The 121,896-nt window shown below is 49.7% G+C and overlaps 2 protein-coding genes and 1 non-coding gene across 3 annotated transcripts; 2 read left to right on the forward strand and 1 right to left on the reverse strand.

Moving 5' to 3' along the window:
• Window positions 1-27,160: 27,160 nt before the first annotated feature.
• On the reverse strand, window positions 27,161-27,233 carry TRNAE-UUC (transfer RNA glutamic acid (anticodon UUC)). Its single transcript has one exon. It is a non-coding gene; the product is annotated as a tRNA-Glu (tRNA).
• A 34,139-nt stretch (window positions 27,234-61,372) lies between these two features.
• CASTOR2 (cytosolic arginine sensor for mTORC1 subunit 2) lies at window positions 61,373-121,372 on the forward strand. Its single transcript, XM_059895928.1, has 9 exons — window positions 61,373-61,597; window positions 97,884-97,954; window positions 108,099-108,292; window positions 108,982-109,114; window positions 109,661-109,784; window positions 110,514-110,624; window positions 111,104-111,186; window positions 115,422-115,516; window positions 115,597-121,372. The coding sequence occupies exons 1-9, from the start codon at window positions 61,485-61,487 to the stop codon at window positions 115,660-115,662; spliced, it is 990 nt and encodes a 329-aa protein (XP_059751911.1). The 5' UTR covers window positions 61,373-61,484; the 3' UTR covers window positions 115,663-121,372.
• LOC132349393 (small ribosomal subunit protein eS26-like) lies at window positions 80,404-80,877 on the forward strand. The gene has a single exon (XM_059897758.1). It carries the CDS (start codon window positions 80,404-80,406, stop codon window positions 80,875-80,877), a length of 474 nt encoding a protein of 157 aa, XP_059753741.1.
• Window positions 121,373-121,896: the final 524 nt, after the last annotated feature.

A 121,896-nucleotide genomic window follows, 5' to 3' on the forward strand; every position in this document is an offset into this window, starting at 1 on the left:
GACCCCCCTGCTGCAAAGGTTCTGCATGCAATTGAGGTTCAGTTAATGAGACACAAATGCATGAGATTTGCAAGGGAGGCAAGAGGACGTTTCAACAACCTGACACACCAGCTCCAACAGATAGGGGTGTGTGCCATGTCTGGGCCCCAAGCATCACTGTCTGCCCCAGCTTCCTGACCCTGAAGACAGCAGCTGCCTGACCTCTGAGAGATCACAGCTGCAGTGGCAGCCCCTCAGTCTCATTCCTCCAGCCCTTCCAACAATTTTGTAAGCACTTAATAACTGTATTAAATGCCTTTCTGCTTGTAATACCGAGAGTGTGGAGATACCAGTCAACCATAGTGAGAAAAATGGCTGTGAAGACCCTCAGCCTGAATGAAATACTTGGGATAATGTTCAGACCAGAAATAAACGTGACTTTGGATTTGATGCCATTTTTCTGAACAAATAGACTCCTCCAGAGCGCCTTGGAAAATATCAGGGGGGGGAAAAAGGTGCACAGAAAATAATTTTTAATTGTCTTTTCTGGAGGGACCTAAAAGGCTTCAAAAGGTTAAAACTTTTCCTAAAGAGGAAAGGAGAAAAAACTCTAATGCTTGTCCAAAACACATTTATTGAGTGCTTACTGGTCATGCCATAAATATTTATTAAGTATCTACTATGTGCTAAATGTTGTACCAGGAAAATTACAAAAAATATGTTAGTGATAAAAGAACCCTAATACTCATTTTAGAGTTTTTCCTTCAGGTATTTTTTGTTATACGGCGTAAATATGTACCTAATATTTTTCCAAAATGGTAATCAGCTCTTCAATACTATAAATTACGTAGTCCTTTTCTCATTATTTGTGATGTCTGCTTTCGCATAGAGTATATTCTACTAATTGGCTCTAATCTGAGTTTAACTATTGGGTCTAATATGTTCAACAGCTTCCAATGCTCTTCTTTTCTTATGTGGGAGGAAAATTAAAATGAAGTCAGTATTGATAAGAGAGCTCTCCAAAACGAAGCCAGGAGGCCACTGAGGAAGTGTGACATACGCATGTCTCAGCCTGGATGGATTCTGACCTTCTGACCAATTATTGTCCTAAGAAAGCATCCAGAAGATCTTCCAGAAACTCAAGATACTTATCAGACCCTTATCCTAAAATTACTCATGATAGTCTATCTTCTTATCAGACCCCTGCCCTAAAATAAGCCTTGATTCCTTAAGGACAAATATTTTCTGACTTATGTGAAAGTCAATCACAATTCTAACTGGGCAACTTTAACAACCTGGTGGTTTTATGTCTTTATAAGCCCCGGACTCTTTCTCTTCTCTGGAACACTCTGTTTTACGCAAATCTGGATCTCCTGAATTGCAATTCTTAAGACCCCATATAAAGCTCTTTGCTCTTTGCAGCCTCAAGATTGCTTATTGCTCGGCACTTAAAATATTATTTTATATTCTAGCCTTTTTGTTCATCATATTAGTCAGCTTTTGCTAGATGGCGCTACAATAACAAACAGGCCCCACATCTCGGTGGCTTACAATTGCAAAGGTCAGCTGTGATGGTTCTTGTGGCATTGCTCCATGAGTCTTCTCGGTCCAGGACCCAGACTGAAGAAGCAGCCCCCATCATGCTCGGCTCGCAGCAGAGGGAAAGGAGCAAGAGGATATTAGGGACTCACAACAACTTGTAAAGCTTCTGCTCACATGCCATTGGCCAAAGCAAGTCACATGACCAGGCCCAATGCTAATGGATATGGGATGTATATTCCTCCCACAGGAAGGCAGGCAAGCCCCATGGCAATGGACAGGATGTATGGTTCTCTCACAGAAAGAGGGAATGCTTTGCTGGGAACAAAATTATAATCTACCACATTCCTCCAGGTGAATTGTAACATCCTTTTGACAAAAATCCACTAAAAATGCCTTTGGGACTTTTTAAATTTACCTGATATTGGGGATGAAATGGACAGCTTGGTGAATCTAGATAATAATGCTGTATTGTATACTTGAAAGTTGCTGAGAGAGTAGATCTCAAAAGTTCTCATCACAAGAAAAAAATGTATGTGTTTTGATAGATGTTAACTAGACTCATTGTGGTGATTATTTTGCAATATATGCAAATATCAAACCATTACGTTTATACCTGAAACTAATATAATGTATGTCAATTATATCTCCATTTAAAAATTGCATTTAGATTTTTTTTAATTCACATGATATTAAGTATTTACACTAACTTGGAAATAATATACTTCTTACAGTCTTTAATCTCCCAACCAGAAACATGGCATTTCCCCCATTCATTCAAGACCTGTGGTCTTTTCATAAATATCCTGCCTCTCATTCTGTGTGTGTGTGTGTGTGTGTGTGTGTGTGAGAGAGAGAGAGAGAGAGACTACCAGAAATACTGTCATTTTTCCCATGTAGATTAAAGAGCTAAATATTAAAATATCATATAATAGAACTTAAAAAAAATAAAACTGGCTAATTATCACTTCTTTGATGGCATTATTACTTTCCAAGCTTTGAAGCAATAGAAGAAATCACAGATGAAGAGAACATCGGTGTAAAACACATAAAAGGCCTGAAAGTAGTACAATTAAAATTAAAAGGGAAGTACTGGAGTACATAATTGCTTGAAATACAACCAACAAAGTGTTCATTTCCAAGTCTTGGGTGTATGTTTGTCGGTGGGCAGTGCAATGGGGAAAGGAATCTTCCTCAAAAGAGGAAACTCAATTCGCAGAGAAGGGAATGCCTATTTTTAAATGGTTCAACCTCATGGCAATCAAAGAAATGCAAATTAAACTACCATAAAAAATCACGTATACATTGCAAATGAGCTCAGAATCCTTTTCATTGTAATAGCCAATGTTAGTGAGGAGGCAGTAAAAAAAAAAAAAAGAATCTCACATAGGTTCCTGGAACAATGTACAGGAGAACTGCTTGAAACCCCTTTGCAAAACATTTTGACAATGCACAGGGAGAACCTAAAAAAACGTTCATACCCTTTGACCCAGCAATCCCACTACTAGGAACTTGACCTCAGGAAATTATTCGAAAGAAGAGAAAAGGCTATTTTAAAATATTCACTGCAGTATTATTTGTAAAATCTGAAAAAGCAATATAGTATTGTGGACAGAGTAAAGGGTTTGGTTTCCAAAAAAATGGACTCAAATTCTGTTTGACCTCCTTCCTTCCTTTGTCACCTACGGTCTCATAAGCTGTTGGAAGGATTGAATGAGATGTATGTGCCTGTTTTGTAACTGAATATAAAAGACAGTTTCAGGGACTTCCCTGGTGGTCCAGTGGTAAAGAATCCGCCTTAAAATGCAGGGGACATGGGTTCGATCGACCAGGGGAACTAGGATACCTACCACATGCCACGGGGCAGCTAAGCCCACGTGCCACAACTGCTGAGCTTGCGTGCCTCAACTGGAGCCTGCCTGCCGCAAACTACAGAGCCCACGCGCTCTGGAGTCTGCACCCCACAACTAGAGAGAAGCCCGCGCGCCACAACGAAAGATCCCACATGCCTCAACGAAGATCCCATGTGCCGCAACTAAGACCCGACGCAGCCAAAAAATAAATATAAATAAATAAATAAATCTTTTTTAAAAAATTGTGATATGCCAATGGCCAATCTTTTTTTTAAAAGACAGTTTTATTATTTCTAATCATCAAAATGAAGACTTGGAAACAGCCTACACTGACAACGATAGGGAAAATGCTAAGTAAATTAGGATACCTCCAGCCCATGGAGAATGGTGCAGCCATTAGGGACTGTAATTATTAAGATAATGGAGCAAACTGAAAAAACACTCCTGATTTTTTTCACGCAGAAAACAAAATGACGTTACAATGATGTAAAACTTGTGCACATGAACGAGAACAGGGAAGAAAGATGGGTGGGGGCAGAGAGGGGTGGTGAGGACGGCTTCCGAATTAGGGTGGTAGATTACAGGCATTCTTTTTTTTAGTTCTCTTATTATCACTATGATTTGTTTGTGCAATGAATACAAGCCGGGCATGGGGAGAATTGCCACTGAATTATATCACATGGCTCCTCCCTTCTTCAGAGACAACCCAGTGCTTTATTACCTTTCCCGTGGATGTGATGGATTGTGGGAATAGCTTTCCTCCCATTATTCCAACCTTGGTCCCCTGGGTGAACATCTGCTAGATCATAGCGTATTCCATTTCACCAAATCAGAAAACTTTCCTGAGCAACTACTTTATACCAAGTTCTGAAGCTACGAAAGAGGCTAACGGGCCATGTACATTGGTGGGGGTCAAATCTAGGCCCCCCAGGAGCAGAGAAGGGTCCATAGGGTAAAGAGGGGAGCTGGAGCCTTCACAGAAGGCAAGCAAATGGCTGGTGTGAGGTCATGTGGGTGAACACTTTGCCATGGGTGTCAGAGCCCAGCATGGGTGGGCACTCAATAAATATTTGTTCACTTGAACTGAACTGTATGGAACGGGGGGCCTCATTCCCATCTCCACCCTCTCCTATTCCAGCCCAAGGTCAAGGATAAGTCACAGTCCTCCTAGAGAGCCCTTCACCTTTCTCCCAGTGGCCCCCTTCACCACAACCTCAGCCCAGACCAGGCTTCCGGTCCCAGTTCCTTGCTCCTGGAAAATGTGCTAGAAAAAGTCCCTACTGGTCCCCTAAAGTCCTCCAGGTCTTTGATATTCAATAGATGAAAATTCTAGACCTGGGGAATACTGACAAAGAACACTCGCTGATTTGTAGTCATTTGTTGAAAAAAAGGGGGAAAAGAATTCCTGCAGAGAAATGAGAAATGATCACATTTGGGTTTAGATTTAATGAACCACTTTACTACACATGTAGAGATGACTCTAAAATTCCAGGGAACAAAACTACACATGTAGAGATGACTCTGAAATTCCAGGGAAGAAACAGCAATTGTGTCTGCCTGGTCTCCTTTGTCATCTGTCCTCTGCAGAAGCTGAAGATGTATCATCCCCCACCTGTTTGTGTGAAGGGCCCATTGTGATCAATAATCGCTTATTCCTCTTAATGTTTTCAAGTAGTACCTCTTGAGAAGCCACCTAACAATTCATTTGGCCAATCAGTGGACATTTTTCCAGCCTGCTCTGGGGAGCAGTGCTATCCCACTATCACACTGTATGGAAACATTTGCCTGGAGGTGGTCACCTTTCTTTAAAAAACAAAATTCCTCTTGCACAGCTAGACTGGCAATAGGTTTCTTCTCCCTGACCTTGTTACTCATTTTTATGCTGAAATAAAATTTTATAGCAATTCCAAACACACTTCAAGCCATGTCAAATCACCAGGCAAAGTCCGGGAACAACCCACTGGGAAAATGGACCATTGGGGTCCCTCTCAAACTTGGTGGCCACAAGCCCTATTCCTCAATTGCCAGTGCTTTTAACACCAGAGCCGAGTTCCTGGCTTTCCTCCTCAAAAACGCACCCTGTGTGCTCACATCCAGGGGTGGGCCTCTGGGAGTCATTGATATGTGAGTCTATATTTTACTTATAATGCTTTATTCATTGAGGTATGCATTCTCCAAAGCATTAGAACTTCTGGGGCATGTTGATGGTGTTGCAAAGCCGAGAGAGAACATGTGAAATCAGGAAGACTGTTCAGAAGACTCGCTGTATAGAGAGTTGTAAACACAGTGTCCTTACTCTCATCTTGGGCACGAGGGACACCTGGGGACAAAATGGTACCTGGAACTGAAGTCTATCCACCCATTTCTACATTAAGGGAGAGGCATTGGTTGGAAGAGTAAAATAAGATTCCATAGAACTGGACCCTTCTTTGCTCTCTCCTGGGGTTTAAAATGATTCCACAGGGTGGAAGGTCTTTTCCCGATAAGAACAAAGCTGGGGGTCAGAGAGAGACCCAGGAGAGGGGATCAGAGAGAAGCTGGCTCCTCAGGGCTTGTTTCAGCTGGCTACTGCTGCATAACAAACCACCCCCAAACTTAGTGGCTTAAAACAATTTCTTTTTCCTAATGAACCTGCAGTTTGGGCAGGGCTTGGCCAGGGTACCTCATCTCTGCTTCATTCGGTGTAGAGAAAGGACTAAGACCAGTACTGCCCAGATCCTGGTTCCAGTCTCTTCCTGATGCCCAGTTAGTCACTTTTCTGGCCTTCTTGGGTTCTGGGAGATACTTCCATAATTTTAGAACAAATTCCAGTTTTCCAGTGTAAGAGGGCTATGCATTGCCCAGCTCCAGGGGAGACCACTCACATAGTGTTTCAATGCAAATGCTGTTCATATGTAATGCAAAATGAATAGCGCCCCTGGAGTTGTGCAATGGAGATGTGCATAAGAGCATCCCTAGAGATGGCTGGACCTAACATTTGGCCTGATCATCCCTCTTGACAAATAGTGGAAGCCGGCATTGTCAGGGAAACAGAGACTGGGTCTCCAGTCCCCCCAGTGACCTCGGGCATCACTGAGATCCCCTCTCTAGGACTCAGTCTCCATCTATCAAAAGAGGAGCTGCAAGGGATGGCCCTTCCAGCCCTGACGCTCATGATCCTGTTGCCTGTTTTGAGAGTGTGTCCTGGTAAAAACACCGTGCGCCTTTATCTCAGGAAAGATTCCATTTAGATTCCTTGTTAGAAAACCTGTTGGCCTTCTTGTGGACAATTTGTGCTGAAAGTCGCCTCTGCAGCAGGATGCTGAGGTTTCCTCTCTGCCCTGTTTTTTCCAACTCCTCTGGGCTCATTTGGCCTGGGACCAACAGAATGGAATAGGGACGTTTAATATCAGCCTCCCCAGGCTCATTTTTCAATCCCCACTTAGAGTTAGCCTTAGGGTTAGGGCCAGGGTTAGGGTTAAGGTTACTTTTAGGATTGAGGTTAGGGTTAAGTTTAGGGTTAAGGATAGGCCTAGGCTAGGGGTAGGCTAGAATTAGGTTAGAGCTAAGGCCAGGACTCAGGCTAGGTTTAGGGTTACGATTAGGGTTAGTCTTAGGGTTCGGGTTAGGGTTAGGGTAGGACTAGTGTTAGGTTTAGGGTTATGTATAGGCTTACTCTTAGGGTTACACTCAGGCTCTGTGACCTTGCCTTTATTTCTACCTATCTCACTACTTTCCCAGTCTCCTTTGCCTGTCTCTTCTTCCCAGTCTTGAAAAACTGGTGTTCCTGGAGCCTCCATCCACCCTGATCACTTTTTTAAAAGCCTCTAGCCTGTATCATGCCTTTGCACAAATTAGAAATAGTGCCTATCATTCAAGTTCCTTCACTTCCTTCCATCTTCCAGAAAAGCATCTTAGTATACTGACATTTCTCTTTACAAGTTACTTACTTACAGCTAAATACACAGATCTTAAATTTACAACCCAATCATCTTCGACAAATGCACATTCCCAGGTAACCTGCACCTCTATCAAGACCCAGAACATTCCATCACCCTAGAAAGTTGTCTGTATTGCTTACCCCAGAAGCAACCATTCATCTGATTCCTATCACTATCTGTTTAACCTGTTCTAGAACTTCATATAAATGAAATTATACATTGTATACTCTTTGGTGTAAGTCTTCTTTCAAACAACAACTGTTTTTCAGATTTACTCATGTTGTATTATACTGACTTTTTTAGGACAAGACTTCTATTCTGAGTTTTTAGCATGAAGCAATTTATCACTATCTGGCTAAGGCTTGTCACGGTAAATGAAAAGATCTATCCTGCCTACAGGGTTTGCTCTGACCTCAGCTCTCAGGCAAAGTGCTCTGCTGAACAATCTCAAGTCTTAGATGATGCCTGCCCTTAAATTTACTTTGATTGAATACAAGGGGGACTCATCATTTATTCCAACCATGGTTTGTAAGAAGAGACCAGATGTCAGCTCCTTCTGCATCAGCCTGTTCAAGAGAAATTGGAATAGGATGTGACAGGGAAGGGTGGGGAGAAAGCTCTTCTGCAGGAAGGGTGGGGTGCAGTATCTTTCTGGAAGCAGAGAATCTGATCAGAGATGGCTTGGCATGGTGGAGAGATTAGCCGATATGAAGCTGGGAAAAACAAGTTTCAGACCCAGCTTGATCACTTGGCTTCACAATTTTAGGCTAATCACTTAACCTCACCTCATTCATAAAATGTGGAGAACACACTTGTCAGAATAATAATAACTGGTGCTTGGCTATTGCCACAGAGAGCAGATGAGACTCTGGAAAACTGTAGGTACCTGGTAAAAGTGAAATGAATGTAATCAGAAGTGCGTTGTAAACTGTAAAGTGCTTGTTGAAGCATCTGCCCATGGTCTGCAGGGACCCGGATGGGTTGCACTGTCACTTCTCAGGAATCCTGCAAGGTGGGCCCGCAGAATGATTCACCCACAGACCTTCCCTTGTCTGCACTGTCAGCCCGAGAGTGTTTCCCAAACCCGGCCCCGCTGCAGACCCGCCCACTAGAATCTCCAGGCCAGGGCTCCACAGCCAAGTGTTTTTCAGTTTCTCAAGTGATTCTCGTGACCCATCTTGGGACAGTACCGTGGAGCCACTGCTCCTTTGGGGAGGATGGATTTTATGTAGTCAGTAGGAGACAGAAGCCCCTCGGTCTGCACATGGATTAGGGCATCTCATGACCTTCCACAGGCGGGCTGACTCCTAGAGGCCAGATGGTGGCTACCACCCCACAGTGAGGTGTCATTGGAGAGGGTCCCACCATTGCCAACGAGAACTGCTGAGACAGAGACATAAGTGCTCACCAAATATGCCACGTGTGCCCCCGTGTTTCCCAGCCTCACTTCCAAATAGTTTGGGAGCGTGTAAACGTCTTTGACCAATGGCCTGTGAGTAAAAATGACACGTATCACTTCCAAGTCAAGGCAGCTAAAGCCAGCGTGCCTCATCCACCTCTCCCTTCTCCTTCCATAGAAACCTCAGGGATGACAGGACCTCAAAGACATCTCTTTTCAACCTGGGTCCCTGAGTGCCTGTATGGAGCGCAGGCTCCTGTCGGCTCTCGCTAGAGATGTAACAGGAGTCAGGAATGAACCTTTGTGGTCCAAGCCACTGAGATTCAAGTTTCTTTTGTGGCAGCAGTCAGCAATAATTATCCTGACCAATGCAACTACACGTCAAGTGGCAAGCCCCCCCCCCATTATCCATGGGGGAACGTTCCAAGACCCCCAGTGGACCCTGCAACTGCAGATAATACCAAACCCTATGTATAATATGTTTTTCCTACACGCACATACCTATGATAAAGTTCAATTTATGAATCAGGCACAGTGAGAGAACATCCAAATTGCCAGCATCACTATTCTTGCTCTTTGGGACCACCATTAAGTACAATAAGGGTCACTTGAACACAAGCACTGTGATACTGCAACAGTAGATCTGATAACTCAGATGGCTACTAAATGACTAATGGGCAGGATATGCTGGACAAAGGGATGATTCACGTCCCAGGCGGGGCAGAGCAGATGGCATAAGATTTCATCACGCTACTCAGAATCGCATGCAATTAAAAACTTATGAATTGTTTATTTCTGGAATTGTCCATTTAATACTTTCATGCTGCAGTTGACTGTCAGTAACTGAAGCCGCAGACAGCGAAATCATGGACAAGAAAACCACGGACAAGGAGGGGAAGACTGTATTTCCAAATATCTCTCAGAAACTGAAATGCTCTGCCTCAAAAAAGCTAAAAATAGAACTACCATACAATCCAGCAATTCCACTCCTGGGTATTTATCCAAAGAAAATGAAAACACCAATTCAAAAAGATACATGCACCCTAACGTTCATAGCAGCATTACTTACAGTAGCCAAGATATGGAGCAACCTAAATGTCCACCAACAAATGAATGGGTAAAGATGTGGTACATATATACAATGGAATACTACTCAGCCATAAAAAAGAATAAAATTCTGCCACTTGCAACAACGTGGATGGACCTAGAGGGTATTATGCTTAGTGAAATAAGTCAGACAGAGAAAGACAAATAGTGTATATTATCACTTATATGTGGAATCTAAAAACAAAACAAACTACTGTATATAACAAAATAGAAACAGACTCACAGGTACAGAGAACATACTAGTGGTTACCAATGGGGAGAGGGAAGAGGGGAGGGGAGGGGCAAGATAGGGGTAGGGGACTAAGCAATACAAACTACTATGTATAAAATAAATAAGCTACAAGGATATATTATACAGCACAAGGAATATAGCCAATATTTTATAATAACTTTAAATGGAGTATAATCTATAAAAATATTGAATCACTATGTTGTACACCTGAAATTAATATCATATTGTAAATCAACTACACTTCCACTTTTAAAATACAGCCAAAAAAAAAAGAAAGAAAGAAACTGAAATGCTCTGCATGTTAGCAGAAGAAACTGAGGGCTTTTAGCAGCCTCGATAACCACCAAAAAGAATTCCCTAGTAAATAACCAAGTCTATCTCCTAAAAGCTTTGGAACAGTTCCCAAAAAAAAGGCCATCAGAATGCTCAATATCAGCAATGTTTAAGACAACTCCCTGCCTAGGACCCACCGCCCCACACATATGTGAACCACAGCCCAAAACCAAGAGACTGGCCGCCCATTCAGTCCCAGCGACTGCACCTAATAAACATTTTATGGACCTGTTCAATTGCAGAGCGATGCAAGCAATTAACTTCCATCATGGTTTTACTGTGGAAAGATGTTACAAGCTTGGGCCATGAAAGTGGAGCCATGCGTCAGTTCAGGAAACACGGCTGCCAAAGCCCAGAGGGGTCCATCATCAGAGCAGGTGCAGAGATCAGAGGGGCTGCTCGTGGCTAATGGGCAGCTCCTGATCTTGCCCACAGTTGACTGGCACTGAGCCTGAGGCTTCATGCTCCCAGCAAAGCTCCTGGAAAATGCTGGACCGAACCAGCTCCCCACAGAGTATGGGGTGATGCTGAATACACCACAGAGGGCTGCGTGGGTCATAAAAATCTGGTATGTCAGTCTTGCTGGCCTATTCCTGTGCCTACCACAGACTCACTTCCTATGACTACTGATGCAATGTCACAGCAGACATCTGTGGGGTAACATCTATTAAAGAATGGCAGAGAGAAAGAGAGAGGAACAGGACTTGGGCCACTGAGAGGCCAAGAAGAGGGGTAAGAAGAGGGCAGGCTGGCTGATGTCCCCTCCCCAGTCCAGAGGAATGTGCATAGAGCAGTGTTTCCCTAGCAACAGTCTCTGATTGGTCCCCATCTGTCCACCAGCTGAGTTGGGTCCTGACCAGTCTGTTCTCAGTCCCCTTGCTGGGCAGAAACATGCAGAAGAGGATGGGAGATCCAGCTCAGGCTCTCTCTGGCCCCTTGAGTCCCCAGGACCAGATTAGATCTTTAAAGGCTCTAAACACTGAAGATGGTAATGCCCTATCCACTCCACAATTCACGACAATATGGTACTTTTCGGAATGACGCGAACTTACATTACTACTAGAATTAAAATAGGTTTTTTCTTGATTTTCTGATTGCAAAATTCTGGATAAGCTTGTCAAAAGTGAAGTCTTCTCTGCCTCTTCATGTGTGTGCTTTTATGAGTGGATGTGTGTGCATCTGGGTGTGAGTGTGAGTGAATGTATACGTGTGTGTGTATGTGTATGTGTGTGTGTGACTGTGTGCTTCTGCTTTGCTGGGCTCCTAAATCTGTTCCCTCATCCCTCCTTCAGGCTTCCTCTCCGTCAAAGTGTCCTCTCTAAGGAGGGCCCCAGACAGGCTCTGCCTCCTCAGGGAAACCAGGTAAAGCCATTTGGTTTGAGGATGTGGCCAGAGGGCCAGGAAAACCTGCAGGGCAGGAGCATGCCAGGGGGAGAGAGTGGAAGGGTAGGGCATGGAGGCAGGATGCTCGCAGGAGCTGGACATGAGGAAGGAGGTCCTGAGGTCTGTCAAGTGATGGCACTTTCCTGGATGCCTGCCCACCCCCATCAGCCCCCACCAGACAGGTAGGCTGAGACTAAGGGCCCGGAGCCACCACCACTGTTACTCCACCACCCCCATCACTATGACGAGCTCCTACTATGTGCCTGGTGGTTTGCATACATTGTCCTTTTAATCCACACAATTCCTATGTACTCTTGTCCCCGATTTTACAGATGAGGACTGAAAGCTCAGAGAGGTTAAGTGACTTTCCAGGAGTCACACAGCTAGTAAGTGGGGGAGTCAGGATTCCAACCTAGTCCACCTCACTCTGCAGGTGCTCCTTCCACTAAGTCATGCTCCCTCCAGGGAGTAACAAATCAGGGGTCAGGGTGGCAGGACTGAGCAGAGGCCGGTGCCAAGGAAGTCACGTGGGTGGACAATGAAGATTCAGGGAAGCAGGAAAGTTCAGGATAAAGACCCTACAGGCTCTTCCCAGGTCAGACCAAGGAGCATCTTGGAAGGAATGCTGGGACTCAAGCCGGAGACCCCTGTCCCTGGGCTCTGCTTTGAGGTAGGGTGGGCAACTGGACCACCATCTCTAGTTTGAAAAACTAAATTCCAGCAAGACAGGATCCTCTTTTAACTGTGTGCTGGGAAGCAAACAGCTGACATTGATGATCATCCATTTTCTCCATCGGCAAAATGGCAGCAATGGTCAACCCACCCCCGAGACGGAGATCTGCAGCAAGAGAGTGATGTATTTCCAAAGTCCTTGGAGCTCCTTGGGTGCTCTGAAAATACAGCTGCTGAAATGGCCAGAGCAGTGAAAGCCTTGCATGTGTCCCAGGTTTCCATCCAAATCCACACTTGGGGAAAAAAACCATGGAACTATCCTTGGAGAACATGGCCAGAGTGCGGGATTGATGTTATGTCAGCTGTGGGTGGATTGTCTCTCCTGCAGCTCATCCTAGGCAAACCTTACATTCTCTTTTATTAACAGTTTGCAGTCATTCTGCTTAATTACCTGTTGTGCTGACATTTGGCACTGCCTTGATTTACTTTGCTTTCAAACCCTTCACTTCTCTCCCTGCCCTCACCACCCCTGTCCCAGGAGGGAAGGACATTTGTTGATGGGCTCCTCTACCATGGTCAGAGTTAGCTCGTTCAATTCTCAGAGTAACGCTATGATGTAGGTAGAGAATATCTCTATCTAACAAAGGAAGTTGCGGCCCACAGAGGTTAAGGTAACTTACCTAGGTCCCAAAATGAAGGCAAGCTGAGAACCCAAATCTGTGTGCCTGGGTATGTGATTTTTCCACCCCACAGAACAAAATTTGCTTAGGTGAGCTGCAGGGTGGACAATCCACCCACAGAGATTTTTCCTCTCTACTTTTCCTCTCAAAAGTAGAGGAGAATCTGGTCATGAGGAGCAACTGGGAAAGGGCCATTTGCTCACCCCTCCCGAGTCGGGCCTCACAGTGTGGCTTCATTTGGGGTGTGAAGTTCTCATGGTCTCTGACCCATTCAGACTCAAATATATGCATGGTGATCTCAGCTATCAGAGGTTTTTGGAGAAGCAGTACAGGGTGGGACAAGAGCACTGATGATCTGGATTCCTCCATCAATCATCTGTGAGCAAGCCCCCTCCCCGCTCCTGATTTCAGTTTTCCCAGGTATAAAATGAAGGTGCTGCGCTAGGTCAATGGTTCTCAAACTCTAGCAGGCATCAGAATCCCCTGGAGAACTTGTGAAAACACAGATCTACCCCCAGAGAGCTGGGCTTCAGGGGAAGGGATGACAGGACATTCCTGATGAGTTCCCAGGTGGCGCTGCTGTCACTGGTCCTGGTACAGGCTTTGAGAACCACTGTCCTAGACCGTCCCTAAGTGCCCTTTCATGTGGGCTCCTCCTCCATATGGGACCACCGCCCCCCTTCTTTCCAAACATGAGGGATTGGTCATGATGAGGGTGGGTAGGCTAGAGCTTGGAAACTAAGATGACTACCTATTGACAGCCCTCCCTGGTGCTCTCTGCCTGACTGTGTGTGGCTCTGCCATTTCCTAGCTCTGTGATGTGGCCAAGTTCTTCTCTGCAAATGCCAGTTTCCTCTTCTGCAATATGGGTCTCACGTGAAGATTAAAGGAGCTACACATGGAAAGCACTTAGCGCCTGGTACATGCTATGCCTTAGTAAGTGTTAGCAATTATTAGAGTTTCGGGTGCCTAAACACTAATCCACCCACCTGGGAGGCCAACCAAAAGAGAGTGTCCCCACATTCCCTGCATGTTATGGAGTAGAGAGCTTCACATGAGTCTCAAACTGGGGTATGTGAACCCCAAGGGCCTGGTACCAACAGGGTAAAGAGAGTACCTCTTCCAGGATCATACTCAGTGATAAGCCATTTCAAAGTGATTCTCAAACTTTAATTCACAGGGACATTTGGTAAACCAAAAGGATGGGCCACAAGAGCCCATGTAGGAGACAACTCCTCCCAAGGGGAAAGAAACCAGTGTGACCCAGGAACTAAGCCTGCTACATTTCCGATTCAGTAGGTTGGGTGTAGGGCCCAAAGTTCTGCATTTCTAACAAGCTCCCAAGTATGACCAAGTTCCTGGTCCATAGGCTATACTTTCAATAGTACAGTTCAAATAGTATTTTCTTACAAAGCAAGTGTAAATATATTATAAAATGAAATACAACATGTTTGTGGATTTTTAGCATTGTTCTAAAACTAAATTCAACTGAGTACATTTTAAAGATATTAATGGCTTTATTCAACTTCATGAATCAGTCAACATGCAATCTAGCAGATAGAAAAGAGCTCCAAAGAGCTGCACCAGAAAAGAGATTTTGTAGGCAGAAGGGCGTAGGAACAAGGAAATTGTGCTAGGCAAAAAAAAAAAAAAAAAAAAAGCAGGTTGGTTATTGCAAGGTTTACTTTCCTTACAGGGGATGGAGGGATTGATCGGGCAGATTACCTATAACCAATGCTGATCAGGAGATTCCTGGTTGGCTAGTTTAAGATTCCATTTCCAGGAGAGCTGAAACTGTAATTAAGTTAAGTCTTGGTTTGGTGACATGGGGATCAGCATAAGTGATTCCATTTTGGGCCTGTTGTCTTGTTTTTAACAGTATAAAACACCAAACACCCAGTAAATATCACTGTGATAGCCCATTTCAGATTATACCACCACCATCACCCCCAGTCCTCTCAGGATACAAATTCTCTGCCCTAAGGTCTACTTTGGGGAAAAAACCTAATGAGCCTCGTCTGAAGCCACAGTGCTCTACAAACTCACATGGGTAGACTGAAAGGATGGGCCAAAACAGCCCTCCCAGGGGACAACTCGTCCTAAGAGGAAAGAAACCTGGGTGCTTGTTTGTCCCAGCAGCAACGCTTTAAATGACAGAGAGTGTGTGGATCCCAAGGACACTGCAGTATCTGCTGGTTAAATCTGTCCCTCACCAGCCCCCAGACTCATACCAGTGTCCAAGAGAGAGGAAAGGCTGCAGGTTAAAAGTAAACTAGTTCTTTCAAAGAATTCAGCATCACATAAGGGCCCAGGTCATACTGCAGTGGGACCCTCTCAAAAAGAGGAATCCAAGTGAAGGGAGCCTTTCTCCCCAACCCCATCATTGGCCTTGGATGGCCTGGAGTCCTGGAGTGGCCACCAGCAGAGCAGGGCTAGAGCAAATGTGGAGCACTTTTGGTGGCCCCAGGAAAAGACCAAACATCCACTCATTAAAACCCTTCAAAGAGAATGCACCTAGAATGTACTGGGCACATAGAGATAGATGAATCAGCGACCTCATGGGGGTCCTCAGGCAAGGATATACTTGATAAAGAAGACCACAGGGTCCTAGAACAAGAGCGTCTACCCCAGGGGGGTCTGGAGGGCATCCCATCCTGAGGATGCAGCACCAAGAGTAAATGCTACAGAACTAAGGAGAACTCTGCAGCCCCATAAGAGGAGAGAAGAGCAGCAGGGGGAAGAGACGTGTGGTGAGAAAGAGGGGCTTTAAGAGGCTGACACCCCACAAAGCCAGCAAGTACTCAGTGAGACTATGGCTTGGGGAGGAACTGGAGAAAGATGGAGCCAAGTTAGGAGAAGGGATCCAAAGTCCAGTCATGATAGACGTTCACAGCACGAGACAGAGTTTGTACTGCGTCCTGAGGACAATGGGGAGCCATGGAAGGTTTTAAGAAGTGACATGGTCAGCCTCGTGGTTTAGACGGATCACTCTAGAGGCTAGGGAAAGACTCAGGGAGGGAGTCGTCATGGCAAAGTCAAGGAGTCCAGGTGGGAAATGAGGGCCTGAACTGAAGCAGTAACATTAGAAGTTTGAAGAGAGATCATTTGATCCACTGGTTCTCAAAGTGCGCTCCCCAGAGCAGCAGCAGCACTTAGGAACTTGCTGGAAATGCACATTCTCAGGCCCCACCCCAGACCTACTGGAGTGGAGTGCTGCCATCAGGGTTTTAATAAGCCCTCCAAAGGATGCTAGTGCATGCTAAAGTTTGAGAACCACTGGCTTAGAAGGAAAAACAAATCAATTAAACTTGGAGATCAGTGACCCATGAGAAAGATGCAAGGGTCAAGGCTGACTCCCAGGTGTCTGGTTTAAGGAACTCAGTGAAAAGTGGTACCATCCTCTGAGAGATGAAACACAGGTAAAAATGCAGGTTTATCGGGGAGGGAAGGAGATCAATACAGGATATGTCAAGTTTGAAAAACCAATAAATTATCACATTGAGACGCCTAGTAAGTAGATGCTATGTAGCTCCAGAGACAAAGCTGGGGTCATCAATCTGGGGATGCATCATTTACAATGCTTGTGCTACAAATATAAAAAAAAATTAAAACAGCAAAGCATGGTTTTAACAATAAAGACATTTAGAGTGACTTCACCTCCAGATGTCTGGAGGTAGGTAATCCCAGGGCTAGGGCAGCAGCTGGGCAATATCACCAAGGATTCAGGCTCTTTCTCTCTTTTAACTCCACTGCGTAGTAAAGAATCTAACCTTGTCAAAAAAGAGGTCTTGACACTGTCCTCAGTTTCTGGAAGGTAGTCTCTAAACTCTTAGAATGTCTTGCCTAATAAGAGAGTATTCATTTATCTGGGAGCCTCAGGCCATCCAGATAGTTCCAGTAGGATTTAGGGTGGGGAGTTTGGGTCACAGAGTATCAGTTGACCTCCAGAGGGACTGGAGACTGGAGACTGTGATCAAAAGCAATCAATTATGCCTACGTGATGGAGCCTCGACAAAAACTCTTGGACACCAAGACTTGGGTGAGCTTCCCAGGTTGGCAATACTCCATGTGTATTGTCACACATCAATTCTGGGAGAATAATGCTGTCCTGACTCCACAAGGAGAGGACCACTGGATGCTCCACGTGTGAAACACTTTTGGACTCTGCCCCATTCATCTCTTTCATTGGCTGATGTTAATCTGTATCTATTCTTTTTTTTTTTTTTTTTTTTGATGTGGACCATTTTTAAAGTTACTGAATTTGTTACAATATTGCTTCTGGTTTAGGTTTTGGTTGTTTTTGGCCACGAGGCATGTGGGATCTCAGGTCCCCAACCAGGGATTAAACCCGCACCCCCTGCATTGGAAGGCAAAGTCTTAACCACTGGACCTCCAGGGAAGTCCCTGCATTGTTATTTTAATCTGTATCATTTCACTGTAATAAACCATAACTGTGAGTACAACAGCTTTCAGTGAGTTCTGCTGAATTATCAAAGCTGAGGGTGATTTTGCGGACCCCCCTCAAATGTGCAATTAGTGTCAAAAGTGAGGGCACTCATGTGTGAACTCTTCCCTCTAACTTTACAGCTGGCCAGACTTGCATATCCACCATCCTCATTACATTGGCTTTTAATCCCAGGCTAGTTACCTCATGGTCACAGATGGCTGCTACTGCAGATGATATCACATCCTTATACAACCAGATCAGATGGGTGGGGCAGGAAAAGAAGGTCTCACAAACATCTCTCTTTTACCAGGGAGGAAAATCTCTCCTCGAAGCCCCAGTAGATCTCCCCTTACTTAACACTACACTGAACTGGATCACATGGCACCCTGAGCTGCATGGGAGGCTGGAGCAGCAAATGTCTGCAATTTTTATCTTTTATTATAGAATAGAGGCAAGGAGGAAAGCAGAGGGAAGGTGATGGATGTTGGTAAGCAACCAACAGCATCTGCCATCAGGAGTCACTAGTGTTTGGTGCCACTTGTAGCCAGGGGAAGGAGGAGGTCACAAAGGGAGAGAGTACACAGCAGGAAGAGGAGAGAGCTGAGGACTAAGACTTAACAACAAATGTGTGAGAATCAACAGAAAAGGAATTTCACCAGAGATGAAAAGAAGCATCAGAAAAGTAGGAGGAAGTTATTAATGAGTGGTGAGCATATGCTGAGAGAGGGGAATTTCTAGAAGGATAGAATGGCCCTCAGGATGAAATGCTGCTGAGAGGTCTTGGACTGGAAAGGCTCAGGAGGTTCAGCTAAAAGGAGGCCTTTCATGACACCCATGGGGATGCTCTCAGGGCAGAGAGGGAGCAAATGCCAGACCTCGATGGGCTGAGGAGTGCCTGGGTGGCACGCCGCAGCGGGGGCCTTGCACAGAGACACCCCTCCCAAGTCCATGGTTAGGGAAGAAAGAAAAAGAGGCAGTAAGGGAGTCTCTCCTCTCTTGAGGGAGACCTGGGAGTAAGGGGAGTAATTTTATTTTTTAATGCAGGAAGCATTTGAGACTGTTTAAATGATGAGAGGAAGGGTGAGTAGAGTAGGAGAAGTTGCCAAAACAGGAGGGAAACCACATATACATCTAAAACCCACTCCAAGAAAACCTTGAAATATTCAGGAATCCACTTGATTATTTATCAGAAAAAAAGTATTATTTACTTTTCATAAATGTTGCCTTTGCCTAGGCATAGAGCAGTTCCTGGGGGCCAAGAAATATTGTTTGTGTGCCTTGTAAGGGCTTTCTGGCTTCTCACAGAGCAAGCCGTTCCAAGATGCTAGACGAATGTACGAGTACTCAGATGGTATCAGCACAGAGGGCATGTTCTATCAGGAGGCTGAGCAAACGGCCGCTAGGAATGCGATGTTAGAGACTGGAGGAGCCGCTTTCCTCTTTCCTCTAGCCAGAAAACTCTCGGGGCACCTGGAGCCCCACTCTCAGCTCTTTTTTTATTGTTATGTTTAAACAGCTTCATTGGGGTATAATTAACATACCATAAACTGCACATATTTAAGGTATATCATTTGGCTAGTTTTGACACAGGCAGGCACCCGTGAAACCATCATCACAATCAAGATCATGCATTTAGCCACCAGCCCCAAAGGCTTCCTCAAGTCCTTTGCAATCCTTCCTTCCTGTCCCTCCCTGCCCTCCATCCCTGTCCCCTGACAACCACGGCTGTTTTCTGATGCTGCATGAGTTTGTAATTTCTAGAGTTTTACATTAAAGGACATTCACTGTATTACTCTCCTTCATGTGGCTTCTTTCACTCAGCAGCATCATTTTAGGATTCATCCACGTTGCTGCCTGTATCACGAGTTCATTTCTTTTTACTCCTCCGTAGTATTCCTCTGTACGATTATACTACAATGTGTTTATCAATTCACCAGCTGCTGAACATTTGAGTTGTTTCTAGTTGTGGGCTATAACAAATAAAGCTGCTGTAAACATCTGCATACAGGTCTTCATATGGACACATATTTCTCTTTCTCTTGGGTAAATGCCTAGGAGTGAGATGGTTGGCTTCAATGGAAGGAATGTGTTTATATTTTAGGACACTGCTAACCTGACTGCCAGAATAGTTATACCAATTCACATTCCCACCTGCAGTTCCGGTTTCTCCATATCTCGACAACATGTATTTTATCCGTTAGCTCTTAACCACTCTGCAGCTAGATGCTTGTCTATCTCCAAGAGAAATCTAGAAATACCTTAGTAGTTTTTCACAAGCACTGAGGGTGAAGCCCCAGGGTTGAAAGGTTCTGGAAAGCTGTTTAGAATTTGGAGGATGGGGATGGGGGTGCCTATGTCACAGGATTCTTAAACCAGCACAACCCACCCCTCATATCAGACACACACAATCAAGCACAGCTGAGCCTCGGATACGTAAGACAGTTCACCCAAGACCCTCCCCGATCACTCCTTTCCTGCTCCAGCTCAGCCCATGTCCTCCCAGCTTTGACACTTCATCCACAACCCCAACGTGCCCCTGTCTCGGACCCTTTGGACTTGACCTCTGCAGGCTCCCACCCACCCCCAGGACTCCCCCTCTCTCCCCTCTGGTTTTGTTCTCACTGGGGTCCTTGCTGACCTGTGCTACCTCAAGAGGACCAGCTCTACCTCAGCCTGTCAGCACCCCAAGTGGACACGGTCCCTGGCCAGTGCCAGCAGGTCCAGAGCTGCCTGCCCTGTGTCCCTGGACCTACCTGGAAGAGAGAGACAGAGAAAGGCAAAGGCGGGTAACAGAAGCCCACCTTCATGCAGCTCTGAGGTGGGCCCAGAAAAAGCTCCTTTCAGGCAGAGCTAATCCCTTGCCTCTTGAATAATGAAATGATTTGGGAAGCACATGCCAACCAGGGAGGTAGCAGCAGATTTGACCAACCTTCCCAATAGCTTGGAGATGTGGTCAAGTGCAGCAGGGGTCCTCCGAGACCCGCAGCCTGGGTTCAAACCCAGAGTCCCTTACCTAGTACTTAGTGAAGCTACTTAACCTCTATGTGCCTTAGTTTTCTTATCTATTAAAGGGGATAATAATAGAACTTACCTCCCAAACTTGCCTCAGTGATCAAATGACACATATCTATAATATATTTTACTTCAATTAAGTGAGATTAAGTTAATTTAATTAACTGATATATATTTTAATAACAGTGCCAGTTACATAGCAGCAAGAGCTCAGTAAAAGTGAACCATTATTACTGAGGCAGAGACCTTGCTGAGCATTCACGTGTTTCACTTCATTTAATCCTCATAATAACCCTATGAGAGGATCACCATTATTATCCCCATTTCACAGAGAGGATGCTGAGGCATAGAGAAGTTCAATGCTTTGCCCAAAGTCACACAGCTAGCAGATAGAGGTGCAGGGTCTCAACCAGGTAACCTGACTTCAGACTACACTGCTAACCCCTTCATCATTCTACCTGTCACCAAGCACCAGTCAAGATGAGAGGTCCCTGAGCTGGTCCCACACCTCACATGCAGAAGGCCAACACCTCTCCTCCAGTGATCCCCTGGACCGACACAACTCATAAATTCACCAAGCATGGGAGCATCTCAGAAACCATCCACTTTAAAGGCTTTGAGGAAGGGAGTTGGTGACATTTTAGCTGGGTCTTGAAGGATTAGTCAGCATTTTCTGATCAGACAGGAGAGAAAACATTCGAAGCCGAGTGAATCCCATATGCAAAGGTTCAGAGATGTGGAATCCATGAGAAAGAGTTGGCTGTGAGATGCAGGAATCCCTTAAGCTTAAGCAGCAGGGACATAATTTAAGTCTAGAGGTAAGTGATTTCAGACTAAGAGGAGCCAATGGGTGATGTCATCAATGCCCTAGGATCTTTCTCTCTGCCCTCTCAGCTTGGGACCTTTTGTCTTTCAACTCTTGACCTCACAGTTCCGAGATGGCTGCCACAGCTCCAAACATCATGTCCTCACACAACTGTGTTAGAAATGCAAAGCAGGAGGCAGCCAGAGCCTAAAAGAGATCTCCTTACATGACTTTCTCCTTTTATTAGGAAAGAAAATCCTTTTCTAGACGCCCCAGCCAACTTTCTTGACATTGGCCAGCACTGTATTAAAATCCAACCTTAGACCAATCACTGGCAAAGAGAAATGAGATTGCCATGGCTGATTCAGATCATTACAAATCATCTCTTGGGCCTGGAGGGGGCTCCCAAGTTCCCTGAGTACATTGTGCTCCCTTGATTCTGGGGTAACCTTAGTAATAGGATGGTCAATTGAGCAGGGCAGAAGTGATGAACATTCAAGCTGCAGCCCTGAGCTGCCATGTAAACAGTCTGAGTGCCCTGAGGCCAACAGGCTGTAAGGAATCTCAGACTAACCCTGTGATGTGCCTACATGAAGCGGCATCCCCAGATGGCCCCCAGCTACCCCATCCCCCCTCCTTCCTGCCCCTCCCACCCCTCAACCCTTCCTGCCCCCCACCTGCCTAAAACAGCATGAGAGACTCTTCCTGCCCAGCACAGCCCAGCCAGGCACTTCCAGAATTTCTGACCCATACAAGTCATGACAGGCATGAGGTTTAGGGTGATCCGTTTTATTCCAGTCCATTTTGGGGTGGTTTGTTCAAGCAGCAATAGATAATGGAACACTCCTCAAGGTCACACAGTGGCCGAGCTGAGATTTGAACCTGACCCCACAGTGCCTCTCAGATTCACAAGCGGGAGAGGAGAAATCTCTCTTTGAAATGTCAGAAAGGATTTTTAAATCATCACGGATCGCGGGGTCATGTGCCTCAGAGAGGAAAAAAAGCCCTGTTAGGGAAAGAGAGGAGGAAAAAAAAAAGTCAGTGGGAAGACAAAGGAGGGTGGACACAGGATGTGCAGTGCACTGTGGGGGGATGGGTTACTCGGGATGAAATGCTGGGAAGGGCCATGTGGCTTTGGAATAAAAAGTAGGTTAATAAAGCTGGTAAATGCGAGGTGAGTCTGAATGCATTACCCCATGAAGGATGGCTGCTCTAATGAGGAGAGAGGCGGGCAGAAACCCCATTGTCAGGCCCCACGCTGCCGCTGCGTCGTCTTTGGAGGAAACCATGGCAGGGTCAAGGTCTTTGACCCGTGTGTTAATAATCCGTGCCTTCTGCTGGGAAGGCGCCGCATGCTGCCAGGTCAATGGGAGGTGGGTGGCAGGCCTAATTGGGAGAAGGTGGACATGGCCAGGCTCACAGGCTGTGCCATGACAGAAGGCACATTGATCACTCTCCGACGACAAAGGGGAGTCCCATGGGGTCAAAACCTGCTGAGGGCTGAGGAGTTCCTGAGCTCCCCATGAAGCCAGCCCCGTGGAGGGCAAAGGAGGGATGAAGGAGGCCAGGGGGCCCTCAGAGCACTGAAGCCACCCCTCAACTCACCCCTGGCCTCAGCTTTCTCCTTTTTTCTTTGAGTCTCAGACTCAGCCTTTCTGGTAGGGTCCGGGGGCCGGCCAGCTGGAATAATGTTGTCTGCGAGCCCGAGCAGGCTTTGTTAGCTCTGACTGAGCGAGTGACCGTGGAATTCGGCCACACTCAAGCCTTGGACTCGGTGTGGGGTGGGAGGGGGTCTCTTTCTGTTTGGTTTAGTGTCTGTATCAGTTTCCTGTTGCTGCTGTAACAAACTACCACAAACTTCATGACTTAATATAACACACATTAGAATTGAAAACAGATAAGCAAATGCTTATACCCAAATGTCACAGCCGCACTATTCACAATAGCCAAAAGGTAGAGACCACCCAGATGGGTATCAACCGATGAATGGACTGACGAAATGTGGTCTACCCATACGATGAAATATTATTCAGCCCTAAAAATGAATGAAGTTATGATACATGCTACAACATGGATGAACCTCAAAGCATTATGCTAAGTGAAAGAAGCCAGACATAAAAGGTCACAGGTTGTATGATTCCTTTTATATGAAGTGTCCTGAATAGGTAAATCCATAGAGACACAAAGCAGAATACTGGTTGCCAGGGGCTAGGGGGAGAGGGGAGTGAGGGTTTAGTTTGGAGATGATGAAAATATTTTGGAACTAGATAGAGCTGGTGTTTGCACAACATCATGAATGTACTAAATGTCCTTGAATTGTTCACTTTAGCATGGCTAAATTTATGTTCCATGAACTTTGCCTCAATAAAAATAAATATACAAATAAGTAAACATTATTTTTTTAATCTTAGAGTTCTGGAAGCCAGAAGTCCAAAATGTCTCATTGGGCCAAAGTCAAGGTGTTGGCAGGGCTGGTTCCTTCCGGAGGCTCTGGGTGGAGGGGGTGGGGGGGATCTATTTCTTTGTCTCTTTCAGCTTCTAGATGCCACCTGCATTCCTTGGCTGGCGGCCCCTCCTCCATCTTCACGTCCTGCAATCTGGCAATCTCCCTCTCTCTCCACTTCTCATCACCTTCTCTTAACTTTGACCCTCTTACCTGCCTCTTCTTAGGACCCTCGTGATTATATCAGACCCACTTGGATAATCCCAGGTAATCGCTCCATCCCTAGATCCTTAACTTAATCACACATGCAAACCTCTTCTGCCATGTAAGGTGACATTCACAAACCCCAGGGATTAGGAAGCAATCATCTTTAGGGGGCCATTATTCTGCCGACCATGGTATCAGAGTCTTGTTTCCTTGCCTCTTAGATTCCCCAGGGGCAGGGATCCTGCTGGTCTTTGGGCAACAGCCTGTGCCAGCTTCGTCCCAGGCAGCACCCTGGACCCTCCTCCCAAGACACTAAGGAGAGGCCTGCAGGGCTAGGTAGGAACTGCTTGGTCTCCCCTCCTGGGGTTTAGCCCAGTGACCAGCACAGAGACTTCAGACCCTGGGCTGGGGGCGTTGAAGGCTGGCAGTGGGTGCCAGCTGCTGGCAGGAGTGTGGTGATAAACCAACTTTCAGGGGGAAAAGCTCTGATCTGTACTGTGTGCCAAGGTGTAAATACCCCCACCGTGGCCAATGTCATGCTACTAGTGCAACGTGACTGCAGGTGGCTTTGGGATGAGACAAGTATCATCATGAGCTGTCGGAGTGGCTGCCGGCCACCACTGCCCACAGGGACACCAATGCTGGCCAAGGTCCAGCTGCAGAGACACAACTGAAATGTGTCGTCAAAGCCACGGACCCGGGCTTCCCTGGTGGCGCAGTGGTTGGGAATCTGCCTGCCAATGCAGGGGACACGGGTTCGAGCCCTGGTCTGGGAAGATCCCACGTGCCACGGAGCAACTGGGCCCGTGAGCCACAATTACTGAGCCTGCGCGTCTGGAGCCTGTGCTCCGAAACACGAGAGGCCGCGATGGTGAGAGGCCCGCACACCGCGATGAAGAGTGGTCCCCACTTGCCGCAACTAGAGAAAGCCCTCGCACAGAAACGAAGACCCAACACAGTCATAAAATACATAAATAAATAAATAAATAAAAGAACGTGAATTTAAAAAAAAAAAAAAAGCCTCCAGCTCACCAAACGGTTTAGGCAAAGCATTTAAAAAAAAAAAAAAAAAAAAAAAAAAGCCACGGACCCCAAGTGAGTGACGGGTGTTTGGACACAAAGCCAGACAGCTTCAGAGAACAGAGCAAGCCATGCCCGGGGAGTGTCTTATCCAAGGGGGCTGATGAGCATTTACGTCGTGGGTCTGGCCTATTTAAAAGGGCAGACTTACTGTGCTGACTATTATTTAGACCCCAAAACTACTCCTCTGAACCTGCGGTCTCTCTATAGCTCCTTTCTGAGGGTGGGAATGGAGTTGAATTAGGGGCATCTTTGAGATGCTATATTAGTTTGCTCGGGCTGCCATAACAAAGGACCATGGACCGGGTGGCTTAAACAACCAAAATTCATTGTCTCATGGTTCTGGAGGCTAGAAGTCTGAGATCCAGGTGTGGGCAGGGTTGGTTTCTCTTGAGGTCTCTCTCCTTGGCTTACAGATAGCCGCCTTCTTGCTGTGTGCTCACATGGTCTTTCATCTGTGTGCACACGTCTGTGTCCTAATCTGCTCTTCTTATAGGAACACCAGTCAAATTGCATTAGGGTTCACCCTAACAACTTCATTTTAACTTATTTACCTCTTTAAATGTCCTACCTCCAAATTCAATCACATACTAAGGTATTGGGGGTTAGGACTTCAACGTATGAATTTGGGGAGGACCGTAACAGATGCTTACAATGGGCTTGATGTTGTGACTACACAAAAGTCAGTCTGAGGCTGCCCCACCAGCCCCATCTTCCCACATCCTTGTTATTTCTGCAGCTCCTTTTAATTGGGCTTCGCCCCTTCCCCTTCCCTCCCCTCTGAGAATCAAAGCAAAGGGTGGCCCTAGGAGGGGCCCATATCTGGTGTAACTGAGTCTGGTGTGTGGCTCTGAAGCTAGATTAGAACCAGATGCTTGTTCAAGTTTGGGATATGGTCTGGAATCGAGAGACCACAAACAAAGAGGTCTGCCCATGGGTGGGGCCAGGGTGGGGGAACCACGGTGAGAATTTGCAGATGTGTTGTCAGCGTGTTAGGATGTAGCAGTCAACAGCAGGAAGCCATTGTCTTTGGTTTTGCCATTTCCTGTTACTGGACACCAATGCAGGGGTCTGGGTTCCTCTTTGAGCAGGATGAGCCTTGGAGCCAGCTCTGAGCCTCAGTTGCCAAACACGAAAATGGGCCAGTGCAGGCCCACTATGCCTTATCCAAAACCTCAGGGTCAAATGTGTTTCAGAAGTCAAAATATTTTTTATTTTAGAAAGATGATACAGGACACATACCATCCGTTGCACAGTGCTCCCGGCAGGGTCTAGGATTGCATCCCATTATCTAATACTGATAGCCCTGCAGCAAAGTGGATGAATAGCCGCATGACGTAGGATGCATAAGGACTACAAATGGCCTCACATCGGCCCCACTCGGATTTTACAGCCAAATGAGTAAGGAGAAAACATCGTATTTAAAGAGCTTTATGGATTTCAGAATTGAAAAGTGATTTTAAACCTGTAATGTACATTTTAGAGGACTGCTTAGAGATTCAGTGAAAAATGGCAGTGGGGAGAGGGGAGTTCACATAATACTTGCTAGAAGAAGACAAAGGAAGCCTCTCTGTGCAGCCACTATGGAAAACAGTATGGAGGTTCCTCAAAAAATTAAAGCTACCATATGATCCAGTAATTCCACTTCTGGGTATAAAACCAAAGGAAATGAAAACAGGATACCAAAGAAATATCTGCACTCCCATGTTCATTACAGGATTATTTACAGATTATTACAGGATTATTTATAGATTATTTAATCTATAAACATTACAGATTATTTACAATAATTAAATAATAATTATTTACATTATTGCCAAGATGTGGAAACAACCTAAGTATCCATCAACGGATAAATAGATAAAGAAGAAGTGGTGTATATATACAATGGAATATTATTCATGAAAAAGAAGGAAATCCTGCCATTTGTGACAACATGGATGGACCTTGAGGGCACTATGCTAAGTGAAATAAGCCAGATAGAGACAAATACTGCAAGGTATCACTTATAGCTAAAAAAAAAAAAAAAAAAAATTTTTGGCCACACCACACGGCTTCCAGGATCCTAGGTCCCTGACCAGGGATTGAACCTGGGCCCACAGCAGTGAAAGTACCGAGTCCTGACCACTGGACCACCAGGGAACTCCCTTAAAAAAAATACTGAAAAAAAAGTCACACTCATAGAGACAGAGTAGAAAAGTGGTTGGGGGCTGGGGGCAGAGGGCAAATAAGGAGAGACTGGTAAAAGGGTACAAACCGTCACCTATAAGATGAATAAGGTCTGAGGATCTAATGTATGACATGGTGATTATACCTGATAACACTGTATTGTATAATTAAAATTTGCTAAGAGAGTAGAACTTAAATGTTCTCATAAAAAAAAAAGATAAATATGAGGTGATAGGTGTGTTAATTAACTGGATGTTGGGAATCCTTTCACAATATATATGTGTATCAAATCACCACGATGTACACTTTTAAGATGTATATCTTAAAATTTTATTTGTCAATTTTACCTTAATCAAGCTGGGGGGAAGCCTCTCTTGCTTCTATCTCGTTCTAGCGCAAAGGTGGGTTCTGGGGACCATCTGCTGCCTCCCTGGTCCCCAGCCCATCCCAAGGAGTCTCCCCATGATCCACCAGCACCTGCCGTGGAGGCTGCAGACTCAGGAGGTCTGGTCAGTGAGGTGAGGTCACAGAGCGCTGCCCACCAAGGCCACTGCCCTCCTGTGTGCTGGCCCCTGGCCATATCAGCCAAAGAGTCACCTCCTCTGCCTCTGTCTCCCACAGACCCTTTCTTTCCCCATCTGAGTGGTTGATGGGGAAACTCTCAACCATCTGGTCAGAGTCTGGGTGTGGACTTGGCCTCTGAGGAGCTGCCTGAGCCCCAGGGAGCCCCAGAGAACCTGTGAGTCAAATATTGAGATACAATCAGACCAAAGCCCAAAGGCCAGAGAAGTCAGGCAAAATCTGCTGTGGTCCGCCCCGTACCTCCCAAGCCAACGTCGGGACAGGCTGGGGACAATGCTGATTGTATTCTAGCACAAGGACACTAGGAAAAATCAGCAAACACCATTATATCCAGGCTGTGTGATATTTTGCCTCTAAAAATAAAAAAAGTCAACAATAGATAATTCACTGGACTTTATTAAAAGTTAGAGAGGCTGGGAATTTGGGGGTTTCTGTTTAGTCTGATTTAGACACAAAAAGGTTGTGTGGTCTTGGGCAAGTCCTTTTACTTCTCTTACCTCTGTCTGCTCACCTCTAAAACAGGGGGCAACGATGCTTGCCCTCCCCGCAAGGTACACAAGGATTAAATGAAACACTGAATGCGAGGGATACACTCGGCACCCGCCCCTCTGTGCAACTGTTGACCCCCAGGCAGGGCGGTGACACAGTTCCCAAGGCCCCGTGTGGCCTGGGTGGGGGCACCTTCCTGCCGCCCCTGCCTCACCACTTCCCTCCTACCTCTCCTTGTTCCAGCCTCACCAGCCTCCTTTTGAGGCTCTGAAAAACACCAAGCTCTTTCCTGCCTCAAAGCCTTTACAGAACCTCTCCATGGCTCCTTCATATCGTCCAGGTCTCTGCCCTCGTGTTCCACCATCAGGCAAGCCTTCCCTGACCCCATCTCAATTAGCACTCCCACCACAGTCACCCCCTGGCCACAATCCACAAGCCTGATCTAGCCTCAAGATGATGTCCCGTGTAATTAACCAGGTAGGATTTCTGTGCACAACTCCATGAGGACATCATCAGAGCCAAGGCCAAAGACAGTGGTGAGGGGGGCTGTAATACATACACACAAGGGGGTCGACAAACTTTTCCTGCCAAAGGTAGATTAATAAATATTTCGGGCTTTATGGCCATATGGTCTCTGTCACAACTACTCACCTCTGCTACTGAAGCGCAAAGGCAGCCACAGGCAACACATAAGCAAATGAGCGTGGCTATGTCCCAGCAATATTTTATTTACAAAAACAGACAGAGGGCTGGGCTTGGCCCAGGGGCCACTGTTTGCCAATCCTGATCTAGGAATCTAGTCGAGGAATTAGATCATCCTCAAGTACAGGATTCCCAAAATCTAGGCACATGGAGAAACAATGGAAAAAGAGAGAGACAAGAGGAGAAGGGATAGAGGGAGTCAGGAAAGTACTACAAAGAACTAAATGTGCTTTAAATATACATTCACGCCGGTGCCTTGGATCTGCTCACAAGCATTTCCACTTGGTCTGCTGGATGATTTCTTTTACGGTAACCTAAATCTTATTTTACAATTACATCCTAAAATGTAATAGGAAGATACAATTCAGTTTCCAGAAACTTACTTTACGGTCGACTTTGTTAAGAGCCACCATAGAATTGAATTTCCAGCCACCTTCAAAATCAATCAGTGTTTGAATTCCTCCTATCCGACTCCTCTAAGTGATCTGTCTGCCTGAGCTTGAACATTTAGCAACAGGAAACTTATATCCTCGCAGTCGGGTGCTTCCGCAGTGGCAAAGTTCTCCTTTTCACCGAAGCGTCCCCCTGCATCTCTTATAGATTGACGCTAGCTTGATGCTCCATTGCCTGTGGTTTTTGGCACGATAAAGGAGTCTCTTCAAGGCCTGAAAGACCTTCTCCCATTGCCTAAAAGGTTATTCCTCCCTCTCTTGGAAACACCTCAACAGCATCAAGCAAACCCTGCTACCTGGCTTGAACTGACCTTTGGTGGCTAGCTGTTGATTAACCATTTCATGTCCAAACAGTGGGCTCCACCAACATCGGTTAAAGGCATGTGGATGACAGAAGCAGACACTAAGACGTTCTGGAGCCCTTCCATAAAGGGGATCAGTGACGAACATTTCCAAATTCCTGTCCAGAAGTTACATGAGTTGCCCAGTAAAGCAGTAAGCTTAGTGTTCCCAGAAGCATTCAAGCAGAGGATGCTTCTCCTGCCTACCAGAAAAATGCTGAACAAACTGAAAATTGACGACTCTTCATGATCCATCAGAGTATTGAGGTCACAGGGCAAACCGCTGCCTCCAAAGCTGGAGAGGCAGGCAGAGAATCACAACTTACCAGAACAGAAGCCCAGGGGCAGAAACCTTCATGTGAACCAGGGGCAGGAAAACCTAAACAGCAGTTGACGGATTGCTGGAGGCTCAGCATGGACAAATATGAGAGCTAAAAACTCCCAGGGGGCCCAGTCATAAGACAGCACCCCCAGTTTTGCAAGTGTTATTACTCCCAGGAGCCCGATCAGGTTCTCACAGCGAAGAGCACCGGCTTCATGCTGTCAGCGCTGGAGGGAGAAAGTGGGCCTGCTGATACACCCAGAGCACTCTGTGTTCTTCTTAACAAGCACGGCCATCAGGAGAAACGATTTTATCAGCTAGGGTTTTGCCAGAGTTTAAATGGCCTGGGAGAAAGAAATACCCAACCCAGCCCTCTCTAGCCTTCCACGTGGGGAAAAGAAATACCTTACTCCAGCCCCCCGCTAGCCTTCTTGTCCCACCTAAGTGGGGGAGGGGTGGAACTGAGAAGCACATGTGACGGTCACAGCCCAGGGTCACAGACTCACTAAAACTGAGACCTCACCATAGACTACTCAATGCCTCCTCTCCCCGCAAATATCACCACCACATCAATCAGACTCCTATATAATAACAGAGGAATACAACTCATATCTCAGACCTTATTTAAGAATCTATCTCTAGGGAATCTCAGAGACAGTGGGGGAGACAAGAATAAGGACATCAGAGGAAATTTTAGCCTCTGATACCTACAGTAACAGCAAGCAGTAAACAGGGCCTACCTCCTAGCCAGACGAGCATAAAAGCTCACACTAACGGCCTATTTACCCCAGTCCCTTTACCCAGTACCTCCAAATTATAAGGCATATGAAAAAACAGAACATTTGGTTTGAATAAACAGAGCAAGCATCAGAACCTGACTCAGATATGGCAGAAATGTTGGGATTTAAACTCAAGGACAATCACTCATATAAAGAAGTATATTTAGGGACTTCCCTGGTGGTGCAGTGGTTGGGAGTCTGCCTGCCAGTGCAGGGGATGTGGGTTTGGGCCCTAGTCTGGGAGGATCCCACATGCCGAGAAGCAAATAGGCCCGTGCGCCACAGCTGCTAAGCCTGAGCTCTAGAGCCCGCAGGCCACAGCTGCTGAAGCCCACACACCTGGAGCCCGTGCTCCACAACGGGAGAGGCGCAGCAGTGAGAGGCCCGCGCACCACAATGAAGAGTAGCCCCTGCTCACTGCAGCGAGGACCCAACACAGCCAAAACTAAAATATAAATAAATAAATAAATTTATAAAATAAAAAGTATATTTAATAGACAAAGAGAAGAGACAAAATGAAATTTCACAAAGTGCTCAATTAAAACCAGAGAAGTCTGAAAAAGAGTGGAAAACAAAATAAAACAAAACAAAAAAAGAGTAAGGGCAACACATAGAAAACAATAACAAATATGGTAGATCATTTTAAACATCACTTTAAACATCAATGGTCTAATACACCAACTGAAAACAGAGACTGAGTGGATTTTTTTTAAAAACCCAACTATATGTCTATAAGAAATACACTTTAAAGACACAGATAGATTAAAAATAAAGGGAAGACTGGGGCTTCCCTGGTGGCGCAGTGGTTGAGAATCTGCCTGCCAATGCAGGGGACTCGGGTTCGAGCCCTGGTCTGGGAAGATCCCACATGCCGCGGAGCAACTAGGCCCGTGAGCCGCAATTACTGAGCCTGCGCGTCTGGAGCCTGTGCTCCGCAACAAGAGAGGCCGCGATAGTGAGAGGCCCGCGCACCGCGATGAAGAGTGGCCCCCGCTTGCCGCAACTAGAGAAAGCCCTCGCACAGAAACGAAGACCCAACACAGCCATAAATTAATTAATTAATTAATTATTTTTAAAAATCCAGTAAAAAAAATAAAGGGAAGACTACCCAATGTAATCTACATATTCAATACAATCTCTATCAAAATCCCAACAGTGTTTTTTACAGAAACAGAAAATTCTATCCTAAAATTCATATGGAATCTCAAAGGACTCCAAATAGAGAAGATGATCTTGAAAAAAAGAACAAAGTTGGAGGTCTCATACTTTCTGATTTCAAACTTACTATAAATCTACAGTAGTAAAAACAGTGTGCTACTGGCATAAAGACAGACATATAGACAAATGGAACAGAATAGAGAGCCCAGAAATAAACCCTCACATATGTGGTCAAATGGTTTTGACAAGGGTACCAAGACCATTCAATGGGGAAAGAACAGTCTTTTCAACAAATGGTTCTAGGAAAGTGGATATCCACATGCAAAAGAATGAAGTTGGACCCTTACCTCACAACTGTATAAACATTAACTCAAAATGGATCAGAGACCTAAATGTAAGACCAAAAACTCTAAAACTCTTAGGAGAAAACGTACAAGAAAAGCTTCATAACATTGGCTTTGGCAATGATTTCTTGGATATGACACCAAAAGCAAAAATAGGCATGTTGGACTATATCAAAATTAAAAACTTCTGTGCATCAAAGGACATGATTAACAGAGTAAAAAGGCAACTGACAAATGGGAGAAAATAAGTTACAAATCATATATCTGATAAGGAATTGATATTCAGAATACATAAATAATTCCTACAACACAACAACAACAACAAAAGCCCGATTTAAAAGGGGCAAAGGACTTAAATAGACATTTCTCCAAATAAGATATACAAATGGCCAACAAGTGCATGAAAAGTTGCTTAACATCACTAATCATTAAGCAAATGTAAATCAAAACTACGAGATACCACCTCATACCCTTAGGATGATTATTGTCAAAACAAAACCAGAAAATAACTAGTGTTGACAAGGATGTGAGAAATCAAAACCCTGTGCATTATTGTCAGGAATGCAAAATGGTGCAGCCACTATGGAAAATAGTATGGCAGTTCCTCAAAAAATTAAAAGTAGAATTATCATATGATCCAGCAATTCCACCTCTGGGTATATACTCAAAACAGTTGAAACCAGGGTCTTAAAGAGATATTTTCACAAGCATGTTCATAGAAGCAATTCATAATAGACAAGAAATGGAAACAATGAAACTTTCCATTGACAGATGATGGATCAACAAATGCAGGATATGCATACAATGGAATATCATTCAGCCTTAAGAAGGAAGGAAATTCTGACAAATGCTACAACACAGATGAGCCTTGAGGACATTATAGCGAGTGAAATAAGCCAGTCACAAAAGGACAAATACCATATGATTCCACTTACGTGAGGAACCTCGAGTAGTCAAATTCATAGAGACAGAAAGTCGAGTGGTAGTTGCCAGGGATGGTGAGCAGGGAAGTTGTTGTTTAATGGGTATAGAGTTTCTGTTTTGCAAGATGAAAAGAGTTCTGGAGACTGATTATACAACAATGTGAATATATATAACATTAGTGAATTGTACACATAAAATTGATTAAGATGGTAAATTTAATGCTATGTGTATTTTACCACAATTAAAAAAATTTTTAATAACAAGTTTTTAAAAGTAAAGGGATGGAGAAAGTTATAGCACGCTAACACTAGTCAAAAGAAATCTGAGTGCCTCTATTAATTTCAGACCAAACAGACTTCAGAAGATGGAAAATTATCAGGGATAAAGAGGAGCATTACATAATGACAAAAAGGTCAGTTCTCCAAGAAAACATAACAATCCTTAATGTGTTTGCACCTAACAACAGAGCATCGAAATACATGAGGCAAAAGCTAATAGAACTTCAAGGAAAAATAAATGAATACACTATTATAGTTGGAGACTTCAAAACCCCTCTGTCAGTAATTGACAGATCTAGCAAGGAGAAAATCAGAAAAGACACAGTTGAACTGAAGAGCACCATCAATCAACTGGATCTAATTGACATCTATAGAATATTTAATCCAACAAAAGGAGAATATACATTCAGCTCTAACTCATATGGACCATTCACCAAAATAGACCATATTCTGAGCCATAAAACACACTTTAACAAATTTAAAAGAATAAAATCATACAAATTATGCTGTGAGACTACAATGGAATTAAACTAAAAAAAAGTAATTGATAAATAGCTAGAAACTTCCAAGTTGTGTGTTTAACACTTGGGGATTAAACAACACACTTCTAAATAACATGTGGGTCAAAGAGGAAGGCTCAAAAGAAATTTTAAAATATTTTGAACCAAATGAAAATGAAAATACAACAATCAAAATTTGTGGAATGCAGCAAAAGCAGTGCTTAAAGGCAATATAGCATTGAATGCATATTTTAAAAAATATCTAAAATCAATAACCTAAGCTTCCACCTTAGGAAACTAGAAAAAGAAGAACAAATGAAGCCCAGATTTCTGGGAGACAACATTTGTCAACCCTTGGTGAGGTCTGCATTGCCTGGGGAGGAAGATGAAGAGCTCTGTATTTTCTGACCAGAGTTGAAGTGACAAATTTTAAATTGGGTTACTCAATAAAGTTTTATCTTGATGAGAATTCTCTTGGAAATCGAGTGCTCTCCACAGAGTTTCATCTAAGAATGGTGAGCTATCATCAAAGTCAGCTGAAATCTGTGGAAATCTAGGAGGAACTTGGCCAAGCATCCATGCAGGGGCTGAAGAAGCCAGGCAGAAGAGACAGCACGAGCAGAAGCGTCTTTCTTTGCCTGCTGAAGCAGGTTCAGGTGAGTTAGGACAAGCCCTCAAAGATGGTATCTGGGGCTTCCCTGGTGGCGCAGTGGTTGAGAACCTGCCTGACAATGCAGGGGACACGGGTTCGAGCCCTGCTCTGGGAAGATCCCACATGCCGCGGAGCAACTAGGCCCGTGAGCCACAACTACTGAGCCTGCGCGTCTGGAGCTTGTGCTCCGCAACAAGAGAGGCCGCGACAGTGAGAGGCCCGCACACCGCAATGAAGAGTGGTCCCTGCTTGCCGCAACTAGAGAAAGCCCTCGCACAGAAGTGAAGACCCAACACAGCCAAAAATCAATAAATAAATATTTTTTTAAAACAAAAAGATGGTATCTGGCCAAACCCCCTGCAGAACTGATATGGAAGATGCGGAAGACTGCATTATCCAAAGACAGCCACAGCAATCTCTCCCATACCACATGCTCTTCCTCAATGTGGCCTTGCCACTCCCCGCATCAAGAGGTGGGGTCCAGGTCCCCTCCCTTTGAATCTCGGAGGGCTTGTGACTGCTTCTACCAATAGAGTATGGCAGAAGTGACTGTGGACCCCCCCACAAGGTTTAGTCAGAAGGAGCCATGCAGCCTCCACCTGGCTTTCTTGGGACGCTCACCTTGGAGGAAGCTGGCTCTTACGTGAGAAATCAGCCCCCCAGAGGCTGCCACACTGGAGAGGCCACTTGGAGCAGCCAACAGCCATCAACTGGCAGCCACATGAGTGCGCCATCTTGGATGGCCAGCCTAGTCATGCCTTCAGATGACTGCATTCCCAGCCAGCAGTGACCTTAACCAAGTGGGAAACCCCAATCAAGAGCTGCCCAGTCAAGCCCTTTCACAATTCCTGACCTACCAAATAGAGAGCAAAATAAAATAGTTATTTTAAGGTGCTCCATGTAGGGGTAATTTGTTATGCAGCAGTAATAACCAGAAGGAGAGAAGGGGAAGGTACAGTGGACAGGCAGGCATGCAAAGGGAGGGAGTGTTGCCCATGGCAGCTTGGAGGACATTGAAGAAGGAGAAGGTGAAGATGAAAGCGAAAGAAGACGAAGATGATGGGGAGCGAGAAGAGAGAAAGACAAAACACTGATGGAGTCCAACCTTCCTTTTCCAACTAGCCTTTCTAATTTTCTCAGGACCCTGGCAGCAAGGGAATAGTCTGCTCTTTTCTCTGATGTTTCATCCCCTGGCACTCCTGAAGTCTCTCTTGACCTCTTTACACCTTGATACACAGTTTATTTGGGGCAGGGAGGAGAGGAGTTGTTTTCTGTTCCAACTCCCTTTTTATCCCTTCCTTTCTCAACAAAACCCTTACAGAATGCATACACCACTGTGCTCCATGAGAAAAAGGACAACGTGCACTCCTGTGGCCCTGGAGGCTGCCAGGCACCTGTGGGGAGGCAGGCAGAGCCCCAGTGTTCTTCTTTCTTTCCCTGCAACTGTATCCATGTGAATATGGACATCAAGCAAATACCAGCATTTAGATCTCTACTCTTTCTGTGTAAAACCAGAAAAGCAGGATTAAAGAAAATCATCGGAAGGTGGTTTGAGATGTTTGGGAGGGTTAAGCGGGCATGTTGACAATATAGCTTCTTCTTGGGTGATGCTTAACGGATGTTCTCACCACTGAAACTGTCGCTTTAAAAATAAAATCCTCTCCTAATGATGACTGGAGCCCTGCCACTTGATGGAGAATCAGCAGAACATAAAGGATCTTATTTGGAAATGACATTCTGTATTGTAATTTTTGTTCTGTTTTATTTTTAAATATTCTTTTTATGACACGTCTACATGTGCTTTAAAATATTCCAACCAAGAAAAAGAGGGGATGGGGAGAAGGGACGAAGCAAGGTTGGCAATATGGTGACCATTACTTAAGCTGGGCAATGGGTCTATGGGGGTTCATTGTACTACTTACTCTACTTTTGCAAATGCTTAACCTTTTTCCATTATAAAAAGTTTGGGGGCTTCCCTGGTGGCGCAGTGGTTAAGAACCCACCTGCCAATGCAGGGGACACGGGTTCAAGCCCTGGTCTGGGAAGATCCCACATGCTGTGGACAGCTAAGCCCATGCACCACAACTACTGAGCCTGAGCTCTAGAGACCGCAAGCCACGTCTACTGAGCCCGCGTGCTGCAACTACTGAAGCCCGCACGCCTAGAGCCCGTGCTCCACAATAAGAGAAGCCACCGCAATGAGAAGCCTGCACCGCAACCAAGAGTAGCCCCCGCTCACCACAACTAGAGAAAGCCCAGCAATGAAGACCCAATGCAGCCAAAAATAAATAAATTTTTTAAAAATTATTTAAAAAAAAAAGTTTGTTGTTTTTCTTTTAGTTTCACTGGCAAGGAAAAAAAGATGTTCTGTTTTAAATGTTAAAATGTGCACATCGCCTTGTTACAGTAAAACCAGTGTGTACACAACGATTTCCATGTCTCTCTCTCAGAACATATCATACGTCAGACCTTCCCTTTTTGAGTCACTTAATAAATATATTGTCAAACGTAGTGTCTCTAAATTCTAGCACAATTTTGCACTGTGCACATTGCAGGGCCATAAGGATTGATCTAATTCAACCTCTCAGCGGGTGTAATTCACCAGCAGTTACGTCATCAGTACAACCCTGGGGACACCGCATTGCTCAATATTTAGTCCTTGATTTTTGTACTTAATTTTTATCTCAACTTGGTTGTTTTTCAAAAGGGGCAATTATATGCACTGAGATGCTAAGATCTGTAGCCACTAGATGGATCTTAGGTGCTCTAATGCCTAGGGATAATCGGGGCATTTGTTGGCAGGTCTTCCCCTATAAACTGTGTCCGAGGAGATAAAGAGGCTCTCAAGAGCAAGGAGTCAGTGTTGGTGGAAAGAATTTGGGTAGAAAGTACTTATTTTCCTTTACTTAGGTGCCAGTTGTCAAGCGCAAAGCAAAGCCAAATAGAATTAACTCCTGTGACCTGGTTGAGGTGAAGGCCCTGTTTGGTCTGCTAAATGCCATTGTGCGCACATGAAACATTTTAAGAGATGCTACCAAGGGCATAAGCTTTGCAAGCTATACAGTTAACTAGCTGAAGTTCAATGCCACAATGTTTTTGAAGGTGTGCTTATGAGCTTAGTTGTATCTCCTCAAAATTCATATGTTGAAGTCCTAACCCCCAGTACCTCAGAATGTGATTGTATTTGGAGACAGGATCTTTTTTTTTAAATATCTATTTATTTAGCCTGCGCCGGGTGTTAGTTGCGGCACACGGGATCTTTGTTGCGGCATGTGGGATCTTTAGTTGCGGCATACCAACTTCTTAGTTGCGGCATGCAGACTTCTTAGTCACGACATGCATGTAGGATCTAGTTCCCCAACCAGGGATCGAACCCGGGCCCCCTGCATTGGGAGCGCAGAGTCTTACCCATTGGACCACCAGGGAAGTCCCTGGAGACAAGATCTTTAAAGGATGATTAGGTTAAAATGAGCCCTTAGTGTGGTCCCTAGCCCAATATGATTGGTGTCCTTATAAGAAGAAGAGATTAAGACTCGGATACACGTGGAAAAGAGACCACATGAGGACACAAGGAGAAGATAGCCATCTGCAAGCCAAAGAGAGAGGCCTCCGGAGAAACCAACCCTGCCTACACCTTGATCTTGGACTTCCAGCCTCCAGAACTATGAGGAAATATATTTTTGTTGTTAAGTTCCCCAGTCTGTGGCTTTGTTACGGCTGCCTGAACAGACTAACACAAAGGCAAAGCCTTTTGATGTATAAAATGCAATAAACGTGGATTATATCAAATGTTTTTACATGTCCAAAAATATTTTCTCTAGTAATCTGTTGATTAAATTATGTTGATTAACTTCTTGAACCACATTTGCATTCCTGTAATAAACCCTGCTTGCTAACAGTGAATTATTTTTGATGTATCGTTAAATTCTATTTGTTACTATTTAGAAATTTTGCATCTCTATGTATACATACAATTGGTATATATTTTTCTTTACTGATAATATCAAGTTTTGTTATTTAAGTCACTATGAATTCACATAATAAATCAGGGAGCTGTTCATCATTTTCTTTGCCTTGGAATAACTGAAGTAACTGAAATTATGTGCTATTTAAAGCTTAAATAAAGCTTATTCACGAAGCAAAAAACAATAATAATAATAAACAGGACTAGTCCATCAAGAGACAAAACAATATAACAAAACCTACTTAAATGGAATTTCTCTTCATGGATCAGGAATTTTTGAAATAGTGAACATTTTTGAAAATAAAGGAAAGGGAATCATTTCGTCCAATAAAGGAAATAAAGATTTAAAAAAAAGAAAAAAGACAGCAAGTACACTCTTGCTTTAGCGCTTGAGGGCGCTCTGGGGTTGTCTACGTCCCTTGTCACTGTCTGAATTGCCTTATTTATTTATTTAACTTTTCCTGTCACCATGACAGCAAGGCCCTTGCCTGTATTGTCCACTGTTGAAATCCCAGCACCTCAACGGGCAGCGAGTTGGCTCTCAATAAATATTTGTCTGATGAATGAACCAGGCCAGTGTTCCTTTTGAAGGCTGTGCTGTCCCATTCAGTAGCCCCTGTTCACATGCAGCTATTTACATTTAAATTAATTTAAATTTAATTTTTAAAAAATGTTTTTTCACTGGCCACATTTCAAGGGGGCCTGCCAGCATATTGGGCAGCTTAGACACAGAACATTTCCACGACTGCAGAAAGTTCTACTGGGGAGCACTGCTCTCGGGGGTCCAAATGTGGGCCTCACGCAGCAGCACCTCCCAGAGTCAGGTGGAAGCCAGAGAGATGGAGAAGGTTGTTAACACCAGGAACGATCGTGGCCGCCTTTCACGGAGCACTTGCTCTATGCCAGAGACTTTGCTAGATGCACTAGAAACGTTTTCACTGTCCTTTCCGACAAAACTGCAGGGCAGGTGACGTCACCCCTATTAATGATAAGGAAACTGAGTCTCCCAGTAAGTGACCTTAGAGAAGGGATAGTCCCCGGTTCAGGGGTTGGCAGGAGCTGGAGAGGGGCATCAGGGGCCCAGCCAAGGTGTAGACCTCAGGGACAAACAACGGGCCGAGAGGGGGTTCTAGAGCATGGGATGGGAAACTAAGGCAGGAGCTGCACCTGTCACTGGGGGGACTTGACAAGGGAAGGGGGGGCCTCACACAGGGGGCCCACAAGTGCCTAGGGCTCACCCACCCACTGGGTACCAGGCCTGAGGCCATGAGACCAGTGCCAGCCCCAGCTGCTGGAGATGCTGAGGCTGCTATCCTTGCTCTGCCCTGGCCAGGACGGGGCCCAGCGCCCCCAGCCCCCGTGGGGAGGCCTCGGTGGCCCTGGATAAAGATAACAGAATGGCCAGAGTGACAGGGCACCCTTGAGACCCCAGGGCAGCAATGCCCGGGCCATTCCTGGCCTGCTGCCATGCTTCACAGTTGGTTCGTACAGTGCCTGGGGCAGGCAGCCTCCTGGAAGCAGAGCAGGGAGCGTGCCTGGATTCCATGTCTCTGCAGCGGAGGGCCTCCATCTGAGGGTGGAGTCACCCTGCTCTGGACAGGAAGTGCCTAACCTCAAGGGTATGCTCTGGACTGTCACTCAAAGCAGCCAAGGGGCTGGAGGGGCAAAGAATGAAACAAGATCATCAGCCTTCCGCAGTATCAGCAATCCATTGCAGGGGCTCCAAGACAGATGGAGCTCTGGCTCCTGGCACCTCCCCTTTCCAGAGGGGCGAGTGGTGGGGTCAGGCACCACGCTGCTCTCTGAGCAGCCCCCTTGGACTGCTCACCTCTACCCCCCGGACTCTGGGAAGCCAGGCAGAAAGGCAGAGGTCCTTTATGTGCCAGACAAGACTGCTGTCAAGGGACTGTAAATCTGCTTGAGGTGTTACATGTCTGTTTTTAGAACAAGAATGTCACATCAGCAGGAACCAGTAGGCCAGAGATGGAGGGGGGACAAAGCAAAAGAGATTACCGTCTGTCTCAGAGCTTTGGGTCTGCTGCCCACGTATCTAGGGCACATTTGCACAGCACAGAGAGCTACTCGCCCTCCTCAGCCTTATCAGGCCGCTCTACACCCAGCAATGTTGGGCCCTTTCCGTGTGTTAAGTCACAGTGTGCTCACAGCAAGGCGACAGGCGAGTAGCATTGTCCCTGCTTTGCAGGTGATGGAACAGGAACTCCAGCTTCTGGGTTCGGATAAGAGGGTGTCCCAGGCTCCCCATTCCAGGGCCAGGACCCAGCATCTGCAACTCTTTGCTAAGGCTTTCTCCAGCTTCTGGGTCTGCTCTGCCCAAGCAGGACAGGCGCAAAAAATGGGGAAAGAAATGCCCCCGCGGCTGCCCGTCACCAGTGACCGATGGGAGTTGGTTCACATACACCTGGATGACCTCACCCCACAGGTGGGACAGCTCCGAGTCCCTGCATTTACACTGTCACCTGGAGGTCCCCACTGGATTCGGCTCAGCTGCCTCTGTGGAGACTTGCTTGAAAGCGTCCTGTGTTGGCTGCCTTCCTTTCCCTATCTTGACACAACCCTACCTGGGTTTCTGGGACGACTTGCCCTTGAATCCTTGTCTCAGGGCCTGCTTCTGAGGGAACTCAAACTAAGCAGATAAGGAGGAGACAGCTGAGAACCAGTGGGGCCACTTGCGGCCACCTCATTGTAAAGCCTGGGTGGAGGTGGTCCGGTGGGGGGAGCCAGGCTGGACGCGACGTCCAGGCTGGTCACTGGGATGTGTGGCCCAGCAGCAGAATCTCCAGGGAGAAAAGATGTTCAAATTGATGCTGGATCAGGACTCTATTCCGAGTAGCTTGTCTAGATTAGAGAAGGACCTGAAGACGTATAATCAGGGTCCAGCCCTGGGAAAGGGGTCTGGCCAGGAGCTGGACCAGGGCTCAAGGTATAACCACAGTGTCCATCCCAGCTGAGGCAGAAGCCCAGAAGGATCATTCAACACACCCAGTGGATCAGAGGAGAGGCTAGTACTGGGTGGAGACAGGATTCCTGGGACCCACAGGACATCTGACCCACTCAAGACCCCATCCCCAGGAGCCAGTCTAAAATGGCTCAGGCAAAGAGCAGGTGAATTCTGTGCAGGAGGGTCTCACCTGGACAAGGATAAGCCAGACAAGGATTTACACCCAAACCTCCGTGCCCTCCTCCTGGCAGCTGGGCTCTGGACTCCCCTCGTCACCACCAGCCTACTCCCATGCAGTCCATCACAGCCAGTTTGTGTCCTAAATATCTCATCATTCGTCCTCTCTCTCCATCCCCACTGCCATCTGCTGGTCCCAGTTACCACCCGTCTCTAACCCAGGCTGCAGTAGCCTCCAGGCTGGTCTCCCTGCTCCTGCCCTGCCCTTCACCTGTCCTCTGCTCCGCAAGACAGCCAGAAAGGTCTGCCAGTGGATCAAGTCTTTTCTTGGCTTAAACGCTTTGGTGCCTTCCAATTTCCAACCCTCTCCTGCTCTTCGTGCCAATGCACCTTCTCATCTTGGGACCTTTACAAATCCTGCTCCCTCTGCCTGGAGGACTCTCCCCTACCTCACTTTTCTCTGTTCCTACATGACATTCTTCCATCCCCTTCAAATCTCAACTCAAACACCACTTTCTGAGCGCTACCTTCCACGCACCCCATCCAGATGACCGTTCTGTTACTGGAGGTGTCCTGACCACTGTGAGAGCACCAAGAGTCAAAGGGACAAAATATACAAAAGGAGCAGTTAAGAGACCTAGAGGAGAGATGGAGGGACTTCAAAATATGTCTAACAAAAGTTCCAAAAAAAAAGAGAAAAGAGGAAACGATGGAGAAGCAGTATGTAATGGGACAATCAATGAGGATTTCAAGAGTTAAAGAACAACATGAAACCTCAAATCAAAAATATATCCCAGGGCTTCCCTGGTGGAGCAGTGGTTGAGAATCTGCCTGCCAATGCAGGGGACACGGGTTCGAGCCCTGGTCTGGGAAGATCCCACATGCCGCGGAGCAACTAGGCCCGTGAGCCACAACTACTGAGCCTGCGTGTCTGGAGCTTGTGCTCCGCAACAAGAGAGGCCGCGACAGTGAGAGGCCCGCGCACCACGATGAAGAGTGGCCCCCGCTCGCCACAACTAGAGAAAGCCCTTGCACCGAAACGAAGACCCAAAACAGCCAAATATAAATAAATAAATAAATAAATTTATTTAAAAAAAAAAAAATCCCAAGAATAGATAGCATAAATTAAGTCCATATATGGCTCTATCATAAATAAACCACATAAGATCAAGGATAAAAAGGAAATCTTTTAAATTATTGAACATTAAGCATAACCATGAAAAAAGGAAAGAAATATAATTTCAACCTTCCAAACCAGCAAAGTTTTATACCTCAAAATATGTGTGTATATACATGTTATGTATACATATAGAGCCCACAGAAGACAAAAAGGAAAAGATAAAGTAAGTAAAAAACATACATACAATGAGGTGGTATAATAAATCCAAATATATTATTAATCAAACTATATGTCATTTGGACAACACAAATAAGAAGTTTACATATGGGCTTCCCTGGTGGCGCAGTGGTTGAGAATCTGCCTGCCAATGCAGGGAACACGGGTTCGAGCCCTGGTCTGGGAGGATCCCACATGCCGCGGAGCAACTAAGCCCGTGAGCCACAGCTACTGAGCCTGCGCGTCTGGAGCCTGTGCTCCGCAACAAGAGAGGCCGCGATAGTGAGAGGCCCGCGCACGGCGATGAAGAGTGGCCCCCGCTTGCCGCAACTGGAGAAAGCCCTCGCACAGAAACGAAGACCCAACACAGCCATAAATAAATAAATAAATAACAAATACTTTAAAAAATATATATATATATATATAAAAATATATTTAAAAAAAAAAAAAGAAGTTTACATATGAGAGATGATAGATAGATACTGTACCACCCAACAAATTGAGAACCCAATAAATTGAGAATACTCATAATTTTCACAGAAAAATTTATAAAAAGTAATCATTTATTAAGTCATAAAGAGAGCTTTGACAAATTTTTTAAAAAGATGTTTATCATCCAGACCACACTCTCTGACCATAATTTAATTTAAATGGAACTCAAGAATAAAGAGATTTTTTTAAAACCTTGGAAATCTAAAACTTCATCCTAAATACCTCCTGGGTAAAAGAGGAAACGGTACTTAAAATTACAAATGTTTTGTAACTAAGTGACAATTAGAGTAGCACTTATATAATGCAACTAATATAGTTTTTAGAGATAAATGTGTATCCTTATATTCATGAATTTAAAAATCAACAAAGATTAAAATGAATGAGTTATGTGATCAAATAAAGGAGCTAGGAAAAGGACACCAGAGCAAACATAAAGAAAGTACAAAGATGGAAATAACAAAAATAGGTCAGACATAATGAGCTAGAAAACAAAGAAGAAATAGAAAGGAATTTTTTAAAAAACTTATAGCAGAAATTGCCCTTGCTCCCCACTTTCCATTCTTGTTTTCCTACGATGTAATAGACTCTTTAGGAGGCACGTGGCAACCCAGTAACCTTTGCAGCCCGATACAAAACATGGAAGTGGGCAAAAGTACTGGGTCATATCTGTAAACTGAAGTAGTTTGTTCTCCCTTCCGCTTTTTCTCTTCCAGCTGGCTGGGATGCAGGCATGAAGGCAGATCATGATGAAGAGGGCAGAGCAAAAAGATAGAAAGAGCCTGGGCCCTCAATGAACTCCATAAAAGCTGGGACTTTATGTGAGATAGTGTGTTAGTTTGCTTGGGCTGCCATACTAAAATATCACAGTCTGGGTGGCTTGAACAACAGAAATTTATTGTCTCACAGTTCTGGAGGCTAAAAGTCCAAGATGAAGGTGTTGGCAGGGTTGGTTTTTTCTGAGGGCTCTCTCCTTGGCTTATAGATGGCCCACTTCTCTCTCTATCTTCACGTGGTCTTTTCTCTGGGCACACTTATGTCTGGTGTCTCTCTAGGTGTACAAGTTTCCTCTTCTTATAAGGACACCAGTCAAATTGAATTAGGGCCCATCCGTCCTAATGGTGCCTCATTTTAACTTAATTACCTCTTTAAAGGTGCTATCTCCAAATACAGTCACATTCAAAGGGCTTCAACATGTGAATTTGCAGGGAGCAAGGGGGTGGGGTACACAATTCAGCACATAACAGGTAATAATGCATGACTTGTTTAAGTCATTAATCATTTCAGGTTTCTGTTGTAGCAGTCAAATTTATATCCTGTCCAAATACAAAACCAAAAGCTGGTTCTTTGGGGGGGAGGGAAATGATCAAAGAAAGACACTACTAGTTAGCCTATGCAAGAAGAAGGAAGAGGAGGATGAGGCAGGAGGAGGAGGAGGAGGAAGAGGGTATAAATAAGCAAAGCAAGTAATGAAAAGAAAGATACTCATTCGAACAGTAACTACACTAGTAAATACGTCTAATCCATCCAGAAGTGACCTATCCCAAGCTCAAAAAAGCTTAGAGGCAAATTTGTTGAAAATTCTGAGGACCAGAAAATATATGCTTTTTATAAAAACATTTCAAAGGACAGAAAGAATGAAAGTTACCTATTTCATTTTATGAAGCCAGGATAACCTTGATGGCAAAACCAGACAAGGATAATTTTTTAAAAGGCAATTACAGATCCATTATACACTTATGAACATGTATTTCAAAATCTTAAATAAAATATCAGCAAATTAAATTTAGCAGCTAATTTAATTTAATTTCAGTGAAATATATATATAAAATAGTTGCTGGCCAGGTGGGATTTCTCTCATGAATAATAAGTAAATCTATTAATGTAATATGCCACACTATAGAATTAAAAGAAAAAAAGAGCATATGATCATCTCAATATCTGCAGGAAAACCATTTGATAAAATTCTGTACTAATTCATACTATTTAAAAGATTTTTAAAACGCAATCTAGAAATAGAATATAATGTCATAGATGTGATAAAAAGAAATTGTTCAAAAATCACTGCATATATTATATTTAAGGGTAAAATTTCAGAGGCAATTCAATTAGACTCAAAGCAATAAAGGATGTCCTTTGTCATTGCTTCCTTTTAGCACTACACTAAAGTACCCAGCCAATGAAATAAGGCGAGTAAAAGAAATAAAAAAGCATTAAGTGAAAAGGAAAAGTATATCTAGAGAAAGCATAACTGTCTACACAGTGAATCCAAAAGAATCTATTCACAAACTTGCAATCAGCAAGATTGCTATACATGATATTGACATATAAACATCAATAACATTCCTATGTACCACAAATAAGTAGAATATATTACTTTTAATTCTGTTTATCATATCAAAAAAATTAAAAAATTAAAACTATGATGTGCTTAAAATAAATGGAGCAGAAAGGTGTGCAAGAACCTAATGGTCTATATTACAAAACATTATTGAAAGACTCAAAAGAGTATCTGGTAAGTAAAGAAATATATACCACAGACATGGACAGAAAGATTCAATATCATAAAGGTACCAATTCTACCTAAATTTATGTATTAGATATTATAGAATTTCAAAAACATCCAAAACTCTAAAACTCTCTTTGGGAACTTGGCAAGATGATTCTAAAATTTATAGAGAAGAGCAAAGGGCCAAGAATAGCCCCAGACAGATTTATTAGATAGAAAGATTTATTACATAATTAAGATGGTGTTGTAAGGATAGACAACTATACCAATAAAATAGAATAGAGAGCCCAAAAGCCTATATAAATCAGTGGGGAAAGGGTGGACTCTTCAATAAATGGTGTAGGGTTATGTATAAAAAATAAAACTAGATCTCTACATCATACAAAAAGATCAATTCCAAGTGAACTAAAGACATACATGTGAAAAGCAAAACTTTTTAAAGTTTACAGGAAAATATCTTTTGACCTTGAGGTAGAGAAAGATTTCTTAGAAAGGGCATAAAAAGCATGAACCAAAAATAAAAAGACTAATAAATTTACAAATTTCTATCTACAAAAGGTACTATTAAAATTTTTAAAAGACAATCTGCAGACTGAGAAGATATCTGCTACCCAACAGGGATTACAATCAGGAAGAGGTTGCGGGGGGGGCAGGGAAATGGGTACAAATCAAGAAGAAAAAGATGTACAACACAGTAGGGGAAAAAAAAAAAAGACAAAGAATATGAAGAGGCAATTCACAGAAGAAAAAACCCAAATGACCAACAAACATATAAATCAACCTCACTAGTAATCAGGGAAATTGCGAAATAAAACAACGAGATACCATTTTACATTCATCAGCTAAGCAGAAGTTAAAGTCTGATAATACAATTTTTGATGGAGATATAGAAGAAAGAAATTCTCATACGTTGCTGGTAGAGTCAGTTGTATAAGCCCTTGGAGAGCAAAGTGAAGATGCTCACAGTTTTTGTCTCTATTCAATTTACTCTTTTCAGTAAACATCCAAGAGAGAAATCTCAGCACCTGTACTCCAGAATACATTTACAGGAATGTTTATTGCAACATTGCTTAAAACAGAAGGAAAAAAACAGACACAAAGGGACTTCCCTGGTGGCACAGTGGTTTAGAATCCACCTGCCAATGCAGGGGACACGGGTTCGATCCCTGTATCGGGAAGATGCCACGTGCGGCGGAGCAACTAAGCCCGTGCGCCACAACTACTGAGCCTGCACTCTAGAGCCTGCGAGACACAACTACTGAGCCAGTGTGCTAGAACTACTGAAGCCCCCGAGCCTAGAGCCTGTGCTCCACAACAAGAGAAGCCACCGCGATGAGAAGCCCGCGCACCGCAACAAAGAGTAGCCCCCACTCCCCGCAACTAGAGAAAGACCGCACGTGGCAACAAAGACCTAACGCAGCCAAAAATAAATAAATAAATGTATTTATTAAAAAAAAAAAAAAGAAATGTCCACCAGAAGAAGAACGAATAGACAAATTAAGGTATAATGTATAATAGAAATGTGATGTAGCAGTTAAAATGAATGAACAAGAGCTACATGTATCATTATTACATACATAGTGTCAACTTGTATAAATCATTAATGGTAAGCAAAAAAAAATAAAGCAAGATGAGGAAGGATACGTGCAGTATGATACTACTTATATAAAATGCTTTTTGGTTCAATACTTTTAGTACAGTTTATTTGCATACAGTAAATTTTACTCTTCTTAGTGTACAGTTCTGTGAGTTGTGGTGTGTGGTCACTATCACACTCAAAATATAGAACAGTTCTATCACCGCCCAAAATTCCTTGGTGCCCCTTGGTAGGCACCAAATCCCTTACCCTACTCCCAACCCTTGTAATCATATAGTATGTAGCCTTTTGAGTTTGGTTTCATCCACTTAGCATAACGTGTGTGAGGTTCATCCATGTTATTGAGTGTATCAACAGTTTTTTATTGCTGAATCATATTCCATTGTATGGATGTATCAATTTATTCATCCATTCCCCAATTACAGTGCATTTGGGTTGTTTCCAGGAAGGAAAATTATGAATAAATCTGCTGTAAACATACGTGGGCTGGTTTTTGTGTGAACACAAGTTTTTATTTCTGCTCGGTAAACAACTAGAAGTGGGATCGCTGGGTCATATGGTGAGTGTATGTTTACTTTTATAAGAAACTGCCAAACCATTTTCCAAGTTTTCTGTACAATTTTGTATGAGCTCTAGTTGCTCTGCATCTTCACCAGCACTTGGTATTGTCATTTGTTTCTTTGTTTCTTTATTTGTTTATTAAATCATTGTAAGAGGTCTCTACTAGTAACTCATTTTGGTTTTAATTTGCATTTCTCTAATAGCTCAAGATGCTCAATATCCTTTCATGTGTTCATCTGCCATCCACATATCTTCTTGTCTGCATGGTTTGTTCAATTTTTTGGACCATTTTTAATTGGGTTATTTGTTTTCTTATTGAGTTTTCAGGATTCTTTATATTCTGGATACAAGTTCTTTATCACATGTGTTTTGTAAATATTTTCTCCCAGTCTGTAGCTTGTCTTTTCATTTTCATAAGAATGTCTTTTGAAAATCAGATGTTTTTAATTTTGATGAAATCTAATTTAGCATATTTTTCTTTTACACCTCATGGATATAGAAGCTATAACTAAGAAACTTTTGTCTAACCTGAAGTCACAAAGATTTTCTCCTATGTTTCCTCCTGGGGAGTATTTTAATTTTAGGTTTTACTTTTAGGTCTATGATCCATTTTGAGTTAATTTTTGTACAAGTTGTGATAGGTAATCAAGATTCTTTTTTTTTTTTTTTTTTTTTTGCTTGTTTGCTTTTTTTTTTTCCATATGGGTGTCCAGTTGTTCCAGCACCATTTGTTGAAATGATTATCCTTTCACCATTGAATTGCCTTTGCACCTTTGTCAAAAATCAATTGGCCATATATGTGTGGGTCTGTTTCCAGTTTATAATGTTTCAAAACGTGAAAAACAGGATAAATTTTTTTCAAAATATTTCAGCCATTCTAGTGGATGTGTAGTTGTCACTGGTGAGGTTCCCCTGGACACAAAGATAGAGTTTAGCATGCAGAATATTTATTAAGAAGTGCTCTTGAGATCAACACCTGTGGTCAGGAAGGAAGCAGGTGCAAGAAGAGGGAGAAAGTGAGCCTCCACTGACCCCAGAGGGAGCACTAAAGAGGGAATGGCCTGAGTTGGCCAAAATGGCTGGTGGGGTCACATATCCATGGAAGGTGGTCTGAGAGAGGCACTTTTGCATTCAATCACAGTAGGGGTATGCTTGGGGTTGTCTGTTTGTTTTTTGTTTTGTTTTGTTCATTTGGCCACGCCGCATGGCTTGTGGGATCTTAGTTCCCCGACCAGGGGTCAAACCCAGGCCCTTGGCAGTGAGAGGGCAGAGTCCTAACCACTGGACTGCCAGGGAATTCCCACTTGGGGTTTTAATTTGCATCTCCTGGCTGCTAATGAGGTTGAGTGCCTTTTCATGTGCTTATTAGCCATTTAAACGTATATCTTTTTTGAGGGGAATCTGTGAGAGGACGATGAAGTGGCTTATGGCCTTAGTGAGACACAAGGGGACCCCTCTGGAGCATCAGCCTCTGCACACAACACAGAGAAGCAGCCCTCAGGCTAGTGGAAAGGCAGACAGACGTGGATCCAAATCTCAGTCTTCCACTTCCTAGCTGTATTCCCTGGGAGAGTGATCCAATTTCACTGAGCGTCAGTTTCCCCCTCATAAAATAACTGAGATTGTGACTAGGGGCGGATAAGAAGGAAGTGAAGATGTCCTGGCTTTAATCTAAACTCTGGTCCTCCAGGATTTAAGGATGTCCAGTCAATTCCGGAGGACCAGTGAAGTTGCCCCCACGGGTCAGTTTGTGAGAGGTACCCAAGAGCTTCCCAGGAAGAGGCTCAGCCTGAGGGAAGGGAAATGTAATTCCCAAGTGGATGGAGCCAGATCAGTCTTTTAGGCTGGCCCTGGGCTCAGTCCCATGGCTCCAGGTCGGAGTCCCAGGGAAGGAGAATACAAAAGAAAACTGGAGGAATTCTGTATGCATTGTCCATTGCAGTGAAGCAAACCATGCCGCACTTGGCGGCTTCAAACAACAACAAACATTTATTCTACTCACGAATCCATGGTTTGGGCAAGGCTCAGCGGGGACAGCCCATCTCTGCTACAGTCGGCATTAGCTAGGGTGGCTGCCTAAGGCTGGACCGTTCACTTTTTAAGACGGCGCACTCACATGGCTGGAAGGTGGGCGCAAGCCATAGGCAGGGAACCTCAGTTCCTCTCCGAGTGGGCCTCTCCATGCGCTGTTTGGGCTTCGTCATAGCATGGTGGCTGGGTCCCCTGAGCAAGCATCCCAAGCAAACCAGTGGAAGCTAAAACACTCTTTACAACCCATTGTGTCACTTCTGCCACAGTCACAAATCCATCCGTATCCGAGGAGAAGGAGCGTCAGAGTCACATCGTAGGAAGACCATGTGGGATGGGAGACATCGTTCCTTCCATTTTTGGGAGAATACAATCTGTGGCAAGCCCTTTCCCTAAGATATCTGCACAATACTGAGAGCTGACATGGCACATTCTGTAGCTGTGTGACCATGGAGAGCAAGCCTGGAGGGACAAGTGGGGAGAGGAAACTCCCTTCTAGGCTCAGAGGCCTGGGCTGTGGCGGAACCAACCTTCATCCTAGAGAGGTCCTCGGCCTTTCGAGGAGCCGGGGCCACAGCAAGGGGGAAGGAGACAGCAGAAAGCTTGAGAGCAGCCATCCCAGCTTGAAAGTCAATCATAGGAGGAGGAAAATGGCAATAAGAAGTGATGGAAGAATGTTAGTGAGCACTAGTGAGACCCCCCTAGGGCTCCTGGAAACTTTGAAACGCAAAGAGGTCCCATTAGAGCAGAAAGGAAATAAGCCAGAGGAATACATTTTATTACCATTTTTATCCCCAGACTGGAGAAAGGTACTAGAAGAGACAATGTATATCAAGCACTCATCATATAGTTAGCACAAGGTAGGACCTCAGCCAATGCTCTTCTGAACTGTCTGATCAGTTCCCCACCCATAATGAGCCTTGATTATTCTATAGGGGAGGAGGGATAAGCTTAAGGTCCTCTTGGAGGGCCTACCACCCAGTGGGTCCTGTGGTTGATTGCCAGCAGATAACACCTATGCAGCTGATCCTAAGGTCCCCAAACCCCCTGTCAGGAGTGGGATCTGGCACTGCAGCATCAAGTGTCCAGGCCCATCCGAAGAGCTAGGGTGCTCCCTTCAGGGCCAGGACCATGGGGACCAAAACAGAGTCAGGGGCAAGAGCTAAGCTGGACCAGGCAAAGGATTTCCCCAGAGAGGATGAACACTGATCTAGTTTCCCATGGCTGCTGTCACAAATGACCACCAATTTGGTGGCTTAAAACAACAGAAATTTATTCTCGCACAGGTCTGGAAGGCAGAAATCCAAAATCTGTATTCCCGAGCAGAAATCAAGGTGTCATCAAGGCTGTGCTCCCTCTAGAAGCTCCAGGGGAGAATCCTGGTGGCTGGATTCTGATGGTGGCCAGCATTCCTTGGCTTGCAGGCACATCACTCCAATCTCTGCCTCTGTGTTCATGTCACCTTCTCCTGTCTGTGTCGAATATCCCTCTGTCTCTCTCTTGTAAAGATGCTGTGATTACATTGGACCCACCTGGATAATCCAGGGTAAACTCCCCATCTCAAAAGCCTTAACTTAATCACATCTGCAAAGACCCCTTTTCCATATAAGGTACCATTTACAGGTTCCAGGGATTAGCACTAGGATATCTTTAAGGGCCATTATCAGCCACCACAAGTACAGACACAGGATGAGTTTGGATGATGATCAGGAGGGAGGCTAAGGTCAGAGCAGGAGGAGCAGGGTGAGAGCTATGTGTACAGAGTGAGGGGAGGAGGGGATGTTGACGGGAATCCATCTGGGCTCTGAGTCCCAGGGAAGGAGACAAGAGCCGGTCAGAAAGCCAGCCTGAGATGAGGCCAACAGTGCAAGTCCTGGCTGGTCCCGCCAGGCCAGAGCAGGAAACAGAGGACAAATGCCAGAATCCTACTGTAAGGGGAGCATGAGGTTGAGCTGGGGAAGGCCACTGGGGCAGGCGGGGAAAGAAGGGTAAACCATTCATCTATAATGACCTCTGGGCAAATTAGAAAATACATCCCTTTCCCAGAATGCTTTACTTGCATCCTTGGAAAAGTATCATAACATACTGATATTGTAAGAGCAATCAACTTTACTGCTTTGTGGGGAGAGTATTGTAATCAACACAAATCTAACGAGGCCCCTTAGACGTACCCAGGGCTTGCACCATCATGTATGTGAGAACTAGGGTGGGTGAGGTCGAGGGGCTCCCAGGTCCAAACGAGAGGCTGGAGGAGGCTTGGGCAAGGTCCAGCATGGGCTCTGACGCTGCCCATGGCTGAGTTTTGACAGCCATCCATCCCTCATCTATTTGTCTGAGTGGGCGAGATCCACTGAAATGGTCAGGATGGGACGGGCAGATAAGCAGGAGGTGAAGGCCTTGAAGGCTGTTTTATTTGGTGCTGACGGTGTGATTCCAGGGTGGAGCCATGGATGTGAACGTTGCCCAGGACCAGCAGCAAGAACGACTTCCTCTGAGGTCTCAGGGCTCGATTTCACTCCCCAATGACAATTGCCATTTATTGAGCATCTACCCAGTGCCAGACGACTGCCCTCTTAGCCATATCCTCCCTAATCATTACCACAACCCTGCCGTGCCAGTGTTATCATCCATCCCCATTCTACAGATGATGAAACCGAGGCTTCAAGAGAGTAAGTGACTGGCTTGGGGACACACAGGAAGAAAACTGCAAGACTGGGATTTACCCTGGGCTGCCTGGGGCTCCATACCACCTCCCAACAGGAGATGGGCAGCTCCAGGCTGAGAAGGCCATGATGACACACCAGGTGCACTGGGCCTCCTGAGCCTGGGTCCAGCCTTCTGTCTCCTCGGGCCTGACCAGCTCACTCTCTCTGGGAGTTGAACAGTAAATTAAAGGGCTTCATTATCTCATTTGAGGGTGGAATAAAATACTTTGGAAAGGCTGGTACATTAAGTGCAATCAAGTTCTGAAAGGTTCTCTGTCACTGGAAGGAACGTCCTCTGATAAATTGCTCTTTTCACCGAGATGTGGCTAATATCTCATGAGCAATCCCAGCAGTCTCCACTGCAGATGTTTCTGCATCTTCACAAAGGATATTAAAGAGACCAGATTCCTTCCCAAGAGAGCAAATCACCTTTGCAATGTGCAAAAAGATGTCCTGGGTACAGCTCTCTCTCCTGTGACCTGCCGAGAAGGAACTCTGGGGCTACTTTGGATCTAGGGTCACTCGGGACCCTCAGGCCACCCCTACTTGCCAGTCACCACATGTGTATCCTGAGTCACTCCACAAGCCTTGAATGAACACCACCCCGGGGAAGGCCACACATCATCCCAGCCCTACCCTCCGTGAACTTACAATCCAAATTAGGCTGTGTGTTAGTTCCACAGGACTCAGCTATCATTTTCCCAACAACCTAATGATCAATGGCTCACCACTTTCCTGGGAAGCAGCCATCCAGACACTTGCATTTTAGTGATCACGAAATTGATGCACAATTTACCCCAAATCATACCTTCAGAATCTCAGACCTTGATGCTCTCCAGAATCAGTTCCCAGGACATTAAAGAGCTGCAGTGAGGCCTGCCTTAGGCACAGGTGAAATAACATCAGAAACGTTTCACACCCATCAGGCTCTTCCCATCGGTCAGGCCTGTACTCAGCACCTACACATACCACCCCAAGTCCTTAAAACAACCCAATTTACAGATGAGGAAACTGAGGTACTGGGGTGTGAATGGTAGGGGTGTGGAGGCCCCTCAGCCTCTATCGTCCAGCATGTCAACCTTTTGGTTCTTAGAGGCTATGCAGTCTGGTCCTCAGTCACAGATTATAACAAAAGGTGGGGGGGGGGGGCGGAGAAGGAGGGAAGCAGGGAGTAAGGAAGAATGAAAGAAGGAAGAAAAGGAAAGGGAAGGGAAAGGAAAGGAGAAAGGAAGAAAGAAAGAAAGAAAGAAAGAAAGAAAGAAAGAAAGAAAGAAAGAAAGAAAGAAAGAAAGAAAGAAAGAAAGGAAAAGAAAGGAAGGAAGAAAGAGAAAGAAAGAAAGATAGGAAGAAAGGAAGGAAGGAAGGAAGGGAAAGAAAGGAGAAAATACTGCTGAAAGGGCACAGGCTAAGGAACAGAAGGGGAGGAAGCAGGAGGACGGTATGAAAGGAAATAATCCAAGACAGAGAGAGAGAGAGAAGACAGACTCTGGTGCCTCTTGTCCTGCCCTAGCCCTGCCCAAGGATGTCACAAGAAAGGGGATGGGGCACTCAGCGTCATCACGGTGCCTGATGTTCACTCATTGACTCAACCAGTGGGCCTTCCTTTAGTAGCACTGTGTTCTCAGCCCTGGTGCAGGCCCTTGGGAGACCCAAGAAAAGCTGTGTCCTCAGGTCCTCTCCTCCTGACCTTCCCTCAGCTTCAGTCTCCCCATGTGTAAAATGAGCATATGAATCCCTACCTCTCCAGGGAATCAGGTGCAATGAGGCACACGCAGGCACCGAGGAGAAGCCCTAGACACACCCATTTCCTTACTTTCTTCCTTCACTGCGGGGAGCCACAAGCCGGGAAGGAGTAGAATAGAAACCACGGAGGGGGCCTGCCCTTGAGGCCAGACTGCCAAAGAGCTGCCCATCCACGCATTAATTCATTAATTCATTCAACAAATATTTACTGAGCGTCTACTGAGTGCCAGGAGCAGCGCTAGAGGCTTTCCCAAAGGCGTTCTTTTCATTTAATCCCCACACGTACATGCCCTATGAGAGAGGCACCATTATGCCCATTTTGCAGATGAGGAAACCAAAGCAAAGAAAGATGTAATTTGCACAGCACTGAATGGGATAGAGGCCAAATTCAGACTAGGTCTGGTTCTCCAGGATGCAGTGTTGGGTGGTTGGTTGGTTGGTTGATTGGTTTCCCACACCGCACACTCTCTCCCTTGGTGGGGCTGAGTGACACCTGGTGTCTAAGTGTGGATTTGCAGCACAGAGCTGGGACCTGGTCTCTGGGGGCTCCTGGCGAGGCTGGGCAGGCCTGGGAGCACCAAGGAAGGAAGAGCCTCCGCCCGAGACCAGGATGATGGCTGATGGGGATTAAGCTGTGACAGTTTACAGTGATTCAGCCCACTGCACTTTGGGCACCAGTAATCCTTTCCTGTGGGAGTGCAGGCGAGCGTGTGGGAGGGGCCATCTCTAGCAAAGAATCTGAGAGATGGCTTCTTCCTGTAGTCCTGTGGAAAAGTGTGGGAAAGGGAGGTGGCTGGGGCCTGGGGTCCCTCAGAATAGGCCAACAGGGCATCCAATTCATCGGGCTCCTCCCCGGCTCAGAACTTTCAGTGACTCCCCACGGCCCTCAGTGTTGTTTGTCAAACCCAGGGAAAGATATTTGAGGTCAGCTCACCTAGGGACTAGAGAAGGATCCAGAAAGAATCAGAGCCCCAGAAAAAGATGCCCCTTAGTTCTCCTGGCCGTCTCCTCCCTCTCTTCTTTTTCCATTCCTACGCCATCTGAGCAGCCCATGCTGGTAAAACCCACGCTAGGCCTTAGCCAGCCAGAGCGAGAAGTCCTGCCGGTTCTTGGGCATTGTTTTCTTAGGTCCAGAGACCCCAGACTTAAGAAGAAAGGGGTTGCTGGCATCTACATTCCCACACACCACCCCACCACGGCAGAGTGATTGAGGCCTGGAGAGCTGATGAAGAACAGAGACCCAGGCTCCTCAAAGCAGGACAGGGCCTGGGCCTCAGCATCTTTACCAAGTGCCCGTGATTCTGACACCAGCCACAGTTTAAGAACCACTGCTCTAGAGCAGAGCTGCCTAATAAAAATATAATGCAAGCTATACGTGACTTTGAATTTTAAAAAGTAAAGAAGAAATAGATGGAATTAATTTTAATAATATATTCTATTTAACCCAATATCCAAAATACTATCATTTCAACATGTAATCAATATAAGAAATTTTTAATGAGATACTTTACTTTTTTTTTTTTCATACCAAGTCTTTGAAAGCCAGAATATATTTGACATTTATGGCATATCTCCATTCAGATGCTTAATTCTCATCCACAACACTTGATCTGTATTTGGATTTCACAGATTTCCATAACCAAGTTGTTTCAAAGTAGTGTCACCAACTCATCCCTGTTTACCCAAGTCCTGGTTTTAAAACTCACAGTTCCACATCCTGAAAGCTCAGTCCCAGGAAAACCAGGACAGTTGGCAGTTCTTTCCAAACATACTTGAATGTTTTCCAATAACTGAATTGAGTATCAGTTTTTAATTTTAAATTAATTAAAATGAAGTAAAATTAAAGTTTCTGTTTCTCATGGCATTAGCTCCATTTCAAATGCTCAATAGCCATGTTTGGCCAATGACTACCATATTGGGTCTAGGAGGCAGGAAGCCTCCTTCCCTTCACATTAAGACCATCTATGGAGGATCTGAGCTTGGTTTTCTCAAGAGAGCCATGGTCGCTGAAAGAGTTACAGGTGGTAGGGCCACAGCATAGAACAGCTACCTTGGCAACACGAGGAGGATGGAATGGACATTAGGAGGCCACTGTAACAATCTAGGACGTGGGAACATGATGGTCAAGGTGAAGAGACAGGCTGGGTTACAGAGGTGTGCAGTAAACAAAATCATTAAGACTTGGTGACTGATTAGATGGGGGAGCGGGGAAGCAAGAGGTATCAATTATCCTGACCAGGATAATTCCCTGGTCAGCTCTCCCCTGTCCCCCACCCCCTCATCACCACCACCAACCAGGGTGATTCTAGAATATTCCAATAATCTATTGCTATTTAAATGCAGTGGTTTAGAACAACAATAATTATTTTATTATTATCGCTCATGAGAGGCTGATTGGGCTCAGCTGAGCGGTTCTTGCTCAGGATCTCTCATTTGTGTCAGGTGAAGGCTTCTTCCCAGGTCTGGTGGTGATGCTGGCTGTCAGCTGAAACCTATGGGCCAAACTGTGCCCACCACTCCTCAAAATTCATATGTTGAAGTCCTAACCCCCACTACCTCAGAATATGATTGTATTTGGCAATAGGGTCTTTAAAGAGGTAATTAAGTTAAAATGAGGTCATTAGGGTGGGCTCTAATCATTATTACTGGTGTCCTCATAAGAGGAGGAGATTAGGACACAGATACACACACAGAGAGAAGACCACGTGAGGACACAGGGAGAAGGTGGCCATCTACAAGCCAAGGAGAGGGGTTTCAGAAGGAACCAACCCTGCCAACACCTGGATCTCGAACTTCTAGCCCCCGGAATTGTGAGACAGTAAGTTTCTGTTGTTTAATTCCCCAGTCTGTCTTATTTTGTTACGCAGCCCTAACAAACCAAAACAAATTTCCACTTGTGATCTGTCCACGTGGCCCATGCTTCCTCACAGCATGACAGAGGCGTTCAGAGAGTGAATGTCCCAAGAGGACCAGATGGAAACAGGATCAGCAGCTATGACCGAGTTTCAAAAGTCACAGGTGTTGTTTCCTCTGTGGTCACAGGCCTGCTCAGATGCAAGAGGAGGGAACATTGACCCACCTCTTGATGGGTTGATGATCAATGTCACGTTGCCAGGAGAGCACGCAGAATAAAAAATCTTGTTGCAACCATCTTGGAAATCACAACATGCCATATCAGGCTGATAACTTTAGGGATTGGCGATGATGTCATCAACCAAGACAGAGACTACAGGAGGAAGAGGAAAAGGGCTGGGGTGCGTTAGATGATGAGGTAAGGTGTGAACAGGTTGGGCTGGTCAAGCCTGTGAACATTTAGGTGGATGTCACCAATGACTAGGAAGTTAGATATGTGAGTCAGGGCCTCCGGAACATGTTCTGAGCTAGAACTGTCAATTTGCGGGCCCTCAAAATATTAGAAGCCAGAGACTGAGTCCACCCACACAGTGAGAGAAGATGAGGGTTGAGGGAATGTATCAGCTAGGTATTTCTGCATAACAAACCATTCCAAATCTTAGTGGCTAAAAACAACTGCAGTTGACCCCTGAGCAAGGAGGGGATTAGGAATGATGACCCTCCTTGCAGTTGAAAATCTGTTTATAATTTATAGATGGCCCTCCATATACGTGGCTCCTCCATATCCACGGCTCCACAACCACAGATGCAACCAATCATGGATCTTGCAGCACTGCATTATCCACTATCAAAAAAAAACAGTGTATAAGTGGACCAGAGGAGTTTAAACCCACGTTGTTCAGGGGTCAGCTGTATTTATTATTCTTCTATAGGTTGGTTGGGTAGCTCCTCTTCTGGTTTCACCTGGCTCATTCATGGGGCTGCATTCATCTGGACAGTGAGCTAGAAGGTCCAAGACTCACATGTCTGGTTGACGCCAGCTGTCGGCAGGGGACAGGGCTCAGCTGGAACAGCTGGAACACTTGGGCCTCTCTTTCCATGTTAACTTTCACTTGGGCTTCTTTACAGCATAGTGGCCTCAGGGGAGCATCCAAGTGGGCAAGTCTCAATGCGCAGGACTTACCAAGTACATGTGCTACCAAGGTAAGACTTCATTGGCCAAAGAAATTCACACGGCCAAACCCAAAGTCAGTGTGGGATGGCTTACCAGGAGGCATGATTCACTGGCAGCCACTGCTGTAAAAATACACTATAGGCAGGAACACCAGGTGGGCCTCTGCTCATTTTAGGGTTGGGCGGAGGAGAAACCAAAGAGGGAAAACCAGAAGAACCAGGATAGGACCAGAAGAGTACAATGCTAAGGAATCAAGAGAGGAGTGAAATCCATGAGAACATGCCACGCCAGTACTTGCATGACCTTGAGAGTGAATGTCTCACCCTAGCCCCAGCCTGAAACCATCCTCTGGATTTGGCAACCTAGAGGTCAGTTTGCTCAACATCCCAACATTCATTTCAGGTGTCAGTGTCACAGAAATCTTAAGCACCAAATATAGCTCAGTGAAAGCAATTCTATAAATCCAACCAACATGGTCTAAATTTGCAAACTTTACAATAGTCTGGCTTTATTAACTAGAAGGCCCGGTGTTTTCAAATGTTTTTGACCAAGACGCACAAAAAGAAATACCTTTGCATAAAGATCCAGTGCATGCACGCACAGAGACGCACACACATGCCTGCGTGCCCACACGTACATGTGTGGCCAAAACGAAAGTTTCCTGGAACACAGAAAAGATAATAGTAACCTACCCATACTATGTGCAAAGCTCTGTGTAATTTTCTATTCAGTATTATTTATTTTTTAATGCTAGTCATGCCCTGCTAAATTGATTTCACCACCCACTCATGGGTCATGGCTTGCAGATTAAAAACTACTGACTTAGGCCATCCAAAGCAGAAGTCAGAAAACTGACCAAATCCTGCCTTTAGCCTTGTTTGTTTGGTTTCACCTGTTGGTTTTTTGGTTTGGGGGTTTTGTTTTAATAAATTTTATGCCTTCAGGTTGGCCACCCTTCTCCTGTACCATTTCCAACTGTCTGATACCCAGCTGCTTCACACGTCTTCACAATTGCCTGGCCCCTGAATGCATTTCTTTTTGGGCCTTCTAGGCCTCTAGATGCTAAAGGAATAGATGTATGCATTTATGCATTCCATGAATACTGAATGCATGTCTCTCACCTGCCAACCACATTTCAGGCACTGGGAATACAGCAGAGGACAAAAACCACTGCCTTCATGGAGCTGAGATGCTAGAAGAGGGAGACAGACAAGCAAAACAAAAAAGAATATTCTTTATTAGATGGTGATAAATTCTTTAGTGAAAGTAAACCGGGAAGGGGGTCAACACGCTTTAAGAGCCACCAGATTGCAGGCTTCAAGGCCCTTTGTGGAAATGCGGTAGCCTGATGTGTCCCTACCTCACAGAGGTGGGCTGAGAGAGGAATGTGAGAGGGCATGACCAGAATCTTCCTCCAAGAGAGTTCTCAGACAGGCCCAGCAGGTAAACCTGACCCATCACGTCCCCAAATTACTCTGCCAACGAGCAGAGCACCAGTAACTTTAACCTAGAAAATTTCAAAATTCCAGTCAGCCATTAAGGGGGAGCCGTTGCGGGACGTAGTCACGGGCACACCGGCCCGGAGGTGGGAAGCCCTTCGTGTGTATTTCGGACTTTTCCCTAATTCTCAGTCCCCATCACCCTCTCTCCCGCCGGATAAACGGCCACCTCATTAGCTCTGCACACATGACCCTCTCGACCGGACTCCTGGTGACTGCGCCTGCCTTATCTCTTGCCTCTCCTCCCTCACATTTTCCGCTCCAACAAAGCCAAACACAGCACCGTGGGGGCTTTCACGCTTCTGTGCCTTTGGACACGCTGTTCCTTCTGCCTGGAAGACTGCTGGCCTCCAACCCCGCGCGTCCCCTCCCCCTCCTCAGCGAGCTCCCGTTCATCCCTCAGAACCCAGCCTGGATGTCCCCTCCTCCAGGAAACCCCCCAAGGCCCCATCTCTGTCTCCCGCACCCCTCTCTGTTTTGCTTCTCTGCACTGTAATTACCGGTTTCTCCAAATCTCTCCCCTCCCAGACTCAGGTCTCCTCCAGCGCGCGAGTTCTGTGGGCGACTCGCTTTGCGCCCAAAAGCGCCTAGTCCCGAGCTCTGAGGGACAGAGCTTGCACTCAGGCTCAGGCTGGCTCGAAATGCCCCCGTTTCTGCCCTCCCCCTCCCCGTCGGCCTGCGGGGACCCGCGCTCCAGCATTTTCCCCAAGCGCATCGGGCGGGCCCCTAGGGCGGCCGCCCAGCCCCTGACATCAGCGGTCGCCGGCGACCGGGCCGCGCGACTACAAGTCCCGGCACGCCCCGCGGCGGCCGCGCATGCCCAGCGGGCCGGCGTTTGAGTGGCAAGTTGTTTGTTACAGCGAACACCAGCTGCTCTCCGCGCCGGGCGCCGCGCGCTGCTGCTCCGCCAGCGCTGCCGCCCTCGCCCGCCGCCCGCGGCCCCTTGCGGCTTGGCGGGCCTCCCCTTTGTCCGCCCCGGCCCGCCCGGCGCCGAGCTCCCGGTCACCGGGCCGGCTGCCCGCGGCGCTTGGTGCCGGCTGGGCGTGCAGGGGGCGGGGGCCGCGGCTCGCCCCCCGCGGATGAGCTGCCGCGGAGCGCGGGCGGACGATGGAACTCCACATACTGGAGCACCGGCTGCAAGTTGCCAGCGTCGCCAAGGAGAGTATCCCGCTCTTCACCTACGGCCTGATCAAACTTGCCTTCTTGTCCTCCAAGACCAGGTGAGCGCGCGGGGACGCGGCGCCGGCCGGGGAGAGACAAAGAGGCGCACCCGGGCGGCTGTCCTCGCCGCCGCGGCTCGGAAAACAACTTCGAGCCCCGGGGAGCGCCCCCGCCCCGCCCCCGCCGCATCGCTCGTCTTGTGTTTGACAAAGCCACCCAAAATGCCCTCCAACGGGGTCCTTCCCCCCCGACCCTCCCTACAACATGCACCCCTGCCGCTGTCTCCCCCACCCTAGCCCCCTCCCATCCTCTCCCCGAGATCCAGAGGGCTGGGGAGGCAGCTGTGACGAATCCGCTAATGAATGAATGAACGAACGAATGAATGAATGAAAAACAGGTGTGGAGACGCGGCAGTGTAAAAAACAAACTAACGCCCCCCCATCCCCCAATCCCTCTGTTGGGCCGGCCCCCGTCGCCTGGGCGGGGGAAGGGATTCTGCTGAGCGCGGCTACCCAGAGCAGAAAATCATAAAATCATTAGTGGGTGTTTATCTCAAGGTGCCTACGAGGATTGCGGACGGCGCGGGCGGCTGGGGGAGGGCAGAGGAGGGGGCTGCGGGTGAGGGTCGCTGTGGTTCTTTCTCCTCTGGGTCCGGGAAGGTTTGGGGGGGGGGGCGGGGGGGCGGTTGCCGAACCGTGGAAGAGGGAGGAGCAGGCGTGTTTATGGCTCTGCCTTGAGGCTGGGCTTGGATGCTGCAGGAGAAAAATAGTTGAAGGCCTTGGGAGGTTGAAAAAAAAAAAAAAAACAAGTTGGATTTTTCCCACTGCCGGTCAGGGTCTGACTTTTGTGAGCCCCGGTGGGTGCTTGGATTAAGGTGGTGTTTTTTTAAGGAGCCCTAGCCCAGTGGAGTGTGAGTGCAAGCTAGCCGCTGTAACTTAAATCCCTTGTTTGTCCACCATTGTGACTGTTGAAAGAGATGAAGTTGTTGCTGGCTGGGTTTTCCGGGCGTTGAGGCGGAGGTAGTTCTCCTTCTCTGCAAAATGAATGAATAAATTACAGGTCAAGGTTAATGTTAAAATGCCGGGCCCCTAGGCTACCCCCCCCCCCCGCTTGGGTGCTGAGTTCAGGGGAGCTCCCGGGATGTGGGGAAATAATTCAGTCCGAGCCTCTTATCTGCCTGTTAAAGTTCTTCCCTGGAAATCTCACTTCGATGTGTGTGTGTGAGCGGGCAGCTCAGTCCCGCCATTGTTTGCGAGATGGAATGAGAGCCAGTGGCATCTTGTTTACTTTCTTCTCTGGCTGCTTGCTGGGGTCTGGAGGGTTGGAATCCGCACCTTCTCTGGGCCCTGGCTCCTTTGCTTGCAAAGGTAATTATTAAACAGGTCATTTGAAAACAAAAGCCAACAGCTCGGATTCTGAGCTTTCCCCCCACCCCCGTCCTCGCCCCCCACCCCAGCCCCGTCTGGTTGTTGACACCCACCCATTCTGCATCTACCTGCCCTCTGCTCCCCACCCCCTAGCCTGTCTTGAGATTCCAAGGCTGGAGTTAAGAGAAAATGGCCTTGTTTTTCCAACCCTTGGCCGTCAGCCCCAGGCAGCCCCCTGGCTGATTTCTCGGCTACCATTCAAACCACCGGGATGATGACTCAGGCTGCTGCTGTGCGGGGCCTGGGTGCTGGGAGGAGGGGGCATTTGGGGGTTTCTTAGAAAGGCAGCAGAGGGCCACTCCCTCTGCCCCTTTCCCTTTACGGAGGGATTGGCTCTCTTCCAGCCCCCAGCCCAGGGTCCAGTTTGGAGGACTCATAGATAGGCCTGTCCTGGGGGTGAGCCCCTGCTGACCTGTCTGACCACAGAAACCGCACCCCTCAGTGGGTCCCGCTTCTCCCACTCTTGCAAGAGGCAGCTGGTCTGAGGCCCAGGTGACCAGTCCAGTCTCAAGATGACTCAGAGGTCAAAGGTCATCTCCATGTGTGCAGGGTCTGGCCCTAGAAGGTGCTGAGCACATTTGTCAAATGGCCAAAGGCCTGCGTCCCCAGCACTCTGGGCCAGGACACTGGCTTCAGGTTGTGACTAGCCCCCTCACTGCCTGTGTGACCATGGCAAGGTCCCTTTCCTTCTCTGGCTCTGACTTTGTCCATCTGTAATGAAGACAGCACCACTTGGCCCCCTAGGTTTCACAGAGCTGTTGTGTGTGTGTAGCATGGAATGATTGTGGGAATTGGCTTTTCTGCAAGTATAAGGGGTAGCGGGGTGTGGATATATTATTTAAGCAATTTTCAATGATCAGTCATCCAGGTAGAACTTTTGGTCCTTTTTTTGATTCTTCCATCAGTACCTGCCCCCAAGTGGTGGCCCATAGCCCTGTCATTTTTGTCACTGTGCCTTGTTTACAAGTTTTCAGTCACTCCCTGTAGGGGTGAATCCTCGGCATGGCATTTGAGACCCTTTGGGATCTGAAGCCAGAATTCTCATCTTTAGTCACTCTCTGGCAAATACTGTGTGACCCACAATTTACTTCCCTTCACACCTCCCTGCTTTAGTTCTCTCTCTCTCTCTCTCTCTCCCTGGGACCTCCTCCTCCCACCCCCCAGCAGTAAATTCCTATTCAACCCTCAAGATCTAGTGCTATCACCCAAAACTTTCATGAACCCCTCTTCCCTCCACCCCCAGCAGACTTAGTCACTTCCTCCCTCTCATGTCTACCTGGGTGGAGGCTTGGGGAGGGATGTGGCATCAGTAGATGCCCACTCCGTGTGCGGGTGCAGCTAGGTTCAAGAGATGCTGAGATACCCTGCCTCCTCCTCTTTGAAGCCCAGAGCCTGGTGGGAAAGGAAGAAGAGGCAATCACAATACAGCAGGGAAGGGAGTACCTAGGGGCTAGCAGAAGGATCTGGGGGACTGCCTGAGGGAGCCTGGGAGGCTTCCTGCAGGAGGTGGCACTGTATCTTAGGGCTTTAAAATAGGAATTAGCCAGATCCTGGTTCAGTATCCTGCATATGCCACAGTACAACTCTGTGAATTAGGTGGAATGAAGGAATCTGCAATGAAGGAATCTGAGGCTCAAATGTTAAGTGACTCATTCAAGGTCATGCTGTAAGTGGTAGAGCCCAGATTTGAATCAGCATCTTTCTGGCTCAAGCTTAGAGATTTGCTATTACAGGTTCAATGACACCATATTCAACAGTTATGTCCAGCCCTTGTATTTGCAGCGTACTGTTCTAAAGCTTTAGGAGCACGGGATGGAACCTGTAGATCTTTCTGCATCCCTTCCGCCCTGCCTCTGTGGGCCTTATCTTCTGCCAGGAATGCGTGTCCCTCATCACTTCCCATCTAGACTTTCTACTTCCTCCCCTTAACCTTTCATCACTTCTGAACTTTTTTCCATAACAGTATATCGTTTGCTTGTCTTATTCTCCCACCACCTAGATTATAAACCTTACTTTCAGGAAGCTTTTTGTGCATCTTTTTATCTTTTCCTTCTCCCCCCACCCCACTTCCAGTACCAGAGATAACAGAGCTACCACTGATTTTACCATCTGTTCCAAAGAGATGAAGACACTGGGTTTGGAGAAGTAAAGTGGCCTGCTCAAGGTCACACAGCTGGGAAGAAACAGGATTGGGATTTGAACCAGGTCCTTTCTCTGCTGTGCTTAGCACACTGCTTTGTAGGCACTTAGTAACTGCCTATCTGATGGATGTCTGACTCGTGCAGAGTGACCCAGATTCCAGCCAGAGTCTTTTCTGAGTGCCTTGGGGGCTGGAAGAGGCTCGGCAGGCTGAATCACACCTGGAGAAACAAGGCCCAGTGCCCTTGCCCCAACTCTCGGGGTAGCATCTGAGTGTGGCTGGAATAGGGGGCAGAAGGCAGGCTGAGTGCACTTATTCTAGGCACAAAGCTGGAGGCGGAGATCCTGGCTGAGCAAAATCAAGGCTACCACAGAGCTTCGCCCTGTGATAGCCTGAGGTTCTGTAGCCTGGCCAAGGGCCCGCCAGCAGCCCACCCCACCATTCCAGTCTCATCTCACATGGCTCCCAGCCACAAAGATTATTTGCGTGCATACACACACGCTATAGTGTCTCTAGCCTCAGGCCTTTGTCTGTCTGCCTGGAATGTTGCTCTTTGCCCTACCCCCCTTGTCCACCTGCTCCTTCTTTTAGATTCCATTTTAGCCTCACCTCCTCCAGGAAGTCTTCCCTGAGAGCACAGCTGAGCTCAGATCCTTCCTCTGGTATGATGGGCTTAATCTCAAAAAGATGTAATGTGACCAACCATGGAATATCAGCAGGCTCCTTTGGACTGCAAATAAGCTGGCCCAAACAATAAGAAGTATGAACTTTGCGCGATGAGGTCATGAATCCGGCTGTTTGAGGGTTGGTAACTTAAAGGCTTGGTGATGTCATCAAGGGCCCGGTCTTTCTCTTTGGCTCTGTGGAATGGCTGAGGCAGCTCCAGGCATTATGGGCAGTCACAGGACGGGGTGGCGAGGACTCAGGGAAGCGAAAGGGCTGTTGCCTCCCAGGGTCTATGAGAAAACCTTTCCGGGAACACACCCCCTCAGACGCAGACTCTCATCTCATTGGTCAGAACTAGGCACATGAGCATGCCTCCACCAGTCACAGTTACAGGAAATGAGACTATCATGAACTAATCAGGATCCACCACTGCAGCTGGGGCCGGCTGCCTGGAAGCTTGTGGCCACTGGGAGGTGGGGCTCCTTGGGGACCCCAATTTGCTGTCTGCAACCCCGGAAGGGAAAACTGGGAATAATTAATAAGTGTACGGTTAAAAACAACGATGACAACAATAATAGCTGACACTTGTAAAGCATTTACTACATTCCAGGCACTGTTCCAAGCACCATATATCTGTTAGTTCATTTAATCCTCACAGCAACCCTCTAAAGTTGGAGCTGGATTGTCCCCATTTTTCAGATGAGGAAACTGAGGACCTTGAGTGCCCAAGGACACACAAAAGTAGCAGAGCTGGGATTTGAACCCAGGAAGTGGGGTCGCAGAACCTGTCCTGAGACCACTCAGCCAGGTCTAAAATCACACCGGTTTGGACATCCACTCCCCAGGGGCCACTGAGAGTCCATGGCAATGAAGTGGGGGCAGGGGCAAGATCATTATCCTGAAATGCAAGTTCAGGTGACAGGAAGCTGCAGCACCCTCTTTTTTTGCCTGTGAAATGCTTGTATCCAGAAAGTCCATCTCATTTGATTGGCAAGAAAAAGCACCGAAGTGATATGCAGTAAGCACGTGCTCACAGAAACCCACACTGCCCACTTGGGCCGGACCCGCAGTCTGAAAGTCTCGGGTAGAGGCATTTACAGGAGAAAAGCTCAAAGTTGCAAAAAGTCCATTCAGAGTCCACTGTTTTCTTGAGTGCATGGGGCTGAAGCCACTGTTTGATTGCATTAGAGAAAGACAGGCTGGCAGGGGAGTTAGGGCCTGGGACCCGGCACCTGGGGTGGAATCCCAGCACCCCTACATCCTGGCGGTGTGACCTTGGGCAAGATGCTTGACCTCTCTGTGTGCTCAGTTTCTAAAACGGGTAGTGATCATGTCCACTGCCTAGGCTGTTGTGAGGACTTAGACAAACCATGACAAGCACTTCAAATAGAGCCTGGTCCACTGTAAACCCCAGTAAGCATTAGCTGAGAGAGAATATGCCCTTTAAGCTGGTCAGGGACAGTCTGCGGAGGCAGAATTGGAAAAGCCCAGGGTTAGGAGATTTTTTTAAGGCTTCTTAATGCGCATACAATCACATTCTGACTTAGGAAGTGGAGATTCTGTCACTGCCCTCCAGGTACCTCGCCAAGGACGCCAGGCATTTAGGGCTCTGAAAGGGGCAGCCAAAATGCTGTAGCATCCCACAGCTGCAAGCAAGTAAGGCTTCCTAGAAGAGGTGGCACTGTGAGCTGAGTCTGGGTGGAATAGGGAAATGTCAGGAGGTAGAGGTGCTGGGGATGAAAGAAGACAGGCCGGGCAGGGAGCAGGAGGGGGTGGGCACAGATGGAGGAGGTGGGGAGAGCACAGGGTGAGCCCCAGAGCCAATTCCCACGCCCACCTGGGGTATCCATGACCTGTTGCTGCCCCAGAGAAAGAGGCTGGCTCAGCCCCAACTCCCAAGCACCAGGTATGGAAAGCACAGAGTTGTCCTTGGCCTGCCCCACATCCAACTGCTTAGCGAGGTCGCCCCCCTCACCCAAGCCCCCTGCTTCTGCCGGCGCCAGTCCTCCTCATCTCCCCCCTGAATTATCCAAACAGCTTTGCCACCAGTGCCGTCTGCCTCCAGGACAATGCAAATGGTTAGCACAGCCAGAGCCCTCTGGGCAGGAGGAACCACAGGAGCAAAGGCCTGGAGGCTGGAAAGAGAAAGGTGTATGCAGAGTGCAGGCTGGGACTTGTGGCCCGTGTGACCACAGCTTGGGGTTGGTGCAAATTGGTATGTTTTGTTCATGCAGAAACCCTGCAACGTGCACCTGCTGTGTGCAGGGCCCAGTGGAAGACACAAAAGGAGCTTTGGTCCAGTGGGAAGAAAAGGTGTGTTCTCTGCCAAAGGTAGAGGGTGAGAGGCCCAAAGACCCAGAAGGAGGGGACCCCTGGTACTGCGGGGGCTGCGTGGAGGCCCTGTGGCCTCACCAGAGGTGCTGCTGGGGTAGATGTCATGGTTCACTCTGAATCTCTGACTGTATCTCTGCCTTGCTCAAAACCGTTCTCAGGCTGCCCCCTGATCCTTATCTGACATTGTGAATATTCTTTGGTCTGACTTCTGTCCTCTCTGGCTTTGCCCCATCTCTCCACCACACATGCCCTAGTTTTAGAGTAACTGTGGTAGTTTTTAAATACCCCAAATTCTTTGACACTGTTCCCTTCAAAAGCTAGACCTCCCTTGCCTTTAAGTGTGGGGTCTGGATTAGTGACTTTCTTCTAATGAGCAGAAGAGAACAGAAGCAATACTGCGAGGCTTCTGGGGCTAGGGCTTAAAAAGATAGCTTCTGCCTGGCACTGCTTTGCTCTGTCTCTCTCTTGCTCTGTGGGAAGCCAGCTGCCATGTTGTAAGGACACTCAAGCATCCCTGTGGAGAGGCCCACAGTGGAGTGGAACTGAGGCCTCCCACCAACAGCCAGCCTGTGAGTGGGTCACCTTGACCACAGATCCTCCTGCCCCAGGCAAGCCTTCCAATGACCGCAGCCCCAGCTAGCACCTGGGCTGCAACCTCATAAGAAACCCTCTGCCAGAAGTGCCCAGGTGTGCCATGCCCACATTCCTAGCCCATAGGAGCTGTGAGAGATACACAAGTTTGTTGTTTCAAGCGACTAGGTTTTCAGGTAATTTGTTATGCAGTGGATAACTGATACGGTGACTATGTAATTTATCATCCAAATGGGGACACTTCTGAGAATAACAGGGAGCACTAAAAATAATTACCCTGGACAACAGGGCAAACCAGAATGTGTGATCGCCCTAGCCAGCTTTCATCCAGCCAGATAGCTCTTGAAGCCACCCTGGGGCTGGGTAAGTGGCTTTCTGGGATCACCTGTGCCTCAGGGTATAGGGTGGGAGAGCTGGTCCCCCTCTGTCCTCACGCCAGGTGCATGTCCAGGCCTCCTCAGGACCAGTGCTCCACTGCACTAACTCATCTTCTGTTGCAAAGGACTGAGCTTGCGCTTGCTGGCAAATGTTTATCTTATAACAGACCTCCGGTCTGAGGAACCAGCCCTGAATAAACCAGCCTAGTCCCACCGGTGCTGGAGCAGTCAGATTCTGGTTGTCCAAGACCCAGTGCTGTACCTTGGCACAAGCTGACAGGCCTACCAGCATCACCCCCAGCTGCCAGTTCCCCCAAACCTTTAGCCACTCAGTTTGTGGTGAGTGTGTTAAATTACACCTTCTAAGGGGAAGCTCACCTCTGGATGCCTTACACTCTTCCTTGCCTTAATTATAATATATTGGATGCACTCTGACCTCTGAGAGCTAGGCTTACAAGCCTGGGGTCTTATCTGCCCACCCATGTTCATGGCAGCATCATTCACAATAGCCAAAAGGTGGGAGCAACCCAAGTGCCCACAGACAAACGCACGGATAAGCAAAATGTGGTCTGTACATGTAATGAAGTATCATCCAGCCTTAAAAAGGAAGGAAATTGTGACACATGCTACAACATGGATGAGCCTTGAGGACATTATGCTGAGTGAAATAAGCCAGTCACAGAAAGACAAATAGTGTTTGATTCCACTTACATGAGGTACCTAGAGAAGTCAATTCATAGAGACAGAAAGTCGAGTGGTGGTTGCCAGGGGCTGGTGAGGGGGGGTGAGTGGGGACTTGTTATTCAGTGAGTATAGAGTTTCAGTTTTGCAAGATGAAGAGTCCTGGAGATCAGTTACAAAACAATACGAATGCACTTACTACTGAAAAGTAAACTTTAAAATGATCAAGATGATAAGTTTGATAGCATGTATGTTTTACAGAAATTTGGGGGACAAAAGAAAAAGGTAGTAGCCTGGCGAGTGTGCAGAACCAAAGGGCAGTGTGGTGGGTGAGTGGATGGCGGTGAGCCAGGGTAGCGTGGGCAGCAGAGTCAGACCGAGGGAAAGAGCTGGCACCCAGTGAGACAGCGGCTTGGAGCACGTCATGCATTAACTCACTTAATCCTCACAGTAACCCTTAGCACGTAGGTACATTTACTGGCCCCGTTTTGCAGATGGGGGAACTGAGACACTGACTTTGCTCAAGATCACAAAACCAACAAGTGAAGAGTAGGGTTTTTTTTTTAATGACAGCTTTATTGAGATATAATTCATGTACCATACAATTCACCCTCTTCAAGTGTACAACTCAGTAGCTTCTTGTGTATTCAGAGTTGTGCAGCCATCACCAGTGTCTAATTCCAAAACTCGTCCATCGTCACCCCAAAAGAAACCATAAGCAGACACTTCCTAGCCCCTGGCAGCACTAATCTGCTTTCTGTCTCTAGGGATTTGCCTGTTCTGGACATTTCCTATCAATGGAATCATACAATACGTGGTTCTTTGTGACTGGCTTCTTTCACGGAGCATCATGTTTTCAAGGTTCATCTATGTTGTAGCCTGTGTGTCAATACGTCATTCCTTTTTATGATAGAATAGTATTCCATTGTATTGGATAGACCACATTTTGTTTATTCATCCATTGATGTATATTTGGATTGTTTCCACATTTTTGTTATCATAAAGATCACTGCTGTGAACATCTGTGTACAAGTGTTGGTGTGAATGTGTGTTTTCATCTCTCTTGGGTAGATCCCTAGGGATGGAAATGCTGGGTCACATGGTAGCTCTGTGTTTAACATTTTGAGGACCTGCCAGGCTGTTTCCCACAGCGGCTGCACCATTTGACATACCTGAGGGGTAGGGATTTGAACCCAGGGCCTCTGGCTGCAGAGTCCATGTTCGTAAACCACCACACTAGCTTAGTATGGGTAGGAGCCTGGAGTCCCATACCGGTTGGGTGACCACAGTCTGGGCTACTGAACCTCTGGGAGACTCGGTGTCTTTGTGGGCGAACAGGATTATGGGGAAGGGATAGCCCAGGTTAAGCACCTGGCCACAGCAGGCTTTGCCCATGGTCCTCCTGGTACAGCGCTCACTGGAACTTGGTGTCACCTAAGCGGGTGCATCAGTGGAGGCAAGGAAGTGTGACATGTAGGTTCCTGTAGCTCTTGGGGTCCTTGAGGGGCCTGGGCAGCTGTCAGTGGAGAGGGGGCTCCCCAGCTGACCCAGCCTAGGCTGTGGCCGCCTGATCTGAGCCCAGGCTGCCGGGAGGTATATAGTTCTGGCAGGAAGGGAGAGGCGGGCAGTCAAGTCAGGCCTCCCTCCTCCTGCACAGGCCTCGGACCCTGGGCAGTACAAGGTGCATACGTTCAAGGTAGGGTTAGTTTTCCCTCCAAGGTGGGCCTCCTGGACGCTCCCCTGGACTTTCCTCTCCACCCTCAGGGCCTCTCCACCAGGCCTACCTTCCTTGAGCCCCTCCCCACCCCACGATTTACTCCCTTTCTTGAGCAGGAAAGGCAGTGGGTGGAAATTTGTTCTCAAAGTTCAATCTTTTTCCTTCAGAGTTCAAAAGTCACTGAGGCAGTGACTGATAGGATGGATTTAGAACAGAGCCTCGGCGATCTTTCTTGAGAGCCTACTACGTGTCAGCCTGCAGTAGGGTTTTCCATCGTCTTCCCTCACCAGGCTCCATAGGAAGGAGGGCTCCCAGCCGACGGTGGAGTCAGCAGCTCGTAACTCACCCCAATTCACACAGCAGACACCCAGCAGCCTGGGGTTCAGGCCTGTGCTAAGGTCCATTTCTCAGGGGGCGTACACACTTGTAAGAGTCAAGAAAACGTATTTTTAATCCAACGTCCACCACTTACCAGCTCTGTGACCTTGGACAAGTTGTTGAGAGCCTCAAAGGAGGCTCAGTTTCCCCATCTTTAAAATAGGCACCGTGCTATCGAGCTCTTTGGGTTCCACTGAAGATTAAGTGGGAGATTTTACATCAAGGGCTTAGGCACCCGACCCACAGTGAGCTGATCATTCATATGAATCCAACGGATATTTTTTGAGGACCGAAGTGCCCTGGGCTGGACTGCACGCCTTGGCGAAGGGGTAGCGGTGGCCTCTGTCCCCACGGTGCTGATGGTCTGTTCTGCTTTGGAATTGTTGGAAGGGCTGAGCTGGTGGTTGCAGGATGGAATGACTAATTCTGATTTTTATTTGACCAGGGGTGTTTTTTTTAAATTGAGTGAGCTGTGGGGACTGACAGACTGGCCCAGGGGGCCGGGGATGGGGAGGCTAGCAGCAGAAGAGGAGTCTGCAGGCACGTGGGCCCGAGAACCTTTGTGGTTAGGCCGGCGGCCCGCTGTAAGGGCAGCTTGTCAGAACCAAGAGCGCCGGTGTCCTTTCAAAGGCATGAGCTCTCCGCTCCCAGCAAGGTCCTGGGAGCCCTTCTCAGATGGTGGCGATCGCGAGACCCCTTAGCGCCCACCTGTACTGCCGGCCTCACTTGGGCACCAGTTGTGTTGTTAAAATGCCCCGTAAAAAATCAAACCATTGGAAGGTTGCCCTGAGTTAATGCCCCGAGGAGCGCTTGTTCTCAAAAGCCAGGACCCCTGAGTCCCCCTGCAGAATGAAGGTTCTTGCATCACCCCCACCCCTACCCCGCGCACACACCTCTGTCCCATGAGGGCAGGTGTCCTCCGCAGACTCGTCCCTTCACCCACCAAGGGCAGGGACCGGCCAAGGGGGGTCCCCGTGGGAGCAGTTAGCTGCTTGTGAGGTCTGGAAGCCTGTGCCTCCAGCTTCTGAGGGCTTGTCTGCCACCCCAGGGGGAATCAAGCCCATGGGACGGTAGCTTGGGAAGGCAGAGGCTGCACCGTGGAGATGGTTCATTCTTGCTCTCTGGGGTTTCCTTACACCTAGCGTGGATTCTTGACCCTTGAGGCTTCCTTCATGTCCACTAGTTCCCAAGTGTGTCTCGATACCCATTCTGTGCCACATGCTGGCCCTTTGAGGACTTGGACAACAACCCTGGACTCGTTGTAGACAGCACGGTGGGGAAGACAGCTCTCCAAGATCTTGATTACACTAATCTGGTGAGAGGAAAGTCTTCAAGGCTCGGGGGAGCTCGAGGTACAGGAGAGGAAGTACAGTTGAGTCCAGGTGGGTCGGGGAGGGCTTCCAGGAGAGGTGGCATTGAGCCAGGCTTGAAGCATTGAGGTAGAGAAGGGACTTCCAAGAAGGAGGCACAGCATGTGCAAAAGCACAGAGCCCTGGCCAGTGTGGCCCATGGTGAGCTGGAGCAGCGTGGGAGCTGGAGGGGATGGCCCTGTTATGAGGAGAGGGTGGGCTCTGTCCAGCCTCCTCGGTCAGGATCTGGTCACTGGTGTAATCCCAGGGCCGAAGAAGGCTCGTGGGAGAGGGGAGGGCAGGGCAGGTAAGGAAGAGAACAGCTGGGGGAAAAGGCCCAGAGAAATGACCCAGTGGAAAAGGAAATGAGAGAGAATGTAGTGTGGGAAATCTAGGCTAGAGAAATGCCACTTCTGGGTGTATACCCGGAAGGATTGGAAGCAGGGTCTCAAATATTTGTACACCCATGTTCACAGCAGCGTTATTCACAACAACAAAAACATGGAAGCAACCCAAGTATCCATTGACTGATGAATTGATAAGCAAAATGTGGTGTATGCGTACAGTAGAATACTGTTCAGCCTTAAAAAGGAAGGAAATTCTGACACCTGCTACAACATGGATGAACCTTGGGGACTGAGTGGTATAAGCCAGTCACAAAGGATAAATACTGTACAAATTCATAGAGACAGAAAGTAGAATGGTGACACACAGGGGCTGGTGATGGGGAGCATGGGGAGTTATCGTTTAATAGAGACAGAGTTTCAGTTTTACAAGACGAAAAGAGTTATGGGGACGGATGGTGGTGATGGTTGCACAACAATGTAAATGTAGTTAATACCACTGAGCTGTATACCTTAAAATCATTAAGATGGTAAATTTTATGTGTATTTAATATAATAAAATGCATACTGAACAACAGACAACAAATCCAGGCTAGTGAGAATGAGAAGAAAGTTGAGAGGTGGAGGTGTTGCAGGGTGTGGGGGGGTGTGTAGAGAAGATTGTCAGTGAGAGAGCATGAGTCTTGACGGATCTGAATTTGAACCCCCACTGTGCCACCTGTATTAGTCAGCTTGAGCTGCAATAACAAAATACCACAGCCTGGGTGGCTTAAGCAACAGAAGTTTATTTCTCAGTTTTGGAAGTTGGGAATCCAAGATCAGGATGCCAATAGATTCACTTCCTGGTGAGGGCTCTCTTCTTGGCTTGCAGATGGCCACCTTCTCCCTGTGCCCTCACATGGTCTTTTCTCAGTGCATGTGCATGGACAGAGAAAGCAAGCGAGATCTCTCTCTTCCTCTCTTAGGGCACTAACCCCATCACGGGGCCCCATCCTCATGACCTCATCCAAACCTAATCACCTCCCAGAGTCCCCACCTCCAAATACCATCCCATCGGGGGTTAGGCCTTCAACATATGAATTTGTGGAGGACACAGACATTCAGTCCATATGCCACATTTGGAGTCATTTCACTGCAGTAAGTCTCAGTTTTCACATCTGGAAAGTGCTGCTGAGCCCCTGGGGTCCTGTTGGAGCCTCATGTGCTCTTGTGCATCCAGTGCCTGGCCTCTAGGAGTTGCTCATCAGGCCTTGGCTGTCATCAGCTAGGCTTCCCTGAGCATCCATTGTCCATAACCCCTAGATGTCCCCAGATGGTCTGGGGCTCTGGGAGATGCTCATTTCCCTCCTTGCAGGCTGTGCTTTGGGCCTCTCTGACTGGGTCTGGTGCTGTGGTCTCTAAGCAGGAGGGTGAGCATAGACCAGGTCTCAGGAAGGCTTAGGTGGGCTGTTTGTCTTCACATTGAGGCTGGAGATCTTGGGATACCTTCCCCATTCTTTGTTTACCCACCCCTGAAGGACCCAGGCTTACTGGGTGGGGGGGGGGGCGGTAACCAAGCAGCTTCTAGCTGGTGAGAATGCAGAGTGCCAGGGTCTGCTTTAAGATGACAGGTCACCTGGCTCCTTAGGTGGGTCAGGGTCAGGCCCCCTCCCAAATAGAGGGTTGCAGGTGGGCAAGAGAGGCTGTACCCCAGCCTGGGAGAGGCAGGGAGCCCCATCATCCTCTGATTCTCCTCCATTCTGGCATCAGGCTATGTCTGGGCTGTCGCCTGGGTCCTGGGCAGGAAGGAGGAGAGGATTGTGACTGCCAGGGTCACAGCACAAGTCAACAGCAGGGCTGGGGTTTGATCCCCGGGATAGTCTGGCCTCCAACGCCATGCCCCTGGCCACGACACCCTCCTTCCTGCACCCTCTCAGTGCCCCCCGCTGGCACCCCACTCTTACCTGGCTCCCCTGCCTTGGCAGTCCACCTTGGCCCTATCGCCTCCTTGCCTCTGTTTTTTTTCCCCTTTGTTTTTAATTTTTGGATAGATAGCAAATTCACAATTTATTAGAATTCCAAAGTTACACAAAGGTGCCCAGTAAAAGCTTCCTCCCACCCTTGTTCTTCAGCCAACCAATTCCCGCCCCCACAGACAAGGAGATCAGTGGGGATCTCGGTGATATTTCCTGTGTGTGCGTGTGTATATATATGTGTGTGTGTGTGTGTGTGTGTGTGTGTGTGTGTGTGTGTGTGTGTATGCAAATACGCATATGTAGTATTTTCTCTCCCTTTTTTTGTTTTTTTTAACATAAATTGGTATTAAACCATGCTCAGTATTCCCATTCTGCACCGTGGTATTCTTCAGCTGAAGTTCGTCTTAGTGGTGATTCACATCCTTCGTTTTAACTGTTGCACAGTTTCCCAAGGACGAGGTGACCATCATATCTTTAAACTTACTCCGCAGGTGGACCTTTGTTCCCAACCTTTTTTGTCATTATTTACAATTAATGCCATACCATGTAACTTGGGGCACAGGCCTTATTTTGCGTGCGTGAGAATATGCCTGCAGGCAAATGCCTAGAAGCAGAACCCGGGGTCAGAGCACGTGTGTTGGAAAAGTCCTCACGTAGTGCCTGCGGAAAGGGGTTCCCGTTGACATCCCTGTCTGGGTGTCCTGGGCCTGCTTCCCACCACCTCGCCACGCAGTGTGTCATCAGACAGCCTGGTAGGTGAAGGACCCCTCTATGTCACCTTCCATTTGGGGGTATGTGTTTATGCACACACATGCCAGCCCTGAGGCATTTGCTTGTCTTCTTGTTTGGGGCCCTCTGTCACCGTTCATCTTATTTCCCCCAGCCAGCTCACAGGCCCCCAGTGGGCTGTGGCAGGTCTTAAGCCTTTCACCTCCAGAGCAGCCAGCCTCTAGTCGGCCCACCATAGTTAAAGCCCTGATTTTATTTGCTCTCGTATCAGGGTATTTGCCCATCTCTGTGGCCAGCTCCCCCGCTGTCCCCCTCCATGTGCAGGTGAAGACATCTGTCTGCCAGGCCCTGGGGCCCAGGTAGCCACGCCCACACTCAAGCATCCCCAGTGTGCCCAGCCCTTGAAGCTGAGTCCACACCTCCAGGGGCTGCCCCCTCACAGGTCCAGAGCTCTCTCACCTCCACAAATGTTGGAAACTGGCCCAGGTCCCAGCACCCCCAGGCCTTTCCACCTTCCTGCCAGATTTAGCTGATGGGGAGGCTCCAGGCTCTGGGAGCAGCTGGGCCTGAGCAGTGCCCTCCCTGGGGCTTCACAGCTGTCCCAGAGGTAAAGTGTGCCAGACCCCATAAAGATACCCACCCGCCCCAGGGCGGTGGGTAGGCAGCTTCTGGCCCCTGTTGCCCTCAGAGAGCTCTGGAAGAGCCTTCTTGCGGCTGCCAAAGATGCAGCAAGAAGCTCACCCACCTCCTGTGCAGGTGGAGGATGCTGGCACCGCAGAGGCCCAGGCCTACCCGCTTACCAGTCACACATAGCATGTTCTGCCCACTTAACTCACGGCCTTTGGTGGAGTGTTAGCCTTTCCAGGCCTCAGTTTCTTCATCTGCAAAATGGGGTGATAACACTGACTTAGCCAGCTCATCAGAAATTCCTTTTAACATCGTTATGTTCTGATTACTTTAACGCCACTGTCTCCCTTACTTTCTCTCCCTCCACGACTTTGGCAAATTGGATGTGGCCCTGGGATATAGGCCACAGCCAAGTGAGAATTTTAATAAAAGTGAAATATTTGGCCCAGAGCCCATGGAAGGCCCTTGGGGCCTGGCCCTTCTCATTGTGGGGCAGGGCCACTAGACTGTCATTGAGCTGCTCCAGGCAGCTCAGAGAGGTAATGACAGGTACAAACCCAGCAAAAGAAAACGCTGCATCCCCCAGGAGAGGTTGGGTAGTAAAGAGCTGACAGTGGGTACCTGTGTTGATTTTCGGCCCATCCTGACTCTGGGAAGTTGGTGTCACCATCAACCAGGAGTGCAGGACAACGTGACAGCTTGGGCTGGGGCTTCCTTTGCAGGCATGTCTCAGCCATAGCTGGACCCCCAGGCCAGGCACACTTTGGAAGCAGCAGGGGCTGACAACCCCTGTCCAGTTAGTAAGCATAGCTCTGCTGCTGACTGAGCCTGCCCCAGCCTGGGACAGCTAGGGAGAGTAGACCAACCAAAGGATTCTTTGCCCCAGGGCAGGCAGGTGCAGGGCTGGAGGCTGGCCACAAAGGGGTCCCTTCCAGCCCTCTCCTGCCCCAGCCTAAGGTCTGGGACGGCACCATTTGGGTGTAAGCATTGCCCTCCCTGGTGGAGAATGTTAGCACACTGAATAGCTAGTTCTCGGCCACTCTGGGCTGGACCCAGCCTGACATCTTTAGTTCAGCTCTTTTATTTCATGGATTTGGAACTGAGTCCATAAAGGAGAGGACTTGCCAAGGCACGTGGCGGTCACACTGATCCCCCCCAGGTGCAGACAGGCCCTGGGGAGCTAGGCTGTGGCTCAGCTCAGAGCCCCTTCCCTTCAGCTTGGGAACCATTCTGTACCGTTTCTCATGGGCTTATGTTCATTTCAGCCCTTTTCCCATCATCTCTGGTCATTTGTCCAGTTGTTTCACAGGTCTCTTCTCAGTAGCTGGCAGTGTCTTTAAGGGTATTGTGGACTGAATGTTTGTGTCCCCCCAAAACTCATATGCTAAAGCCCTAACCCCTAGTGAGAATGTATTTGGAGATGGGCCTTTAGGAAGTAATTAAAGTTAAAAGAGGTCATAACGGTGGGGCCCTGATCCAATAGGATTAGTGTCCTTAGGAGAAGAGGCACCAGAGAGCTCGCTTGCTTTCTCTCCACATGTGCACAGAAGGAAGGCCAGGCAAGGATGCAGCCTTCATCAAGCCAGGAGGGAGTCCTCTCCAGAAACACTGCCAGCACTCTGTTCTACTTCCGTCCTCCAGAACTGTGAGAAAATAAACTTCTGTTGTTTAAGGCCCCCAGTGCTTTGTTCTGGCAGCCCTGGCTGTTGTTGCCCTATGTGTCCCCCATGCCACCCTAGCCCTCCTGGACCGTTGAGATTGAGGACCAGTGGAAAGAGCCCCGGTAAGACTGTCCCAAAGCCTCAGTGTGCCCATCTTGGTAACGGGAGGGTGAAGAGAGAGGCAGGTAGGTCAGGTACTCATGGGCACAATAGCAGTTTTCCTGCCCTTTCTCCCTGGTTCAAGGTTGAGCTCATTAAAAGAGCTAAGTGTCGGGAATTCCGTGGTGGTCCAGTGGTTAGGACTGTGCGCTATCACCAGGTTCGATCCCTGGTCTGGGAACTAAGATCCTGCAAGCCGTGCAGCGTAACCAAAAAGAAAAAACCAAAAACAAACAAAAAAAAGAGCTAAATGTCAGTGCTAAACATTTTACCCCCTGAGCTAAGTGAACAACCGGGGGGCTTTTTCTGGGGGAAAGTAGTGGTAAACTCGAGACCCCGCCTCACGCCAGCAGCTAGTCCTTCACTCTTGAGGACCTCAGTGAGGTTCCGGACATCATGGAGACAGAGATGGAATCCGAACCTGGAATGGTCCCAGGGCCTGTGGCTTGGGGGGTTAACCGCAGCCGAATGACCTGGAGCTGCAGGCCACGGAGGCGACATGGGCATTGTTTCAGGTGGAGGCTGCTTGCTAATGAATGAGTGATGGGTAGAAAAGTTCTAGAACTGTACTGTCCAAGTCGGTAGCCTCTAGTTCACATTAATATGAACTCTAGCTAAGTTCATATTAATTAAAATCAAGTAAGATTTTTTTAAAAATTCAATTCTTTAGCCACACTAGCCTCATTTCATAGCACTCAGTAGCCACACGTGGCTGGTGGCTAACCCAACTGGACAACGCGGGTGTAGACCATTTTCATCATTCCAGGAAGCTCTCCTGGATAGCACTGTTCTAGGTCTGTTTGGACTCAGTAGAGAGAATGCCAGGTTCGTTTCAACGATGGCTGTCCTGGCTTAGGGTTGGGCGGAGTGAGGTCACACCTGGCCGTATGTGCCACCCTTTGCAGGCATATGGTGGAGATACACCCCGTGGGCTCCTAGACAAAGCAGTCGGGTATGCTGTAGTGTGATGTGGTTGGACCTAGGCTGGCCTGGCCAGCAGGAATTGGCTCCATCCGGGGACTTCAGGGCTCCTTTCTGACATCCCAGCTGCTCCCACACTTAGCTCTGCTTCAACTTTCTGCTCCAGCGCCACCACCTCCAGGGTGCCCTCCGTGAGTCCCGGACCCCCAGCGCTCCCCTGCTTGCCCTTCTCTGCTTATTCCCTGCATCCACCCCGCGTATGTAAACACAGCATCACGTCTGCATCCCCAGCTAACGCAGCGCTGGGCCCGTGGAACTGCGGTGGACAGGGCAGCGGCTTGGCAAAGCTGGAGCCACGATCCTTCCCACGTAGGCCCTGTGTTCTGACTCTGGGAGTGACAAGGCACCAGCCCAAAGCGCAGGGAGATTCAGGGCATGCCCAGGGTCACCCAGCTTGCTAGGAGTCGAGGCTGAACAGACCCAGCTGGAGGTGCTGAAGCCCAGTTGGAGCAGGGAGCAGCTGAGATGCCCAGAGCCGGCAGATGGTCACAGGCCATCTTCTGCTTCACCTGGTTTACATTTCACTTAACCTACTCCTGACCCCACCTCAGAGGCAGCCCAGGGAGCTCTAAGGGGTCCCAGGGGCCGTTAGCTCGGGACCCCGCCTCCTCACTCCAGACACCGATCCCATGAGTGGTCACACACACAGACACCCCTTCATCCAGGAAATTGACTGCCCCTAAATCCCAAGACATTTGAGAACTTCAGGGGGTCTAGGAAGGGAAAACTGGGGAATCTGTAGGCCAGACATGTTTTCTTTGGCCCACCCGGTGTGTTTTTTGAAAAGTACACCAACATTTAGCTCTCGCCTCCTCGCTTCCAAGACGACCAAGAAAAGAAGGAATAATGGTTATGCCAGAAAGGGCCGCGGCCACCTGCAGCCTATTCGCTGCACCAACTGTGCCCGACGCATGCCCGAGGATGAGGCCATTAAGAAGTTCGTCACTCGGAACATCGTAGAGGCCGCAGCCATCAGGGACATTTCCGAAGCGAGGGTTTTCTATGCCTATCTGCTTCCCAAGCTGTATGTGAAACTGCATTACTGCGTGAGTTGTGCCATTCACCACAAGGTAGTCAGGAGTCGTTCTCGGGAAGCCCGGAAGGACCGAACACCTCCACCCCGATTTAGACCTGCTGGTGCTGCCCCACGACCTCCGCCAAAGCCCATGGAAGGAGCTAAGTCCTTAAAGACTGAAGAATACTGTCCCCTGGAAAGAAAATAAAGTAAAAAAAGTACACCAACATTTAAATATTGAGAGAGATCACCAAAATCTGGATTTCCAGCTTTTCTGGAAAAATTGGAAGATCTTGCAACCCAGGGCCCACGTGTGACAGTACATCGGAGCTGAGTGGCAGCTGCCCCTCTTTGGTAGGAAAGGAGCCGCCCGCCCCCACCAGCCCCACAGGCAGCCTCAGTCCCTTCCATACCCTGGTGTCCCCCACCGCCCCACCTCCACTGAGACCAGGTACCAGGCCCATTTGTCATTGTGCTGTTACTGGCCTGTTTCTTGGGTACAGAAAAATATGTCTCTACTATTCTGCCCCAAAAGTGCTAGGAAGAAAAAGAGGCCGAGAGGGCCATGGGCTTCTTGGTACAAGTGAAGAATGTTCCTGGGTATGGAATATGCAAAGCTTGTCTGACTTCTGGTTCTCTTCACCTGAGTATCTTGCACACCTTTGAGCTGTAACCCCCTGTAAAGGCATTTCCAAGCTCTTCCTTGATATCCTCCTCCCATCCTCCATCCACCCCCTTTGGTTTCTTGTCCCTGAAACCCCTGCAGAAACACATGTGCGTCTGTGTCCGACTCCCTATCTTGGGGAGCTCGGCTGATACTGCTGACTTGGTAAAGATGGTAGCAGCTGAGCAGACCTCCTCTTGGGGCTCCTGACCGTCCTCCCAGGCTCCCAGCTGGAGGGACACAGGGGCCAGGGGTCTGATATGGCCAGGCTCACGGGCTTCGGTTTCTGGGTCCTGCATCCCCTGGGCGGCCCCCTGGTGGTCCACAGTGAATGGAGTATGAAGCCAGCTCCCCCCACCTAAGAGAAGATGGGACTCAAGCAGATACAGAGAGGCAGGCTCAGAGATAGAACAGCGAGATTGCCAGTGAGATGTGGGAACTGCTCTCCATGCAGCCAAAGTGAGCTGCTTAAGACATAGACCCTCAAACATTTCAAAGCCTTCTTTTTCCTTTTTTTTTTTTAATGGACCTCAGGTGCACAGAATGCAATTACTCATCATCCTTGTTCTGTGACATACTTATCGATCCTAGCTTTCAAGTTACGTTTGTTTATTGTTTGAATAAGAATACCCCCATGACCATGCCATGATGGTAACTGCTGTGCACCCACACTTACCTTTCCCTTGACTTTTACAAACAGTTTTGTCCTGTGTATACACCTGACAAGGGGATCTGGCTGTGTGTTTTCTGGGGCTTGCTTTTTTCCACTCAACGATGTATTACAAAGTATAGATGATATTCCATGTTTCCCTGTGTATACACCTGACAAGGGGATCTGGCTGTGTGTTTTCTGGGGCTTGCTTTTTTCCACTCAACGATGTATTACAAAGTATAGATGATATTCCATGTTTCCCTGTGTATACACCTGACAAGGGGATCTGGCTGTGTGTTTTCTGGGGCTTGCTCTTTTCCACTCAACGATGTATTACAAAGTATAGATGATATTCCATGTTTCCCTGGCTATACACAATTGGACCACAGCGCCGTAGAATATTTCTCTTCCGCGAGTTAGGGGTCTTTCCTTCTGGGGTCCGCTGCGTATGCTGCTTCCCCTGCCTGGATCTCATCCTCTCCGAGCCCTTCCCAGACACCCCATCCTAAGGAAACCCTCACAGCTGCTCTGTTTTAAAACCCCTCCTTGAGGACTTCCCTGGCGGTCCAGTGGTTAAGACTCAGAGGTTCCAATGCAGGGGGCGCGGGTTCAATCCCTGGTTGGGGAACTAAGATCCCACATGCCTCGGGGCGCGGCCAAAAAGTTTAAAAAAAAAAAAATTTTTTTTTAAATAAATAAATAAAACGCTTCCTTGTTCCACAGCCCTTCCCGCAGTCAAACTACGGTAATGCTTTGTGTGCTTGTTTTTGCCTGGCCCCATGTCAGCGGGGTCCTTCTCCATCTCAGCAGATGCTTGACCGCTGTGCTATAGGACCCACCCCGTGGAGAGGGTGGGACTCAGCCACGCTTGGGTGGGCCGAGGTGTGCAAAGGAGTTCTTGGGGGCAAACTTGAGCTGCTTTTGTGGAATTACGGGAATTTGGGACAGAGGAAGCCAGCCAGGAAATCTTTTTTTAATAAGGATGTTTATAGCAGCTTTATTCATAATAGCCAAAAACTGGAAACAACCAAATGTCATCAACAAGAGAAGGGATAAATTAAAATATATTATAATACATTATAAATATATATAAACATACATATATATTCAGCAATAAATGTGGCTACAAAGCGACATAAAGTAAAACAGATGACTCTCAAAAACAATACACTGAACAAAAGAAGCCAGACACAAAATAGTACACACCGTATGATTTCATGGCTGTGAGGCACGCAAACCAGCAAATAATCTTTAATGATAGAAACTGGAACAGGGGTTGCCTCTGGGTGGTCTTAGGGATCCACAGGCAAGGGACAGAAGGCTTTCTGCAGTAATGGGAATGTTCAATATCTTTTTTTTTTTTTAATTGGAGTATAGTTGATTTACAATGTTGTGTTAGTTTCAGGTGTATGGCAAAGTGAATCAGTTATACATATACATATATCCACTCTTTTTTTTATTTTAGATTCTTTTCTCACATAGGCCATTACAGAGTATTGAGTAGAGTTCCCTGTGCTATGCAGCAGGTTCCTATTAGTTATCTATTTTTTATATATAGTAGGGTGTATGTCATTCCCAATCTCCCAGTTTTTCTCTCTTGATTGGGGTGGTGGCTAAATGGGAGTATACAATTGTCAAAACTCGTCTAACGGCACACCTAAAATCTGCACGTTTCATTATGGTAAATTATGCCATAGTTCAGAAAAAGGCTTTGAGTAAAAAAAAAAAAAATTACCTGTAAGAAACTGTGCTCCAAGCCCAAGGTGACCTCATTAAAAACATTTCTCACCTAAAGCGATGAGTGCCATTGAGGAGCTGCTTGGTCCCAGCCCAGTGAGGGGGGGGAGGTGTCACCAAGGGGACTTTTTTTTTTTTTGGCAACACCACGTGGCATGCGGGATCTTAGTTCCTTGATCAGGGATCGAACCTGTGCCCCCTGCAGTGGAAGCTTGGAGTCTTAACCACTGGACCGCCAGAGAAGTCCCAGAAGGGATGTTGTAGAGTCCTTTTCCCCATCCATCTTCAGGTCACCTCCTCACTGCCTCTGCCCCCTCAAACCTTTGTTCTGAGGACCCTAGAGGTACACCCTGGCATGTGAGCCACGTAGAAAGGCAAGAACTTGAACCTTTGGCCTCCACCCAGCCTGCCCTCTGGGATTTTTCTTCTCTGGTAGTGAAGTAGCAGCCACGTGGGGCGTGCACAGATCTTACGCGTGTGGCTCCGTGAATTCCCACAGACTGACCACACCTGGGGAACCAGCTCCCAGGAAAAACCCATAGAAAATGTTCCCAGGATCCTGGAAGTCTCCCCACTCCCCTCTTCTGGTCACCACTCCCCTCTCCTGCCCGCTCACCCGACTTCTGTCGCCTCTGTGTGATTCTGCCCATTTTCGAAGCATTGTTGGTGCCCAACCTGGGACAGCCCAGGCAAACCAATAGGTCGTTCCCGTCCATCACCTCCCTGCTGGCATTGCGGTGAACGGGTATTATTGGAACCAGCTTAAACCCACGGCCCTGGGTCCTGACATTCGGGGAGCAGTGGCGCTTCTGATTTAGGAAGCAGTGTGCTCCACGGGGTGTAACAGGTGTTCTCAGTCTTGTCTCGGAGGGTCCAGAAGTGCCATCCCCACAGCGGCCTGGGGGAGTCTGCAGGCGTAAAGATAGCAGAGCCGGGTGTGAGGCAGCCCCAGGAGCAGCAAGCAGGAGCTCCTTAAATGGACACTGCCTTGCAGCTAGGCCCCCGCCCAGGGGGGTCCCCCCAGAACTTGGTGGCGGATGTGCCATGCTCAAGCCCCTGGTTAGGCAGCTTGCCAGCGACTCTCCCGGCCAGGAAGGCCCAGGCATCCGGCAAGGGAGGCTGGCCCCCTGCCACTCTGGTTTTCCAACTTCGGCTGTACACCCACCCTCAGCAGGCCCCCGGGTACTTTTCAGGGTTCACCAGGTGAGTGCAATGTGTAGCCAAGGTTGAGAACCAGTGCTTTAAGCAAACAGCTGAGGTTTATGCAGCGTTTTAGCCCGTAAGCCCTGTTCCCGCTGTGCAAAGACGTGATGGTCCTACTGGGCTCCTTTCCTGCCACTTTCCCAGCTGGAGCAAATATCCCTGCATCTCTGAAGGGCAGAATTAAGACTAGCTGGGTATCGGTTATTAAAGAGGCCACATTGATAGAGCTTTCTAGAAATAAGCTACCCCAGGATGGAATGAATTGCCGCGCAAAGTAGTGATCTCCCCCTCCCCAGGGGTATGCAAATAGAGGCTCGGTCTCCGGGATTCCCTTACCAAAGGAGGCAGCACACAGTGGCCTTCCCAGCCTGATTCTGTACCTCCCTGTGCTCCACCTTCCTGTCTGGGTGATTCCAGGAAGATCCGCATCCCCCGCCCTCCCCCCTCCCCCCCCAACCACCGCCCCACCCCCCCGCCCCGGCCCATTGCAGTTTTAATGGGAAACTTGTGGTAAATGATTCCACCAATTAAACCAACCCTCGCAAATCTCTTCCCTCTGCTAATTTATCAGGTTCGTAAGTCTGAAATCTCAGCGTGGATCTGCTGGACGAGTTTACCTGGAAATGGCCCTCCTCCTCTCCCCCCTCTGTCTCCCCCTCCGTCTCCCGGTTTAAGGTTCGCAGGGCTCTGAGCGGCCCGGGCTCCTTGCCCAGGATGCCCAGGAGAGGCCCCTGTGAGGACCTCGCTCTGCTGGGTTCGGAATCCGAGAGTAAACAGATCGAGTGTCGGCCAGGCTGCCCGTGTAACAGGCAGCCGCAGCCGCTGAAAATGAGAACGTTCTCTGAGATGACTCAGCCTGCGGCCCCAGGGTCAGGGCAACCCCAGGCCTTGGCTCTGCCCTGGTGGTCGGCTGTCGGCCACGCCCAAGGGGAACAGCAGTGGGGTTTTTTTTTTTTTGTTTGTTTGTTTTTTTGCTCTGTTGGGTCTTCGTTGCTGCACACGGGCTTTCTCTCGTTGCGGCGAGTGGGGGTTACTCTTCATTGTGGTGCGCGGGCTTCTCGTTGGGGTGGCCTCTCATTGTGGAGCACGGGCTCTAAGGCCCGTGGGCTCTAGAGCACGGGCTCAGTAGTTGTGGCACATGGGTTTAGTTGCTCCGTGGCATGTGGTATCTTCCCAGCCCAGGGCTCGAACCCGTGTCCCCTGCACTGGCAGGCAGATTCTCAACCACCGCGCCACCAGGGAAGTCCCAGCAGTGGGTTTTTAGAGTCGACCGGTGTGTGATTCCGTTTTGTCCCATCAGGATGAGGGCACGCGCAGCAGCCTCGGTTGTCTGCCGGGTCACTGTCTTCAGTTTCCTTATCTGTCAAATGGGCATCAATACTTCCTGTCTTAGCGGGTGGATGTGAGAAATGAGTCTGAGACCAGTCCAGCCGGCATAGGCAGAGAAGTGTGAGTCTGAGGCTTGGGGAGAAAGCCTGGGCCACAGTGGCTGGGACCCTGGGAGGGAGAAAATTGGCAGGGAGGGTGTAATGTGAGAAGAGCATTGGGGAGGCTTGGAAGAGAAGACACTGCAGGAAGCAAAAGGAGAGTGTCGATATTGGAAGACCCTGTTGTGGTCGGTATGAGTGTCCAGGCTGAGGCCTTGGCCCACCATGTAAGGTCCAGCCAAAAGGTCCGAGGACAGGAGGGCATGAGGGAAGAGGCCATCAGCTTTGGCTGGTGGAGGTCACTGTGAGCTGAGGGTTGAGGCAGGCCAACGGCAGTGGCTGGAGGGCTGGTGGTGGTGGTGGAGGGAAGAAGGTGATGGGCACGAGGGAGCCTTTTTTTAGGATGGAGGAAACTTGAGCCTGTTTGTCACCAAGACAAGGAAGCCAAGTATGAGATTCCTGAGGGAGAGGCGCCAGTGGGAACAGAGGCTTAAAGATAGGTTGCCACAGTGGTACTGTTTTTCTGAGGCCAGAGAAAGGGGATGAGATGGATGGAAAGGCAGAGATGTTTTGAGAGGGCGGCCTAAGTCTTAGGAACCTGGAAGTGGAGGTTGGAGTGCAGAGCGTGGGCACGGGGAGACGAGGGAGAGAGAGGGTTGAGCTGCTCCCAAGAGGGGTGGAGGGACAAGATCCAGGCCCTGGGGGATTTCCAAGCTGGAGGTCGGTGCTGATGGGGGGCCATCTAAGGATGGAGTCAGCCAAGGGGGCCACCCAGGACACCCTGCCCCCGAGCCAGCAGCAGACGGTACAGAATTGGAGGGGCCACAGGAGATGAGAGAGGCGCAGAGTGACCTGGGAGCTGAGGCATCTCAGAGTTGCCAGGCAACAGGATGGCAACTCCATCCAGGCAGTACCTCAGCGTGGTTCCAAAGTCTTATAATGGTGAATCTTCTAGGGACGGTTGGTTCCCAATTAATAGTGTCAGGGGCTTGGTGGGGCGGGGCTGGGGGGACGAGGACCACAGATTGCTTTAGGGTCAGGTCTTTTGATTATTGTTTTCAGCCTGCTGACCGAAACCTGTTTGCATCCTTGGAGGGTGTGTGAGGGTGTGTGTGTGTGTGAGGGTGTGTGTGTGTGTGTGTGTGTCCTCAGCTGCAGGAACAGGGGAGGTTGAATAAGCTTCCAGTTCCAGAGAAAACCAGGGGAACATCAGGGCCATTATCCGAACTGAAAGGAAAGAAGGAAACCAGTGCTGTTGGATCAGCCGTTGGTGCCTGGTGCTTTTATCTACAGAGGGATGTCGACCTCGAACCCTGGCCCCGTGATCGGTGGGGTTATCCCCCTCTTTATGAGAGAGGACACAGGCTCAGGGGCTGCGTAAATGTCTAAGGCCACCAGGGCTTACCAAAGGGGAAAGGTGAGGGGGAGGGATAAATTAGGAGTGTGCGACTTACATATACACACTTATATATATAAAACCAACAAGGACCTGCTGTATAGCACAGAGAACTATACTTAATATCTTGTAATAACCTATAATGGAAGAGAATGTAAAAAAAAGAGTATATACATATATAGATGTATAATTGAATCACTTTGTTGTACACCTAAAACTAACACAACGTTGTAAATCAACTATACTCCAATATAAAATTTAAATTTTTTTTTAAGTTTTTAAATGAAAAAAATAAAAAATAAGGCCATCGGGGCTGGTGCTGTAACTGAGACCCAGAGCATTAGCCCTTTACACACAGCACCATCAGACTATTAAATAGAGACTGGACTGTGGGGACCAAGTTGGGGATCGAATATACATCTCTTGAGCCCAAGTGAGCCCCCAAATCACTGACCAGCCAAGACCAAATAGAATGACCCAAACGTGAGTGAGTTGTAGCCCTGGGACCAGTCCTGCCCGTTCATCCTAGGACTCTTGCCTGATTCTGGCTCCTGGACCCTTCTCAGACCACCTCCTCTGGATAGCTCTTTAGCTGCGGCATTTCCTGTACCTTTTTACAGCCTAGCAGCCTACCCTGGCTCCTGTTCTGTGGCTGGGTCCCTTCTGCCAGACCCTGGTCCCAATCACCTGCAGCCCCTCACCCTTGCACCAGTGACCTCAGCTCAGGTTCATAACCCTCACCCATCGTGTGTCTTTGCACGGCTCACCTTTATTCATTTAACTAACTAGCTAATGTTAATAGTGTAATCAGGACATGCAAAGCCAGAGCAAAAGTAGGATGGAGACAATACCCTCCGTGTAACCAGAGGTCTCCCCCACCCATCCCCAAACCCCGGGTAACGTGTTCTTTATTCCCTGGCTTCCTTTATATGTAGTAACATTGCAACTCCGTGGAGTCTTAAAGGTGTTGGGTTTTGTTGTTGTTGTTGTTTTTTCATTATAGCTGCTTTTAACTGTAAAAAGAATACCATGATGGACATAACAGTTGGGGACTTATTTTTCCATCTACTATTATATTGCTGAGACTCATTCGGAGTTTTGCAAGTCCCTGCAGAGTGTTCATTTTGACTGTTGGGTAATATTCTTCTGTCATCATTTTCCTCCTCATCCAGTGATGGGAATCTGGGTTGCAGCCAGGTGTTTGTTACCAAGGACGGGCTCTTATCAATTTTCTCGTTCGTGTCTCCGGTTACCCAGGTTTAAGACAGTGGATAGCTTCCAGGAGAAGAGCTGAGTCATAGGGAATATGCCACAGGCCACACGTGTGCCCGGGCTGCCCCCCACCTTAGAGACCACACAGCACAGTGGTCCCAAGGTCATAGCTGCCTTAACCTAACTGAGCATCCGTTTTCCCGTCTATGAAATGGCAGCCATTAATTACACTCCATGTTCATTCAGTTAACACAGATGATGCACAGACCCTCTGTCCCGTTCAAGGCGTGGGGCATCTGGATGAGATAGACTCAGCTGTCTCCCAGGAGCAGGTATCTCACCAGCAGAGATAGACCAGGAAGCGAATCATCTCAGCACCTCAGTGGATGTGATCATTCGCTGGGGAGGGGATGGGCAGGTGAGGGTGAGCGTGCACTGGGACAGGGGGCTTTGGCCTGCCCTGGGGGACCTGGGCTGGGTTCGTCGGCCGCTGCGCGAGACTTGACTGTCCTGCTGGTAAGGGTTGGGGTGGAGGCCGTGAGGAATGGGGAGATCCGAAGTCAGGCAGAGACCCAGAGCCCACTGCAAGACCAAACACTGCCTGGATAGGAATGCTGCCTCGGACATCCACTCGGTCCCCGGGCCAGCGCACTTCATCAAGTGGCCACACGTGCTTAGGCGGGGTCTTGAGCACGTCCACGTCTGTTCCACACCTCCTTAAATCCTAAATGACCCTGCAGGAGAGGTATCTTCAAACCTCTCTCACAGATAAGGAACCTGGCGTGATTTGAGGACCAGTAAGTTGTTCCAGCCTCATCTTGGATAGGTGGCAAAAACCAGGACGCCCACTTGGGCCTTTTTCCATCTCAGTCCCTCCCAAGGAAGAAAGGGAACCACCAGCCAGCGCCTCGTATATGCCCTGCACTTGGGAATGTGTTCACGCAGCAAGAGTCTGCCCTTCCACAGACGGTGTTGCTACCCTGGCATGACCCTTTTGATGCTGCCCGTCTTCCTTCAGGATGACCATCCTGAAGGAAGAGCCATCCTGAAGTTCTCTGTGGCTTGTGCTTGGGCCTTCGGAGCAGGGCCAGGGAGCGCCACAGTCCCTCACCAACACAGGTCTCCATGGAGGAAAGGACCAAAGCAGTGGGTCCGGGCCAGATTCAGAGGCGAGTACATTGTGCCAGTTCAAGGCACCCCTTCTGCCCACTGACCTCTCTCCTGGTGCATCTGATGAGAACGTGCCACAGAAGGCAATGGTTCCCTGCCTTGGCCTTGTGTTTCCCAGTGACCTCACCAGCCCCAATTTGTTGACTATTATTTCCTGGCCATAAATGGAGGCATGCCCACCACCACCGGCCTGGTCCAAGTCACCATCAGCTCTCACCAGCCTCCTTGAAGACGACGACTAGCCTCCTCACTGGTCTCTCGGCCCCGCCCGGTCCTTACAGTGGCCACAGGCGTCATCCCTCCCCCATGACGTCTGACGTCACCACCTGTCATTCCCCTCCCCCACCACGTGGCCACTCTGGCCTCGGTCACTCCCAGCATGTACCCACCGCAGGGCTTTGGGACAGCAACACGCCTGCTCTTCCAGCTTCTACAGGTCTCATAGGGACCTCCCCTGCTCTTTTTTTTTTTTTTTTTATTGTGGACAAATGTACATAACACAAAATATACCGTTTTAACCATTTTTAAGTGTATATCTCAGTGGTATTAAATGCTCACATTCACATTGTTCTGCAGCCTTCACCACCATCACCATCCACTTCCAGAACTTTCCATCATCGCAAACTGAAATTCTGCACCCATTTAACAGTTGCTCCCCATTCCCCTACCCCCCAACCCCTGGCAGCCACTCCCTGCTCTGCTTTAAATTGCAAATCCACTTTTTTTTTTTTTTTTTAATTTATTTTTGGCTGCGTTGGGTCTTCATTGCTGTGCGCGGGCTTTCTATAGTTGCGGTGAGCGGGGGCTACTCTTTGTTGCGGTGCGCGGGCTTCTCATTGGAGTGGCTTCTCTTGTTGCGGAGCACGGGCTCTAGGCGCGGGGGCTTCAGTAGTTGTGGCTCGTGGGCTCTAGAGCGCAGGCTCAGTAATTGTGGCGCACGGGCTTAGTTGCTCCGCGGCCTGTGGGATCTTCCCGGACCAGGGCTCAAACCCGTGTCCCCTGCATTGGCAGGCGGATTCTTAACCACTGCGCCACCAGGGAAGTCCAAATCCACTTTTTTTATTGGCTGTGCAGCCACACCACCATCTGACTCACTATTTTATTTATCCAGCCCCCATGGAAATTCTAACTGTCCAGTTATTTAAGGTGTGTCTCCAGCACCTGAAGCAGTGCCTTAATACATTAAAGGCACTTAACAATTTGTGATGACTGAGTGATCTGGCCACTTTTGCCTGGGTCTCAGGGGCTTTATCTAGACCTTACCAATTCCTTTTGCCCTACCCAGCCCCTTTTTACAGTCCCGTCTGTGCGTGTCACCCTAGAATTTGCAAACACTGTTGCCCACGCTGTCCGATTCTCCTGGCCACCCAGGACATAAGCAGATTTTTTTCCATCTTAACAGAAAAAGACATTCTTCGGGATTGCCCTTCAAATCACAGAACGTTACGCAGGTTTTTTTTTCCTAACTAAAACTTGAAATGGCAGCTTCCACTTGTTAAAAGACAATAGAAATGAAATGTAAGTAACACGAAAGACCTATTGAAGACCCAGGAGAAGACCCAGATGAAAAAGCCACAGCTGGTTAAGAGAAGAAAGCCTGACACACACCCTCCACCTGGTTGTCCTTTGGGAAGAAGAGCCCAGGAAGGCGGGAGGCCACCATGCCCGCCCCAAAGCGCGTCTGTCACTCGCTGTATATTGTTCAAGGCTCCTGTGCGCTGCTGCAGGAACGCATCGGCGGGGCTGGCAGAGGCAGGGGCGGGTGGTCCCCAAAAGTGGGTCAGACCCTGGCCCCTCCATCTCCTCACTGTGACACGCTGCAGAGGAAGATGTGGCTGAACCTCCCTCGTTGTAGACTGAGCAGGCTGCACTCGGTGAGAAACACGCGTGGGTTTCCAGGTGCTGAAATTCAAAATGGGCATTCAGAGGCCCTGCTGGAACAAAGGAATAACGGGTTGCAAATAGGTACCTGGAACATGCTGGAAGCCTGTTCTCAGTCCTGTTTGCAAGGCCTGTCAGGGGTGTGTGAAGGCTCTGCGCTCATTTCATAGCCCGGCTGACCAGGCTCTAATTGCAAAGGGCTGGACTTGTTCTTTGGCCAGGCAACAGGGGACCTCAGCAGGGTCTGGCTGACACAGGGCACATTGTGACCCCACAGAAAACAGGCCCAGTCCCAGATGGGGTCCGGCCCACAAAGCTAGCTCCCACCTCCCAAAGACCCCGGTCTTCTGCACAAAGAGACTCCACATAAAGCCAACTAATGCTGAGCCCTGACTATGTAAAGGGGTCTTTGTGGTGTCTGGGGAACAAGGAAGGGAGCGCAGGACAGCCTTGCAGGACCATCACCCAGCCAGCGGGTGAGTGGAGAAGGCGAGACGGACGCAGATAGGAGCTCCCGCCCGATGGTGATGAGTCAGGCCACCTCCCTGGCTCCCCCGACCTGGACAGTCCCTGTGCTCAGACGTGTCGAATGTCTGTGAAGATTCCTGAGGTCCCAGCGTGGCATGTCAGGGAGCTGAGACCAGGGAACAGGTTTGGTGCTCCCAGATGCACTGGGAGTTTCAGGCTGAGTCAGTGTCTTCCATCATAAACCATCATCTCTTCACTGGCTACCTGGTGGGAGCTGGGCTCCTGGGAAGATGAATGGAGACTCTTCAGCCAAAGCTTGTTGCTTGGCGTCAATGTGTAAGAACCAGTGTTTCAAGGAATCAGAGACTCCGCGCTCCACAGAACCTTGGAGGTGGCTTAATCCATCCTCTCCTTTGAGGCAACATCACCGCTGCAGCCCACCTGCCTGGGGCTCAGCCCCTCAGACAACTGACATCTCACCACCTCCCAAGCCAGCCTGTTGGTCTCTGTAGCCCATTTGGCTTTAGAGCTTTTCTTACTGGGAATGCAAGCCGGCCTCCCCGTGGTCCCCCACTTCAGCTGCCTCTGTCCTCCAAGAAGGAAAAATAGCCAACATATTGAGTGCTTACCATAGTCATGCTGGGCATTTATTCTTCAACAACAACCCTATGAAGGAGATATTAAATATTATCATCCTCATTGTACACATGAGAAAACCGAGGCACAGAGAGGTTAAGTAACTTGCCTAAGGTCACACAGCCATAAGCAGCAGCATTGCTTCCATCCCATGGCCCACAACAGCCACAGAAATTTAAAGATGGTGGCTGGAATCTTCCCCCAGGCTGAAGGGGGTTCAGTGTAAAGTCCCCTCGCTTCCTCTGGGCATGCTCCCTGTGGGCCCTGAGGATCTGAACAGACACAGACTTCCTGGTATGGACTCCAGTACTATTCAGCACCCGTACTTTGTGCATAGAGCCCAAGTATGCATTGGCGCCCCCTGGACAGGGGACTTGGATGATTTTTTTTTTTTAATTTATTTATTTATTTAGGCTCAGGCTGCAGAGCACAGGCTCAGTAGTTGTGGCTCACAGGCTCTAGAGCACAGGCTCAGTAGTTGTGGCGCACAGGCTTAGTTGCTCTGCGCCATGTGGGATCCTCTCAGACCAGGGATCGAACCCATGCCGCCTGCATTGGCAGGCAGACTCTCAACCACTGCGCCACCAGGGAAGTCGGACTTGCATGACTCTTGGGGTATGTCCTGAGCCACAGTGAACCGGGGCTCTCCCCAGAGCTGCTGTTCCCCAGTCTCCCTACTTCATTGCCCAGGACTCTAGAGTTTTGTATCCTATCTATCTGATTGCTCCAGCAGGACCTGCTGATCAGCCATCACACACAGTTGCACAGGTTGTGCACTGCCCAACTCTAAGGGCACTCTTTACACAGACTGTGCAATGAATGAGCCCTCCCCACCAGAGTTGTGATGTACCACCTGCGCAGCTGCCTGGGCAGCAGATCTGTCTTGGATTCTGATCAGAGCTAGTTGGGATTTTTGCCTGCCTTTGAAAAGCATTTTCCAAACAGACTCAATGGTTCTGGGATCGTCTCTCCGTGCCTTGTCAGCCAGGCCCCTTGAGGTCCACCTTGCCATGGAGCTGACAGGGTTCCATGTGGCCTGTGCCCTCCCTGCCCGAGCCGGAGCTGGATGGAAACTAATCCACCTTGAACCTGTCCCTCATGGCACAGAGGAATGAAGCAGCCCAGGGTTCACCACCCCCAGGTGCCAGATTGGGACTGGAACCCAGGTCTCTTGACCCCAGAATCTTGGTCCTCTTCCCGCTCTCCCAGGCTGCTTTCTCTAACCCTGTTGTTCATCCTGTTCCTAAGCACCATGCGGGCGTCTAGAGGGCAAACACTTCTCCTCCTCCCCGGTTTTCCTAATAGCACTCAGCAGCAGGCTGGGTAATTGCTGGGTTTTGGTCCTCTCTCCAGCTCCTTGTAGACAAAGTACAGAGAGGCCACAAACGCTGGGGCCCGGCATCTGGGGTGTGGATCTAGCCAGGGCTCATTAGAGAGCGTGGAGTTGGGACTGGAGACTTGAGCGCCTCCCAGAGAGGGGGCAAGTCAAGGCAGTGCCACACAAGGGCAAGCAGTGTTTGCTCTGATTGGGGCGTCTCTGGCTTTGGGGGTAGGTATGCGGCCACAGTTCACTCTTTTGCTCATCAGACTTTGAGTGTGTTGATTCTCTGTCCAGCCAGTGTCAGGTGCAAGGTGTGTGTACAGAGAACCCACCGCCCCTGCCTGTGAGAGTTTATGGTCCACTGGGGGAAACAAGTATGACTTGTAATAGAGTGTGGAAAGCACTCAGGACCATCATGTGCAGTTGTACAGGTTGTACACAGCCCAACTCTAAGGGCATCTTTCACATACACTGTGAGATAAATGAACTGTCCCTTCGAGATGTGATGCACCACCAAGCCCCGCTGTCCACAGTGGCTTTAAGATCCAGACAGGACCACCCCTGTGGTAGGAAATGAGAGAGAGGAGGTGGTGGGGCCAATCAGAAAAGGTTTCACCCCAAAGAAGACGCTTAAACTGGGTCTTGAAGGATGAGCAGCACGTCTCCAGCCAAAGAAGAGGGAAGGGGGTGCCGGGAAGTGGAAAAAGTATTTGTCTACCTTTGGGGGCGTGAGTCAAGGAGGCAGGCAAGAGTGGAGGAGTGAGGCAAGGGGAGGCTTCTAGGCAAGTGCTCACATGGAGGGGGTGATGGAGAGAGGGGAAAACAGATCTCAGAGCGACTTGGGAGGTAAGATGGGGTGAGCTCAGAGATATGTAGGACTTGAGTGGGTAATATTAGGAGAGCAGGAGGCCTGCTTCCGAGTGTGGGGACCAGAGCAGTAGCTGCAGGTCCCTCTGACTGACTCGCCCTCCTGGAGGCCTGCCCACGCCAAGGTGCACATTCCGAGATGACAGCTGGCACTCGGCCCCTGGAGACGGGTCACATCAACAGCATAATCATACCCCATCGGCAGCAGAGGCCGATGTTGCCTTCTGCCGGTGTTTATGCCCTCCAGGGTCATTTATATGGTCTATTTCTGGAGCATCCCTCGCCACCGAGAGGGCACCGGGAGCAAGTACCACATCTGTTTGCCTTCTCAGGGCTCTCGGATGACTGGGTGGCCACTCCCCCCACCCAGGGAGTCCTTGCTTGTGACAATCTGGTGATTGGCAGGGAGGTGGGGGGGGCTTCTGAGGCTCTTTCTTAGCACACAGGGGTCCCCAAGGAGGAGCTAGGCCAGACCAGTGGTTGCCATTCACTAAGTGATAATTTGCCGATGTCCCCCAGCAGTTATAGATTTCATTTGTCCGGGCAGTAGTTGCAAATTGGATATGGGACAAGCAGGGACAGAGATGTAATTTGAAAACCAAAGAGCTGGAGGGAAATTGAAGAGTGTGGTGCTGCTGGTTGATCAGAGTGTCATGGGGGGCGGGGGTGGGGGTGGGGGTGCAGGACGCCACCTCGTTTACAACTCTGGCGAAGCGTTTTCCTTGAAGTCGGGTTCACTGAGGTATAAGTCACATATACAGCAGAAGCCGCCCCTTTTAGGGTACAGTTCTTCGGGTTTTGACAAGTGTATATCATCTTGTCACCACCACCGTCAAGAACCAAACACCTCCTTCACCCCAAAAGTTCCCCGGTGGCCGTCAAATGTCAGCCCCAACCCAGCCCCTGGCAACCAGGAATCTGTTCTCCTTCCTTACAGTGTAGCCTCTTCCAGAATTTCATATAAATGGCATCACGTAGCACGTCTCCTGTTGAGTCTGGCTTTAACTTAGCAAAATGCTCGTGAGATTCGTCCACATTGTTGCAAGAATCAGTAATTCAGTCCTTTTCACTGCTGACCAGTATTCCCTGGTGTGGATGTGCCACAGTTTACCCAGTTCTTTGGGTTGTTTCCAGTTCGGGGTGATTACAGATAAAGACTGTAAACATTTGCATACCGGCCTTTGTGGGGCCGTATGTTTTCATTTCCCTTGACTAAATACCCAGGAGCAGGGTTGCCAGTGGTCATGTATGTTTCACCCTATAGGAACCTGACAAACCGTCTTCCAAACGGCTGGACCCTTTTGCAGTCCTACCAGTTCCAGCTGACCTCATTACTTGTGAAAATTTAAAGAATAAAGTGAAAAGGGTGCTGCGGGGCTTCTGTTGATCAGGCTTCAGTGTGGCAGGATGGCTGCCAGGAGAGGGGAACCAGGGGGAAAGAGATCCGCGGACATTCCGGCCACCCTCATCCCCGGCGATGCTGCATCCACTTCAGGATTCCTTTCCCATTTTAATCTTCGTCGAAGTGCTGTTCGGGCCCTCGCCAGGCTTGCTCGTTGGGCCTCCTTCTGTCACGGCTTCCTGTGATGGATGGGTTTTACACATCGGGCATGGAGCCCTAGCTGAGCCCCATACTTGAGATCAGCGACACCAGATAAATCAACGACCGTGGGCAGTTTCCTGCACACCGCTGCCTGTGCATGCCGTCTCTCCCTACAGCTGCGCCTGGGGTGTTCTGGGGGCCAGTCTAGCTGGATGGGGGACAGGGAGACGGGCGTTGAGGGGGTGGTAAGCCCCTCAGCTGGAGACAGCCTCAAAGCCCAGGCCAAGGGCTGTCTGGACACAGAGCCCAGCATGTGTGCCAGGTGCCAAGAGCGTGCTCAGGGCTGAGGCCAGCAGGGATGAGATACAGACGGACAGAGTGATCGCCAGACCCTCCCTGGCCTTGGGAAATTGATGGTCCCATTTGTGGGAGGAAATGAGCAACTTACACCCCAGGCCAAGCAGTATTACCAAAGGCAGCATGTGGCAGTTCAGGGATCCGTGCCGCACGGTGGCACAGACAGCCACGCCCCTCTCTCCTGCAAGGGAGAAAAGTACCCTGAAGGCTGGGCTGTCGGTTGGGTGATGCAAATTAGGCCGTAAATGACAGTGGGAGCTCTCAGAGTTGGTGAGGAGAGGGGCCAGGACCATGGGCGGGGGGCACGACACAGCGACAGAGGCCTCAAGGTCACAATGTGTGTGGGGAGCGGGGCGCACGGAAAACACGGTTCATCTGCGTGAGCCCTGCCAGAGCTGCCCTTGGGCCTGTAGGGGACTCTGGAGGCTGGCCGGCTCAGGGGTCCTCAAAGATCGGCGGGTGCAGAGGAAATGATCAGCGTCCCTAGGCCTCTCTGAGTCCTCCTGAGTCAAAACTGAGGCAGTGGAGGGAGAAATAAGTAGCCCCCCAGCAGCCTGGGGCAGAACTCTGGGTAAACCGGGTCACAGCGATGGGAGAGGGGGCGGGGGAGTGGGGTGGGCGGCTGCCACAGGGTCTGCTGGGGCTTACAATACCCTGTGTCTGTCTGTCTGTCCACCCAGGTGCAAGTTCTTCAGTCTGACCGAGACCCCGGAGGATTACACCATCATTGTCGATGAGGAGGGCTTCCTGGGTAAGTGCTTCTCTCCCCAGGGGCTTGGCTGGACTGGGGCCAGCAGTCAGTGCCGGCTGCCTGCCCCCCCCCCTTATTTCTGTCCCCACCTGCTGGTGGCAGAGCTCCCTCCTCTCCTGTGTTCTGGCTGATCCCCTCCCTTTCTGCTCGCGAGACTTTTTCCCAGGAAAGGCCCCAGAGCTGAAAGGGGGCGGGGCTTCCCCAGCCAGGAGCTAAAGCAACCAGGAAGGCAGGGTTGCATGCTCCCTGGGACTCCTGCCGCGAGGGAGGTGCTTTCAAAACATCCTCAGTCCTTGTTCGAACAGGAACGTGCCCCAGTCACCATCCTTTTATGATTTCCCTTTATCTTCCTTCCATCTTTTAAATTGAGATAGAATTCACGTACCAGAGAGTGCATCATTTTAAAATGTACAGCAGTTCCGTGGTCTTGGATATTCCCAAGGTTGTGCAGCCGTCACCACTATCCGATTCCAGAACACTTCCGCCACCCCAGAAAGAAACTCTGTTCCCTCCTCCTCCACACCTTTTAGTTTTATTATTGAAGTTCGTTATGTTTGTCCAGCTCTAAAGTAACAGTGAACGTTCATTGGTGGCGAGTGCTGACCGATACGTATTACTTGATGAGAAGGTGTCGTGCTTGTCCTGTGATTATCAGTGAGGAACTGAGAGTGGAGGTGGGGAGTCGTGTGTCCAGACTCACCAGTAAAGGAGCTGGACCCCCCGAGAGCTGGTGGTCATTCGGAACTGCTAAGTTAGAGTCTTCCTAATATGTAGAGAGGGCAACAAATCCAACAGTTTTTGAAACCCTAGCCCTACCCACAAGACAACTACTGGTCACTTTTTCGTGGTTTTCTTTCCAACTTTTCTCAGGCGGTCTGTTTAATTTATAGAAATGTTTTCACTTAACATAACAACAAAATATGCTGTGATATCACAGCCTTTCAACATCAGCCCTGGTTCCTTGCCCAGGCCCCTACGGTTGGAGTTGAAGTTGTTTTCATTGTCCTCCAATGAGAAATTTATAAACTCTGTCGGTGTGTAACATGTATTCTTATGCAGGTTGATTCCCAAAACGGAGTCTGAGAAATGGCATTGTGGAGTCAGGAGTTGACTGTTTTGTGGTTCTCGATGCGTATTGACCCTCTTTACTGGTGAGAAAGTGAAGCCCCAGGAAGGGACTTCCCAGCTACGCCCTGTTGTCCTCACATGCACGTGGTCTAGGGCACCAAGTCAGTATGGGGGGCTGGGCTCGACGCCCCACATCCCACGGGCCGCCCATGCCTCCAAGGGGGGGCGGCTGTGTGGCCAGAGCAGGAATGGGGCAGACCCCACTGGAGGCCCTGCCCCTTCGTCAAAGACACCTGTGTCGTCATTCATTCATTCATCAGACATTTTCTTTTCTTTTTTTTTAATATTTATTTATTCAGTTGTGCCAGGTCTTAGTCGCAGCGGGGGGGGCTCCTCAGTTGCAGCAGGTGGGCTCCTCAGTTGTGGCTTGAGGGCTCCTTAGTTGTGGCATGCCAACTGTTAGTTGCCGCATGCACGTGGGATCTAGTGCCCTGACCATTGGGAGCGTGGAGTCTTAGCCACTGCGCCACCAGGGAAGTCCCCCATCAGACATTTCCTGAGCACAGGAACCACAGACCAGAATTTTGCCTTAGCCACAACTCACATGAAGAATGTCTGCTCAGGCAACCCAAGCACATGTTTATTTTCTCATGGGCATTCAGGCCTTTCTGCAGAACTGCTGAGAATCAGGGCACCTCAGATGTAGAAGGAACACCCTCAGAGTGTCTATTCTCTGGGAAGGGATATTCTATCTAATCCACCTCCCCAGACCAGTATCTCTGACTAACTCTCTACCTCTGAAGGCAGCAGGTAAGAAAACTCCTTGTGGGCTTCCCTGGTGGCGCAGTGGTTGAGAATCTGCCTGCTAATGCAGGGAACACGGGTTCGAGCCCTGGTCTGGGAAGATCCCACATGCCGCAGTGCAACTAGGCCCGTGAGCCACAACTACTGAGCCTGCGCGTCTGGAGCCTGTGCTCCGCAATGAAAGGCCACGATAGTGAGAGGCCCGCGCACCGCGATGAAAAGTGGCCCCCACTTGCCGCAGCTAGAGGAAGCCCTCGCACAGAAACGAAGACCCAACACAGCCAAAAATAAATAAATAAATAAATAAATAATAATTAAAAAAAGAAAAAAACTTTAAAAAAAAAAAAAGAAAACTCCTTGAGCAGGGAGAGCGGGAGGCTGCGGGACCTGGGGAGCCAGTTTTGCTGGTCCTGGAAGGCTGTGTTTGCAGGAATTGTCAGTAACCAGGGAGCCGTCCTTTGGCTGAGCTGAGTGTCGGGTTATTCTGAGCCAGCCCCTGGGGTTGGGGGGCGGGGGGCAGTATTTACTGAGCACCTGCTACGTGCCGGCATCTTGCTGAGCCCTGGAGATGTAGCCGGAATGAGAGACCCCACCTCCGACCCTGTGAGCCTCAGGGCCTGCCAGCTAATTCCACCATTAATAGTGGAGCTGCCATTGCGGTGGGTGCTGTGCAAGGAGGGTGTGGATGCTGAGAGAGCGAGTCACAGGGGACGCCCCGCCGTGCAGGGGACCCCACGGGAGAGGCCCTCGAAATAGGAAGCAAGACCAGAGCTGAGTCTTGGACCTCCACGCCCACCCCTCCGCCAGTCAACATAGATTAACACATTTTACCAGCCCTGCCGGTGCTTCTGTCTGCAGGCACTGTGCTAAACACTGGAAACGACTCTTATGGTCCTCACTTTATAGATGAAGAAGCTGAAGCACAGACATATGATGTGTAGCCTGCCCAAGGCCTCACCACTGGTGTCATTTATGCATGTTTCCATGGGCCAGGCCCCGGACAGGGTAAGGCAGGGCAGACCAGGAGGTGTAAGGACCGAGCCTCAGCTCCTAAGGGACTTACAGACCCTGAGGTTCCCTGGAACCATAAACAATGGAGGCGAAGTCTCGCTCTGCCTCTCCCCGAACCTTTCTGAGTGGCTGGAATGGAGCCGGTGACAGAGGGGTCATCGGCTTACTCTTTAGTGCAGGGTAGGTAGGACGTGGGGAAGCAGGTTTAAATTATTAGCCCAGGAGGGGCCCAGCCGCTCTGTGACTTCTGAGTCAGGGTCTCGCTTCCAGGCCATGACTCCTGGTCAGCACGTCAGGCTACTTGGATATCCATCGTTACCAGAGAAAAAACTGTGTACGTATATTTAAGTAGTAAGTATCTCTCGCACTTACACTATGGAGCTACAGGGGAAAACCATACAAAGTAAGACTCCCGTTCCCCCTCCGCCACTCTTACTGTTAACTGGAGCCCAGCAGAGACATATCACCTCCTGGGGTCATTCCAGTGGCCTGAAGGGTAAAGAGTGGAGACCCATTTTACAAGTGAGGAAACCGCCATTGACGTGCCCAGAGTCACTGTGAGTGACAGAGGGGGATTTGAAGCAGGAAATGCTTTCAGGGTGGTTCCAGCCGAAATAAGGAGAAAGTGCTGCTGAGAAGTGGTGGTTCCCAGCAGACCAGGGTCAGGAGCAGCTGAGGAAAAGGGGGCAGGCCCAGGGCAGTCTGCCCTCAGAGGGCAGGATTTGGGGCGGGGTGGAGGCTGCAGTGAGAGGTAGCGATGCTGACTTCTACCCTCTCACCTCGCTTCTGGGGGGGTTCTCTCAGGAGACTCCTCTTCAGAAAGGGAGTCTGGTCTTGTGGCTGCCCCGGTGGGACCAGGGAGGGATGCTGGCTGTGTCACATGGTATGAAGGATGGTGCCCCGTCTCCCAGCTCTGCACATGTTGCTTCTCACCCAAAGGCTTCCCTTGGCCACTGTTAACATCAGCCAGGGTACATTGGTTATTGTTCGCCAACAGTTATCTCCAGTGTGAAGCTTTCATGGTTAGAAACCAGCAGCTGTCTGCAATTCACTTGTACGTAAGATGCTGGACCTTTCCTGGGAGGGAGGGGCGATTGTCAGTGACATTAACCAGACAGCTCCTTGTTCGTTGTGGAATTTTAGAGGTTCTTGGCTCAAATGGATGCTGTGTGTCTGTATGGCCAACAGAAGGGAGGTGCGTGTGTGTATTTTGAGCTTTTACATATTTAATGAGCACTTACTTTGTGCAATGCTAGGTGTTATCAGGGACCCAAAATAATAGGAGCAGCAGCGCCTGCCCTGACCTCTGGGTGGTGGGCAGAATCCCAAGTTTGCCGTTAGAGGGGCCCAGTGCACATCGGGGGGCCCCCCATCCGTCACAGTCCCCTTACGTGTGTCAGTGTGATCTGTAGCACACTTGGGGCTTGGTGCCGTGATTGGTCGAAAGATGGAGGGAGGAGGATGTCGAGAAGTAACTGCTGGCCTCACCCAGGGCTGAGAGGGGAAGACCCAGGTTCTATCCAGCCTCTGCTACCTTCTGGGCAAGTTGCTCCCTGACCTGGGGCCTCCGTGGCCTCATCCCTGACACAGGATCACCTCCTTCCCTCCCTCCCAGTTCCGTAAGGTGTGCGTGTGGCCATATGACATGCCTCAGGGAGTCACGTGCAACCTCCACTTTGCGTGTCCACCAGGGCAAACAGTGCAGGGCCCATCAGCACTCCCCGCATCTCCCGCCTAGCTCTGAGCTCCTAATTTACCAATTCAGTAATACCCCCAGCAGGGGTCCCCTCTGCACGAGGTCCAGGTCAGTGAAGGAGCTCGGATCCCAGTCGGGGCCAGTTCTTACTGCCCCCTGAAGCTGACCCGCCCTCCCGGTGAGCACTGATGGGGAATGATGCACACCTGCCTTTGGAGCGTCTCCCGTGTTGTGTAAAATAACAGCCTGGCAGCTCAGCCTGGAGCTGAGATTACATCTCCCAGGATGGGAGGAGGGGTGGGCCTTGAGGATGGAGTGCCTGCTGCAGGGAGGGCCGCTTCCCTGGAGAGTCCCCGGCATCATTCCCATGACACCCCAGCTCCCGCCCGCCCACTCCCTTCCCTCGGCCTCTCCAGGGCTGCCTCATGGCAAAGTCCTTCCCACGAGGTCTCCGCATTCTATACCCCCAGGTGTGGCTATTTCTCAGTGTTGACCTGTAGTGTATATGCTTCTTATCTTTTCATTCCACTCAGTATAATTTCCCAATATCAGATAGCCTTCAAAAGTGTGTTTTCCCGATACTCTTTATATTTTGACAGTTTTCAAACTTGCACAACCGTTGAGAGCCTACAGTTAACACCCCTGTTCCCTCCACCTGAAACTAGACTTGCCGGCTGGTCACCTTTGAGGACAACTGTTTTCACTTCTTGTCCATAAACGGTGCACACGTACATTTATTATTTAATGGACCACTTGAAACTAAGACCTCAGGACAGCTCACCCTGAATACCTGAGCCTGTATCAGCTAAGAATAAGAGCCCTCTCCTACTTACCACACCTACAGAATGAGACATTAATTGCATAATTAATACCTACCGTAAATTTTATATTCTGATTTCCTTCATGATTGGAACATGTGTTTCATAGCTGGAAAACCTGTTTTTTAAACAGATGCATAGTATTCTGTCACAGATGAACTGTGGTTCGTCTACCCGGCCCTGGCGTTGACTTTTTGGTAGCTCCTAGGTCTTTGTCTTAAATCCTTTTGGGTTGAACGTTCATACCCATAACTCTCTCTTTGTCCCATGTGTAACTACTCCTTTACAGTGAAATTGTACATTTTTAAACTCTTGATACATTTTTCCCCAACTTCTATCCAGAAACCAACAAAACTCCCAGCAGCAGCATTATAACAGAAAGGCTCTGGCACTTGGCAAGCCCTCGGACGCCAGACACTTAGCTACACGCTTGATGGGGATTATCCCATTTAATCCTCCAAGCATCTTCTGGAGTCTATCCTGATTTCATCAGCCCAACATTTGAAAACTAAGAAACCAAGAGGTGGTGATTTTGCTCAGAGTCACACAGCCAGGATGCAACCCGCCCACCTGACCCCAGGACTCTTGACCCTGCTGCAGGCAGGGTGGGAGAAGCCTGACAAACTCTGTGCAGAGGACGTGACCACTTAGCACAGGAAACCGCAGGTCCTGCAGCCGGAAACGGGGGACTCCTGGGGCGGTGGGGTGGGCTCCCAGCAACAGAGCTGCCGACTTGCTTTCTGGGAGGTGGCAAGCGTCCTCAGCTCTGATAGGCTGTCTTTAGGGTCTTGGATGATGGGCAGTGACAGTATTTCTTTTTTTTTTTAAAGATTTATTGATTGATTGATTGATTGATTGATTGCTATGTTGGGTCTTCGTTTCTGTGCGAGAGTTTTCTCTAGTTGCGGCAAGCGGGGGCCACTCTTCATTGCGGCGTGCGGGCCTCTCACTATCGTGGCCTCTCTTGTTGCGGAGCACAGGCTCCAGACACACAGGCTCAGTAGTTGTGGCTCACGGGCCTAGTTGCTCCGCGGCATGTGGGATCTTCCCAGACCAGGGCTCGAACCCGTGTCCCCTGCATTAGCAGACAGATTGTCAACCACTGCGCCACCAGGGAAGCCCCTGGGCAGTGACAGTACTAATAATCCCTTCCAGTCTTGGGATGTGTCTACCTTTCCTCTAGGGAAGAGCACGCTGGCTCCCTCCTGGCAGCTCCTGGCGGCCCAGCCCCCAGTCCCGAAGCGGCACCTGGGGCACCCTGAGGCTTGGCCTGGGTGAGGATGGGACCAGGCAGGCCTTCCCTCTCCCCCGGAGTGTCAGGGCAGCATTTGGGGTCCCTGTGGCCAGAAGCAGTGAGCACTGTGGTCTCCAGCTGCTTTGCTGCTCTGACAAAGCTCACCCTTCTGGAAGCTTCAGAGAGGTGACCGCTGACCCAGGGCTGACCACCCTCTCAGTCCAGGCCTGCTGCTTGAAGCACCTCAGTGGGTTCCATCCAGACTGAGAGCTGGGACCGGCAGGCAGACCCATCCCCGCTCACCGGCCGCCCAAACTCTGAGCAGCATTTGGATTGAGCTGAAATCCTCTGGGCAGTGGCAGCCTTCAAGCTGCCCGCCATCTCCCACCCGCCCACTTCTGCCCCCATTTCCAGTCGGCCTCAGGCCTGGGCTTCTCCGCGGGACCAGTCCAAACCCGCTGAGAGACTCCTCGGAGCAGAGCCTTGGTTACCCTAGCACCCCCTAAAAATGCACATACCCCGGCGCTTTGCGGACTTGGAGGGAATGGCCTTCCCCATTGTATCAGCAGCAGCTTCCCAGCGGCCTCCGCTGCAGAGGACGGAGCCAGCGTTAGAGTTTGTCACTGCCTGAGCCCAAAGCCTGTGTTCTTTGCCACCACCCTCACGTGCTCGCCGAGGACCCCACTGCTAAAGATCAGGCCCCACTGGATTGTGAAGCTCAGGCGGGGGACAGAGGGCAGGCCTGAGGCTGGGGCAGCAGAGGCTCCACCTGCCGGGTGAAGGCCTTACAGGGCCAGTGGAACCACGGTGTCAGAATTGGGACATTGGAACCTCAGCTGCCCGGACCCCCGCCCCCCCAGCTTTACAGTCCCGAAGCTAATCCCTGCAAGAGGGGTTTTCGCGACACCCCACCACGGGTTGGTGGCGGGGCGGGTCTGGACAGACGTGCCACGGTGCCAGAATGAGGTGCCCTCCCCATTTACTGCACCGTGACCTTGAGCCAGTCAGCTTCCCTCTCTGGGCCTCAGTTTCCTATTCTGTGAAATGGGGCAGGGACTGACTCCTGAGCCAGGTCTATAAGCAAATGGACAGCGTTCTGCACTGCTGGACTAAGAATTCAGAGAAGTTGGCAGTGTCTGGGAATGACACTGGCTCCCCCAGGGCCCTCTGCCTGATCCTGGGAAGTCGGGTATAGGAGCGTGGGATGATGTCGAAGGCCACCCTCCACCTGGGGTCTGGCAGTGTGACCAAGCCCTGACCACAGAGACTGAGCTGGGGGTGGTGGGGGGACGGGGAGAGCAGAGAAGGTCGATGGGTGGGAACAGGGGCCTGGGCAGAGCAGAGGGCCAGGGACAGCCGCCTCGTCCCTCCTCATCCATTCTTTTGGAGCCTCCGTGTGCCAGGCGCTGAGAATAGCAGAAAACAAAGCCGACCGAGACAACCGCCCCAGGGCGCTGGCATGCTAGTGAGGCCAATTGTAGACTTGAACTAGCCGCTCACCCCACACGGCCATGGGAATTTAAAGGAACCAAAATTAAGTACAACTTAAAATTGTATTTGTTCTGTAGCACTGACCACATTTCAAGTGCTCCGTAGCCACATGGGGTAAGTGGCTTTGGACAGCGTAGGTATAGACCATATCTATCATCCCAGAAAGCCCTCTGGGGCAGTGCTGGTTCCCAGCGTCACGAGGACTTTGGCTTTTACTCCAGAGAACGTGGAAAGCCACTGGGCAGTTTTGAGTTGTGAGGAGCTTGGAACAGGCAGGCAGAGGCAGGTTCACAAAAGCTGACGTGGTCCTGATGTGTTAGCATGCGGTGATGGAAAGGACCCCTCCAGAATTTTCCTAAGAAGGCTTTTGGGGTTCTGCCCTAATGAAAAGTGAAATTTTAGTTTTTTATTAAGTATATTTATTAATAGTTTATTTATTAGTATATTAAAATGGTGCTTCAGATGACGGACCATCAAGGCACCCTGGCCCTCGGTGGCTCCTGGGGCTGTCTTTGCTTAAGATGGCAGGGTTCGGGGCTCACAACACTGCCCCCAGGAAATCCCCTCCATGGCCAGTTCCAGACCCCTTAGAATTTCAGAATTGAACTGGGACGCTCAGTCCTGGGGAGCGTGTTTCCTCTGGCGGTCCTGGGGCTGAGAAGTCTCTCTTCTGACACCCCAGATGACAGGTGGAGAGACTAGATGTGGAAGCCTGAGATCAGGCTTTCCTCCTGCTCCCCCTCCCAAACCCCTTCTCTTCTCTGGGAAGCAGCCTACCTCTCCAGCCAGCCTGGCGGAGGACTGGCCCCTCTCAGCCAGCAGGGCCAATGGCCTCCGTAGGCTGTGGTTGCCATGACAACCTTAGCTGGGCAGGTAGGAGCCTGGGTGAGGCTTCCGGAGCCATCTTGCTGAGGCCAGCACAGCCCAGCCCAGCTTCCCTCAGGCAGCATCATGATCGTCACAGCCCCCTTAACTCACCAGTGTCCGGGCCCCTCTTCTCATCGCCCCCCTTGTTGGGGACCTGGCCCTTCTTCCCATGTGGTGCCCAGCATAGAGCATAAGGGTCTGTTTATAAGTCAGATCTGGGTTTGAATCCTGGCTCTGTTATTCCCTGTCTAAGTGATCTTGGGTAAGTCACCAGCCCCTCAGAGCTCTGGTTTGTCACATGTATGGGGTGAAATAACAGTCCTCGTACGGGGTGGGTTTGAGCAGGCGACTGTGATGCGTGGAGAGTTCCGTGTGCAACCTGTGCTCCGTTCTGTGGCCGCCCGTCCGTGCAGCCGTGCACATGTGTGTACCATGTCCCGTGCACAGCCTCCCCTGGGAACTCTTTCTGCAGGACGGGGTGGAAGGGATGGTCTTTGTGAGCTAGTCAAGGAGACTGGGCGATCACTGCCGCTCCAAACCTCCCCCACCCTGCCCCTGCCGGTGCCCCCGCCCCCAGGATCCCCAGGCTCTCAGGAGGGACTTGGGTGACAGTCACTGCCCACTGGAAGGTGGCAACCTCAGGAGGCCTTCTGGAGCTGAATGTGCTTCCGGAGGAGCCTGAAGTACAGGTCTAATTGAAGCAGGGAGAAAAATCCCAGGCCCCCCACCCTGTCTTCTCCTGGCCTCCCCTCTACCCCCCAGCCCCTGGGAGATTCCTGGGAACCCAGTTTGAAAACCATGGGACCCGGTCCACCGGTATAAGGTCGTGATGGCAGCACCTGGTACCCAGAAAGGTAGTGAGAACCAGAAATAACAAAATTGTTACTGCTGAGTACTCATCACTTCACAGCAGGGGAAACTGAGGCCCAGCACAGCTAACCCCCTTGTTCCCATGGCCCCTGCCCTGCTGAGCTGCCCGGCACATCCAGAGTCCTCTGAGAGCCTTCCCTGCTCGGTCCTCCCAGGATGGGACCTTTAAGGACGATCCCGTCCTCCTTTGACAGATGAGGGCGCTGAGGCCCACAGGGCGGGCTGGCCGAGGTCACACAGCTGGGGCCCATCAGTCATAAGCTGGCCTTCTGTGTCCCCCTCCAGAGCTGCCCTCCTCGGAACACCTGAGTGTGGCGGACGCCACCTGGCTGGCCCTCAACGTGGTGTCGGGTGGCGGCAGCTTCTCCAGCTCCCAGCCCATCGGTGTGACCAAGATCGCCAAGTCGGTCATCGCCCCGCTGGCCGATCAGAACATCTCTGTGTTCATGCTGTCCACCTACCAGACGGACTTCATCCTGGTGAGCAAGCTGCAGCCCACGCCCAGGCAACATGGGCACCCCCTCGGATGTGGTCTGCAAAGTTTGTGCCTCTCCCCGCCCCATTTCGTGATCAGCTCAGAGAGAGGTCAAGGGTACCTTAGGGTCATCAGTCCAGTGTCAGCATGGCCCTGGCTGGGCTGTAGCCCCACCCACTGCCTGCCCTTTGCGTGGACCATGCTGGGTTTAAGCTGGAGGCCAGGAAGTGAGGGCTGGGGGCGTGTGTGGGTGGGATGCCCTCCTAGCTGGATGTCTGGCTCCCCCAATCCCATACCCCTCCCCTGGGGTGGCAAGTGTGTCTGGTCATGGAGCCAGCGGCATTTCCTGGCTACCGTGTTATTCATGCTCTTCTCCCATAGGGCGTGGCCACCCTGGAGAGTGTGGGCCTGGGAGGGGCAGGGACAGGTGTGGGCACCACACACAAGCGGGAGTGGGGGAGTGGACCTGCACCTCCTGGCCCTCGGTGCGGTGTCTTCTCCCCTCTGCATCCTCCCTGCTGCCCCTGGGGAGGCATGTGCCCCTGGTCCCAGGCTCCCGTCCCAGGACAGCGGGAGGCAAGGACAGGGGAAGCTCGTTCTGGGGACAGAATCTCAGCGTGAAGGGGCTGGTGACCCCAGGCCCACTCCATCCATGGACCATGGTACACTCACTCTTTGACTCCCCGTCCCCAGGTGCGTGAGCGGGACCTGCCCTTCGTTACCCACACCTTGTCATCAGAGTTCACCATCCTGCGGGTCGTCAATGGCGAGACAGTGGCAGCCGAGAACCTCGGCATCACCAACGGCTTCGTGAAGCCCAAGATGGGTGAGTTGGGGGAGGGGGAGGGTTGTGCAGAGACCTCAAGAAATTACCAGGTCCTGCCCCAGGGCAGCCCCATTCTCAGAGCATCAGTTGAGGGCCGGGCATAACACGGTACAACAGTCCTGATCAGACTCTGTTCCCAAGGTCTAGCCAGGGCAGTGGATGTGGATGCAGCCAGCAATGGCCAGAGGCCACTCCTGACCCAATCCAGGCTATCAGGGCAGGCCTCCCAGAGGCAGTGACTCTCAAGCTGGAGCTTGGAGCACAAATAGGAGCTAAGCCGGGTGGTGAAGGTTGGGAAGGGCGTTCCAGGCAGGCGGCGTGGCATGTGCAAAGGCCCGGGGGCCTGGGGGGGGGCCTGGAGGATCAGGAGAGCTGTAGGGGGTGCTGGAGGCTGGAGAAACGACGGGGGCCAGGTCTTGCAGGGCCTGCAGCCGGCCTCCCCAGAGCAGCTGCCGGCTGACCCCACCCCTCTTCCCGGGCCCTCTCCTGCCCCACGATGCTCCTCTTCTCCCGGCCTCAGCACCCCTTGTCTTTGTGCTCTCACAGTCCAGAGGCCCGTCATCCACCCTCTGTCCAGCCCGAGCAACAGGTTCTGTGTCACCAGCCTGGACCCTGACACACTGCCCGCTGTTGCCACACTCCTCATGGACGTCATGTTCTACTCCAACGGGTAGGGCCTCCTCGGGTGGGAGGGGCTGCAGGGTGGCCAAGGGGGAGACACGGCTCTGTCTGGTAGCCCCAGTCTGAGGGGGGAGGCACAGACCTGCCCTGGGAGCTCGTTTGAGAAGCGAGACATGGCTGTACCCCAGATCCCCATTCTAAGAGGGGAGAATGGCGTTCCTTGGGAACCCCAAAACTTGGTGAAGCCCTAGGCCCACATGTGGATATAATAAACACCCCACTGTCACCTGAGCTCCTAGGGCAAGCCCAGTCACTTGAAGAGCTGGGAACTCAGGTTTTCTCATTTGGTGGACGACAGCTTTGCCTTTTTCCTCAGGGCAGATTGTAAGTTTGGGCCAACAGCAAGTGGAGCGGGCCCAGGGGCCAGTGAGCTGACAGTGACCATAGGCTGTGCCCTGAGGTGTGGGCCATCGCAGGGACAGAGAAGCCACCCCCAGGAAGGGCAAGTGTAGCCTGTGCCGAGGGCGGGATGGGTCTCCAGAAACGTGAAGTGTGGTGTTCATCTCTGTGAATGCCGTGGAGACACCCACGCCTCACAGATGCGGAGACCGATGAAGGCAGTGCCTCAGGGCCCCCAGCAAGGCAGGATCAGAGCCACGACTTGGCCCGTGCTCTTCCCAACACCCCCAGACTGATGGGCGGGGCAGGGGGGCCTGGTGGGGCTTGGGGTGCAGCAGGGGGCCCCACTCCACCCCTCACCACCTGCCCCGGCCCACAGAGTGAAGGACCCCATGGCGGCCGGCGATGACTGTGGCCACATCCGCTTCTTCTCCTTCTCCCTCATCGAGGGCTACATCTCCCTGGTGATGGATGTGCAGACCCAGCAGAGGTGAGCCGGGCCCCGGCGTGGAGGCTTGTGATGGGCTTATCCACCCACTTGGTCCTAATAAGTCCCTACCCCAGCCCTTCACTGCAGGTGAGTGGCCCCGGCTTACAGATGACAGGCCACTCAGAGACAAAGGCCCCGGGTCATCCAGCGACATCCAGTGCTGTTTGCCCCTCACCTCCCCCCGACCCCCGTCTGCAGCTGGGGAGGGGTACCCTGACCAGCCTGAGCAAAGGGGGCAGCTGTTCCAAAGCCCAGTCCCAGCTTTGCCTTCCTGCTCCCCCTACCCAACCCCAGACGAGGAAGGTGCAGAGTGAGTGCACTGAGGGCTTGGGAGAGTCCTTGGGGCCCCTGAGCTCAGGCCAGACACCCCCTTGCTCTGGCCCTACATCAGTGCCCAAGGACAGGGAATGCTCCAGGGAGGGCTGGCAGAGGGAGCACCGTTAACATCTGGGGATTAACATCGCTCGCTCCCTTTCAAGGTTTCCTAGTAATTTGTTGTTCACGAGCGCATCTGGAGAGCTCTGGAAGATGGTGCGGATTGGAGGACAGCCCCTAGGATTTGGTGAGCCCTGGGGGGCTGGGGCCGACATTGCCGAGTGCCGTGCATCTCTACCCCTGGTATAGATGGGGAGACTGAGGTCCCCACAGCCCGCGCGGTCCCTTGACCAGTGAGTGACAGGAGGCACTGGGCTTGGAGGATGGAAGAGCAGCTTCAGCCAAAGCACTCTTCTCCGTCCCCCGCCCACTGAAAAATTAAAACCTGCTTATTATTAGAATAGTGGGAACATGATAAAAATAGAAGAGGAAAAAAAAAATCTCTCCTTAGTCCCACTGTTGACAGGGAATGACTGTTGTCATTTTTAATGAGTTGTTGTTTTTTTTTAACACAATTGCCGAACAGCTCACAGTAAAACTCAGACATCCCAGCCCCTCACCCTTTTCCCTGTGTAACCACAGTGAGCTGATCCCCCAGGAGAAAATTCACAGGAATCCCCCAAGACTCAATCTAGCTTCAGTTTCCACGATTGTCCAAACTGTCTTTGGTAGATGGTTTTTCCCATCAGCATATTCCAAGGGGCCACGGGTCTCAGACGCCTCGGTTAGAAGGGCCACACGGTACCGATTCTCCCGGCACTGAGTGTAGGCTGCTGGCCCCATTGTGATGACGGCAGCGAGCTTTGTCTTGATGAGACATGATCTCTTTGGGCTAGACTTGTCAGACCCAAGACCTTGAACCCGGAAGACACTCTTGGTAAATCACAGGACGTTTGTTTCGGGGAGTGCCCCTCAGCTGGCCCTGATGGGATCAGTAAACCCTGATTTCCCATAGACAGAGTGCAGAATGTTCCAGATAAAGCTCAGACTGCTCCAGGGGCCGTGGGGTCAGCCCCAGGGGCTCTGCTTCTGGGACGGGACATGAAGGTGGCAGGGCATTTTGACCTGAGGGCCGCAGGTCGGAGAGAGAGCCAGGCTCTGCCGCCTGCCTGTGGCTTTCTCTGGACAGGGTCGCAGCTGGACAGCACCCGGCAGGGCTGGACAGCGCCCCCTAACTTTGCTCACGTCAAGGCCAGAGCGAGAGCCATCCCCGGGGGCAGGACAGTGGGCTGCTTTCCGCGGTGCTGGGCAATGTACACTGAAGGCTCCTGGTCCAACCCTGGACTCCAGCGTGTCTCTCGGGGCCACCTTCTCCACAGACCCCAGCATTTCTCCCACCCACATTTGCTACCCAGTTTGGGGCCGTGGGGTTGTGGAGACCCAGTAGCCTAGAGGCAAGTTCCCCAGTGAAGGAGGCTGAAGGAAACCAGGGTGACCTTGGGCAGGTTGCTTAACCTCTGAGCCTCAGTTTCCTAGTCTGTAAAACAAGGAGGATGGTAGATCCTGCTTCAGGGTGGTGCGAAGCCCTCCATGACGTGTCAGTTACACCGAGTGCTCAGCAAGCAGCAGTTGCTGTCACTATCACATGTAAGGACATGTAAGGCTTGGAGAGGGTTGAGGAAGGGAAGGCTTCCCGGAGGAGGTGGCTCCAGAGGTGACCGGTAGATGTTAACCCGGCTGATGGGGAGGAGAGGGCAGCACCAGCAGAGGTGGGTGTGATGCAGCGGTGCCTCTCCACGGTAGAAACAGTGGAAAAGGGCCTCACCAGGTCATCACAGGCAAAGGGGCAGGCGTCACCGGAGACTCAGATGAGAAGCAGGAAGTTGTGCATATCAGTTTATCTTTTTTTTTTTTTTTTTACTGAAGTATAGTTGATTTACAATGTTACGTTAATTTCTGCTGTACAGCAAAGTGATTCAGTTATAAATATATCTATATATATTCTTTTTCATATTCTTTTCCATTTTAGTTTATTACAGGATACTGAATATAGTTCCCTGTGCTCTACAGTAGGACCTTGTTGTTTATCCATTCTATATGTAATAGTTTGCATCTGCTAACCCGAACCTCCCACTCCATCCCTCCCCCACCCCCTCCCCCTTGGCAACCACAAGTCTGATCTCTATGTCTGAGAGTCTGTTTCTGTTTCGTAGATAAGTTCAATTTGTGTCATATTTTAGATTCCACATGTAAGTGATATCATATGGTATTTGTCTTTCTTTTTCTGACTTACTTCACTTAGTATGATCATCTCTAGGTCCATCCATGTTGCTGCAAATGGCATTATTTCATTCTTTTTTATGGCTGAGTAGTAGTCCATTGTGTATATATGTACCACATCTTCTTTATCCATTCATCTTTATCCATTCATTTTGACATTCATCAAACGTCAGTGGACATTTAGGTTGTTTCCATGTCTTGGCTATTGTGAATAGTGCTGCTATGAACATTGTGGTGCATGTATCTTTTCGAATTATAGTTTTGTCTGGGTATATGCCCAGGAGTGGGATTGCTGGATCATATGGCAAACGTATTTTTAGTTTTTTGAGGAACCTCCGTACTGTTTTTCATAGTGGCTGCACCAACCATGTGGGAGGGTTCCCTTTTCTCCACACCCTCTCCAGCATTTGTTATTTGTGGATTTTTTTAGTGATGCCCATTCTGACCCGTGTGAGGTGATACCTCATTGTAGTTTTATTTGCATTTCTCTAATAATTAGTGATGCATATCAGCTTATCTTTTTATCCCCAGCTTTGGTTCAAAGTTTACCAAAATACACTCAGTATAATAATATTACAGAAAAAAGAAAGTCAGGTTGAAGGGAGAATCGAGGTGGGAGAGTAGATGAAACTTGAATCGTCTTACCATCTGCAGTTGCCCTGGGCTGTTTTGAGCGGCCTCACAGGCGGGCGACAGGGGACACAGTGTGTGAGAAGCAGCGCTGTGAATCTAGCAGGCAGCAGCTGGATCTACCTTCCCGGGATGTGGAGGGTTTTAGCGCCAGGCTAATAGCTATAAATAGCCCTGCAAGAAAAATAACTTGAGAATCTGAAAGATTCTAGACTGGCGAATTCCATATGTTTTAGACCACGGTTTGCAGGAAATATGTTTTCCATCACAGCCCAGCACACACATACACAAACAACTCTACGGTTTCACAAAACTGCGCTCGCTCTGGTGCTGAGCTGTTTGCCCTTTCCTTTTCTGTTGTCATTTTATAAAACCCTGGTTACCAGCCTTCTAAATTGACGTCCCAAATGGGTCACCACCCACGGTTTGAAAGGCACCATTCTAGACCCTAATCTCCTACCCGCCCCCCACCCTTTTACAGAACTGAAAATGAATGTGTCTGTAGCTAAAGAATCTTAGGACACAACCGGTCACCACGTAGCAGCACAGACGGTCACCAGAAGTGCAAGCACGAGGCCTGTACAACCACCAAAGGGGCCCATGGGTCCAGCCAGGAGCCCCGGGAGACCAAGCAGAAAGCAGGAGCTTGAGAGACCTGCAGGGTCACATCTAGGTCCCAGTGTGGGCTGACAAGCAGAACCAGGGCCAGGGAGTGAAAGGACGCCAGGGAGGCTAGGAGTGGGGGAAGGGTGAAGCCCAGGTTGATGCCCAGGCTCTGGCCCCAGAATCCCATGGGGAGCTGGTGGCCAGATCTGGACTCTCCCACCCAATCAGGACAGCGCTGGGGAAATGCATCATCGCCAGAATCACAACAGTAGCTTTGAGGGGTTGTGCTGATGGAGAGAAGAGTGGTCCTCAGATCCTGGAGGTCTTCCTGTAGGAGGAAGCTTTGCATGGTGACTTCAAAGCGGGGAGGAGGGTGGAGGAGAGGGGAGAACCATCCCCAGGCAACCCCAAGGCCACCTTATTGGCTGAGGTTTGGAGGAGGCCAGAAAGCCACCGCTTTGGAGATCCAGAAGGAGAAGGAAATGACATTCCTTGTGATCAGATGCCTGACACTGCCTTTAGGACAGGCAGGGACCTTTACCCAGTGGGGACTCCGATGAGGAAACTGAGGCTCAGAGAGAGGAAGTGACTTGGCCACGTCATCTGGCTAGAAAAGGGCGACAAAAAAGAGGGCCTGAACCCACATCCTCTTATCGCCACGCTACCTCCAGCTCTGTTTAGGGAACTCGCAAGATGGCCAGGGAGATGAGTCCAAACTACGAGGCACGGGAAACAGGCAGAGGGTGGTCACAGTTAGACAGAAGTGGCTTCTGTGGAGCCCTGAGGATGGAGAGCTCACTGCCGGCCAAAGAGATCAGAGAAGCCTGCTGGATGGAGGGGTGGGGAGTCTCTGGGAAGCTTGCGGGTACAGGGCGGGCACTGCCAGCGGAGGGAGAGGAGAGGCCAAGGCTGTGCTGGGTGGCCGGGTGGGAGGAGGCTGAACGTGGTCCCCGCCTCTGTCTCCAGATGAGTGCGGCATCGTGGCCCAGATCTCCGAGCCCTTAGCTGCTGCTGACATCCCCGCCTACTACATCAGTACCTTCAAGTTCGACCACGCACTGGTGAGTGTCCGGTCCCGGCCCCCAGGCAGGGCAGGCCAGCTCTAGGGGCTCACGGGTGACTGCTTCCCACCCCCTCGCAGGTACCGGAAGAAAACATCAATGGCGTCATCAGCGCCCTGAAAGTCAGCCAAGCAGAGAAGCATTAGAAGGCCCTCTTCCACTCCTCCCCGTCTGCCCCCCAGGCCTGGGCCCAGCCCCACCCTGAAGATTCTTCTCGCAGTATTTCTCAACAGACTGGAAAATCGGCCCCGGGGCCCCCAAGGAAGGGGTCCCTAGGACACGCCCCTGATGGCTGACCCCGCCAGGCCTGTGGCCCAAGCCAAGGCCTCCCCGTGCCCTCCTGCCTTCCTGGAGCCCCCAGACCCTCCAGAGAACCGCCCCCCCCCCCCGCCTCCTTCCCCCACCCCTACCCCAGAAAATGATGTCTGAGGCCCAGGGAGCTTGTGAGCTGACCCACCTTCTCCTCCTGCCTCGCCCACGGCCAGGGGCAGACGCCAAAGGAAGCTGGCGCCTTCTACAGGACACTGGGAGTACCGATTCTCGGGTCGTCTTGGGGGGCTGGCTGAGCAGGGCTGAGTTCATGGGGCCCCGGAAGGCCCTTGTGAGGGTAGGGGTTCTGGCCCCTGTGGTCACTGGTCTCTGGTTCCATTGGCTCTGGGCTGGTTCCTGCAGAGTAGAGGCCAGTGGGCCGCCCTCTGGTCGTGTGCTGGTGAGGCTCCAAGGGAGCACGGGTGGGGCCCTGAGCTGGGGGGGGGGGGGACCCCAGTCCCCCAGAACCTGGCCTGCCAGCCACAGGGCCTGTGCCCCGACTCCCAGCAAGACTGCCAAAGGGGCCTGTCCAGACCCTCCCCACCACAAGCGCTCAGTCCCGGGGGGAGGGGGGTTCCCAGGAGACCCACCAGCCTGGGGCACGAGCTCCTGTCCCCTCTGCTTTCCCTGGACCCTCCTGGGGCTGGCAGAGCCTCAGGTTCCCCTAAATGGGGGCAGCTCCAGCGTTCTGGGCCTGGGGTTTCTTAGGTCACCCCCACCTCCCCAGCAGTTAACTAGACCAGCACAGGGCTCCCCCGTTTTCCTGCCCCGCCCCGTCGCCCCACTTTTGGGGGAAAGTGGAAGGCCTCTGCCCCCAACTCACCTGCCCACCCACCCCTCGGTCCAGGGACCGTGGCGTTCACGAGTACTTGACCTGGGAGGCAGCTTATCTGAGCCTTAATAGAGAAAACCGTACCTTGTTTTAGTTTCTTATTTAATGTATTTGCACCCAGGCTGCAGTTGGCAGTAGTTTCAGGGGATGGCCCGCTGAGTCTGTCGGGGCTCAGAGTGTGACATCGCTTGGTTGGCATCCTGTGTGGCTCCAGGGACAAGCTTGAGAATTGGGAGCTGCTTCCAGGGGTCTCGGCCCTCCCTTTGGGCAGAAAGCTGGGAGCAGAGGTCTGCTTGTACGGGGGTCCCCGGGGCATCCCCCCACGGAGCTGCCAAGGCAGAGTGGTTCTGAGCATCGGCGGGGGCCCGAGGGCCGCAGGGCGGTGGGCAGCCAGGTGGCAAGCCAGCCCCCTCGGAGAATGGGGTGACCCCCGTGCCTCCTCTCCAGCTGGGGGTGTTTTCCAAGCAAGCAGGACCTGCAGGGTCCTCGTCGGTGCCCGGGCAGCAGCTGACACGTGCTGTCCCTGAGAAGCTCGGAGGAGAAGGGACATTCTCTTGGGCTGGTGAAGCCCCACCCACCCCCATCCTCTGTGCCGCGCGGGACCCTCTGAGCCACGGAAATCCACCAGGTGGGGAAGCTGTCCGTCTGGATCCTTGCAGATGTTCGGGGCCCAAGTACTGATTCGGAACCCACGTGTTTTTTTTTTTTTAAGTTAATTCATTTTGCACAAAACACCAAAACATGTCAATTGTTTGCTGGTTCCAAAACGGGGGTGACCACGTGGGCAGGGCAGCACTTCACGCCCCGAGTCCCCTTACTGTCCTTGGAAGGCCTTGATTTTTCCGTGGCACGCCCTCCAGACCCCTTCCTGTCTGTCCTCCCCCGCCTCTCCTCCCTGCCGAGCAAGTGTGTCGGCCCCTTGACCCCCAGAGACGTGTGCTCCCTAGACCCCCTAGGACGTATATTGTACACACATATAAATACCTGTGTTTTATGTTGATATAGATATATTCTGTAAATAGCATATATACTTGAGCAATATATATGTTAATATATACTGTGTGAGCGTGCACACGCGTGTGTGCGTGTGTGTGTGTGGGGGCGTGAGGGCTTCCGCCCCGCGGTGTCTGCCGTGCACACAGGCACGTTTTGAGCCACCATATATTTTTAATTCAAGTATATAGGCAATACGATTATTAGAGAAGCCGGCTGGCTGCCTTGGCCCTGACTTGAGAGAAAAACTAAACCAGCGGCCCGGGAACTGAGCTCCGGGGCGGGTGTTGAGGGTCCCTACCCCCTCCTCCCCGAGTCTCCCTTGAAAGCTGGATTCGGCCCCTTCCTGTAATCCCGTTGGCACGACCGAGGCCCCTGGACACCCTTATTTTATTTGGGGGACAGTGGCACAGAGGGAGGAGCAGCTGGAACAGGGCAGCCCCCTTGCCGGCGCTCTCAGCCCGAAGACCTGGGCCAGCTGGACGGGCGCCCTCCGGCTTTCCGTCCAGGTCTGCTCCCACAGCCCCATCACCTGATTTCTGTCGCTTTAGAAGCCTCAGGTTCTTTCCCCAGGTCGCCTCCTGGGGACTGGCCCCATCCGACTGAGAAAGTGACGGATGGATGCCCTTGACGTTGTTTCCGGGAGGGGCTGGTGCGAGGACACGGCTCTCTGGGCTACACAGGTGTGTATCCAGCTGGCAGGGCGGGAGCCAACACCCTGAAAACCTGCCCCCTCTATTTCCCACACCCCCATCCTCCCGCCGTGTGCAGAGGCCGGCACATCCTCGGTGCCTGTGTGTGCCCGTGAGTCAGCGGTTGGGTCTCCAGCAATCTGGGGGAAGAGGGAGTGGTCTCCCCGGTGGCTGGCTGCCCCCAGCCACCTCTGGCTTTGCTGTGCGCAGGGGTCCCCAGACCCCCAGAGAGGCGGCCTGAAGAGGGTGCCGTGTCAGGCTGAGGCACTCTAGGCTCTGGCTTGGGGGTGAGCGGGTGGCCCAGGAGCTGCCACCTGGGCTCCAGGTGTGTCTTTTGAGTCTGTGCTGTTTCCTGGTAAGAAAAGCTCAAACCATCTAAATGCTATGCTCGCTCTTCACCCGCCCCATCCCTGCACACTGCAGAGCGGCGCGAGGTTAAGGTAGGGAGAGCGAGGGAGACCAGGAGCCGCGATCACCCACTTCACCCCTGCCCCCAATTATAAAAATCTGCCTCTTTGGCTCAGCTCTCAACACGGGCGCCCCTGGTTCCTAAGAAACCCCATTCTCCCTCGGCCCTAGTCCTGACCCAGCAAAGAGTTGGGCAGTGCCCGCTCTGCACCTCTTTCCTCCACAGGGGTTTCCAGAGCCCCCCAGGAGGCAAGGCCTACACCACTGACCTCAGCCCAGGGCACCCGTCCAAGCAGGAGAGGCACATAAGGCCTCCCTTCCCCAGGATTCTGGGGGTCCAGAACCCCCCCAAGCACCAGCATTCTCCCCCTCCCATCAACTCCGGGCCACAGGCCCCTGGTGGGAAGGGAGGGACCGGGTGACCCGGAGCTGGCCGCTGTGGCCTCCCCATGCGGGCAGCGTGGCCTCGGTGACCAGTGTGGTGTCCAGATGCGTGGTCGGTTGGGGCTTGTCCCCTCTGTGGTGACAGAGGCTGCCACAGAGCTCAGGAGAGGAGGCTCGGGGGGGATAGGAAGGGCCAGGCCCCCACCCCCAAGCCAGCGGTACCACTTGCCTGATAATCAAAGATGAACCTACCCCACCCACCACCTGCCCCTTCTGGCCACACTTCCCAGCCACCCTGAGCCACCTTTCTGAGCCTCTGGATCTGGATGTGGGCACAAGCAGGGCCCTTCCCAGCCCCAGCTAAGAGAGGGGACCTTGGGGACCTTCCAGGTGGTAGCGCTACAGCCCTGTGCTAGGAATTTTTGATGCTCCTTCCTGAGTGAAAACTGTGGCAGGGGGGCGGGTAGGAAGGAAGCACCCCCGTGTATCTGTGGCCAATGTAAGCCACGGCTGGGGAGCAGCCTGCCCGGGCGCTGCCGTTACGGCCGCCGAGAAGCGGAGTTGGTGGTTGGCTTGGCAGGCAGAGCTTGGGGGAGGACGACGGGGTCTCCCAGCGGTGGAAAGACAGGGGCTTGGGCTTTTCAGGTTTCCTGGGTACTGTGCCGAGGCAGGGGCTAGGCCTGGAGGGGGCAGTAGCCCTCTATTCAAGGAGGCCGCCTGGGAAGAGAGCCACCAAGATGGCGCATGTTGGTCAACCAAGATGGCAGACGGTGGTCAGCCCAGCAGAGGGTGGGCTTGGGAAGAGTGGACGGGACTTGTGAGGGGAGTTGAGCCCTGGTATAGCTGGATACCTTTTCTCACATGCCAGCTCTTTTCCATTCTTTCATTTTCAAATTAGAGGCAGCACAAGGACCCTTTTCCGTAGACCGAGGGAGAGAGAAAGCTGCGGGCTGGGCTATGGCCTTCAGCTTTGAAACCCACGCCCTCCTGGGAAGCCTGCTTTCTTGGGAGGGAAGGATGGGAGCTGTTGGCTGAGGCAGCCTGCTGTCCTTGGGGCTGAGGGCACCAGGATGGCCTGGAGTACAGGTAGAAGCCTGCGGCCTGGCCCGTGCTTTCGCGGGCAGCCTGGTGGGGAGGGAGCTTGTGGCTCTGGGTTCTCGGTGTGGGAGGCTGTGAGCGCGGCAAGTGCTGGGCGTCAGAGCAGTGTTCTGGGCAGGACCACTCGTGTGTGTATACGCACACGTGAGCGTGAGCGTGCGCTGTGTCACGCACCCTAGTGTGGACTCGAGCACGCACGTGCAGAGCCCAGATCCGAGTGAAGGGACTGGCTCGTCCGGTGTTTCGAGGCCTGGGTACGTTCTTACCCCAGGGCCACATGTAGAGCTGAAGGGGTGCGGGCAGCAGACCTCGAACCAAGGCAGCCCCGCCCCCCTTGACTTTGCTGAAACTGCTCTGCGGACGGACGGCGGGGGCAGGGGTGTCCCTGCAGGGGCTGTGCTCCGCCCGGCAGCGGCCCGGAGGTCCGTGCAGCCAAGGGCTAGACCTGCTGGGCGGACTTGTCAGCAGCAGCCAGTCCTGAGGACAGTATTTACAGGGAGCGGTTCTGGGGGCTGCTGCCCCTCCGCCTGCTGGGGCTCGTCCATGAAGAGCGTCCAACAAAGTTGGAAACCGGAGTGGAGGGCAGGGGGGGGGTGGGTGAAAAACTGGCCAAATTCAGGTCCCAAGGCAGAGGCCAAGCCCAGTGCATTTTCCTCTCCACTGCTTCAGTTTACCTGTTCAGAAAATGATCCAGGAAGAGCTGGGCAGGGTTGGCTCCAAAACTGGGGGTGGGGAGGAGCTAACAGCAAACAAAACCCCAAGCCCTCCTCTTGCTCTTTGCCAAAATCATTTCCGTTATCCTGAGATGGGGGTGAGTGGATGTTGGCTGCACAGCAGGGCTCAGAGGGGCCTCTGCCCTGCCCAGGGTTTCGCCTTGGGGGTCGGGCCCTCCCCTGGCATGCCCCGGGTCACCAGCAGTAGCAGCGGCACTTGCATCTGTCCCAAGGTCTGGGCGAGGGGAGAACTGGGCAGCCCTGTACCCCAGGCCCTCACACTTTCTTTCTTTCTTGAAGAAACACAAAACCCTTGAGATTCATGTACTGTATGACGGAGAGAAAAAAAGTACCTAATGTTCCCCAAAAAAAGACAGTATATTTTGTACTTTGTAAAAGTGTTCATTAAAATGGAAGAAAAAAATGATGTTGGCTGACGGCTGTCTGATTTTGTGCTGATCCAGGGCTACGTCTCATCTCTCTCCCTTCTCCATACTGTGGGTGGGGGCACATAGGCCAGGAGCTGGGAGGAGACAAAGCAAGAATCTGAGGGAGGAAATAGCCCTGAGAGCGAGAGAGGCTGTATTAGTTACCCAGTGCTGTATAACAAGTTGCCCCAAAATGTAAGGCTTGAAATGATTATTTGTGTGTCCTGGTTTTGGTGGGTTAGGAATTTGGGAGCAGTTTGAGCAGCTTGGGCTCAGAGTCTCTCACGAGGCTGCAGGCATCTGAAGCTCGGTTGGGGCTAGAGGGTCTGTTTCCAAGGTGCTTAATCCACATGGCTGGCAAGGTGGGCCTGGCTGTCGGCAGGAAGCCTGTTCCTCTCCACGTGGGTCTCCGCTGCTTGAGTGTCCTCATGGTATGGTGCCTCGCTTCTCCCAGAGCAAGGGATTCAAGGACCAAGGTAGGACCTACCTAAAAAAAAGTAGTTTTTCTTCTAGCTTCAGAATT

This window comes from Balaenoptera ricei, chromosome 15 (genome assembly GCF_028023285.1).
Source record: "Balaenoptera ricei isolate mBalRic1 chromosome 15, mBalRic1.hap2, whole genome shotgun sequence".
In the NCBI taxonomy this organism is placed as follows: Eukaryota; Metazoa; Chordata; class Mammalia; order Artiodactyla; family Balaenopteridae; genus Balaenoptera; species Balaenoptera ricei.

What these genes read in the sequence shown, in the direction of transcription:
- LOC132349393 (XM_059897758.1), top strand. Translation starts at nt 80,404, where the DNA reads ATGTTTTCTTTGGCCCACCCGGTGTGTTTTTTGAAAAGTACACCAACA.
- CASTOR2 (XM_059895928.1), top strand. Translation starts at nt 61,485, where the DNA reads ATGGAACTCCACATACTGGAGCACCGGCTGCAAGTTGCCAGCGTCGCC. An exon ending in CGATGAGGAGGGCTTCCTGG is followed by an intron (nt 97,955 to 108,098) that starts GTAAGTGCTTCT and finishes GTCCCCCTCCAG; the next exon opens with AGCTGCCCTCCTCGGAACAC. An exon ending in TCAAGTTCGACCACGCACTG is followed by an intron (nt 115,517 to 115,596) that starts GTGAGTGTCCGG and finishes ACCCCCTCGCAG; the next exon opens with GTACCGGAAGAAAACATCAA.